Source organism: Amia ocellicauda, chromosome 6 (genome assembly GCF_036373705.1).
Source record: "Amia ocellicauda isolate fAmiCal2 chromosome 6, fAmiCal2.hap1, whole genome shotgun sequence".
NCBI classification, from domain to species: Eukaryota; Metazoa; Chordata; class Actinopteri; order Amiiformes; family Amiidae; genus Amia; species Amia ocellicauda.
In genome coordinates, this window is record NC_089855.1 from 8,563,509 (window position 1) to 8,707,687 (window position 144,179).

The following is a 144,179-nucleotide window of genomic DNA, read 5'->3' on the forward strand; positions in this document are numbered from 1 at the left end:
AACTGAGTCGTTTGTTTGCTTTTCCGCTCCAAATCAAGCTCAGCTGTGAAGGCAGCATCGCCAGGCAGTGTTTTGGTTTCAGTCTCTGCAGATGCTCCGTCAGAGGAACGCAGTCCAACCTGACGCTCCTGACGTCGTCTCTCCATATGTGCAGTATGGTACGTGTCAGGGGCTGCAGGTACTCATGATCACAGCAGCAACCGCAGCTAATAAAGTCAGCTGGACCCACATCACATGTGGACCAATTTCATTCTTGTTACCAGTGTCAAAGTTGAGAGAAACCAGTGAGACTTTCAATGGGGGAACTGGGGGAGTTTTGCTGCGTCGGCTGCTATTGATAGAATACATTTCTAATGACTTCTGTCAAGATTTATGGCTTAACTCACCTCTTTTACAGGGAGTCTTAACCTCATTATGCAACACAGATAAAAGAAGCCTGCACGGGCCACTAGACTTCGGGTTGTGCGACTCGATTTTTCAACAAAGTCTTTGCAAATGCAGGTCACTCTGCTGGCCCAGCGTGGAAGTGAAGATGAGAAACACTGACATGTCTTTAACTTTAAAGGACTGTGAGTTATTCACATGCAACCGGTGGATTAGCACATCAGCTAAAACAGCAGAGCTGATGCCTTTAGCAGTCTTTACTCTTTGCTACAGTATACTTCACATGTAATATTCTGTTTTATGCTTCTTGAGGCTATGAGCATTTATGAAGTGAAATATTCTCAATTACTGCGCTCCTAATGAATGTTTGACACAGTAAAAGGCATGCCGATAAAATAAACAAATAGAAAGTCGTGCTGAAGAGCTGTAACTGAAAATGTCTGAATCCCAACATCCATTACCAAAGAATTCAAAGAGGGAAATACTTTTTATCATCCTTCAGAGTGCGCGGTCTGATGATGGACAGAGAGCGGGTTTCTTTTATTTTCTTTGGTATTATAGATTCAAAAACTCTGACGTGATTCGAAACTGCAATGCGAGACCAAACGGGTTGGGATGACGATTCACAGCAGGGCCTCAGGGGCACTGATGTCATTGCTCAGTTGCCCAGGACCTCCGGGAACCCGCGTGGAGCGCCGCCGCCGGGACCAACGCACCCCCTGACAGCAGCAGTCCTCCCTAATCACTCACTCTTGATCTAAAATCAATTTCTACTGTGAAATAAGACGCTTTGCAAATGGACGACATCACAAGGCCAGCTGTTCCTCCTTGCGGTCATTAGTGCTGAAAATATAGCCACTGTGACGATTAAATAGAACATTTAGCACAAACATAATTAGTTGTTAATTTAATACATGTCACTTTTAAGTGGCCTTACCATGATGTATTATTACGATTCCGCTTAGGGTTTCAGAGTAATGAGGCCGTGATGGCCGGCGCGAAGCAAAACACGCCGCAATAATGATCTCCACCACCCTTTCCCTCAGTGCTGAGGAATGTCGCCCGTTTTTAAACGTCTAAAACTCCAGCCATTGTCTGTTCGCAGTTCCACGTGTTTTCATAACACCGTAATTGTGTTTGCGTAGGGTTCAATTATGTGTCTCTTCAGGATCGTTTGTCCTCGTTACCCTGTCTGGTTGGTGATGAATGCAGTTGTGTTGTGGAATTCACGCTGACAGAAATCTGGTTTGGTCACAACTATAATTTCTCCAACTCTGTGTCCCACAAACAAAACCAAGGAAGAATTTCCAGATTTTTACGTTATACGCCCGTTTATTTAGCGTACAAAATCTAATCATAGAAAAGTTACGCAGAATCCTTTCTCAAGATGAAAATATTTGTATGTATTTATGTATATGTTAGATTTTTTTTAAGTCATATTTTTTCATAGCTATATTGTTTCCTGCATAATTTTATGGCTGCTTTTCTTCCTTCCATGTAACGATAAAATATTAATCTGAACATTTTTGGAAGAGATTAAGTAGATTTAAAGTAACTCTTGAAGCCAGAAAAGTTTAATGTTCATATTCTGTCCGGAAGAATTATACCTCAAACTATGCAAACACAATAATCTCAGAGGAACATTTACTCTGATGAGATTCTCTGTTCATTTTTGACAGTTCATTTGCTACAGAGACAAAACCATTTTAAGTTCCTGAGAGCGACTTCAAGATAAAATGACACCACGGTTTTCCCAAGCTGGGGAGAGATTGACTACCGAGTCAAAATAAAGGGCCTGCGGAGACCTTTGAATCTGAACATGGTTCCAGTATTCGGGGGCCTTCCTTCCACGGTGCACATTCCTCTCCAGCCCAAAGGAGCGTTTGTACAGGAACACTGGCAATAAGTACTTACAACAGGGAAGGAAATGGCAGACTTGTCTTTTTCTGGTCAGGTACTTGACAAACAACACAAGTGCTTGTCTGTGGGGTCCCGAGACTGAGCTGTTGTCTGTGCTTTTGTTTTTTTTCTACTGTTGTTCTTCCAGGAAACAATGATGAACAATTATGTCTGTATTTGATAGTGTGTTATGATTTAGAAACGCTATTTGTACATATGATCTCACCATATTTATTTCCATGCAATATCTTGTTATGTCAAAATGCCCTCTTTTGGATTTTCAGTGAAATTATTTATTAGGGAACATAAGAAAGTGTACAAACAAGAAGAAGCCATTTGCCCCGTCGTGCTCGTTTGGTGTCCATTAATAACGAAGTGATCCAAGGATCCTATCCAGTCTGTTTTTGAATGTTCCCAAATTGTCTCTTCAGCCACATCGCTGGGGAGTTTGTTCAGATTGTGACGCCTCTCTGTGTGAAGAATTGTCTCCTGTTTTCTGTCTTGAATGCCTTGAAGCCCAATTTCCATTTGTGTCCCCGGGTGCGTGTGTCCCTGCTGATCTGGAAAAGCTCCTCTGGTTTGATGTAGTCGATGCCCTTCATGATTTTGAAGACTTGAATCAAGTCCCCACGTAGTCTTATTACATTTTTATAATTGTGTCATTTTCATGAGAATGTAAGAAGAGCAAAATGTACCCTCCTCTGAGTGTCACAGCTAATGGAGCTGCTGTATGATGCTCACAAATCTCTTAAACACTGTACACTGTTGAAAATAACCTACTTGAGCTCATGCTGAGTATTCACTCCCTGACACTCACACTATAATAAAACACCAAAGGAAAAGAATGAATAAATAAATAACTTGTGAAAACGATTAACGCCCATCCCTCCTCTTTATCTGGGACCTTTGACTCGGCCAGGAAGCAACTAATGCTGATGACATGGACGCGTCTGCCAGAATCCTCATGATTATGAGCGCTGATATCTTTGCAATACAGCACAACGCTCTCTCCTGCAGCTGCTAACAGCTGGGTGTCCTTTAAGAGGCTGCAGAAGGGGGCTGGAGGTATCGTACAGTTGTTTCTCAGGGAAGACTGTTGTCTCCAGTGTGGAATGGCTGGTTTTAACCCCCGTGTGGCGTTTCTGGGTTCTGTAACGTTATTTGTTTTTTTAATTATTTCATCTCCTTATATATAGGAACAGATGACAAAGCAGAATATTGTTTAAAGACACCTTCTGCTCAAAGATTGATTGATATTGTTTATGGCCACTTTGATTGACACCAGTCCGCATCCGCTCTGTCGGTCATCAGCGGTTTCCCTGCAAAGATGACAGCAGAACTAAAGATTCGACTTCCGGAAGTGGGAACGGCATGGCAGGCCCTCAGTCTCAGTGCCGAGGCTGCAAGAGCCCAGCGCCGCCCGCGGGGAGACAGACGCAGCACGGAGTGAGAGATGATGAGAGAACCGCCTGCATTCCCCGCCTGGACACGATTACAGATGAGCGGCAGACAAGCTTAAGGACTTCTGCAGGTTTCTTCTTCTTTTGTGGGCCGTGGCGCGGCAACCCCCCAACAGTGATTGCAGTAATGACTGCGCTGGGTTTTTGTGTTGCTGCCCTTCCCCAAGGAGGACCACTCACCCTCATGCCATGACTGGAGGACACAGCAAGGCCACCAGGGCTACCCATGTGTCAGAAGGCAGGAGCACCTGCCTTCTGACACATGGGTTGCCCTGTTGGTCTTTCTGCCCAATGTCACATGAACATCGATGAGTTCAGGTTGGGGGGCTGCACCGAAGGAGGTGAGACATCTAGCCCCCGGGTCTTCTGACCTCCCCCACTTTCCCCAGCTCCCCTCAGACTGCGGGTGGCCGTCTCAACAACACATCGGCTCTGCGGGAATCCATCCTCATACACCATCCATCACGTTAAAACCATTTTCTCTATGCAGAGCCTCTGTCAGGATAACATCCCGATTCCCTCGGAGCTGTCACACACGTATCGTTTCCGAGCGAACATCTGCTCCGGCACATCTGTCCCGTTCAGGCCTCTTCACAGTTACATTCAGATGCGGTGCCGCACAGCGGGATGCGGATTTAAAACTACAGTGAAAACCTTCAAGACACGTCACTTGCACTCCAGCGATGTCGTAAATCCCAGCGTTAATGTTGCATTTGAGCGTGTAAACGTTTGGTATGCCCAGGACACACTGCACCGTCAGCTCTTGTTTTTCTCACACTATATGGATTAAGAACAAGTCCTCGGCTCTCTAAACCAGAGGTCAGATCCCCAGGAAATGAAACGAGAAAAATAGCAGGCATGCCACACAGTAGGGAACCATAACCTTTCATCCGGTAACACTGTACCCTTGCTGCTGTCCGCATGTATTTTGATGATATATAATACATCCAGAGGGGCAGTTTGAGCTGTAGCTGTAAATAGTTGGTTGTAAAATAGTACTTAGGCTGTGAAAACACCAAATTGTATGTTTTGCAGAGGCGCTCAACACAGGCACGCATAAAGGACGAACACACGCACACAGACCGACAGACAGGGCCCAAGAGTGAATCCTTTTTTGTCTTTACCTTTCATAGTTTTCTTTCTTTTTTAAGGGATACAAACTAAGCAACGAGTTAAGGTACTGAACGAATTCTCTACTTTCTATTTTCTACAGAAATATTACCCAGCATGACTGCTTGACAAAACAGATTTTCCTCCTTTCCTCTGAAACCACTATGCCCCCTGTGCCTCTGGCAGGCTACTGTGTGTTTTTGTGTGTTGGTTTGTCTTTTCCAGTAGTGAGCTCAATCTATTGTGCACGTCTGAGGATGAGAAAGGCCTGCAGCTGGTCTTTGGTGAGTCTCTCACTTTCCTTTCTAATTAGCCCCCCACCATCGTTTTCCACAAGAGATGTGCTCAGCCATTATCTCTGAGTTTCATGTGATATTTAACCCTACACGTTCCCCCTCTCTTGGCCTTGCCTGAATTGTCCCTGGTTGGCTTCCACAGATCCTGACACGTCCAGACTCGGAGGGACTGAGGGAACTGAACCTCTTCACAATTATAAAAATGTAATAAGACTACGTGGGGACTTGATTCAAGTCTTCAAAATCATGAAGGGCATCGACCGCATCAAACCAGAGGAGCTTTTCCAGATCAGCAGGGACACACGCACCCGGGGACACAAATGGAAATTGGGCTTCAAGGCATTCAAGACAGAAAACAGGAGACACTTCTTCACACAGAGAGGCGTCACAATCTGAACAAACTCCCCAGCGATGTGGCTGAAGAGACAATTTGGGAACATTCAAAAACAGATTGGATAGGATCCTTGGATCACTTAGTGATTAATGGACACCAAACGAGCACGATGGGGCGAATGGCCTCCTCTCGATTGGACACTTTCTTATGTTCTTAATACTCTTCGTGCCCGGGCTTCTCCGAGAAGAAACCCAGATCTCCACAGCGCGTGACCTTGAGTCGTACATCGCCTTCACAGCAGTGCTGTGCTCCTTAATACTAAGCAGTCGGTCGGAAATGGTTTTCTGTGGCCTCAAGAGCATTTCCCTTCATCCCCCTGAACTCCTCTCAACTTCTAACCCTGTAACCCTTTTTTGCTGAGCTCATACAAGTGTGATCCATTAATCCCGGCAGATGAACAGAGTAACTCCCATGGTCTCCAGTGTGTGCTGTTCAGATGTTTCGGGATCAACCGGACCTTGAAGTAAAACAGATTCAGGTAATGTCCCTGGGTTCAGGAATCAGGGCAGGCCTGGACTTGTTAAACCACAAAATGGAAAACAATATATATCTATCAGCCTTGTGGAAGTGCCCAGATAACCTCCTAGTCAAAAATATGTATTTTATACGTGAAGAGGAAAAAAATCACAGTGTGACATACAATAATGTGAGAATGTTCTGAAGGACTTACCAGATTCAAATCATTATTTTAAGTCTAATATAAATAAATACAACAAATACAAGAATGTTGATTTAGTGATGATATCTCTTGCTCGTTTAGTGGAAAAGTAGGGGCCGTAAAACAAAGCAAAGAAACAGGGAAAAGACATTTTCTCAGCATGTCTGTTCTTCAAAAAATATTTTCATTATGTTTATTATAAAAATATAAATGTTTCCACTACAAATCATTGTACATTAGTAGTAGGCCATCTACATTTGCACACAAAATAAATCTAGATAAAGAGGGTGTTGGGGGGGGCAGGGGGAGGGCATGGCAACAATGTCCTTTAAAAGTACACAAAAGTAAATACAAAACATCCATAGAAATGGTCACATAACTTATCGTATGCTACAAACACAACCTTAAACTTTACACTGGACATGTTAACAGAAATAAATAATACATATGTCAATTATAATTACTTTCTTAATGTCATAAACAGAACAAAACACATCTGTCATACACGGTTTAAAAGCGGCTTCCCAAATATATATATCTGTTGAAAACACAGAGGTCTGCACAAAAGAGATGGCCCCAGAAATGACAGTACCGCTAGTTTCACTGCTGCTAATATTACAATATCATGTTTACATATGTACAAGATAATAATACTGTGGGGGACAGCGACATTCACAAGCAGTTCGAAGGAGAAGGGTTAGCATTGTGTGTCAGCTTTGACCCGGCTGGGATCAGAGAATATCATTGACTCTTTGAGCTGCTTGAGCGGAGTCTGAAGGGCGTTGTTTGTTTGTTGAATTGTTTGTTTGTTTGTTTGGTGAAGAGTAAGATCAGCAAAATACGCTTCGACAAACAGTGTGGGATATGATGTCATTCACGAAGCACTGTATTATTTCTCCCTCTCTCTAGGCTGTGAACTGTGTGTGTTTCTTTAACCGGGTTATGAAGGTCTGGAGATGTTAGAGCAGGGAGACTGAAGCACGCAGCGCTTCAGATGAAATATTATCCCTCTCTCTGAGGTGAAGATGATCACGGCAGGTCTTTATCACGAAAAGCGCTGCGGTGGAGCAGGCGGGGTGAAAATGAAAACGCATTTCTGTTTCTAACTCCAAGGGTGAGTGACTTTCTTCTGTGCGTCTTAAATGCGATTATTGCTACGATTCCTGACTTGTTTATGTTTGTTTGTTTGTATGCTTTGTTTGCATTGTAGTTTTTACCAAAGTATTGTTTAATGAGGGGAACACTGCCTCAGAGATGGTCATCTAATTACCTAATTACCTAATGACGTCTTCCAGCTTAATGTTTTAATTGCCCATGCATGAGAACACTAACAACGCTACGACTCGGAGCCAGTTTCCGATTCAGAAAACCAATGGAGCCGAACCACAGAATTAAGGGTGTAGGCCTCAGTTTTACAGACGGGTTTTATAAGGGGGAAGTTTAAGGCATTTTTATAAGAATCCACTTTTAAATTAGTCTTATTTGTCTTGGAAACGCCCTTTATAACGCACAACCTTGAACAGCCTGACCCAGAAACTGCAGCCAAACAAGCCTATCGATGGAACAACAGACGTCAGGATATCTCCCGCAGAGGCTGCTGGGAGATCGGACGTCGATGCAAACTGGACCCTGCGGTGATGTCAGAGAAAGAGATCCGTCCTTCTTCCATTTTGGCTTTTATTCCTTATCGGCCATTTTGTTTCCATTTTAATTCAAGACAACATTCGCATATTTAAAGTGATTTACTGTATAAACCATGCGAAACTGCTGGTTGACAATAAAATGCACTTTACAGATGGCAAACAAAACAAAATGACACACAGACATGAGAAAAACAAACTGGTGATGCTTTAAAGAACTTAAATAATGGCAGATATATAGATTTTGCTGTATGAATGCTGAGCAAAGGTTCTGTCAAACCAAACCCTGTTGATCAATAGTCAAAACTAAACAACTGGATGGTCTTACACATCGGTTACTGAAATAATCACACTGGGTGGGAACTATGAAGATATGAAGAGAAACCAGTGAGCATAAAAAAATTCATTTATTATATTGGTGCCTGAGGGGTGACAAACTCAAAGGGTTGTTTTATATGCAAAAACTGATACAATGTATTGAAGACTGTCTCTAGAGAAGGTGAATATGAAAGCTTCTATATTTGTGTTATCATATTTGAAGTGTTTTTGTTTTAAATATTGCCTTCATTCTGGTCTCTTTCAAGATCAGACAGCAGGGGGAAAAGAAAGGAGATATCGAGAGCTTGTTTACCAGAGTGATTGTTTAAGTTACCAGACTATCGTCCTCACCTGGGTGTGGACCATGACGCATGCGAAGAAAACCATCTCATGGAGAGAGACGGGGGGATGAATTGGGCGACTTGATCAGTAAAAGAAACTAAAAGGCGTAAAGGACGGCATGATTTATGTAAGAAAATCTGCTGGTACATACATGAAAAGAGGACGCTGTACATTTTTTAAAATACAAGAATATACATCATCTGGAAAGGATTGTTCCCGTCCTCTGATACACTGAGCTGTTTGGCAATGACTTGACTAAGACATGAAGGCATTAGCTGTTTTCTTGAAATGGGACGAGTGGTCTTCAGACGTGAGCCGCCATTTGAGTCGACTGCAATGGAAGGAAATATTAATAACGTCTGAGAAACAAACTAAATAAAAAACAGTATTATAGCTATATGAACAAAACAAAAGTATAATGATTTGGAATATTCCAATTATCAACCAGGATCAACTAACAGGACATCCTGGTCTGGATTCTCATTTATCAACCCTCTCTTCCTATCCCTGTTACGCAGCCACCATGACCTCGTCGGGGTCAAGACTATAGGTGGTCCGATTCTTTCCGATTATGTCTGAGCCCGTGTCCGACCCGCCTTCACAGAGAGACGGGTCTCAAGCGGACGCTGTGGATCGTTAATCATGACGACTGGGGTTTAATCGTTATCAGGGCCGAGTGCTGTGTTATTTGTTTCGCTTTACAGTATCAGAGGTGTTAAGTGCTCCCCAGCCACACAAACAAAGCCGCCGCGACCACTTCGACGAACACTTCGCACCACACAGGGACCCGTAGGTCACTTCCTGTCAGCGCGTAGGTCACTTCCTGTCAGTCTCTCGATGCCGTTGTGCCCGTCTTCGCGTCGACCACGACTCTGAACTCCCGAGCCGGGCTTTCGGTTCTCTCTCGTTTCTAGTCCGGTCGAGAGCCGGGCATCTGGAATTCTCGCTCAGTCCTCCTCCGGTGTGTCTCCGTATTAAGGCAACTCTCACTCTCAGCAGAGGGAAGTCTCTCTTTGTACCAAGAGCAGTGGGGTCCGCGCTCGGGGGCGGCCCTGCGCCGGACCGCCGGGCCGCTCAGTGTCCGTGTCACTGTCCTGTGCAGGTGCTGCCCACAGCGTTGCGTCATATTATTATTATATTTATTATTATTTCTGTCTTCTCTCTCTTTGTATGCTTTACACCCATTATTGAAACCAAAAGCAGCGGTGGGTTGTGTCGTGTTACACGGGAACCGGGCCGTTCTTCGTGTGCGTCTCGAGTGCTTTGATGCTGCTTACGATCTTCTTCTGAGGTCCTACAATCGTCACGCCCACTTTCTTGAAGTCCCTGAAGAGGAAAGAAGAGGACATATGTTATTGAAGGGAGATGCTACATGAACAGCGTGCCGGCAGAGGACAGTAATGCTCAGAGCTGAACTACACGGCCTTCGTTTCGTTTGGTGTGTCGAGGGTTTGAGGTTTGATCACTGTCTATATGGAGGTCATGTTTTGGATTTATCCGCCATGACTACAGTGAATGCTCAATGGTCTTGTTGCACTTAATTTGGAATAATTATTTTTGTAAAATAGTTAAATTTGAATACCTGTATCTAAGGCCAATGCAGAGAGATATTTTAAGCTTTAAAGGGGAGGTTGTATAACATCCTAATGAAACCCCCACCGCGGTAGAAATGTCTTGCAGCGTCTCAGACGTGTCTGATCAATCCTCTCACACTGAACAGCAGTGGCGTGGAACAGCTCTGACACATTAATTGGTTACAACACAAAACAAAGCTCTGGTTGGGATCCGATAAATTAGTTCCATGCTGCACAGTGACTGAAGCCGTTATTATTTACAGCCGCTGCTTTTCTGAAGACTCACCAGATGGAGGCTTTCAATCCAGGCACTGATTTAAACTGAAGGGTGTTGATTCTGACAACATTTATTTTCCCTATCAGTGAAGAGTCCACGGCTTCAGAAGTGCGTGTGAAATCTACCAGTTAGTACACGATGCAATGCGAGAAGAACAGGCGCAGAGAGAAACACTCATGTGGATTCAGAAGCAAGCTGCCGTGATCTGGCCTGGCACTGATATCTCTAACGTAAACACCAGTACAATATTAGTAGAAGCACAGTTAGGTTAGCGTGAGCCCAGCTTCGCCCCAGTCATTCTCCTAAAGCATTCTGGGGGATTGGAAAAGCGTCGTCTGCAGCCGGTCAGTGCACTAAAGTGTTAGCAGAGCAGCCAGCTCGAGGAGAAAGCAGTGTAGAGACCCACCATGTGGTCGGGCTGGGATTACAGTGTTGTGATCCCCAGAGACTGCTCCCATTCGGGGGACGAGGCCGATGGCTTTACCTCAGTCAGGCAGATTCTATGGACAGAGTAAACCTTTAGGATCACATGAGCCACACCTGCCCCACCACACCCCCATTCTCCATTAGTGCAATATAATCCCAGTGTTTTTTCAGATCAGTTGATTATGGCTGTCATTGCAATGTACCATGTTTAGCTGTATTTATCTTTTGTAATCCATTTGTCATGAAAATTGAAAGCTACGACAATAACCCATCAAAGGGCGTGGCATTCGAGGGGGAAGATTTCTCCTGCCCTGACCCACTTCACCCCCCGATGCCTGTCTGTGGAAGGACAGGGCGACTCTCCAGACATGGCACTGGGGCTTGGTCGTCCTCGGGGGTGGGTAGTACCTAGAACGGCACGGAGAAAAGCTGCCGTCCGCCGGTGCTCTGTGTTCAAAGCCATCGTGTGTTTCAAGCACGATGCACACCCGAGAGGAAACATCACCTGGAGGGACGCATAATTGTTTATGCTCTTCACAAATTAGATTGTGTTTCCCCCCCCCCCGCTCTATTACCGAACGAACATCAGGGTAATGAGTTTTAAGCCGTGGAGTGATATTGCGTGTTGTTTAGAGAACGTGTTTAATCCACTGCAGGGAGACAGGTCCTGCGGGCACTGGGGCTTTTCTGCAGCTGAACGATGGAGCGAGAACAAACACTGTTTTTAATTAATCCAGCAAAACCTGCGGTGTCACGGCAGGAGAACAATGCGGACAGGAAACACCCCGAAGAACGTCTTTCACCACAAGGCGGGCGAACGCTAACACTAATTCAGTCTCCCAGCAGGTCAGAGCGAGTCAGACTGACACACATCGTGTCCCCCGTCTCGGCACGGCGTCCTCGAGGCCCCCGATTGAAGAGGCAGAATTTAAGTAACCCTTACTTTTATGGAAAGATTTGGAGTGTCTCTATTGGTGCCAAGACCCACGTGATATAAAGTAAACGCCGTTAGCAGATTAAGGCCTGGCTTACTGGTTTGGCCTGCTCTTTGTAGTGCATTACCGCTCTGAAGATAATCGTCCCAGATATACGAGTCCTACTGGAAATCACCATAATCTCATAAAAATGAAATAATCGTTGTTTGCCTGGGAGGGGTTTGTTGTCCAGCCATCGAAAGCCAACATGAAGTGGTTGACGTTGAGTTGTTTGATTGGAAGATGGTTCAAAATGCTCAGTATTAACATAAGGACATGCTATCCTATGTCCGATTAAAGATGAACACTTAAAACTCTCCCGTTGAAAGGTTCTGAACAAAACTGTAACTTCATTCCTAAATCCCCAAATCTGTTGAGTTCTCTCTTCTTTCTTTTAATCTGTCCTCCATGAACCATTTTAGCAATCCGACCTCCTGCACAGACTCTCACATTTCCAGACACTGGGATTGTGTGCAACAAATGTCAACAACGACGGCGAATACTTCATGGACCCTGAAGCAACGAGTCATGGGTGAGGGAGCGGAGTTTTTATGGAATTTGTGTATAATTATTGACATGGCAGTCAGAATAAATAAAGGCACCAAAAAAATAAAAAAAGGTCTTAATTGCTTTGTTTTCCCGACTGTTTAGTTTGTTTGGCTTTTGTTTCTTCTTTTCCTTGACGTTCTTCAAGTAGATTAGCCACAAACGGGAAGAAAAACCAAACAACTGCTTTTTCAGACCAGGACTTTGATCCTCAAGGGGTTTTTCATGTCAAATTATTTACACTGTAAATACCTTATCAATTAACCGGAACGCCGCATCTCTCAGGACTTCACCCAAACTGGGATGCAAAGGATCCCTGCAACGCCACAACACAGCGTTTCCCATAAAACCTAATCAACGCCAACTGCACCGAAGTATACGTTTATTATTAGAAGCCAGAATGAGTCAGCTGTGTCCCTTAACTACAGCACTTGCCAACTTCAATTTACTAAACCCATTCCCTGCCTGCGGAGTCTGTCATAACTTCTGTTTTATTTTTGTGATGTCTTTTTCTGCTGTTGTTGGATTAGGAACAGAAGAGAGTGTGGTTAAAACAGAGTCATTTCCAATTACATTCAAAGGGCTACTGCCTCAATGGAAAGCAGAGAGAGATCCTTGGCCATTACTTGATAGGGTTACAGTGCAGGGATTGAGTCTTTAATTGGCACAAACGGGGCCATTAGCACAAGTCTGTGGCCGTGGAATTCAGAAAATGTCTGTGGGGGAGAAAATGTTCCACTTATTCAGTCTGGGGGTAAGAAAACGAACGAAAAAAGATTATAAACACAACATTCAATACTACAGAGATTGCCATAGGCCAACGCAAAAAGAACCTGCGCTTCAAAAAACAAAGGATCAAACACAAACATTTAGCAGATGGGGGGACAAAACTGGAGCTTCTCAGCCGCACCGTACCCGCCTTCCGTCTGAGCCACGAGGTACGGCAGGCCTCTCGGGATGCGTGGAAAGACATTACACATCAACAACAAACAACAACAACAACAACATCCACCAGACGATCGCACGGCGGCCCTTACTCGGTGGACGTCTTGGCCAGGGTGTCGCAGGAGCTGTAGCTGACCCCCGTGTAGGCGTTCTTGCAGGGTGCGGTGCGCACGCTCTCCAGCCAGTCGCCCATGGAGCGGAAGGCCGTGATGTCGGTGCTGTTGCGGTCCAGCAGGAGGTTCGAGGGCCTGCGGGGGGCGGAGACAGGAGAGGAGGTGTTTATGATGTCTGACTCGAACCCACTACTGTGTAGAGCGCCGGGTGAGAATCTCACTCCAAGCATTGTGAAAAGCGCGGAGTTTATAAGACTTGTGATTCACATCAGGAGAGCCGGCATTACCATTAAGCTCGACAAGCTCATAAAACACAGCACATGAGGCAACACACAAGGTATCACATGTAGCTCCTCTATAAGGAAATACCCGTGGAGAAGCGGGAAGCTCGGAAAACAGTTTCTTCTCCTCGGACTCGACGGGTATTTCCTACTTACGTCGATGGCTTAACAGGTAAACTTATGAGCAAGTGTTTAGGTGAGATGTGGAGCGGCTCGGTGGGGACCCTCCACAAACTGCATCGCACACAGTGATCACGCGTTACTGGAGGACATGAACAATAGTGAGTATCTGACACCACCAATAAAGATGACTAACGACCCTCGCGCTCCAGCGATTTCTGGAAGCGATTCCTCGTGTTTCTCCAGCAGCCGCAGCCCGGCCTGGTACTTAAACAGTGGAAGCCATGTGTGATCATAAATAACCCGGCCACCTGTCCCACTGCTGTGCAGGTATTGAAGCTCGCTGTGTAGTTCGTACGATAAGAATAAAAATAATACAGTCCCAACTGAGGCAAAACACAATATCTGACTGTACCTCCATCTTGCCTGACAGGGAGCGTCAGCGCAATAAAAAGAAATGCTCACGAACAAAAGCCCGACAGGATTTTAAGTTCCCCAGCCTCCAAGGTTGGATAGGATAGTGGGACTTTGTGCACATCAGCAAACACACTGTCTGTAAAGGGTTCAGGTCATATTTACTCTGGTTGAGCACAGGAATGCAAAAACTCTCCACAACAAACACAACGAAACAAAGACAACCCTTCTCATCCTCGTCCCACAGACCATCTAACCTGACTGCCACCCCTCGATGGTCCACAGAGCCTGGCGAATACGAACCCGACACACTCAGGCTGTCCGCGTCTCATTCGCACTCATCTGCAACGCGGCGGCGGTGGCTTAACGTCGGCAGCGCTTGGGCTTTGCCTGGATTTGAAGATCTGCAACGAAACGCCTGATTTCTAAGCTACCGGAACCGTGGCTTAGGAACGAATTTACAGGATATTAGATTTTGAATTGCGGGGACGTATCTGATCTTAGTTCTGTGAGCCGGAGACTGTCAAACACCAAAGCAAATACATCCAGAGCAAAGACTAGGCTCCATATTGTGTGAAGCCGAACAGAAAGAGGTCCATAAAACATCCAGAAGTTCCTTCACAGCCCATGTGAGTTAACTGCCCCATTTGAAACTGTAAACTTCCCTCTCAGAGTCTTTATGTTGGGAAGCCAGTCTGACACAGTATATTGGGAATGTATCTGGGACTCTACAGATAAATTACAACACATTATTCTCCTAAGAGGGGCAATATTAAAGCAAATCAAAACATACAGTATCAAAGCTGCCATCACATCATAATTTGTGGATGAGGTTGTAATGAAAAGCTACTTGGAGATTAAATAAAACTAAACGCAAATCTATATTTAGAACCAGATTCGATCGCGGTGCTGTAAACAAAAGCATCCTGTTGTAACTCATCTAGAGAGGGTCTGAAGAGCATCTCTGGTCAAAATGAAAACTATAGCCAAGCTTTTAATACACAACAAATGCACTAGTTAACAAATCTACAGGAAAATAGTTAGTTAATAAATAAAAACATAATTTCACAGGCATTTACCGCTACAGGGGATAAGGAAGTGTCTGAACTAGATAATAATATCTGCACTATAATATCCAGCCCAGGCTTCATGAAAATGTGCAAAAATCAGTAGCCCAAAATGTCACATAACTCGTTTTTAAAAAGGCAAGAAAACTGTCAGATTAATATTCATTTTCAGGAGCTTGTTTAATACATAGGTCAAAATGTGTCTGCTTCATTACCATCCAGAACAGTACGCAGATTTCTGTCATCCTCATTAGTGACTTCAGTCTTCATAGGATTGACAATGTATCTGTTTTTATGTGTATATTACATATCTGCCTCTTATGCTCCTTTATTAACTGAATATCATCCTTCACAATTATTTTTACTGCTACTGTTCTGCTAAAGACTATATCTAAGGCTGTAATACAAATGTTTTCTCCTGGATCTCAGGTACAATAACACACAATTAAAATAATATCTATTTTTGAAGCTTTGATCCTGATGCTAACGGGCGCTCAAAGTAGAAAACTGTTCTGTTTTTTTTCCTCTTAAAACAGTTTTCCCCCGGGATGGGAGAATGCGATGTTGAGAGAATGAATTTGCTTTAGTTGGAAAGTATTTGTCAGGCAAATAAACTGTATGTCTACAAAAATATCTTTGGCATATTTGGAGAAGGATATAAAAATAGTTGCTTATCTTAGAATATGGGGAAGAATACACGGCAGGTGATTAATATGAACAGAAACAAGAAGAAACTCATTTCAAACCTTAAATTGTGATGTAGTGGTTTGTAAAAACAGACTGCATGAAACAGCAAATTATATTATTATTCTTGTTTTCAAATAAATATATATATAGAAATATGACGTCAATTCTGAAAAATGTGACTGTTTTAATCCCGCTGGACTTTCTTCCCTTCTTTTTGCTTGTTTTTGTTTTTTGTTTTCCAGAGAGAGGGTGGAAAACTGCAGCGCTGCGCCCCAGCTCTGTCCGTCGGCAATGCAGAGAGAAACGCAGCGAGCAGAGCACAGCCACACCGCTGGGTTTGAGATACGAAGCCAGTGCGTTCGCAGTCTATTTTACACACTGTTGAATCTCAAAGCCTCAGGATTCTTCATGTGATAAAAAAAGAAGAGTGAGAGAGAGAAAGAGGAGTAAACACACGTCCCTGTCTCTCCTCTCACGGCGTGACCTCTAAATAACCACCGCTGCGCAGTATCATGTTTTTAAAGCCCTTCGGGGAGTTCGCGGGGGAAAACTGGCCGGGCTCCTTCACAGAAAACACATCTGGGCAGCTTAGTCACGGACAGGAATGCGTCTCTCGCTGCGTAGCGGCCGGGATGCCTTCACAGGCGGCGCTGAGGGACGGCCGGGTTGTCTCAGCATCTGCACGCATCTGCCTGCAACCCCCGGCCCCCCCGACCCCCCAGCCTCTGCTCTCAGGCAGCGGTCTGGCCACGGAATGTACCGGACCGGGCTTTAGTGTGCCGTCAGCGTGTATGGCGTTAGACGGATGAGGTGAGCCGGGCCGAGCGCAGCTGCAGGCGCAGTCCCGCGCCACGACGCTCACCGCGCGCCATAAATCAGCGTCCGGCTCCACGGCCCTCCGCGTTAAAAGCCAATCAGGGAAATTACCGGCGAGCTCCCAGGGACCCATTTTCACGTTCTTAAGAGATCGTTAGTCATTGTTATAGACTTGCATGTCTGTGTAATAATAAGTCTCCCTCCCCGCCTCGCCGCTGGTGCCGAGAGCCGACATGGAGACAGTGTGGATTGCAGCTCCCAGGTGGATTCGCTTTTATTAAAAGAGATTAAAATAATAAATAATAATAAATGATAAAAACTGCAGATGAGTGGCAAAGGCCTGTCAGGTGACACGCTGCAGTTTAGCTGGAGCTGACCGGTGTCGGGCTCTCCCCGCTTCCTCCAAAGTACGTCTCTACTGTGTGTTTTCTTAACAGCATGCAAAACAAAGAACGACACTTGAGGCCGGTTGACAATGTTGACAAGGTTGTTGAGCACTGCCCTCAACTCCCGTTTCCTCTTGGGAAAGTCCGTGCAGCAGTTGACCTGCAAGACGTGATCTTGACCACATGTCTGCGGTGCGGATGTTGGGGCGAAACGGGTAATCACGGGTAAACGCGGCCGCTCGGCGAGCCGCGTGCGTTACCTGGAGGCCGTGTTGGCGATGATCTTCAGGCTGCTGGGGTTGCGGATCAGCTTGTCCAGGATGCTGACGATCTGCTCGAACTTGGGCCGGTTGTTCCGGTCCTTCTGCCAGCAGTCCAACATCAGCTGGTAGAGCGCCGCCGGGCAGTCCATGGGCGGGGGCAGGCGGTAGCCTTCGTCCACCGCTTTGATCACCTGCAGAGGGAGGGATGGAGGGTGAATAGGTACAGAGCACAGACCCATAACAGTATCAGCCATTTCTTTAGTTGCACGAGTGTCTGTGCGTCGGATAACTGCTGTGTCTGTGTTATCCTTTTTGTGCTTGAGACGCATTGTCCTAAGATCTCAAGGTGGAAACAGTGAAAACTCCCCAAGGAGATTAAATACCAGCTGCTGTCTCTATGTACCTGAAAAATAATAATGCAGATTTGTTTTGTAGATTGTAAATAATTTTAAATGTTATTTTTGTTGTTGTTCTATTATGTGAACCCTTTTCACTGCGCGTTTGTATTCCTTCTGTCTGTTTTTTTTTTTGTGTTTATTAATGATCCCATCCTTTCACGAGGAGATAATCATATTCTGCGTGTGAATGCGATATCTGATCCAAACGTCCACGGCCCTGTCTGTCTAATAGCTTTAATCTCACGACTCTTCCTCACAGAGCCTGCCAACGACGCCCGATGAGAAACACAGGCTTTACTCCGGAGGCTTTCCATCTCAAACAGGAGCTCCTGGGAGATAATAAATCTGAGTGTAAATGTGTTGCGGGATTTATTTTGATTTTCTGTAGCACATCCTCGCTGAAACCAACGCAAACCAAATAAACACAGACGGCTCCTCACATTGTCCCGGAGAGGAGGAACTCTACAGACATGGCAGAGAACTGGCCAACATGTCCGCGGTGAGACGGCCTTTGTTTATTATTCAGACCTGGGTTTGTTTAATGTATTATATAGTGTATTTCTTATCCAGAGAGGATTACAAGTGTATCACATTATTTTGCCATACAACGCCTCACTTCTCAAAGCGCTACTCACATCCTGGTTGGACATCTCCCAGTACGGCCGCTCTCCATATGACATCACCTCCCACAGGACGATGCCGTAGCTCCACACGTCGCTGGCCGAGGTGAACTTGCGGTAGGCGATGGCCTCCGGCGCCGTCCACCGGATCGGGATCTTGCCGCCCTGCGAAATCAGACGGGAGAGGTTGAGAACGAGCATGAGGGCACGGTTGTTACTCACAGGTTTGGTTTGTTTTCTCCCGAGTCTCACGAACACGTCCCAGGTACATTCATCAATATAAGTGTTAGTCTCTCGGCAGAATAAATTACCATACATCAGTGATCACTGCTCGGTGATACATGAGTGGCCAGGATCGCTGGGAAACATGTTCACTTGGAGTTTGATGGAAAACCAAAGTGCAAAACTAGTTATCAGTTCTAACTCAGGGAAACAATCCCTCTCGATAGTCAATACCGCAGTAAACTCTTACGAGAGGCGCGGTTATACAGAATTAATTTTGTCTGAGGGTATTGACTGACCCCGGACGGGAGCAGAACCTCGGGCTCCTGCTTTGAGAGGCTGAAACACTGCTCTGGCTGAAGAAGAAACGACCTGATAGCAGGACTATTTGTAGTCAGAGCTGTTAAGACATCCAGCCAGCGGGGGGCTGCCATTAAGGGTCTCCCTGCCCGTGGATAGAGCTCATCCCCGAGGGAACATTTGAACTCCGCTAACCACAGTATGGCGAGACGAGCCTTGATCTGATGGCCCATTGTGATCGATTGGCGTGGCTGAAAACTGATCGCATTCAGACGCTCGTCCTTCGACACGTGCAGACATGTTTTGCACAGTTATGGCTTTATTAACCGTTGGTGGACTGGAGTGTCACAATACAGACCACCGATCTGCTCCCCGGGGTGGGCAGGATAGCACGAACGGCCGCAGTACAGGCACACGAGATTCTGTCGATCTCCTATCAGGCCTAGCTTGGGATAGACAAGGTTTACTAGGGAAGGCCTGATTGGGTTGTGATGTTTTTTCAACTGGACAGAAGGCATCGTTTTACAGTCGTGGAATGAAGCCCAAGTGTGATAAATATTCAGCCAGGAGTAGGTATGAACGGCTACTTTGCGTTGTGTGCGATCACGCCGTCAGACCGAATCTCCGACTACAAGCTGAGTATCAGGCAAAGACATTGTGCTGAAGGAATAACTCCAATATGATAGAATCTCCACATCTGATGTGGAATCCGAGACAGCGATCGAGGCCAGCTGCGCGCCGTACAGTTTAACTGGCTCGATCTGAACACAACCAGTTTGCACAGTCTTCTAAACTCTGTGTGTATTTTCCCACTAGACTGAAAACCTATTTATTGCTTAAACTGGCCTTGAGAAAGCAGGGATTGTGGAGGGGTGGGGGGTGGACTTCAGGACTGAGCACTGGGGTGCGGCGCAATAAAGCACAGCCCTCGCACAGATGACGGGCAGAGAGAGAGCGAGAGAGAAAGAGAGGAGCCAAAGCTAACTTCTGTGCTCGCCAACACACACAACCCCAGCTCTGTTTTCTCCCAACAGAATGGGATTCGAGAAAATAAACAGGCTTGTGTACCGCAGTCCCCCTGTGAGCTCAGACAAACAGCAGAGGGCTCTAGGAACAGCAATATCATCCATAATTAAAGTCAATTTCTAAATCCACGGCAAGAAAATCGTCTGCACTAATACGTTGGACGCACTAATGACCGTGAGAAGGGAGAGGACTTTGAGCGAAGCGGGCGCACTTTAAACACAAACACCGGCTGGGCTGGGAGACTCCCATTCAGAGCAGAGAGGGAGATACAGGCACGCGCTTTACGATCTCAAAAGGGAGGTTTAACTGGTGCCATTCCCCTCCAAACCTGTGCAGATTGAGTTTTCCTAACATAATAAACACTATAAGAGGTGCTTAATCACATTAGAAACCTGTCTTCTATCAAAAAGACGCCTTCATTTCAAATCCAAGTGAGTTTGGCTGAGATGAAGACAGACAGCTACCCTATCAAGTGTGACAGGACATCAGAGAACGTGAAAGAAAAACAAATCGCCCAAAGAAACAACTCTCACCCCCGATAACAAGAGAACAAGTGATTCTGGGCCGATGCAGCACCTGACATTCAACTTGTATCCTTTAAAATCATAATTTACACACACGACCCTTCAGTCAGCTCGTATCTGGCACACTGCATCTGTGTGGTCAATCCACCAGTGATTGTCGAGCAGGGCCTTCTATGGTTCTCCACCAAACTTCCTCCATTAGGTGAACACGGGTATCTGGCGAACGTTAAACGATTTGTCATCCCTCTCTTTCTACGTGGACCTTTTAAAACCTTCTCCCAAATTTATGTTGACAGTATTATCTATCTTATGCTTTCTCTTTCTCCTCGGCCGTCCGCTGCTTTCCTGCGTCTGTTCAGATTGCGTGACTGCGAGTGACATACGAGCTGATCACACGCCTAAATAAAACATGCAACGCGCCGTGGTGGTGCCGGGCGTCCTGCGGGCGGGAGATAGCGCAGGACAATGGAGCGTGTGTGGGCTGGAAACGAGCCTCCGGCGCTGGGCACGGCTGATAACGTGGCCCTGCGGAGCCGTGAACCGCTTCATTACCGTGGATCCGTCTCGTTTCATGGGGATTATGGCACCGTGACAGACCGGGCTGTCAGTCACAGGCAGGACCGGGGTCTGACCCCAGCTGGGAAACATCACACCCTGTGCCTCTGTGTTTGAAACCAAGTGACGGACCCCCCAGGGCTACGAATGACTTACACGATCCTCAGTAACGAAACAGATGCATTTTCAAAAGCCACAGGTGAGTGCTTGAAGTGTGGAGCGAGGCCTCAGTGTCAACCCAGGTCCGGACAGGCCCCCTGGGACCTGCAGCCATGGTGCTGATGGGAGATTATATTCATTCACAGGCTGTATCGGTGCGGTCGCTGGCTGTCGGCGTCTCACCCGTGTGGTGTAGGCAGCCTCGGGGTCGTCCTCCAGCACGCGCGACAGCCCAAAGTCCGACACCTTGCACACCAGGTTGCTGTTGACCAGGATGTTGCGGGCGGCCAGATCCCGGTGGACGTAGCCCATGTCCGAGAGGTACTTCATCCCCGAGGCGATGCCCCGCAGCATGCCCACCAGCTGGATCACCGTGAACTGGGCGTCGTTCCTCTGCGAAGAGGGGGGAGAGGTGAGTCGGGGAATGGGAGAACCATGCATAGCTTCTCCGGGGTGATTTCTATCATTGCACGAAGTGTGGATAAGAAATATATACAATTAAAGGGACAGACATAATACAATGGAGTGTGTTGTATCTTTGTGTCATTAACATTTTTTATTTTCTTGGTTTACAGCTAATCAAAGAGGACTGTCACCTCGGTTTCAAAAAAGAGAGAGAGAGAGAGAGAGAGAGAGAGATGTGTGTGTATATAAATACAAAATGGTAACAAAACGACCATTTACATAAGATTAGTTTATTTGTAACATAAGCTGTGTAGATGAAATTCTGGGGATTTACACAGACAACACACACACTTGACAGGAAGCTCTTCCCAGGTCAGCCTCACTAAATAAATTTACTGGCTGATAAATCAGCGCAGCCACGGCAGGAGAAGCAGACGGTACCTGCGGAGGGATGAGAAGTGGAGTTTGGATGTGTGTGCGGGGTGTGCCGTGTGTCTGAGCTTCTTTAGGGTGCAGTGGGGGTGTATGAACTCCAGACCACCTGGAAGCGACTTTAGCTCGAACACGAAAGTGGAGAGGAAGGCTAATAACAGCTCAGAGAGCCGCGGCAGGGAAGCACAAACAGATGTGGATGTCGCGCTCCTTTGATACAGAGCAGGCCTCTGAGAAACACGCAGGAAATTGCCGAGCAACTCTGCAACCGTTCTGGAACTGTTTTTTTTCCCCACAAAGACGCTACGCAGAGCCATATGGACAACAGTTCAGACGGGTCCTGCGAACTGTAATTTATATTTGTTCTTGTTGATTTAATCTTGTGCTTTGCGTAATATCAGTAAAGCAGAACGCTGTGGCGCTGCCCGGGCACAGCCTGGACCCACACGCGAGGGGAGAGCGTGACCCGACATCAGTCTGTGGTTGGTTCTGTCTCGGATCAGCCCTTCACCTCACTAACTGCAGACTAAATAACATACAAGGCATCCACCTTTATTCTACACCAGGTTATCCGGGCTCTAACACAGTCCTATCCGTCTGTCCATCGATGTGGCTGCGTAGGTAAACCGAACGCCGTTTGTGTGTGTTTGTTTTTGCAGCAAGGCCACATCCTAGACAAATGAATTGTTTGTTGCGTGCTTGTGCGTCTTTTATAGATAGTGTGTCTGGCTCAACAACGCTGCGAACGGGCCGTGCCAGTGACCCAGCGCTCGGCGCACAAGGGTGTTTCGAATACACAAGCTTAGTTTCAGAGGAGACAGTGACATGGGCAACAGCAGACAGGTTGTGGCATCACTCTCTCATGCAGCTTGTGCCAGCTGTAGGCGAGCTATTTCAAGGTGGAAAGACACACATTGTGAGGTATACATTTTGATGAAGAACCGGTTGAATCTTCCATTTATAATCCGTAAACATAAATACGAGCATACACACATAAAGGAGTGCTATAGCGAAGAGTCCTGATGGCTGCAGCATCATAAACATACAAACACACACACCTCTGTATATGTGAAATACCCAGGCATTGCTTCTCAAATCTGAGAAGATACATAATATTCGTTTATTTCTCAAATCTGTCCTGCAGATGTTTTACTCACTCTCAGGAAACTGTCCAAGGAGCCGTTCTCCATGTATTCAGTGACGATCATGACTGGTTTACCTGGAAGGAAACATAATCACAGAGAGTGATCCCACAGCTGAGATGCACATTGAAATGTCAGCGCTGTCCCTGATGGATCTGATCGGATCGGCCGCCTTGAACAGCATCCAAAGCACAATAACAGCAACATAAAAAACACGACCCTCCCCTGTATATCCTCTGAGAGCGGCGGAAACACGCTGAACCTGATTTCATTTCCTCGCTTTCATTCCTCAGAGGAGGAACACAACACCTTAAACACATCAGGTATGTTGTTGTGTTTTTCATTTGAAACCTCACGGCGATCTTATATCTACAACACGTTTAATACACGGCCTGGCAATCCTCGGGCACAGCGGCCCGTCATCACAGTAGCGTTGCTTACTCATTAAGAAGTGCTGCAGTCTCAGCTAATCACCTCTGTATGGGTGTCTCTGTTTAATTAACACTGTACTGTGACACCCTGTGCGACACCGCAATCAGAGACGGCGCCGCGTCGGTGGCTTAACGAACGAGACTCCGGCTCCTATCCCTGGTCACGATGCATTTAAATGTCACTTGAGTTGAAACTACTCAGGGGTCCTTGGGTAATTGAAAAGTGAGTTACAGGGATTGGTTTTGAGGAGGACGCTGGGTTCGGGTGCAAGAAGGGGCAGGCAGGGACTCACAGCCCCCAGTAAATGACGTGCAAGTGTTCCCAGGTGGGGGACTGCACACTTTTGACACACTAGGGGCGTCCCTGTATAGTTAATACTGTATATCTGACACATTTTTGAAACCAGAAACAAATATATTGTATTACGAACAGATCAGAGAGCGAATGATTAAATTATTTTACTTTCTGGTTTATTAGAAGTACATATTCATTTAGAAGACACAAATATTATAGATATAAATATGAAAATTAAGAGCATTTGTGCACCAAGACAAGGCCAAAATATTGAATTAAAAATGATTTCTCACTATAAATATATTTAGACAAGACTATTTCTTATATTTGACACAAAGTTTTGTTTTAATGACAAACAAAAAACATAGTAAATCTCCAAGTTGGAGTTTGTCATTAAAACAAAAATTTGGTGTCAAATATACAATACAATCTTGTCCGAACACCGTTATAGTGAGAGTATGGCTGCAGAAACCATTTTTCCATTAAATAAATAAATATATATAAATAAAGAGTCATATTTTACAGTATTTGACCGGCGAATCTGGATTTGACATTCCTCACGATCGTCCGTCTCCATATGGATGTTATAAACACCACAGCAGTTTAACAGCTGCACTTTTCGCTTTCGGCCTCAGTAAAGCTGGCCTCTATCCTTTCGACATGTCTAGGATATCGTCTGAAAACCTCCAGACACCCGCAGTTCACTCGGGTCACCGTTCCTCTCCTGCGATGCTCCCGACAGAGGCAGGCCGGTCATCGTAAACCATGACTTACAGCAGCGCGGTTTCCTGCTGGATGAAACGAAGGCCGGGAAGGATTTAGAAGACCCTGGAGCTCACCTGTCAGAGCGAGATGGCTTTATTCGAGCCCCTCAGCCCTACATAAATTCCCCCTTTTATCGTCTACACTTAATTTTAATCCCTATTGATGCTTTTGTACAACACACCGCCCTCAAGACAAGACTCCTTAAATTACGAGGCTGCCGATGAATAGGCCTCCTTTTATCAGATGTTTGTCTGAGGCTGAGAGAAACATTCGTTGTCTGTCTCTCAGCCGCCGGACAGTTTTAACGGTTTTGTCCACGTGAGGACGGTGAGTGAGGAAGATTACATTCATCGTATTCTATATAGTTTCCTTCTCCTTCTTAGTTTTAACCTTTTTAGTTTTATCTTATCTCTTCATGAGACACTACCTGACTTATACACCAGGTATTGTAACCCCTGGAGCTCAGATCAGCGTTGAAGGGCTGTTCTGCTTATTTCCAAGCCTGTCGACTGACTGAGACCCAAGACTTGCTAAACTGAGCGTAAGATTTTTCCCCCTATTCGGAGTTAAACCGTGGAAAAAGCTCTTGATCCAAACAGATAACACTCTGGATATTTTGTGTTGTTGTATTTACACATCACATATGTGTATCAGATGAAAAACAAGTATTAAGGACTGCCCCCAACACACACACACACACTATTAAACATTTGATATTGAAGCCCCGCCCACAATCACACTTCCTAAACCCCGCTCCCAGCCCACGCTCCCTGTGAAACAGTAATTGCACTTCCACAAATATTTGGCCAAATAAGAAGCCAAGAGCAGCAGCTTAAATGAAGTGTGAAAGTCTTTGGATTATTAAGAATTAACGGAGGCAGGGCTAATAAATCACTCGGCTTCGACGGCCTGGCGACTCGCATGCCAAGCAGAACCAGCGCAGCCCCCGCTGTACCGCGGCTCCCAAAACCTGCTTCCAATCACAGACATGTGCTACTTGTGCATCTGAGCTGCGGTGCAGGAAAGACCCCCCCCCACACACACATACACACACACCCCCAAAGAAGAAACAATCTGCAGTCATTTACAATTACAGCCCACATTATTTATAGTTAGGGCTTTAATAGGTAGAGTGACGCTAGATTTATTAGACAAACATAATCCGTATTTTATTAACAATTATGCACATAAAAGGAAAGCTTTGCATTCCTCTCTTGCATGTTATTTAGACAGGCGAGGGTCTTGAAAGTGGTTATTCGGCAAAAACAACATGAGACTGAATTTAAAAAAAAATCTGCCTTGGGAACAACTAGACATGGCCTGATTTATCTCTGTCCTACAACAGAAACGTTTCTGTACAGGGAACACTTTATACATTTGTAACAACAGGTTTACAAAATATTGTATTAAGTGTCGCACGAGAACTACACAAAATCACCTCCCAATCAACGTGCTTTGCCAAAATTAGGTCGATTGACTTGACAGATTTCATATGCATTTTCAAAAATGGAGGAAAGGGACACAATCTCACAATGCGAAGGTTTTGATATAAAAATTAATTGTTCGTTGCATGCTGGTGCATCTTGGAATCCATGAGGAGTTGGTATCTCTTCTTGCCTGGGATACTTCTGATAATAGCTCAGCTGATAGCAATATATAGTTCACATGTTCATCTGAGCTTAAAAGCATCAATTAAACTAACTGCTGTTGTGTTGCAATCAGTATAAAATCTTGTGTAGTTCTGCCAGGTTGGCCAAAATAATCAGCTGAAACAATGTACTGATTTTCCACATATGTTTTTATATTCTTATTCGTATTATTACTTGGTGTAGGATTGATGCCTTAATCATTTGGAAGAGGATGAGAACAAACTTTATTCTTCTTGTTTTTATAGGCAGAGAGTTAAAATACCAATCACACAACTTCAGAGAAAGCAGGTCAGAGTTTAGGTGAGGTTAAACGGGAGACTCAAGAACAACAAACCAGTTGTGTTATTATATTGTCCTATTGTAACCAGCTTGTGCTCTTTTTGAATAATATAATTTGTGGAAATTGTACTTTTTAACACGCTTACCTAAGGGGGAAATTGGGCCACTGAATCAAGATACCAAGGACAAGGTCTTTGATGCCGCTGAATAAAGCCGACCAATCAAAGTGGAAGAGATTTATGGTGTTGTATTAATTCCTTTTGCTTGGAAACTGGCCCACCATAACTGGGAAGGGGTCCTATGGCAGGATTTTAAAACAGTGGCTGCTCTCACAGAGGTCAGCGTCAACCTCACAGATATCGGTCGTTCATAACTGCAAACAGCCACCCGTAAATCACCGACCACACTGACAGGAGCTACGAGTGGTATCTGGAAAGTAAACTTAATAAAGCCGTGGAAATGAAATGATTAATTCAGATTTTACACACATTCAACGCTCTCTGATGCCCCCGAGACCGGCCTACATTTTCTCCGCAGAAAATTGGTGTACATTTTTGTGGTTTTGCGCGGAGGAAAGAGAACGGGACAAGAGTCTCCAAATTATTTATTAAAATTGCAGATATTGGTCTGACTAATATTTTGTACACTTGTACATTTTTACCCACTCTCTCCGTGCCCGTCTGCCCTCCCCTCACCCCCACACTTACTGCGGGTGACCACGCCCTCCAGTCGGATGATGTTGGGGTGGTCAAACTGCCCCATGATGCTGGCCTCACTCAGGAAGTCCCGTCGCTGCTTCTCCGTGTAGCCCGCCTTCAGCGTCTTGATGGCCACGCAGATCTCCTTCTTGGACGGCAGCCGTAGTCGTCCACTGCATACTTCGCCGAACTCCCCTGCGCGGGACAGACAACAGGGGGACGTTATTGATACGGGGGTATCCGCTCAGGGGTATCTCACTGTGACCAAGATGGGAAAATGTTCTGCCAGAGGGCAGTTATTGCGAGGTGGAGAAGATTAGGTTAGAAAGAGTATGGGAAGCAATTCAACCTTCGTACAACAATCAAAAATAAAGCTGAGACAAGGCTAGAGTAAAGCACGGTGAGAGATAGCCCTGTGCTATAGTCAGGAAGTATTAATTGTTTTCTGAATTTAATTAAAACGTGCTCTGTTGAACTGATGGCTAACTACAGTGACTGAAGCTACACTATGGCAGCGGTGAGAGCCTCCATTCAGCACCATAGCGGGCTCTGAAAAGCACAGCGGGGAACCATGCCCTCCTCCATGGGCATGTCCAATGCCTTGATCTCAATCCAATTGAGGCCCTGCAGAACGGACATCTCTGTCTCCCTGGCACTCCGTGAGAGAGCGGAGACCCACAGCGCCCGTGGAAAGAGGCAAACGGAAACAAAGGCAGCTTCATAACCATTCTGTGTCCCATCCTATGGATCCTTCTGCCAGGAATCCATGGTAAAGAAATGACAACAAAAACATGAGAAGAATGAATGTAGGCGATCATTTCGAAGAGGGGGATTTTCCATATGATAATAGTCAGTTCAGTAGTAGTAGTTATAAAAAACAACTAAAATGTTTTAAAAGTTTGTATATATGCTTACATGTGTATAACAATTAAAATATTTGTGTGTTAAACATATCTCATTATATACTACCAGCCCTTGATCCATAAAGCTTTGTTTTCCATCTTCAAAGACAGTATTGTGGCGACGCATAATCCCAGATCTTCTGAGAACATCTTTGGAAACACGGAGAACTCTATTTACATTTGAACTGCAGATGCTGTGTGTGAGTGTAAAAGTTCAAAGTGCCGTCTATACATATATGGCACAGATTCTGCTATACCATGAACAGAGAGGCCTGCTCTTGGCAACCGACCATTGACAACACAGCCATTGACATGAGATTTAAAATATCTGCTAAAGTGCTGCGTATAAATAATAAAAACCCTTGTGCCTCATTATTTCCTATATCAGACATTAATAATACAGCCTATTATAGCAATTAGTGGCCCAGGCCCTGATTATAGAAGAGCTGATGGGAAAAACAGACCCAGAGTCAGTGCTCTAACTCTCTACGGGACCCCCAATTGCAGGTGTCCCCCCGCACTGATACCATGACCCGACTTCAAAAGATATCACCGGGAGGTCAAGGGTTTCAGCGGTAGAGACAGTAACAGGGCACAGGATAGAAGGGAAGAGCGGGGATGACTTCAGAGCACAAATATTCACGTTAGGATTATATCCAGCCAGTGTAATTTCATGTGCAATTATTTCCCATTTAGGACTTTGAGCAAAGAGGCTAAATAGTGACCTGATATCTGGAAGAACTTATAGGGGATGATTGCAAGCTGTCTAAACAGCGTGGCTCTCTTGTGCCTGGCATGGAGACAAGAGACTCTGACCTCCGTGTGAATCGCAGTCCTTCCTGAGATGATACGGCACTCAATCAGTCAGAGATCTCTGCAGGATATAGCGTGGGCTGTGATTATAACTCGGGACGTTGTGCTGCAGGGTTGTGCAACAGCAGACCTTGCAGACAACGTGCTCTTCACCGAGCGAGAGGGATGACACTCTCTGCACTAGCAGCGATTTTAGTCAAGGATTCTCAGTCCTGTCATCCGGCTGGGCTTCCCGCAAACCATTGGTCGCTTCATTGGTCACTGGCTCAACCTGGCAACTCCATCCGATTCTGGATTTAAAAAAGTAATTCTGTTTTCCAAGTACTATGCTGTGGCTGATCAAGTTTCATCTTGACTTGACTGCGCAGGGGTCAGACAGGTAAAGGGCTGGTGGGACAAAAGCTGATGAAACAGCCAAGCTGGGCCAGACAGCACACACACACATCATTCCCAGCCAATCCTACTGGCACACCGTAGACTCATTCAATCATTACCAGACTTAAACACATACACAGACACATCACACCAAGACCTGAGGATCAGAGACCATGTGGAGACTTCTGTTGAGCAACTTCATAAATAAAGAACAGTTGGTACAGGCAGAAAGTGTAAAGAGAATATTAATTTAGGAATAGTAACAGGAATATACACTCACCTAAAGGATTATTAGGAACACCATACTAATACTGTGTTTGACCCCCTTTCGCCTTCAGAACTGCCTTAATTCTACGTGGCATTGATTCAACAAGGTGCTGAAAGCATTCTTTAGAAATGTTGGCCCATATTGATAGGATAGCATCTTGCAGTTGATGGAGATTTGTGGGATGCACATCCAGGGCACGAAGCTCCCGTTCCACCACATCCCAAAGATGCTCTATTGGGTTGAGATCTGGTGACTGTGGGGGCCAGTTTAGTACAGTGAACTCATTGTCATGTTCAAGAAACCAATTTGAAATGATTCGACCTTTGTGACATGGTGCATTATCCTGCTGGAAGTAGCCATCAGAGGATGGGTACATGGTGGTCATAAAGGGATGGACATGGTTAGAAACAATGCTCAGGTAGGCCGTGGCATTTAAACGATGCCCAATTGGCACTAAGGGGCCTAAAGTGTGCCAAGAAAACATCCCCCACACCATTACACCACCACCACCAGCCTGCACAGTGGTAACAAGGCATGATGGATCCATGTTCTCATATTGTTTATGCCAAATTCTGACTCTACCATCTGAATGTCTCAACAGAAATCGAGACTCATCAGACCAGGCAACATTTTTCCAGTCTTCAACTGTCCAATTTTGGTGAGCTTGTGCAAATTGTAGCCTCTTTTTCCTATTTGTAGTGGAGATGAGTGGTACCCGGTGGGGTCTTCTGCTGTTGTAGCCCATCCGCCTCAAGGTTGTACGTGTTGTGGCTTCACAAATGCTTTGCTGCATACCTCGGTTGTAACGAGTGGTTATTTCAGTCAAAGTTGCTCTTCTATCAGCTTGAATCAGTCGGCCCATTCTCCTCTGACCTCTAGCATCAACAAGGCATTTTCGCCCACAGGACTGCCGCATACTGGATGTTTTTCCCTTTTCACACCATTCTTTGTAAACCCTAGAAATGGTTGTGCGTGAAAATCCCAGTAACTGAGCAGATTGTAAAATACTCAGACCAGCCCGTCTGGCACCAACAACCATGCCACGCTCAAAATTGCTTAAATCACCTTTCTTTCCCATTCAGACATTCAGTTTGGAGTTCAGGAGATTGTCTTGACCAGGACCACACCCCTAAATGCGTTGAAGCAACTGCCATGTGATTGGTTGGTTAGATAATTGCATTAATGAGAAATTGAACAGGTGTTCCTAATAATCCTTTAGGTGAGTGTATATATATATATATATATATATATATATATATATATATATATATATATATAAAGTAGTGTTTCAGGCTTTTGTTACTGGATTCACCGCTGACAAAAACAACAAATAATAAAGGAGAGTTTGAATTCTTGCAACAGAACAAAACCACTTTCTAAAGCACACTGAGCTCAGTCTCTGTCTGAACTATTTCTCTCCGGTGGTAAGCAGGGCACGCATATATATGTCCTCGCCCCCCATGACCGGCACCCCCTATTCCCACACAAGGTTAACCTCCGACCCCGGAGACTACAATAATCCAACACCTATTGTTTTGGAAAAGATATCCTACGTCTATATCCGGTAAGGATGGCATATGAAGTGAATGGCATTGGCGTGTGCCTACCTGCGCCGACGACTTTGTCAATGGCGATGCTAGAGGCGTCCAGCTCTTTGGCGAATTCGTGGACAGCTTGGTTGGGGTCCTCGTAAGTGTGCGGATCCACGTATGTTCTGAGTCCCGGGAGTTTCACTGCAAGATAAAGTGCGCTGCCGTCAACACAGCTCCGCAGTTAACACACCTGCTTTACCACCGCGACTCAGAGAAACCCTGCGCAGAGACTCATTTGTTCATGTCACAGCCGGTGCATCTCGCATCAATCACAGTCCTCCGCTGACAAATAAATTACTAGAAAAATGACACGCCTTTACTGTCGGGCATAAAACACTTGGCACCCTCTTGGCGCACAATGAGAGAATGGTGATTAGGAATCTGCCAGATTTGTTCGAGTACAGGTCTGGGTTGTGCAGACGGGTTTGTGTGAACAGAGCCAGCCGGGATGTTTTACCGCCTGGCCCCGCTACAATAAACAATAAGGGAATATTTCAAGCAAACTAGGAATATAAAGCACACTGCAGTCTCCTGAAGATGACATAACTATCCTGTAGCATGTTATAAATGGCAGTTGCGTCAAAGGAAACATTTAGTTATACTTCACAGACATTTAAAATAATCCTCCCAGAAGATAAACATAGATGTAACCAAACTGGACATAAATCTGTTATACAAGTGATCGTTGTGTAGTGTCTAAACCTGGATTTAAACCTCATAAACACCCAAAGAGTATTACACTGTTCGTTCTGCTGCTTGAGGCTTGTGAGATGCTTATGGACATTTTAAAACTGAGGCTTAATTATTTCTCAACCGTGATTGGCCTAATTATTGTCAACCGTGATATAGACAGTGGAAAACAATGGCAAAGTGTGTATCTGTGATAAACCCCGAGTACAGTTGTGCACCTCTGCTGGGATAAACCTTCAAATGGGCACAGGGACATGAGAGACAGACAGACAGGCAGGCAGACAGACGGGCGGATACTCACAGTGACCGTTTCCAAAGTGCAGTCTCTTCTCGTCTGTGTGTTTCGATTTGCTGTAGCCGCAAAACCTGCAGGAGAAACACAAAGCGTCCGTCATCTGTGCTCCAGTTAGTCGCCCGAGTCAACATGTCGCTTGGGGGGAGAATCGAAGTTTGGGTCTCTATATTCGTGACCGGCTCACATCACCGTTAAATATTCAAGTCTACGCAGTTCGTATTCATACACAGCATGACTGACTACATAACTCGAGTAGGAGGACAAGAACTGCGCCATTCCTCTCAAAATGCACAAAACACATTACCAGTAAGGGTAGGCTTATTACTTTTGGAAATACAGTGTAGGTAGTGCGGGAAAGAAAGAGAGAGAGAGAGAGAGGGAGGAAGTACACTAAGTAATATTAAAGTATATTGGTAATAAGGAAGAAAAATAAACAAGGCATGACAGTTCTGTTCTACAATGCTGGGGGGCACATTTAAAGTAAACATATTATGACCTTATCCTGGGGTTTAGGCAGCTATTTCCGCACAGTACTGATCACCAAGATAAGCATTAGACTCGTTAGACTCAACGTGCCCGATTAAAAAGGCAAAGAGGAGGAGTAGGAGACACACAGAACAGCCGCTCCTGTCGAGAGAGAGACGGTACCGGTGTCTCCACAGATCGGACCGGGGGTGATTGCATGCCCCGGGACGCAGGGAGATCTCTGCACGGTGTAGATGTACGGGATCTCAACTTCAGCACGCGGCCAAGAGAGCGTGTGTATGCGTGTGTGTATAAGCAAACAACGCTGACCTGCCAATCAGGACGTACACCACCACGGTCAGCAGGATGATGGCCACGGCCGCAGAGATCGCGATCAACACCACCTGGCTGTTCTCGCTGGAGATGGAGAAGGCTGTGGAGACACAAACACACACAAAACACACAGATTAACAGCTACTTCAACACCAGCCAGCGAGAGTCACGTCCCAGGAAAAAAATAAAAGGTCATAAACAAACACTACAGTTTTGACACCCCAGTGTGTTAGAAAAATAATCATTCACAACCCTAGAGCATCAATTGTTTATCCTTTTCTCGGGACCCATGTGTTACCACAGACCCCCGATACACTGAAATAACTAAGCACAAAACGGAACGGTCTCAAACACAGTAGCTGCTATCTGGTTTGGTTGTGTGTGTCATGGAAGGCATGAGACCCACGCAAACAGCTGACAGATAAATTGTAACATTGGTGTGTGCGTTGATATCCTCTCACAAATACACACACACGACTAGACAAGTCCCAGGACAAACTGTACAACAAAACAGATGTTTGGGGGGGCTGCTGTCACAGTCCCTGAATATATCGGATCCGACTCCTGATCCATCCCGTGTCTCTCTCAGCCGTCAGACTCGACACAGAGCCGCGTGGCGCTTCGTTCGCCAGACAAATGACGGGAACTGCTCTCGCTGTTGAGTCTGAGCATCCTTCCTCGAACCATCATCGCGTGATGGATTGCATCCGTGCGGGATTTCATTCGACGTTAGACCGGAGTGGCGGTGAAGTTAAACAACGGGGGCAGTGGAGAGGAGGGACGGTCTAAAGCAGCAGCTGTCTGGGTATTTCCTTGGCTGCAGGGGAGTGTATGATATGCAAACCGTTACCATCCGTTCACAATCACATCCTCGTTTCAGACGACTTACGCAGAGGGTCCGTGGTTGTCAGCAGTGGTGTAATGGTGCCGGAGTCAAGCCTGGATATGGTGACTTGCCTGCAATGGCTGGGGGGCATAGAGAGATCTAGCCACCCAAACAGGGGCAATGAAAGTAGTTCTGACTGACAACATCGACGGCCGGGATTGGGAACGCATGTGGGGGAAATTACAGGAGACAGATCAGCAATGAGTCAGAGCAATGAAAGGTATGTCCGTCTTTAGGAAACAAACACACCGACAATACTAAATATACCCAGGGGTTTCAGCCAAACCTCACTGCATCCTGGGAATCCCTGGGCGGCCGCAGTTTTAGAATTATTAGGATCGGACCACAGCAAATCCCGTCTCTTCAAATCAAGCCAAGAGCACCGAAAACAACACGTCTCGGGGGCTGACAAACTGCAGAGGATCCCGTCTGGCCAGTGTGTGTGGGTGTCGTCTCTACAGGAATGTGAACGGACACATAAATTCACATCACATGCCACCGCATCACGGGCCTGCGAGTCTTTCTGTGATGAATGTGTCCGCGTCCACCCCTGCGCACCACAGCGGGACACCGCCACGCCATCCATCAGGAGAACACACCGCCCCGGCGTCCCGAGGGAGGGGCCTGATCCCTGACTCGGGGAGGCGATGCTTCAACCCGGCGGTGGGGGCCGCGTGTTTAAACTGGACTGACTGAGCCGGGCCCGGGCCAGACGCAGGGCGCTATAATTCACCGGCTGCCACAATGCTGGCAGGGGGAGCGACAGCTGATCTAGTGCATAGCAGCTAATAAACTGGCATTGATTTTCCACATTTATTTATTTTAAAGAAGGAATTCCAATTCAAATAAATTCCGAAGAAAGACGTGAGCATCATGAACACACACAAACACACATACGCACACACACACACACACACACACACCCTCTCTCTCTCTCACACACACACACACACACCCTCTCTCTCACACACACGCACACACACACTTTCTTTTCAACGCAAAATGCTTGAGTCCTTCTCACCGACTATTTCCTCTCTGCGTGTATAACCTCCATACTAGGTGTGTACATACATGATATATTAATATATATATAGTGACATGAACTGCTGATTTAAAGTGGAATAACTGCTACAGACAAAACCCTAAGAACTAGTTTAAAAATAACAAAAACAAAGAGCAAACCAAACAGTATAAATCTGCTTGTCTTGCGATCGCCAGGTACAGGAGCTGCGAGTCTGAGAGCCCGACCCGGGGAGCTGTAAATTGAACAGACTGACAGATACCCGGGCGTGGGGGGGTAGCAGTGACAGGTAGAGCCCGGGAAGGGTGCTTACAGTCGGGGCTGGTCTCGAACTCGAACTTGCGGCTGCTGGCCCCGTACCCGGCCGCCGTCCTGGCCCGGATCTGCAGCAGGTAGGTGGTGTCGGGTTTCAGCCCACTGAGTGTCACGTTGGTGCCCTTGGACCTCAGGATGGTGTAGCTCGTCTCTTGCTCCTGCTTCATGGGACAGAGAGAGGGGAGAGACCAAGAAAAACACATTAAAACCCAACAGGAGGGGATCGTGTTCGTCTCACGCGGGGTCAGACGCCTCGGCGCACAATGTGTAGATGCGATCAGCTGCGCCCCCGAGTGCGGGACACCGTGCCAGCCCCGCGTGATGGATCGCCACCTTTATTTTTTATGGCTGTGCTAAAGATCTCTGTAGTCCGCTGATCCTTCCTACCAGCAACATGACAGGGGATTTATGGTCCGTCTTTGCATTCGAGCCATTGTTTCCAGATGTGCGACTCGGCGAGAAAAAACTGCGGAGAATGAAAAAGGGAGGCAGCGTCGAGTTAGATCTGCTCGATAAAGCAAAAACAGTGAAAGAAAACAAAGCTCTTTTGTTAGGCCTCTTAAAAAATGTCCCATTTCACTCAGAGTCAGAGTGTGAGAGGTTCTTCTTGCACCAGAATCTGTAATGAAGTTCTCTTCCAAACACGATGGTTTCCTTCAGTTGTTCATTAGTTTTGTTGTTGTTTTTTGTAAGTGTGCACAACGATGAAGTGAATATTTTGTTGTTGTATGTGAATCACTAAAACGTGGTTAATTAGTTAGTCAGCTGTTGTTTTAATTGTGTCTCTCAGCATATTCAATTAAACACGTTACCACACATATGTTCTGGCTAAAATGGAAACAATCAATCCTGATGCGACCGGTGAGTAAAGATTCACAGTAGAAACGTGCCAAGACTTCAGGGGCTCACACTTAATATAAAATAAAAATCTCTTCCCCAAACTCTATATCAAACGACCGGCTCCGACACGTTTGCATTCCTCTCACGACTCTTTCACCCTCGAAGCACTGCTTTACAACGTGATGGACTTAACACGGCTGTGACTTCATCCCGGACACGCAGGAAGGTGAAACGAATACCTGCACATTGAGTTACACGCTTTTCCCACAAATTAAAATAAATCTCTGAAACGGTTACATTTCCATCCGATGCCCCGTAAAATTTAATGCACGTGTCTCTAAACTTTCAAGGATTCAAAGTGCTTCAAAGATATTCCCTCTCGTAGGTACCGTAGAATGAATGCACACAGAAGACCTGTCCAATGTCTACCCAGTGTGTGTAGTTTGATATGTGTGTCATGTCTTTCCATGACGGTGAAACTATTGCCATCTGGGACTGTGGACTTCATCAGAGCAAGGTAAATAAGGTAAGTTACACTAGACTGTGGTCTTCGTTCTTCAGACAATTGTGAAGAGCAGGGAGGTTTTCTTCTGAGGTAAATCTTTAGATGAACACCTGGAACATCAGCGCATTGATGAATTAAAACACACCAAACCAAAATACACAGCTCTATGGAAGCAGACCATTGGGCTGAAAGACTGGTTTCATGTGCGGTTTGTACGAATGAAAATAAAGGATATGGATGAGTGTGGAAATGCCTGCTTCAATCACCACTTACCGAGGCTCATGTCACCACAAGCGACGGACAAACAAAACGTGAAGCCTGCCTCTCAACACTCACTCTCACACTGGCACTTTTCCTCACCAGCCTGTAATTAAACGCAGGGCTGTCGCCACAGACTGAAGCAGCGGGAATGTGAAGCAGAGGCGCTGAGTGTTTCCTGACTGCAGGGGCTATAAAATGTGGGTTTGCTCATTGGCGCTGCTGCTGAGTTCTCCTCCATGAGGTACAACAACAATTCATCACCTTCTTCTCTCCTCCTGGACTGCTTTGTGTGTCCTTTGTCCGCCCGTGTCCCTGCGGCCAGTGGGGCGGCTCGTCTGCTCTGTGTGAGGTTGGGGGCGTGGGGAGTCTAGGACACAGGTATCCTGCCGTCTTCCTTTACCATGCGTTACAAAGCAGTGTCTTAAAGCCCAACCCTGAGCGTTTCCACTCCACTGTGGTCAAGTCCTCTTTGTTGTCCCACAGTATTTTCATCTCCAGTCAACCCCAGAGCAGCACACAGTAATTAATACGAACCAACGAAGTCCCGGCGCTGTGCTGGGACCACCGGGGGCAAGAGCGATTCAAAACCCCCTCCGTTGGGCTTGAATGCATCCCACCTGTGCTGGGAAGACAATTAAGAAAGTGGCAAGTTTGCTTGTGCTGAGGATATCGGGCGCAGCTCAGCAAGAATATCGCCGCTCTGTGGGGTTTCCACTGAGTGACACTTGGCGCTTGACTGCTTTGTCTAAAAAAACATACAATCCCCCAAAAAACAACAACCGCCCATCCCTCACCGGGTAAGGGTCAAACACTTTTTGCGGGGTCGCTTGTTAAGTGCGTAGGGGTCATATGGAGGGCATCACAATTGATTTGTGCCCATAGGTTGAGTCAAGAGAAAGGAATCTCACTACAAACGGGGGTCACATTTCAGACGTGACACACAGTTCAACACGATTACCTCTCCTGGTATCAGTTGGCCATCGTTGAACTCCTGGTCTTGCGGCGTTGCGATCTCTCTCCGTGTGACATGAAATTCATCAGGCCGCCGCCGCGGAGAAGCGGACAAACTTCATGTGAATTGATTTCTTTGCTGTACAAGCTCGAAAAACCGAAAAACAGCTCCGGCAACACTCAGAAGAGCCCTCTGGCTAACCGAGTTGGAGAATGCCTCGCAGGCTCATTTCTGTATCAGATGTCAGGGGGAGTTCATCACGAAGCGCACATTAGTGTCGTAATTTGCTCTCAACCTATTTTCACTCCGGGTCCTCGAAGACACATTTATCGTTTAAGCACTCAGCCCTCGAACCATTAAAACGGGCCTTTTGCCCTCATCTGGAGAATGTCCCGAGACGTGGAAGTAAATGTCCGCAGTGTAATCCGAACCCCCTCTAACCTTGACAGTCCTGAGCGACCGTTTATTAAGGAAGACTTCCAAACATTTAGTCTCGAGGTCAACCGCACACAAAAAAGGAGAGCGCAGATGCTTTTCCTGACACTGTACACCGAACCTGACAGTTACTTTACAAACCTCAAGCACTCGGTTTGGGGAGGCCTCTACCACTGAAGGATATATTATAAAATGTTATGTACGTCTGGCTATTTCTCTGTAAATAAAAAACGAATAAACACAAGTGTATACTCCGCAAAAATATACATATTAGCATGTGTGTCCATCCAGGTGATTTGCCCCTGAAAGCATGGCACTTTTCCCCCATTTTTTCTCCAGGAAAGTTCTGGCAGGAGGCCATGGGAGTCTGCCATAACGCTCTCCTCCACCTCCTCAGATCTGCGGCCAACTTCCAAGAGGAGAGCCCCCCAAAATGTCAGGAACCCGCCGAGTGCCCTCCTATTTCAATCTCTGCCTTGGGGAGACATTAACGGCCGCATGTATGAGGGGGGAAAAGAGGGGAGGAAAAAATGTGAAGCATTGACAGTCTGAGAGAACAATACGGCGCGGTTTCCAGGGATTGGGTGGCCGCAGCTGTGCAGGAGAGAGCGCTGAACGGTAGCTGGAGAACGGCAGGAGGGCTGGGGGAACAAAACTGCATTGATACTGGACACACAACGCAGTGTCCAGTCCGGTCCAGTGAGCCTTCCGGTGTCTGTACCGCCTGTACTGTGAGAATTGAACGGGGGGTTGTTCTCTCTCATGTAAAGCACGTTCAGTGGACAATCCTACCCGTGAATGAACCGATCCAGGAAGAAAAAGCCCTACACGTCCACCGCACAGCTAACAACCCTCTGAAATGTCACCGTAAAAAGAGTGGGACAGAATCTGTGAGCCACGACCTCTGGTAACGAACTTCTGATGAACGTGTGCCGGGGAAGGCGGATACGTTGGCCGATCTGAGCCGAGATGATGTTCATAGTGTGTTTTCTTTGTGTTTAGTCAGGCCTGACACATTGAAAGAATAGAAATGGCTCCAGACTGTGTCGGAAATTCAACACTAAACTACTTGGTCAATCGACAAGGTTTTACTTTACACGGGAATCACTCTTTTGTGTTTGTTTATTGTGCGTTATTTCCAATCAGAAGACGACAACGAAACCCGGCGTGGCCCACCTTCTCGTAGTACTTGACCTCGTAGTCCAGGATGATGCCGTTGGGCCTCTCAGGTTCGGGCCAGGACAGCGAGATGCTGTTCCGGGACGTCCTGTCCTTCCTGATGACTGTGACGGGGGAGGGAGCTGCAGAGAGAAAGAGAGAGAGAGAAGGAATGTGAGCGAGAGGGAGAGAGAGAGCGAGAACCGATCCTCAGCACATTCCCCCCGCCTGGCCACTTTCTGAGGCCGGGGGCTCCCCCACTCACCGGCCTGGCGCTGGCCCGGTGACAGCCCCCCGCCGCCGCAGGAGAGGGGGTGTGCAACACATGCTCGGCCCGTCAGCAAGAATTGGCCTAAACCTGCCGTGATCCGAATGCCTTTCTGCTGGAGATCAGATGGTTTCAATCTGCTACCATAATTCACGTCAAGACTCATTACTTTGCCTTCTTTTCCTTATTATTCTCCTTTATGTGCTTTCCTGCTTTTCTTGTCGTTTTACAGCTTCCAAACGGCAAAGCAGCACTAAAGACGTGACCAGCCCATGCTGCAGATTTATTAGACCACAGGAAAAAAGACGTTGTCCTTTGAAAAGCTCTCGTTTCCCTCGAACGTGATTTTATGACCTAGGAGTCTTTATTTTTCTTCACGAATGCAGATGAACGCAGTCTGTTTTCCTCTCTCCCCCTCCCCCTCGTCTGACAGCCAAGTCATATTCAAGCGCTTCGTTTTTACGGCCTCTCTTTATGGACTCTCTGTTGGTGTAACTCATCTTGCGATACCAATAAGTCCTCCGAATGAGAAAACCCTCCAGAGGGATGTGAAATCGGTCATCTGTTATCAGTTACCTCGGCGGACGACCAGAAGCAGACAGGCCTTGCTTTCAATACCGCTTTCCCAGGATTAAAAAGCCACACCTAATCGGCACTCGTACATAAGATATAAATATACAAAAACAACCAGTTAATCATTTAAAAAGCTGTCAATTTCCTCTTTGAATGCACTGACTATTTTGTCCACCCTGTCTGATATTAAAGAACAACATTCACAGATCAGCTCCGAACATCCTGTTAAAACCGGGGAATTACGTTCCCTGCATCAGACTGTACAAATAGTCTATCACCTTATCCGTCCCTCGACCCGCAGTGGGACACGGCCGACCCGGGGTGGGCTCGGAAATGGGGGCCCGGCCCGGACAATAGGTCTGCTGTATGAAACCGTATTGTTAAAGAGACCCGGCGTCTTGTGGGGCCTCTAGGAATAAATATTTGCAGATCATCTTTGCACAACATCAGTGAGTTAATAAAGAAGCGATTTGTAAAGTACTGGGTAATGTCAAACACATGGCACTGGGGTTCACCGGCTGGCTGAGGGAGAGGGGCCCACACTGGTAGTCTCCCTCTCTCTCTCTCTCTCTCTCTCTCTCTCTCTCTCTCTCTCTCTCTCTCTCTCTCTCTCTCTCTCTCCTCTCCCTCTCCCTCTTGCTCTCTCTTAATCTCTCAATCTCTAATTTCCCGCCGTCTCTAGGGCTGGCACTCCTACGGTAAAGCCTCATATGGAGTGAAAAAGAGAGACGTTCACTACCTCTCACACATCTTTGCTTTCCTATAAATATATATTAGTGTTTTGGATTATCAGTGCTCTCTCCTCTCAATCATAATCCTTAAACCCCCCACTGCGTTTCTTTATTTTCCAAGGAGATTGCGGTGCTTGAGTTATTTAAATGTGCATCCTGTCTCCCCCTGAGGAGGGAGAGAGAGCAGCTCTCAGACTCATCTGGCAACACCTCGTGAGTAAGAGCAGAGAACGGCTCACTCCCCTACAGAGTGTCCGATAATAAAAATACACAGCATATGGCATTAACAGATCCAATAATAGAGGAGGCGCTGGCCGCGGTTGAAAAGCTCACTCTTAGATGGAAAGCAGCACCCTTCCCCAGGGCCGACCGCCGATCTTCTCTGGGTTTTGATGTCGGGTCCCCAGACTAGGGCGGGGGGAGGGTCTGACATCTTTGCGAAACCCTCGTAAAGAAGAGAAAGAGTGGGCTGCCGGCGAGTGCAGCTGCGAGACTCGGAAAGGGGATTACAGCTTCACACGTCCATCTCCTCCCTCCATTTGCATTTTATAGGACTGTAAAGGCAGGCTGATTATTTGTCCAAGTGCAAGGGAGGTTCGTAATTGCTCAAGGGGTCGCAGCCTCTCGCGTTTCATATGCGCTGGGGGGCGTCCGCGGCCGTAATAAAATACCCATTTAGGTCCCGTATTTATTTATGTAAGAGAGAGGGACGTTTTTTGCGGGGAGTAATCGGCAGGACCTGTAATGCGACTCGGATCGCCGGAGCAAACACCAATGGAGGGGAACGCGGAGAAGAAACGTCGCGTTGTTTGGATTTCCTCCTCTCCTGCGGTCGCTATGTGCCGAGAAACACCCTTAAGGGAGAGAGAGGAGCACAGTGATCCTGGTGAGATCTCATTAGGTTTTTGGGGGGGATCAATGCTGCGTGTTAACAAACGCCACCTGCAGTCTAGTTCAACTGACCCGTTGGACCCAGTGAGAGAAGGCAGGGCTGAAGTAACAGGAAGGTTCATGAACAGAACTGGTTTCTTCAGAGTCCATCAGTCCATCAGCTGCAGGACATCCCAGCTCCGTACAACTAGACCACTAAGTCCCCTCCTCTCGAAGAAGAGAATGAGGGTGAAGGCTCCTCAAATCTGGCCTCTCTCACCCATGTTTCTCTCAGTCACACACAGATTCAACGACTCCAATCCTCTCAATCACCCTCCCTTGTCCCAACTCTGTCCCATTTCTCTCTTCCGTCTCCTCCCTGAGTCACGTTGCCCGACATATTCCCGACAGTCTTCCTGCAGACTAAGCTTTAGCTCTTGCTGGAGTTACTGGGCGACGTCAGTCCCTCTCCCTATAGTTCCTTCATCTCCGTTTATCTTTACCCGCAATCCACAAAAGCACAGAAGCTGCTGAGACATGGCAAACAGCCTGGTTTGTCTCAGACAGCCATCCGGAATCCACATCTAGATCCCAAACCTCCCTGATTTAAATTTATTTAAATACATACATGCAAAAAATATATGAATATCGATATGAGGGGCATTTTTCTTCGGAGGCCAACTGCAATCAGAGCTTGGCACTATCTGGTCTCTGTAGGATGCTGTTTAATTACGAAACAGTCGTCGATCGCTGTGTCAGTCAGGAGGGCCTGCCGGAGTCCCCCTCTCCCCTGTATTTGAACGGTTCGCATGTCAGGAGGAAGCGATTCATTAGGAAGAATGTCTGTTCACTCTCCCTTCCTCGCTCTCCCTTCTCTCTCGCTCCGAGATGCAGCGCAAGATTAAGAAGTGAGCGAAGAGCATAAAATCCTTATTTACTGCCGAATCATTTCAAAGTCAAAAGCTGTATGTCATTTTAAAGCGAGCGTGTCTGGCAATCCAGCTGGTAATAGGTCACAGCTGTAATAACAGGCAGCGAGGCATGCACGCCCTATTTCATGCTATACAGCCGCTCTGGAAAGGATGTGAGCACCTGACAATCACGGGCTGGTACCGCCGAGGCAGGAGCTGAGGGCGATGGGCGGGTATGGGGTTTATGAAAAGAAATACAATGGAAACACTGTATGGAAGCTGAACGGGAAAGTAGGGGCTTCTGAAATGCCTAAAGATGTGACCTGCTGCGGGAGACTGCGGTGTATGATGTTGGCAGTGTTTGGACACGTTGTGATGTTAAAGATGTGTTTAAATGTTAGGGTTGAATGTACAGTATTGATTGTGCACAAGATGTGGAGAGGAAAAGGTCAAATTGCTTTCAAAGAGACGTTGGATGGCTTTCACATTATCTATCTTCCTTATCTACGCTATACTTTGGCTGATCACACAGAAGTATGTCGCACTTAAAAGCAGGTAAACAAACACACAAACACACCTGACTCTTGCATGGAGGCGACACTTTACAACGCTGATCTGATTCTGAAAGCACTTTATTGACTCAAACCCTAACGTCCCACTACGGCTCTCAGACCCCTTTGAATAGTCTGCTTGCTAAATCACCTCAGGCCCCTTCGCCCATGAGCCTCACAAAACCTGACAGCCAGCGGTGAGCTACTCACAGACAGACAGAGACATCGAGGCATTAAGGAAACCGAATACCGATCGGTAGCAGATGGGGCCGTCCGAGCGTCGCTGGCTTTTACAGTACAGAGGAGGATCCGAGCCTGACCTTTGTTCAGCGTGACTATCTGCACAGCAGCAGCTGGAGTCGGAGTATGGGAATGTGTTTTGGCATCTCTGGTATCAGTCATGTTGGACAGACTCGGCTCCAGGAGACGGGAGGGAAACAAGCTGTCTTGTCACATTCGGGCTTTAAATCAGCCGATACGGGTCAAAGTCTCCATTTTAAAGTCTACGGTGGCCTCCCCGCTGTTGGCTGGTCTTGTCTGTTTGGACGGGATGTTGACGTGAGTAATAGAGACATGGAGAGACTGTATTCCAGTGTGAGATGCTACTGAATACATCTGTAACTGCAAAGACCGTGTGATCAAATAAGCAGGACTAACATGTTAGTGAAGAATAAAAGTAAATCAGCCGATTCGCCTGCCCTTTCACATGAAAGCCGATGGCTAGACTTCGTATTGAATTATTTATACTGACCAATAATGCAGGCAGAAGGTCAGTGTGTTTCTCCGAGATGTTGCTACCTGATAGCCATAGGTCACATTCTGCTTTTGTTTGCGGCCGATCAGAAGTATTGATTCCAGAATAACATCTTAATAATTGCACATTACCTTCCAAGCCATTACACGATCCCAGCGGCTCACGGCCCAGTTACAGTGATGTCATTACTGTGTTCAAAGGAGTCCTGCCTTTAATGAAGTGGACTGCATGTTTCCCACCGTCTAGTCAGACAAAACAAAGGGACAGACACACACAAGAGGGGCGGCGCAGCGGCTCTCACCGGCCTGGTTGGTGGTGATGGTGACAGCGGCGAACTGGCGCTGCGAGGGGCCCAGTGCCGAGACGCCGTTCAGCGCCTCCACCTCGAAGGTGTAGTTGGTGTGCGCCAGCAGGTCGGCCACCGTCACCGTGGTGTTCCTGAGCCCCATCTGGCGCGGCAGGAAGCGCACCGCCCCCCGGCACGGCTCGCATGGCCGCCCCGCCAGCCCGCACTTCTTGCACACCACGCTGAACGTCACGTCCTTGCGGCCCCCAGCGTCCGCCGGCCAGCTCCAGTCCAGGATGACCGAGGTCTCGTTGATGATGGAGATCACGTTCCTGGGAGCCGAGGGGGGCCCTGCAAGACGGGACAGGTTCACCGTTAGCGTTTAATCGAAAGAGAGGCGCACAACCGCAGACAGGAAAAGAACAACGCACACACATTACAGTACGAGACAGAAGAAGAAAAGCAGTGGTCGTTCTGTCAAAACAGAGTTACCTTTGGGTCTGAGTTAAAGGGAAACCTCAGAGGGACCTCAGTGAACGTGGATATCCCTACTCATACATTAGAAAACTGAGAATCTGAGTACGTCAGGTTTCCGCAACTCACCCTCCTTGCTTTGATATCAGCATTATAAAGAGCCCATTGTAGCAGCGTCAGATCCTCTCCCGTTCGAGCCCTCGAGCTGCACATCCCCCTCACCTGAACGAGGCCGATCGACTGGTGCTTTATTTGGATGGTTTCCTTCCAGGCCGGGAAAGTACATCCAATACGGAGCGGCTCCGACAGGTATTTTGACACAGGGTTTTCAAACACATGCTTGAGCCTCGGTAACCTCATCAGTCCCGTGTTTAATAAATGCTTAACAGAAAGCGTCAGAGGCAGAGATCTCGGATTCAGACAGAAATGGGGTTCGGGGAACGAATACGGGAGAGTGCGATTGTAATTGAGACGGACAGATATAATTTTGTGACATAACTGTGGTAAATCCAGTTTACATACCATGGTTAGGGAAAGTAACTGTACACCTGGAGTAAATTTTTTTATTTTTGGAACCACTTTAATTTGCTAATCCTTACGGAAAATTATCTTATTTTACGCTGAGAAGAAAGCGTATCACGATACAACAGAACCAAGTAGTGTCGCCTGATTCGTCTACGCTTTTTATCGTAAACGTTTTTAGTTTTTTGTAAGTATATAGTAAGATGCCTGTCCCTCCTGATTGTAAAGCCCTGTTTATGGTATAAATGTGGGATTGGATGTCATTCATCACCAAAAGGGCTGTGGGATCGAGGCTCTTAAATTGCTGGCAAAGCCACCAATTTAGCATAAACATCAGACTTAGTTTGACATAAAAATGAAATGCTTTTATTATGAGCTTTCTTTACGATGGTGTTATTATTGCTGGACTTTAGGTACAATGACACACTGTCTAACCCGGATCACTGGCAGTGAGTTATGAATGGGGAAAACGAACAAAAACGGAAAATAAAAGAAAGAAAGATTGGATTTCACGGTTTGAAAAATAAAGTGTCTGTTTGTTTGATTTGAAATGGTTAATTTACACCCCCCCAGAGACCCATTAACGCCGGTCCCAGAGAAGGTTTCCTGCCTCCCCAGCTCAGCCAGGCCGGCACGTTGAGCAGCCGACAGCCGATGAGAGACACGGGCGCGCTGACACACACTTCGCTGGGAATTAGCTTTATAAATCACGTAATCCCCTGCTTAACGGGGAAAACGTTTTAGTATCCAATATTTAATTTGTCTATTGTGCCCCGCAGTGGCCCGTGTGTGAGACAACAGGGCAGTAATTCGAGCTGCGCTGGACTGTACTGCGTCGTATTGAGTGTGGAGACGCCCTCGCCCTTGCCCTCCCAGTCCCGTGTCCACTCCAACCTCTAGATTGATGGCTTTGCATATACATGTCCCTTCTATGAACAGATACACGCATCACTTCTCAATATGCACAGGAATATCACACAATAATCACGCACACATTCATACATTGTTGTTGTTTCCACTTTGTTTCAATGCATCTGTGCTCTGCGCAAATTTGCGGTCAGATATAACGTCTGTCTTCTTCTAGCATCTTTCAATCTGCTTCAATTTTCTCAGTTTTAACAAAGTTGTTGGACAAGACGTTTGTTTTAGTTTACTTTGAATCCAGTTACTGGATGTGTGTGTGTGTGTATACATACATATTTACAGATATATATTTACAAAAACGTCTTCTTCAACAGCTTGAGGCACATTTAATCTTCATGGGCGGTTAAAACCTCGGGATTAACACGATTTAGAGAAACATGTTCCAGGAAGCAGTTTTTCGGTGGGTTGGTGGGAAAATAAAGTTGATTGTTTACAGATATCCCATCCCATATTTCTCATTCTAAATATTTAAATATGCTTCTCCAAAGAATCTCAGAGGGACTTCATCTGTGCATCTTTAATCTAGTCTGGAATCAAATGGTATAAATGTTCCAGCATGTTTTAATTAATTGATTACAACTGATGCAATGGCCAAATGTCATGGACTCTGTTCTGCAAAAGAGACCAGTCCTGTTAAAGACAAGAGGTCCAATTAGATTAACCGTTACAGCCCGAGTCTGTGACCTTCCACTGAGCTGGGAGTCTTAGCTGTTTAAGTCACTGTTTTAAGGTGGTTCTCGTTGTGTAATCTGTTCTGCAAGCGAACCGACCTCTCACTTTGGGCCACTTCTGTAAAATCAGCGTAGGAAATATGGAACTACACACTTACCTATGTGCTCCATCAAAAACAAGATGCAGTCCAGAAATGTGTCATACCAGGCTGTAATGCTAAGCAGATATTCGGTATTTCATATGGAAACGCTGATCGTGTCAGATGTTTACTCCGGGGTTGAATAAAGAGCGTTTTTTGAGAGAACGCATATGGTGGGTGGGGGTGCCTGTGCGACATTTTATTTAATGATTTAATTTCCTCCTTTGCCTCTGAAAAGAAAGTCCGGCGTCTGCGTTTCTCTCCCTGATTCGCAGCTTCACGCACCATTCGTGGGACGGGCTCCTCTTGCTTTGACTGAAGAAATGGACAGACTGAGCACTGAGAGGTCAGACCCTCCCACAGGTCTCACATGTTGTTGCTTTAAATCTTTGTCATGACACTTTGAAATAGGAGTTCATACGTCTTATATACACACAACCGAATCCACACATTCAAAGCAACATCAAAAAGTGAATAGATAATGAATATGAATTTAAAAAGAGAAAAGCCATGATTAGACAAGTATTCAAACCATAATGAGCCACACAATTAGTTGATTGGTCCCTGTCTGTGTGGATCGGGGATATTTGATCATATTATTATATAATTTTACATAATTACCAATTCCAGCTAAAGAGAGATACATACAATGATCCTCTGGTTTGTTATATTAGATGCACTTAAGGGTTAAGAAACCCGACTGGCTTCCTCATGCAGAAACACTATATGTCTGCTAATTGTGAACCGCGGTGCAGGGCTTAATTGGAGGACCGTACACAGATTAATCTGAGCTCCATAGATGCGAAGCTCGGGTTCACGCACCGTTATGCCTTAATTGGTCTTAATCACTCATTTGTAGACCTTCACTTGGAGCTCATAATGAGCCGTTCGACTTTTCCTCATTAGTGTTAGTCCAGCACTGTCAATTATATCAACCCTGGGGAATAAAAAAATGTTTCTCCACCACATGCTGATAAAGATTGGGTCAAACTGGAAGACTGCATTGCTCTTTCTGCCTCGTATTACAGTAATAATAATAATAATAATAATAATAATAATAATAATAATAATAATTAAAGCTAATAACTAGGAAAAGAACAGAAGGTAAGTAACAAACAAATAAGTTCTGTTTCTGTGCACAATAATCCTTTATTGATTAATGTGCAACTAAATCAGAGAAAAATACACACACAAAAATCCCTCCATTAAGCAATTTAAGCTTTGCACAAGGACAGAAATTAGACTAATTGGAAGAGGTACTGAATCCCGAACCGCGGGGCAGGTTAGCCCACCTCGACTCAGGGTGTTGGTGTGAAAACCCCAGAGACATGACTTCTGAGGTGGGGCACCAGATTGTTTCAAAGCAAGTAACAGCAGGAGTCACAGTACGTCTGTAAAACATTACCAGACCTGCGTCAGTCCTGCGTATCCTGGAGCAAGTGGAAATATGTGGAGTGCGCACAACAAAAAGCACAATCTGCATTGATTAGGGGCGGCTGGGGCCCCTGCATGGGGCCAACTGTACAGGAAGCAGAGCCAGGAGCCGCTGAAGAGGCAGCTGTAACTGAGAGCTCAACAAGATACGTCTTTCAAAAATGCATAAAACATAAGTATATAAATAAAACTCATTATATAAGACGGTATTTTATTCTGAAGGACAGACACAAATATCTCTCCGCAGATTCACCGACGTTCCACTGAAGCCAGACAGAAACTTCACAGGCTTCCTCTCGAGTCAGTCGGCACGACGTCCTCTCATCGAGGAACGTGTTTGTGATGCAAAAACTGGAGGAACCGACTTCTGACGATATTATATAAGCACTTCTTAAATAGACATGCGAGAGGAGAGTGACGCACACGTTCAGAGAGCCCCGCGTTGACTCTCAGACTCGCCCTGCTCGATGCGATCGCAGACTTAGGTGAGTCAGGACAATGTCGATTGCGATTGCCGCACACCGAAACGGACCGAAAGGAAGATTTATCAAAGATGTCTCTATACAAGTTCTGCCATGTCAGAATTATCTTTTAATTACGGTGTTATCAAGGTCCACCGTCAGCAAAACATGTTCAATTGTGCGTAGTTTCTGCTGAGCATCACGGACTGAAACACGGACGGCCACGGCTTCATTCTGAGATGATAAAGGCTAAATCTGAAAATCACGAGTCATCTTTAAATGGATGTAATATAAAGTACTAAATACATTTTCAAAGGAATACATAAAACATTTAACAGGTTACACATGTCAGCAGGTTTCCTGACACTCTTGTCTCTTGTAGGATGCGAGCACAACACTCAGCTACGAATCTGGCCAATAAATAAACAGTGTATTACATGATTCGAATCAAGGTTCATATCTGTACTGTGATTTATAGATATGAGAATGTTTGGCCGTAATTACCTGCATCTGCACAACATCTGTGTGTCTCCAAAAGTCTACAAAAGCCTGGTCTGTTGCAGAATTAAACAGAGCAGAAGAAATCTCTTCGCAGGCTGGAAAAGTCACACTTACACCTCATAACCTGTACGAAATCTCTGAGATATGCTGGTCCTATTGAAAAGAAGTGGAACCGATGAAATTAAAGCAACCGTGTGAGACCACAGACTTACACATGAAGACCACCCTACTGTGAGAGTGTGGAGGACCGCTGTGGACATCTGTGAGTTTGTACAACATCTGTAATCGGTGGCTCTACCCCTCAGTGTGAGGAGTTTCTGTGTATGAATGTGTTGTCCGTGGTCTTCTGTCGTTTCTTTCTATACTCTCTGAAGCGAGCAATGAGTCATGCAGTGACAGAGCACGTGTGTGTGTGGTGTGTCCGGGCGCACACGTGTGCGTACGTACTGGTGCAGGCCATGGAGGCGGGGTCCTTGTCCGCACGGAAGTAGCTCTTCTCACAGCCGCAGTGGACGGCCCCCTCCTGGTGGCTGTAGCTGTGCGGGGGGCACTTGGAGCACCTCGCGTTGCCTGGGGAGGACTTGTAGAAGCCGGGCCGGCAGGCTGTCAGGGGACAAGGAGGAGAGGGGAGGTGAGTCAGGGATCTGTCGCAGCCTGGGGTGGTGGAGACGTGCGCTGTGTCAGTGTGTCATGCGTCTGAAAACAGTCATGGAACACAGTTACATGGAACATGGAACTTTGGGTGACACCAAATCAAAACTTTGACCCTCAAATCACGAAGTACAAACTTGTATCCTATTGCATTTTATTCAGGAGCCACACTCTACTACATATAAAATAACACGATAGAGTACAAGTTTACCATTCATGGGTAGGTCAAAGTCCGTGAGTTTGTTTATCATAAGTAGGAAATGCATACGTGAGCACAGAATTACAAAATTAAAAAAATTGTCCAGGTTCTAGGTGTTACATCGATTGGAAATACTAAGCAAATACACCTGTTGAAGTTAAACAGCAGCCTTTAAATATGACACATCTCTGCACTGGAATGGTGCGTCTCAGCAGACTACACAGATCTGTCCGTGTCCCACCTTTAATGGGATGCCGCCCAGAGACCAGTCCCAGTGGACACTGCTGTCCCACAGCCGTGGAGACCAGGACGTCCTAGGAATACCAGGAAACAACAGGAAACCCCAAAACATCTGTCTACTGCAGTTACTCCACGGGGATCACCCTGCCCACGCTGCATACATACTCTCTCTACTCAGTATTGGAGGAGGCGCCTCCGTGTGTCTGCAGGCAGTTTTTCCAGTGGCTTATATTTCTATAAACAAAACACGCCTCCGTAATACTGCCGTTTCTCCTCCGACGTTGGACCCAGAGTTGATTAAAGAGCACAAGCCGGCGCTGGTATCGGGGGTGCAGATCAAGGAGCCGTGCGATACGACGGGGAACCGTGCCTGAATTATCCCAGCGTCTCGGGAGGCGCGTGCCGCGACGGGGAGGAACGAGGCCGACAAATACCAGCTGCTGTTATTACTGCAAGCCACAGGAAATCAAATTCAGCGCCCCGCTTCCTTGGCAAGACACCAAGCCCAAACACAATCACTGCGTAATGGGCACAACCTCGGCGATGCCATCGAAACGAGCTTCACGCTTTCATATTAAAGACGTTTTCATTCTTCTCTCAGCTTCTGTCTTTAGTTTCAACTTCTCTGCACTGCAGCGTTATCGGCTTCTTCCCACAGAGAATAAACATAGAGGAAAGAACAAATACACATCCTGAATTGTCCTAAGAGTGTGGCGGTGACTCTCATCCCTTTAAAAAGGCAGATTTCATTACTATTATTTCCTGCACGGAGGGAAACAGAGGGATATCAGACTGGGGCTGTGATACAGGTTGAAATGAAAGCGGCCCGCCATGAAACAGGCAGAGGCATCCTTTCATGTTTGTCTCTCTCGAAATTCATCTTCCGTCTCCTGTTTTTCATCCAGTATGATTTCCACATTTCCAGTCATGTTGCTCCCCTCTCCCTTATCTCAATCTCTCTCTTTTCTCTCTCTCCTTTAAGATTGTTGTGCATCAAGGGAACCGGAAACAAAAACACAATAACCGAAACCACATGGAGATGTAATGGTACGATATAATAGTGTAGGAAAAGATATCATATAAATGCAAAGTGGTGTGTTAGTGTTGAACACTGAGGGCAGAGCGATATTTCAAAGACCAAGCTTCACAAATCGACAGTACATGAGCAGAAGTACATTATAATGCTCATCACTGAAGAAATGGGTATGTGTATTTGTGTTTTAAATACAACACTTTCAGATGGTTACTTTGAAAGGTTACTTTTAATAATAATAATAATTATACTAATAAACTTTATTCTATTAAATGTCACTCAATGTTTATGGTTTATATTCTGTGCTGTCTCAGTGTTTTATTGTGTGTCTGTTTGTTTTTTCGTTTTAAACATATGTGTTACTGAAAATGTCTACACTGTTACAAGTCTCCTTATGACTGTTATTCCTCACACTATCCACCCTGCAGTGTATACTGTGTCTGTGACCAGTGACAACGAGTCAGAAACATAAGAACATAAGAACATCAGAAAGTGTCCAGTCGAGAGGAGGCCGTTCGCCCCATCGTGCTCGTTTGGTGTCCATTAATAACTAAGTGACCCAAGGATCCTATCCAGTCTGTTTTTGAATGTTCCCAAATTGTCTCTTCAGCCACATCGCTGGGGAGTTTGTTCAGATTGTGACGCCTCTCTGTGTGAAGAAGTGTCTCCTGTTTTCTGTCTTGAATGCCTTGAAGCCCAATTTCCATTTGTGTCCCCGGGTGCGTGTGTCCCTGCTGATCTGGAAAAGCTCCTCTGGTTTGATGTGGTCGATGCCTTTCATGATTTTGAAGACTTGGATCAAGTCCCCACATAGTCTCCTCTGTTCCAGGGTGAAAAGGTTCAGTTCCTCAGTCTCTCAGTAGGACATTCCCTTCAGACCTGGAATAAGTCTGGTTGCTCTCCTCTGAACTGCCTCTAGAGCAGCGATATCTTTCTTGAACTGTGGAGCCCAGAACTGTCCACACTCCTAAACCTTTTAGTTATTATTATTATGCTATTAATCCAGAAAAAACAATCATTTGCCCTCCCAGCCTCGAGAGCATCACGATAATCTGAGTGCATTCCTACCGAACCGCCCCTCGTCTGTCACTACGGCAGGACGTCCCAACACGCAGCGGGATTAATGCACCGCTCTCGATATCCGCAAGAGGACGATAAAAACGCGCGTAAATTCACCAGCCCCTGCTCAACCTGATCGCCGGTGTGACGGGACCCCACTCTCGTTCTTCAGGGCCTCGGCCACGACAGACTGCGGTCGATAAGCGAGTGCCAAACGCCTGCCACCTGATCTCAGCGGCGATTTTAAAATCCATTTTTCCCTCCCACTGCTACAATACACCAAAGAGAAATTAGCAGCATTAATTTGCACGATCAATGAGGCACCATCACTAAATACCTTCATCTATAATTAAAGCGTCTGGGGGTTGCCTTGTTGACACAAACTGATACCTCTGCCCTCGCTATTTGTGTTGTTCCAGAAATACAGCCTTCTCCTCACCAGATCTGTGGCGGATTAACGGTTTCCTTCCCCGGTTTTGACACCGTTTAGAGGAACTAGGAATGACTCTTTGAACTACGACGCTGGAGAGCGGGACTTACAGGGGGTGACAACCACACTAAGACAACAACGAAACAATGAATCTGGTCTGTTTCATGCGTGGGATTTCATACCCACGCTGATATTGTTTACGCTGTCTGTTGCCACTCGCACAGTAATGTATGTTAGTTGCAACAGAACAATATGTGTGTGATTTAGCAACTAATAATGACAATAGCTGCAGAGTATCTAATTAATAACTGGCTACTGTCTGGCCCTGCTCCAAATCAGACAACAACACAGATGTGAACATTTGCAGTCCAGATGTGTCGTCCCTGTTCTCGGCATTCAAGCAGGTTGCTATTAACACACTCCATTGTCCTCTGCTGTTTACAAGACACAGATAACAAATTAAAATCCCTATACTATCCCCTTTATATTAAATTACAGAAGCACCTTTTGCTGAATGTAATTTTTTGTAATGATAACCATTACGTTAATGAGATCACACTCAATATCTATACAACTAATTAGTATCCAGAAAAATCTGCAGTAGTCCACCGAAAAAACAAACACAAATAGTTTGTATATGTTTGTGTTGCCCGTTTAATGGCTTGTGTGTGTTTGTGTGTGTGTGTGTGTGTCTGTGGATGTTTACATGAAGCCAGTATTTTTGTATTCAGACTGATGGAAACATCATGTTCCTGCAAGCACTGTACCATAAAATAGGGTCAAAGTATTAGATATAAAAGGCTGAACTGAAGGAAATACAGAAGGACCACAGGGGTTTGGCCCATCCTCTGTAGAACTGAGCTGCCGTTTTCTGGCGAGGTATAGAGCGGAGGGAGTTAAAACATGTTTCCTTAAATAGCCGTGATTTGTCCCCCTTTTCCCAAAGCAAGTCTCAAATCCCATGGGAGTGATAATGGCATCGCCGGAAGCTTTGAACTCATGAGAAACTGAGCGGCCGTGGAAAAAGAAAAACATATATCAAGAAGTTTGATTAAAAACAAACACAAAGACGCACAAACTATTTTCTTGTAATGGAAATCGGGGCTAATTCGGTGTTTGTGTGACACATGACCTGCCCCTCTGAAACTCCGCGACCTGCGTACGATTTTTTGCTGACACTAATCAACGTCTCAGGGAAGCAGAGAGACGGTATGTAGGTCATGTTCGTGAGTCGCCGTCACTCGGAAAGGCGGATCTGTAGGAAGTTATAATCAGAAGCCTTTGACTGTGGTCTGGCGTGGAAGAAGTTAATGTCAATGTCTTCCGCACAGGTGTCTGAGTCAGGAGATCGCTCACTTGAGCCTTCAGAAGAGGAATCCAGCGCATCGACCACATCAAACCAGAGGAGCTTTTCCAGATCAGCAGGGACACACGCACCCGGGACACAAATGGAAATTGGGCTTCAAGGCATTCAAGACAGAAAACAGGAGACACTTCTTCACATAGAGAGGTGTCACAATCTGAACAAACTCCCCAGCGATGTGGCTGAAGAGACAATTTGGGAACATTCAAAAACAGACTGGATAGGATCCTTGGGTCACTTAGTTATTAATGGACACCAAACGAGCACGATGGGGCGAATGGCCTCCTCTTGATTGGACACTTTCTTATGTTCGTATGTTCTTAAGGGACCGGTGTCACATATGCCGCCCCAGTGTGAGTTCAGCCCGGTCTCATTTCAATGTGAATCCGGGCCTCAATGCAAAGACAAAGCTTGATGGATGAAAGGGGAGCTCTTAGTATTCAGCCGCGGCGGCTCCTATTCACAGAGCAACATCGCCGCCGTAAACACACACTAATGAGTCGAGACCATGTGTTGACTAAACAAATCATTTCCTGCCCCTTTTCGGTTCTCCAGTCCCATTCCCCGTTCATGGGGTCGGGGGGACTTTTCTCTTTCCCTGACTCGGAGAGAAATTAGATTTGATCGGGGCTCCTGCGGGGGTCTCATTCTTCACCGTTATAGATGGCAGACAAAGCCGGGCGCTGGAGTCCAGTGGCAATGGTTATTAGCATTGTAATAGCGTGGGTGCTTGGGGGAGCGTTCACAGCCCCATACATGTGTTTCCTTCCTGCTTCCCTGCTCAGCACAATGGAGCTACTGTGCTTACAACTTCCTCACCCCCCCACCTCACATTTTATTATTACAATCCGTTTGTTATCAGAATGTTTAATTGGCACTTGAGCACCCATTTGATACATGGGTCAGTTTCCCAAGGACGCTCTGTTTCAATAAGAGATGTTGCCTTGTTTGTGTAAAGCATCACAATAAAGTACCTCCGCCACATTTCACTTAAACACAGTAGTTTGTGTTATTGTCAATGTGTCCTCAGCTGTGATTTTCACCTAAAATCACAAAATCGCTGAGCTGCCATTCCTACCGTGAGGCCTCTAAAAATAATAATAATAACTTGAATATAAGCAGGACTTGTAGTAATCGTTACACTTCTGCACAAAGTCCCGGGGCTTTGGTCTCAGGAGAAAGATCATGCCGTCGAAAATGTGTTCAGCGCTTTCCGATCAGAAACTCTGAATGCAGTTGATCATTTCCTGTCCCAGTGCATCATGGGAGAATTGTGTATCCTTATGGTTTGGTTTCCATTTTCCACCAAAAATCCCGAAACAAATTCCTCACGTACCAAACACCAACCAGGCTGTGATTCTATTGCAATCACGCAGCCTCTGCACAGCAATCATATGTGCGTTTGGTGTTCCTTGTATTTGTCTGCAGTTTTAAATCCTCTCACTGCAGAGAAGTGTGTCCTGACATGATCAGCGCCTGCGACCAACACACACATGGAGTATAAACCCACAAACATGGGACTTGGCGAGTGCACAATAGCATGATTTTACAGCAGGAGTATATTTACAGCACCTATAGAAAGTCCACACATCCTTTAATTCAGTGCCTCGGAGTTAATCCCAGAATAACCACATAACCCCACACCGTTAATAGGAAAAAAGTTTTTATTGTGAAAAATAGAAAACTGAAACATTATAATTGGATAGGTCTCCACCCCCTCGGCTAATACTTGGTGGAAACACCTTTGGCAGCAATTACAGCTGTAAGTCTGTTGGGATCGGTCTACCAAATTTGCACACCTGGATTTGGCGATATTTGACCATTCTTCTAGACAAAACTGTTCCAGCTCTGCCAAGTTCTTTGGGGAGCGTTGATGGACAGCAATCTTTAAGTCATGCATTTTAATTCCAGGCTATACGATTGGTGTAGACTTTCTATATGCACTGTATATGTGTTACTTTGTTCAGATAAGGCACAACTATAGTGTAACATAATAATAATAATAATAATAATAATAATAATAATAATAATAATAATAATAAAAACACAGCCCTTACTGACTGTAATTCTGCAGCTGCTATGAGTCACAATTTCAATATTATGCATGATTTAAGGCGTCATAAACAGCCTCCTGCGCTGGAATTGGCCCCAGTAGAGCAGCACACACAAAGTCGTCCCTCCGCTGTTATTCCCCGATTACACTGAGTTACTGAGCTGTCAATACGACTGATTCAGCACCGGCACGTGACTCCAACCTAATAGCCGTGTTTCCCGCGGTTCTTTTCAACACGCTGCCGGTGAACGCGGGGAGCACACAGCACATGATGCGCTTATTATGAATAATGCGGTAGCAGTGGCGATGAAATTATCTTCACCTTAAACAAGTCCTGCCTGCCCTTAGGTGACAACTCTCCCGGCCCCCCGGAGCCCCACGCTGAGAGCGGTTGAGACTGACCCAGTCAGCTGTGGCCGGCACCTCATTAGGCATGGAGATTGTGTTACTGTCTGTAATTAATGAGCAACGATTCACTTTCTGTGGTGTCACGGAAATGGATCTAAACTGAACCGTCCATGGCGTATTAGAGAGATGTCTGATTACTTTAAGCAGTGCTGGTCGGGACTCGATTTGAGTTCAGGGCTTCCTCAGTGCTGCTCCATATCTGTCCCGAGCTATCACTGATGTCAACAAGAGAAGCTGTCCAACTCTGTAGACCCCCAGCATGAGGCTGAAGCTCAGATTGAGAAGCCCACCACACACTCGACTTCACGTTGTTTTCCACGCTGCTGAGGTCGACATGTAACCCCTCCGAATGTATCCTCACAAAACAGAGCGCCGGCGAGCACGATGGGTTCCTGCGACTGGTTTCCATCCAACCACAACAGAGAAGGAAACGCAAACACACGCCTCTCCTGTGCGGAACAGAGCCCTGACTGAGGACTGCGCTCGGATTCACTGGAGGTCATCGCCCCCGATACACAGACGGAAGACTGTCTTCTTTTTCCATGTCTCCGTCTTCCTCTTCTGTTTCTCCGAGCGGGACCGGGAGAGGGTGAGGTTAAAGTCCTGTACATGTTTCCCAGGTTGTGGGGGAGAGTGTGTCTCAGTTAGCCCATGTCAGACTCCCTCTATTAAACGTATAAAACAAAACAAACAAACTACTAAAGAATTCTACATTGTTCTCTTCAGGACTGTAGATTTGTTGCCCTAAGGTCTCTTCTGGGTTGTAAGTTGGGACCTACCACAGTTAACCGCAACACTAAAGCACTAATACTGACAAAGAAAACTTGTGTCATAGAGCTATGTCGCACAACTCCCCTGGCCATGCGCTCTGACTGCCAATGTATATTTAGTTTATTTTTGCTCTCCATAAACAGGGGGTTTGTGTCACAATGTTCCACAGCGTCTTGGGGAACGCCAGAGAGGACAGTGTTGACAAGCTGATCGAACACTCGATCGATTGCAAACGAAAACATTTTGCAAACGACCGAACTGCCAAACCCCGAACCTGCGTGAGAAAGAGGACAGCTGTCTCTCCCAGCGTGGGCCATAAACCACAGTCGAGATTCCCCCCCGTGGCGATGCTCTGCCAGGGCGGACAGCTGAGACGCCCCGCTGGCTGTCAGCTGTGACCGGGTCCTCGTACAGAACCGGCACCTTCAGGCTGCAGATGCCGGTGAGAGTCATGGCTCCGTGGCTGAGCACGCAGTGACACTGACAGTTGTGGGGCGTGTTTCCTCCGTGTTTCCTCGTGGCACATGTCTGTAGGCATGCCGGGGGCTGGGGGGATTGGAGACAGATGTCCGGGGTATCTGAGCGGTTCTGACATAGCTGCAGGTCCCCCACGGCTCGGCGGCCATGTGACTTCAGATCTGCCTGTACTGCACTCCGACACAGTGGCCTGCCTTGAACCGAGGTCCTGCAGCTCCTCTGAGCTTTAATGTTGGCTGAGTTATCAATACACAAACAGACAAACATACTGATAAATAAATACATACATTTTGGTTGAGAATGACTTGCTAAAAAATCCAAATGGAAATTTACTTTACTGAATATATATATGCTTTCAATTATGTTTTATTTTGTATTGTGTTTTCAAAGGAAAGAACTTGTGGCTCATAACAAATCATAATTGTATTTATTCTGTCCTAATTTGCTGCAGATTGTTGTAAGACCCATCAGACATGTGGCAGGTTCTCCGAATTCCTCAGCGGAAACATCACAAGCAAAGGAAAAAAATGAAATAAATCCAGTCAGACACGCTATCCATCCCGAGCTTTCAAACAACCGATTCACATTAGCATAATTTCCACAGCCTCCTCAGGAAGCCTCCTCTCGTTTCTCTGTTTCCACTGAACAGAACGGCCTCGCTTCAGGCGGTGAAGCCTGGCACTAGAGGAGGCAGGCTTGGCCGCCGCCTAATCCCCCTTTGTGGTGTTTTTACAGCCAGGCCTTTCTCCCGGTTAGAGAGCTCTGTTCCAGGGATGCTGGCGGACCACACAAGCTGCGCTGCCACGGATAAATCTCGGCCCCCGACAATGAGAGGCGAGGGGTCAGCCAAAGGTCCGGGCATTGTTCTGGCCGCTCGATTGCAGGCAGACTGTCAGGCTCAGACCTGACTGATAAGCGAGGTATTATGTTCACTGCAAAGCACCAGCGATAAAGACATTTGAATCCTAACAACCTGCTTCTGGCCATTGTGAACAGCCAGGACAGTACGAACTTCAGTTCTTACTGCCGTACCCTCCCCGCACCCTGGAGCATGCTGGGATGCACCGACACACACATCAGTCCACTGGTGTTACTGTACAGCCTCACAGGAGCCCTGGATGCTTTTGACTGGAGAGTTGCATCTCCTATGTGGATCTGTGGACAGCAATATAAGACCACTGACTGTCCAGCTATTTATATTTCTTTCTTTCCTTCTCCAAGAAAAAATAAATTATCTGAAAGGAATTCATCTGACAACGACGGCTCGACCTCTAAAATGACTTCAGCAACTGACAAAATGCTGAATTGCAGCTTACCCACAACACTCTGTACTGTCATCGTTTTTAAAAACTCTCGGTCTTCCCCGTGATCTCTTTTTGTTGGAGACTCGCGTTCGCACAATCCACGGCTCGGGCTGTGATTCTACACAGGACCCGAACGACCGGACCGCCAAAGGAGAAGACGGACTCGTTTCGGAGCTTCTGAAGTGGGTCAGAGAAGTTAAACAGAACTGGATTCAGCTCGGGCCCCCCTCACCTTGAACGCCTGTATGAATCTGTGATATCTGGTACCTAGGTGTTTCAAATACAGAACATGTATGTATAAAACATGTATATTTTATAGATTGTCGATGTACAGTGTATGTTTATTGTATGGTATTTCTGAGCGGAGTTAAAGCAGAGTTCAGGAAAACCGGAAAGTTCAAGGAGCTCTTGAAGCCCAAGGACATCGTACAGTAACTAGAAAAACTTTGTATTCAAACTGAAATACTGCAGATTCTATTAATTACACGACTCTGCAGAAAATGAGTGTCTGCTTCACTACAGCGAGTTCCTTGGCGTGGTTTTACTAAAGTCCGCCTTAAAGCTTATGCATTTTTGTTTGTGTTCCCCTTTGATGCAGCTTTTAAAACTCCCAGTACAGCAGAGTAATACCAAAAAACTATCAAAAAACAACGTGTCAGTACATAAATGAAACAAAAAAAAGAACACAGTGCCTTTGCATTTAGAGATGCTTTATCGATCGGTGGTCTGGAGCGGAGCCGCCCGCGAGGGGGCGGGAGAGCTGCCAGGCAGGGGGGCAATTGGCAGCATCCGGATGGAAACGCTGATGGGTGTGTTTGGGAGTCGGGGGGCTGTGCTGAAATTCCCACAGATCAATCACAGCTGCCCGGGGAGGGCACAGCGGGGGCGTCAGCACATTTTTCGAGGCTCGCCTGGCAGCCGGGTCCCGTTCATCTCCCATTGAGCGACACCCCGGGGAACGGCGCGGTCAGGAGGAACACAGGCACAGAATGAGGGAGCATGAGAGACAGGGGTGTGTGTCAGTAACTGCCAGAAAAAACCTGGTTCCATAAATCACGTCAAGCAGGTACTCAGGTCACACGACCCACTAACCCCCTCGCAGCGCCACGGGGCCGGACGCTCGTCTCAGCACAGCCGTCAGCACCCAGGCTGCACTGCACTTCAAGGATCTCCGTTTACCTTTTCAATGACAGCTGGTTCAGCCTCAGCCTCCCAAGGTACTGGTTCTTGAGGAATAACGTAGGAGCACCCAGTCAGATCTCTCCTGTTTAGACTATTTAAAGCTAGCCCCCTCTCTCAGCACCTTTCTGAAATGATAACCCGGCCATGTGGGCGGCTGCGTCGGGCTGGTCTTTCCACCCCACAAACACGCGATGCTCGTGTGCGTTTCTTTCAGCCGGTTAACCACCGTCTTCCCTGCGCCGCTCTCCGATTGAGACGGATGGACACGGAGCAGGTGTTTACACTGTGGCATTTCACACAATTATAATCAAAATTCCCGTTGTCGTCCATCAGGCCGGTGACAAGGCTGGGGACAATTTTCAGCCCAGTTAAAACTGACAGGGGGACAATCACCCGGCGGAAAGGTCAGGCAGGGAGAGCTGTTCACCCCAGCCCGGCTGGTCAGGAGGCTCGCAGTGAACACACTCACTGACCACGCCTCTTGCGTTGGTCACCCCTCTTTCATGAGACAACACGGCTCAAGACTTTGTGTTTCTGCAAACTTCAGTCTTCAGACTTATGTATTGTTCTCCGAGGGAGCTTTGACACAACCTCGATCTGCTCAGTATCGACAAGGTCATTCAATCTAAAATATGTCTCTGGAAAATCAGTACAACTCCTAGACCGTGTTCAGTGGCTTCAAAACAGAGTCAGACAGAGAAGAAGCCGCTCACAGCTGTGCCAGCACTATACGGCTCCGATTCTACCAAAACACATCAATAACTATAGTTAGCTTTGGTGGTGCAGTGAGAGGTTAGTTAAGAGTGAGTGGAAAAATATGATTAAAAAGAAATAAAATTAATCTGGGCTGCACAAGCCTGATGTATATAAACTTGGTCATCTCATAAAAGTGAAAGACAAACTTTCTGCACTGTCCTCTCTCTCTCTCTCTCTCTCTCTCTCTCTCTCTCTGTGTGTTCAGAATATCTCATATTGATGAATCCCTTTATACAACTGATGCCAGATTAGAGCACATTTGACTCAGTGAAAAACAATCCCTCCTCCAGGCATAGCTCCCTCCCCAGCTGATCGATGGGAACTGAAACATCGCTCGTCAGTGCTGGAGAGCTTGGATTTGGCTGCAGAGCAGACAGGAGATGAACAAACAGCGTCCCCCTCGTCTCAGTGCTGCATCGACCCCCGTTGCCCCCTGATCACAGAGAGGTAGACACACTGTCTGTCCCCCAACGCCACCCTCACACACACACACACACACACTTATTATTAAACTGTTCTTAGGTGCAGCATGAGCAAAGTGCTGATTGCTGTATACTGTATATCATGTGTCATCTCTCCATCTCTCTATCTATATAGTGAGTGGGTTCGTTATCTGGCCGTAGGGCTGTTCAGATCACTACGAACATATTTGAGTTCAAATCCCAGCCCCTGCCTCTGTGTGAACGCAATCGAAGACACAACAGCGCCCTGATGTGTGTCAGACTCGGATCCCTGGGTCCCAAGTCTTGAGACGAGAAGCAGAAAGAGCAAAATGCGCCGCTCACCGGGTCGGAGAGGCACATGTTCAAACACACAGCTCAGCTTTGATCTTTTCCCGGCTCTGTTCTTTGCAAAGATTCGTTTCAGGCTGCCGGCGAAAAAATGACCTCCCTCACACTTTTCCTTAACGCTAAAAATAACATCGATGCCAACAGTGGGGAACAGAGAAGACAGAAGAACAGAGCCTTTAAGGGGAAAGGTAATAATACATCTACTAGAATATAAATGATTAGTTCAGTGCAATTAGTTCTTGCATTTTAGGTATCTGTTAAATTGCTGTCGTTTATAAAGAACTGTCAAAATAGCGAAGCCCAGTTTTGCCGCTTCAAGCCTCAGCACAAATCCACTTGTCTAACCTCTTTAGGAATAACCTTGTTGATTGTGTAGTTCTGTTCCAGTGCCAGGCCTGAAACCGACACCGTGGCCTTCGATCCCGTCCTCCAGATACAGCGGCACGTTTTTAACCTGGATGCGATCCATGGGGGACGAACGTAACCTCACTGAGTCTGCACAGCTTCATCTACAACAAAAGCCTTGTCTTTAGCGTGTCCATAAAAAGAGAAGAGCGAAGAAAAACAAGAAAGCGAGAAGACGGAGAAACAAAAACACACAGGCCTCCCCACACACCGCAAGCAAGGGCGGCCGCACGCTGGTCGCAGCATGGCGGGGAGTTCGAGCCGGAGACAATGCGATCGCAGAGTGACTGCGCAGGATGGATGTTGCGAGGAAATTACAGGGCCAGAGGAATGTCCCCCCCCGCCGGGCACACACATGGTACTGCGTTCGGCGTCTCGACAGCCGCGCCGTTGTTCTTGGACAGACGGCGGGGCGGGGGAGCCCGGCGCAGCGAGGACTGTCACTAACAGGCGGGAGAAGGAAGGAAAAGGGATGGGAGGTGTCAGAGAGCTGCTGGCGCCATTCCTCAGACTGGCAGGTGAGCGTCCCACCTGGAAGCACCGAGGCACGGCAGGAACATATGTTCATGGGCCCCCATTCGGCTCTGACACGCTTAGTGCACGCTATTGGGGGAGGCGTGCTTCGATGTTGTCCCTTTCATTTACGCTCTATCGTTACCCGAGCTCCGGCAGGCGAGCGACATCCGTTCTCTCTCATCCTACTCCGCGATGTCAACGGAACAAAAGGATCCATCAAAAGCTGAGGCCGGCGCTGCGCGAGTCGCCAAACACGGCACGGCGTCGGGCACCGAAACATCATCCCAGCGAGAGCCAGGCCTCGCTGTGCGGACACACGCTGGCGTCTAATCACCGTCTCCTCGGTCTTCTGGGTGGAGGAGGCCTGGCTTTCTACAGCAACGATTAACTCTGAATTCACTCGCACACCGTGGCATCTGTAATTATATTAATCAGCAGAAAAGAAGCTTTCTTATATTCATTTAGAGCTTTGTTTCTCGTTTCTGCACACCTACAGGCACTCTTCCGTATCTGGTGAAGCCCAGTGTATTCTCAACAATAGCAGCTGATCCAAATTGCTTGTTTAACAAGTGATTTTATCCATTTCTCTCCTCCCTGGGTTCCCGTGAAACACCATGGACATCTGCTGGGAGTTGCTTTGGCACATCATTTGAGATTCGGCTCTTAATTTTATTTGAAAATGCACTAATACAGACAGTACATCTGCTTTTCAATACAGAGATCTGTGAAAATCAAAATGCGAAATCACAGACGGCTCGACAGCAGTCAATACCTTGTGAACAGTTGTCTTTTGGTCTGTTTTCAAAAATACCTTTGGCAATAAAATGAATATTATTTTATTAAAGCTATTTGGACAGCTGTCAGACAAAAAACAATCATCTACAAGCCTTGAATCTGACGTTATAAAGACAAACTGTGTGAAAGTAAAACATTAAAGGAACAGGGTGTACAAATCTAACAAACAAATAACTAAAGACTTGATTCACTGAATGCCCTTAAAATGGGAATAAAACCAAAGCAATAAAAACATGCTCAATCATATCTCAGATGACCAAAGGATGTCTTCCTAAGCTTATTCAATATGTTTCTATTTCTTCCTAAGTAATACAAAATAAACAGCAGCCACAACGGCAATACGACTTACATCACATTCTCTCAGATCAGCAGGGAAAAAAAATGTAATCAAAGAAATCTGCACGACCATGTTTAATGTATGAAATCTGAATTAACATCTAATTCCTGGTATAATTATATGCGCCGCATTCAAGTGTCCCTGTGTCTGACAGTTATTTGCACAGTAACGACATGCAAATGACACTTAGCATGAAGTAACCTTTCCCCGTCTATTTAAATGTAAATCAATGTATTAATCGCGGTGCCCTCATTAAGACTGGCAGTCAATAGCAGACACTCCAGTTATAATGTCTAAGAGGCTCTCCTGTAATTGTGAGACGAGGAAAACGGGCCGTCTATGTCCGTGTCCGTGTAGCAGATATGTAATACAATCGATCTTGCGATTGCCCATCAAGAGATACAACTATATGTTTAAATACCTGCTTTTTAATCAAAGATCGGATGCATTTAGCAAGGGAAATCTCAGCCTGCGTTGAAGTGAAAGTCATTTGTTTTCATTCTACATCTAAAGAGGCACCACGTGTCCCTGAGTCCCCGTTATGAGCCTCGGCTGAAATTCACATTAGGGCCAGGAAGAGACCCGCGCTGTCAGCGTCTCCCTGGTATGTTCTGTTTGTTGTGCTTTCCAATGATTATAACCTTTCAGGCGATCTGCAGCCAATTACAGATGTGTTATTGTGAAGGAAGCGGTATGTGCTCAGCTGTGCAAACACGGGCGAGTGCTGCTCTTGCAACACAAGACACAGGATGTCTGTGGCCATTATAGAACCCCTTTGACAGATTGTTATTCACCTGCGTCGTGTTTACATTAAAAAACAAAACAAAAAAAACACCTGATTACGCCTGCATCGGCCCAGAAATGCAGGTGGAAACAATCAAAAACCAGACACGGCCAGTGCCTAGGTTCCTGTTAAATCTGCTCAAACTACAGAAAAACAGGAACTGCTTTCAAATATTTAACATATCTACTACACTTTTCATAACAAGTGTTCATTGAGCAGAGATAATGCCATGTGCCAGCCCTTTATATCACTGTACCGATCACCGAAACCCCTGCCAACCCACAGTGTTGTTGTGAGGAGAATAAACCCAATTTACACACTGAAAAATCACCAGTACATCAAACTATATGATCTGAATCTATGGTACAGCGTTCAATAGGATCGCTTGAAACATTCTCTACAAATCCCTCCTGTTAATCAACGTCAGTCCTGTCCTGAAAATCCTAATCCCTGCAATCCCTCCACACCCTCTTCGATGCTTCACTGCAAAGGGGGAAGCGGGAACATTATAACCCCACAATTGGCCAATCATTTCTGTTCCAGTCTCAGGGAACTACCCCTTTCGGACCGAAGCTCAGGCATTAGCAGAGGGCAGTTACTCTCAGCTTTTCCAGGTCACAGAGAAGACCCAAGTGCAGTTTGTGCAGCAGTGCGATACCCAGCAATGAAAGCATGCAAAGGTGGAGGTGTGTTTTTCCTCATAGCCTGCTGTTCGTTCTGGTCCCTGCTTCGAGGAAAGCTTCTTCCACGCAGTGTCTTTCGTAAAAGGTCGTCTCTCAGCTCTGAAAATGCCCTTGACCTTTAAAGATTGCTCGTTGATCCCCAGTTTGAGTTTTCCACAAATCCAACCTGCCCCCCCGAGCAGATTAAAAGTTCAGATCCACCGCGGGGATTAGAGTGGTGATCTGCTCCAGGGCAGTGATCCACAGCTGAACGTGGGCGATGCTGCAGGAATGACTAGAACGTACTATTCCTCTGGGAAAATAAAACCAACCACAACATGAAAAATGTGGACAGTTCTGGGCTCCACACTTCAAGAAAGATATCGCTGCTCTAGAGGCAGTTCAGAGGAGAGCAACCAGACTTATTCCAGGTCTGAAGGGACTGTCCTACTGAGAGACTGAGGACCTGAACCTTTTCACCCTGGAACAGAGGAGACTACGTGGGGACTTGATCCAAGTCTTCAAAATCATGAAAGGCATCGACCACATCAAACCAGAGGAGCTTTTCCAGATCAGCAGGGACACACGCACCCGGGGACATAAATGGAAATTGGGCTTCAAGGCATTCCAGACAGAAAACAGGAGACACTTCTTCACACAGAGAGTCTCACAATCTGAACAAACTCCCCAGCTTTGTGGCTGAAGAGACAATTTGGGATCATTCAAAAACAGACTGGATAGAATCCTTGATCACTTAGTTATTAATGGACACCAAACGAGCACGATGGGGCGAATGGCCTCCTCTCGTTTGTAAACTTTCTTAAGTTCGTATGTTCTTACAAATAAACACACTGTATTTACCCGCACACGTTATGATACAGAACTGCATGTGGCCTCGATAGTCAGGCTGTTCCTGCAGCTGTGAAGTCTTAAAACTGTGCCGATCTGTATGGTGTTTCACACTTAGTGTTCGAGTTCAGTTACACCATCAAGTAAACTTTGTGTACTGCTGACACACTGCAGAACAGTCTTCATTGTCGGGCGACAGACATGTACTGTGTTCTGTCTGCACGTCTGACTGGTCCGTTCCCCAGAGAGGGCTTTGTTTGGGTTTCTTATCTTTATTCACCTAACAATATAATAAATATGTTCAGGAAAGGGAGTCACAGCATTTGTTTTTTGTTTTGTTTTCAGGAAGGGGGCTTCAAAACTGTATAACATCAAATAGCATGTATCAACCAACATGACGTTTGAAATTCTGTATATATTCCATCTTAATTAAGACAATTTTAAACATAATAAGATTCAAATGTATCATGTAAATGTCTATCCCTCGCTCTGGGGACTTTAATGAACCGGCAAACTGAATTCTGAGAGAACAAATTAGAACCTCCTCTTCACACCAGAACTCTATTGTTTTAGGAAAACATAAAAAAGAGAAGAAGAAAGGAAGATTTTTTCTTTTTTAACAATCCGTGCACAAACAGAGCAGCAGCTTTGTCGAACGTGACAACCAGCCAGAGCCGAAACTCCACCACAGGCAGAAACATCCCACACCGATCTCATCGGCCGCACCGCCATTAAGAGACGGGCTTTGATTCACTGGCACAGAGCTGAGGTACGAATTAAGCCTGATTTAAAAACATCTCAAGCGTGAAGATTAAAAAAATAAAGTAAAACAAAAGGAAAGGAAGAGAAAGCTTCGTACTGAATGAGAACAGACACTGCGGTTATTTTTAAACATGAGTCACATCAGTCCAGATTCGCGGCTGCTGGACAACATCATTTCGAACAGTGGGCATCGAACGTCTTGTCAATAAGTACCCAAACAAGCCAGGCATCCCCTCCGCTGCTTTAAACCCCAGTTAATCGACTGACAGCACTCCTCTGTAGAAAGATTCATCACCACCATACAGTCCTTTAACTATAGATCGCTCTGATGCACGCCGTCCAACAGAAAGAGGGTCCTCTGGGACAGGAATGGAATACACTGTAACTATGATTCAGAGTGGATGAGCTCCTTACGGTGATGTCATCACATCTCAAATCTGACACGCAGGGCTTTAGTGGTTGTGTCTGTGCTTTGTGGTTATTTAACAAATTCAGTTTCTAAACGGTTCAGCACGAAACTTCGTTTGGCACAAAAGGAGCCCACTGGCCAATGCAATCGGGCATTTGGAAATGTTAGCATTGGATGTCCACCTTTTCATGGACTGACAGTGAAGAGTGACTCTGAGGTTCAATTAAACCTTCACACCATTGGGGGCGTTGACTCCGAACACAGCATCCCTTCAGGTTACCGGCGATGTGGCACTGACGGGTCCGCCCAGAGACGCACACAGACGGGCCCAGCTGAGATGTGAAGGCTGGCTGTCTGCGACGTTGAGATGAAGGAGATGAATGAGAGACGTCCACAAACTTCAAAAGGACGAGGTCAGTAACTCACAGACTGGCTGCACTGACGGGAGTCCTACATAGGGAGCAACACCAACTCCGACCGGCTCTCAAACTGTTTTGAAAGGGATCCTGTGTCCTCAGGACGGGACGGGCCGCTGCGTGGGAATTTCAGGAATGGCTAAACGGAGGTGTTTGGGCTTTTAGTCAGCTAATAGTTGGTCGTGTTAGCTGTCAAGCAGACGAAGACAGTATCCAGAACACAGTAGCAATAAAATAAAATCAAAAACAGACTTCACAAGAAAAGGGAGAAAGATGAAGTGATAGCAACCAGGGCAAACCTATCAATCCCATGCTTTCCACAGGTCAGATATAGACAGCCCTCAAACTCAATCATCTCCCCGCCCACTCTTGTCTAAAGTTGTTGAAGGTTTCAGTGTGTTTGCTTTCCTGTGATCGCAATTAAAACCCAGGTCAGGCTGCTGAATGGTGGCTTCAGCGAAACTGTATTATATTTGCGAACACATACTGGTATTTAGTCAGCCTCTCCCACAGGAATCCTCGCCGTTGACTTGGCGTTGCTACTGCTTTATTGCTTTGGGGTTTTCTCGTCTGATTTAATCGGTTCTGTAGCTCACAATGTGGGACGGTGAACGTTGTTTTTTCTTTCTTTAAAAAGTCAAATCTGTCCCTGGGCACATGCCTGGTAAACTCTAAAGCACAGGGCTGGCTGGAAGCCCAGGAAAGTGAAAAAAATAAAATCAAATAACAGTGAATTTGCCTCTAAAGTCACTGAATGGGTTTCTGGTTTTGAAAAATCTGCCTCTCCGCAAAAATCCGTACACTGTCAGAACAGCAGCAGTTGGAACCGAGCTGTGACCGAAATGTGGAGCAGATTTTGAATTCCTGGATCGCGTTTTGCCTCTTCAGCACAATGAGCACGACGTCAAGATCTGACCACGTTGGGATCTGCTCAGCATGTGTGCCCAAAAACTGACCAGAACCGGAGCGAAAAGTACTGCGTTCAGAAAACTGACACTGCAGTCTTTTCAAGAATGTTTGTGTTAACTGGTCAACGGAGGAAGGAAAAGAATCACACAAAAATTCCAAGGGTTTGTGAAATTGATTTTTTTAAGGCGTTGTGTGATACATTGGGATGAAGTCTGGGAGAGTACAGCTGAGTTTTCCACACTCAGACTGACAGAGAATGGAAAATATAAACGCCGTGACTCAGAAGCGTGGTAATCGGTTTCGTCTGGGCCCCGACCCTTCAGGTAATGAAGAGCGATCCTGTGAGGGGCCCGGAGAGCGAGAGGAAAATCAGCGTTTGTCTGGAGAATGAAGATGCTATGCCTTCCTGGCCATCACATCCTCCAGCTGTGCCAAGCAGTCAGTATTAATCTAGGCATTATCTGCAAAACGTGCAGCTCATATCCCAACCCACGTGTCAGACCCACGCCAATCAACACTGAGGTGACACTCATGACGAAGACCACTCGAACTGGAAGCTCCCAGAGGTCAGCGGTCTCGGATCAGCCTCGCCAACAATGCTGTAGCTCGGGGCTTGATTGGAGCTAATGGCCACCGGCAGCGCTGTCCCGTTAGGGGAGTTGTGTGCATGACGGGTGGATTTATAAACAGAGCTGACAGCGGAGAAGGCTAATAAGAGCTTTGCCAAGCGGACATCAGGTTGTAGATTGTGTCTGCTGATGACAGCCACTGATTTAAGGACTTGATTCAAGTCTTCAAAATCATGAAAGGCATCAAGCACATCAAACCAGAGGAGCTTTTCCAGATCAGCAGGGACACACGCACCCGGGGACACAAATGGAAATTGGGCTTCAAGGCATTCAAGACAGAAAACAGGAGACACTTCTTCACACAGAGAGTCACAATCTGAACAAACTCCCCAGCGATGTGGCTGAAGAGACAATTTGGGAACATTCAAAAACAGACTGGATAGGATCCTTGGATCACTTAGTTACTAATGGATACCAAACGAGCACAATGTTCACAAGGTAGGCCATAGGATGTAGAGCCACCCTTATTCTTACGTTTCTTAGCAGATGTACGCTGCTCAAGAGGACAACAGCAGTGTCCTCCGCCTAGAATTGATCCCACAACCCTCCCCTCAGGAGACTGACTGCTACTCCACACTGCTGCCCCTTAGCCGGAATACAATATTTGAGGCTCCAGTTGATCCCAGTGCTGTTCTATTGGGTTCAAAGGTCAGGATTCAGAGCAGGCAAGCTTGAACCATTGTGTAAGACCCTCAACTGAGTGAGGTCTTCAGTGCTTGTGACACAGCTTTTGTGAATGCAGATCTTGTCAATCATTACTGTTAAATGATCAATAAAGGCAATGGCCTATTAAACCCTTCCAATAGTTCACATTGATTGTCTGTTGACAGGAGTGTGTTTACTGAAAGCAGGGAAATTAATTTGTTTGATCAATGTCTAATCATAACAGACGAAAGCCCGGAGTCAATGCTCTAATAAATGAGATCATTCTCTTCCAGGCCAAACGAAACGCAAGATGCTTCCCCATGTAGTTCAGCCATTAAGGATTATCCAATTTGTCTCTAATCCTGACCCTCCCGTTCCAAGAGCACCGAGAGAGGATTGCGTCTCTTAATCCGTCTTTTCTCTTGTCCTTTTTTTTTGCTTTTAAGGAAAAGAAAAAAAGAAAATGCTTAGTTTTCCCAGAAATCGTCCCGGGCCGAGTTGTAACACAATAACGAGCTCCATTAATAGAAAATATTTTGATATTGTACATGAGCTACCACGTATTTTCACAACGAATTCCTCTCCAATTAGAGTTCAGACGCTGCCTGAGCCCGACTCATTCCTCACTTATTTACATTAAGCCCTGAATCAATATGTATTAATCACCGACAGCTGCAGATTATCAAGTGCGAAGGTTCAGTTTTTTCAGCCTGTGCAAACACTCCCGTCTCTCGGTCCAGGGAAGATGACAAGGCAGATTTTCCAGTCATCTCCCATATTGGCCTGTTTTCCACATCAAAAAAAAGAAAGAGAAACGCACAACCCGATCCTGCCAGTTAACAGATGGTCCCAGACATCTCCGATACATGGAAATCGCTTCTCTGGAAACACAGCCGATACACAACACACTCGTCCCGGATGCTGGGCGACGCTCAGAAGTTTTTCAGGTCAATATTGTTCAGTTGCGAGACGAGTGACATACTATTTGACTCATTCGTGTTTTTCTGGAATCGTTCGACTTAATGTACATGTGTGCATTAGAGAACAGAGGGTGAAGTGATTAGTGCTGGTGGAAAGTGATGTAAAACACACGGCGCGCGATTGACAGGCTGGCGAGACGGGCCTTTGATCTGGATCCAGTCGAGTCAGACCCCGAGACACTCCTGCGAAAACGCTGCTCAGTAAACTCAGTCCACTACACCACAAAAAAAGCACAAAACTATCTATTTTCCAGAGAAGAAATCGGATTGATTGCTTGGCAAATTCATGAATGTATTATTCCTCAACTCAAACTCCCAATTTGCATCCAAATCAACGAGTCTGCTTTGGCCTGGGAGTCTGATGAATAAAGAGAGATTGTTTGTGTCCAAAATGTCTTTTTAAGTTTGTCTCTTTTTCCTCTTCATCAACATGAAAACAGCTTTCATAACGATGAAGTAGAGACAAAAAACTCACAAAGAATAGCAGTTTGCACCGTGTGTATTGAGTCAGCAGTGTGTAAATCTCATCTCAGATCTCCACAGGGAGATTGCACCTATAAAACCAGAGACGACGGGGAAATTAATTAGTTATCCTGCTGCTTGGATTCGAAAAACAAACACAGAGATAGAAAAAACTTTCATTAGCTTCAAATATTATAATACATAAAACCTTAAAATAAACATCTACAGATGAGCCAAATTAATCGTTTTTGCGATTATCTCTGAACGTTAGCAGAGAGCGATCTGAAGCTGAAGATCGGCTGAAGATAAAGTTACCGTGATTTCCTATAATCTCATTGTCATGTCAAAGGCAAAGCAGGATTACCTGAACAGAATAGGAGAACCGTGAATTATAATAATAGTACAATGATGGCTCACAATCAATGATGCAGTATCTAAAATGACTGACCACTGAAGGTAGAATTCACATAAAGCCTCGATCTGATTCATATCAAATTGATCCGCAACAATTAAACAAAACAAAAACAAACCTCTAAACCAGGGGTCTCAAACTCAATCCCTGGAGGGCCGTGTGTATGATGCTGGTTTTCGTGCCAACAAGACTCATCAATGTCTTAATTGGTCTAATTGTTTAATTAGCTAGATACATGTAAACACCTATCCAGGCCCCGGGATATATAAAAGCAACTGTACCTTGAATCAAATGCACTTTTAGACCATCAACTCTAAAAAACCTTGCAAAATATTTTTTGAAAAATATAACTGAAAAATAAATTTGACAAATTAAGTAATTGAGGAAACCAGCATACACTCGGCCCTCCAGGAATTGAGTTTGAGACCCCTGATCGAAACACTGAACCAGATCGGAGCACGCGCTTTAGAGGTACTATTTGTTTGCACATCAGATAATAATTGGAGATTACAACTCAAGTATCAGGCCATTGGCAAAAATGCATTAACAATAAAACACCCCGCAAAAGGCAGACTCATATCTGTCAGTCTATTAAATTTAGCTCTCACTCCCGCAGTCTCCTTTCCCAAACCCTTGAGTGGCTTGTTAAAATACCCGGTCGCACTTTCTTCAATCGCATTAATAAGATCTCATTACTAATCAGGGGGTACTGGCCGCAGGGATTGTGTGTCCTGGCAAATCCCCGAAGAATGAGAACCATGCGGGTGTCAAAGGGCCGAGGCGGCAGCTGGGAACAGTGCGGACAGACACCCAGAGGGGTTTCTGATAGTATTATTATTAATTTTGTATTATTAGTAGTAGTGGAAGTAGCTGGACCGATAATAATGATATTCCATCAGAAATGTTGGCATCATTCTGATTTTCACTCAGATTTGAACTGGTCACTGGTTTTCACAGATCTCTGCTAAACTGAAGCCTTTTGATGTGGCTTCTTCACACCCTTTTTATTTGATGTGGTGCAGACTGACGCTGCCCACCTGCCAGCAGAGAAGGGGCCACACAGATGACTCCGGAGGGTCCGCTGGTACCGGGTCTGAGTTTAGGCTCAGTCCCCCTCAGCCACTAACCTGTCGTACTCGGACTGCATCGCACACACAAGTGCCCAGAAGGACGGAAGTGCCAGGCGGAACAGACACGTGGAGTTGGGCCAGGGTTACTCAACTCCAGAATTGATACAGGGGTAAAAAATTATGGAAAGCAATTGAACGAATCACGTGTGTCTCTTTATCCCACTCTGCCATGTGTAACCTGTTACCGTCACTGGGAGCAGCCGCTCCAGGAGACCAGCTATCTGAAAACCCACGAGGCAATCCTGCTCCTAACCCACATTTCTACAGATGTGCTGGAAAACACCACGGCCCAGCCTGTTCCTTAAGCTTAGGTGAGTGGCCCACAGCCCTACTGTTCCCACAAAGCCCCAACACAGTGTCCTGCCCGGAGAACGAAGACCCCCATCATTATACATGTCAGAGAAGTGTAGAAAACACATGAGCTGTGTGCTACAATATGCTTTAAGACTGCCACACACCTGATGAATAGCGTTCAGACTGCATACACACCTGCCATATAGTGACACACGACAGCTCAGTTCTCTGGCTATGATGCTGGAAGCACAGGAGCGAAGATTTAAGAGATTTCTCTAGGAGCATAAACACACATTTTCAAGAACATGAACGGCAGCCCAGGCTCCTGTGATTATGTTCAATAATCCCCATCTGCCTCCTCCATCCAGCTTCCTGTCTTTGTGCCATGTGAGCTGAGAGCTGCTCATTAGAAAAAGTCGCCCTCTTCTGTTTTTCTTTCTGGACTTAATTACTCCACCTAAAAAACAAACAGGCCCTGCCCCACCGCAGACGCACTATAAATGGACATCAACACAAAGTGAAACACTCTCCCTCCCACATTGTACGGTACTTTAGACACAATATTGAGGGAAATAATACAATAAACAAATAAATAAATACATCGGGCAACTCGCCTAAAAACAACAGCACCGCACACCGCCCCTGCCTCTCTGGATCCTAATCTCAAAGTGAAGGAAGTCTGGGGACTTTTGATTCTTCTCGTGCTCCATTCAGAGTCAAAAACATCCGGTGCAGCAGCGACAACCTTCTGCTGCTCGACAACACGCACCACCAAACATCTCAGCCTTGTGCGGCTCCGGCTCGTGCTGACAGGCGAGTCGCTGCCCTCGAGATGCCCTGCGACCTCCTGCGTCGCGCGGCACTGATTTCGTTTTGGAGCAGCGCCCCTCTCCAGGACTGTGCCCTATGTTTCTGGACCCGCTGTTCTTCAGTCCACCCCTCAGTAAAGCCAACAGACGCCCCCCCTCACCCCTCGCAGTGCTGCAATGTTCTTGGCCACTTCAGCAACATTTTGGGAGACAGCTGTGTGGAGCTGGGACCCCTCGGCATCCAATTAAGAGTCGGGAATAGCTGCAAACTTTGTAAATCGCACTTGTGTGTGTAATCTGATTTGAGCATGACATTTTGCTCTCTGTTCTCCTAGGAGATGTGCAGAAATGCATGTGTGCGTGTGTGTGTATATAAACACAGAGAGAGAAGTACATACAATGCCGGCAGATGGATAGAGAGACTTATCAATACAGTACGATTATGAAATCTTACACGGATACATACAGTGGCACTGTTTTCAGACATTTTTCCTTTTAGGTTGGGATCTGAGGATGTTTAGACAGAAAGAACAGCTGACAGTAATGCGAGACAGAGTCGCTTTAGTCAAGAACAGGCAGAAACCATCTCTGATGAACTTTCATAATTGCCAAAGTGCAGCTTTGAAGAACAAAGGCAGACTGAGCTGAGGACTCGAGCCTGCGTCTCCTGATTGCCTGCCTGCTTCTCTTCTCGTCCATTACTGAGCCGCGCTGGTGCAGTCTCAGTCCACGAAGACACCCAAACACAAGCTCTATAACCGCCCTGCTTCATGTCTCTGAATTTGAATTGAATCTAATCTAATCTAATCCTCACCATGTCAAATCAACCTATCTGATTATAGTCGACGTAATAAGAGCAAACTTCCTTCAACTGTATGATAGAAGAAAACCTGACCCTCCACTTCACAGAACCGCTAAACCACAGCAGGACAGAGTGAACCTCCGCTCTCTGACATCACACACTCAAACTCGGTCGTGGCCAGAGAGACACTGCGGACGCCGAAGCTTGCTGTCCTGAGAAAACAGTCCCCTCCCCTCCCCTCTGCGCGGAGCCGCAGCTGTTTCAATAACAAACAAGACATTTTTATATTCGCACTTAACATCCTGACATCTATTGTTTTCCAGCAAAAGTTGAAATTGAATTATTTAGTCATTCTTTCGGTTGTGGGTGGGGGGTGGGATGTTGGGCTCGACCAGTAGACCATTTCAACCTTAAGTTAAAAACGTCTACAAGGAATTGGCATTTCTGTTCGCTGTGACATCCTGAGTTTCACGCTGATGTCTAAGAGTTCCACAATGCAACCAGCAATATTCAGCTAAACTACTTGTGGCACTTTGTCTTCTTCTGACCACGAGTGTCTTGAACCTTTCGTCTTTGATTTAGCTGTCTGATGTACAACAGGTCTTGTTCCCTCTTTAGCAGGATGCTATTACACGCACCAACTCCATGTTCTCTGTCATCCAAGATTTACAAAACCTCTCTCTCCCTCGTCTCTGAGGGCCCTCTTCGGATAAAGCACAAGAAGTGTAGTGCACTGTACCCCCCCGGCTCCTTCATTGATAGTTTTAATTGAACAGCTTAGCCTTCATTTTGCGAGACACCGTGCTTAACGTTCAGCACAGAGAAGATGAAGGTCAGCAAGCCAGCCTGAAACCTTGTCTGAAGAAATCACATTTATCTCAGCCGGTGTCACCTCCCATTAGCCCGAGCCACGGAGAGACAGATCAGGAGAAATAAATGTTGTCACACACTTACAGTTAAACACAGTCACACTAAACCAGCTGCCTGACTTTACTGATCCGAGCCCGGTCCGTTCTGCGCTTTCAAAAGATCATTTCTTACTGCGACTGTGTGTGAGAAAAGGGACGGAGGAGCTCCACTACCCAAGAGTCATGATGCAGGTCCATAAGCCTCTGAATATCTGTTTAATCACCACAATCAGACTCTTCAGAGAAAGCCAGCAGTTGACGCCACTCTGAAGTGCTCTCTCTCTGCCGCGCCTCTCCGGCCTGTGAAGGGATTTTGCGCTGAGCTGCAGCTGCCACTCTCTGGTAATATAAGCCCTTATTAGTCTCCATTAGCTGTGCTCTGGAACTAATAAGAGATTGTCAAATACATCAAAACATTCACACAGGCGCACACAAATGTGCGGAGATGCTGCCCGGCGATCCCCGCGCCGTGTAGCACTGCGCCGCCCCTGGGACCGGGCTGTTTGTTTTTCCAGGAGATGGATTCTGTGTTCCCTGCAATACCAGAGGATTTCTCTGGCAATCCCCTTCCCGGCACCTCGGTTAGACTAAAAGACTGAGGGTCCATTGTCGAAACCTCTATATATAGACATGTTTTGCCCAACTCTCTCTCTCTCTCTCTCTCTCGCTCTGTCAGGGCTATAGTGGGGATCTTGGACTCCAGTTTTACTACAGCGGCACACCCAGGTTGCACAAGACCTTGCCCATTGTTTCTGCGCTAGAGGAGAGAGACAGACAGCCACCCTGTCCCCGACTGTCCCCCCGGGACGGCCTTCTCTTGCAAGGGCTGGCTTTCCATGAGAAAATATAAGATCGCACACGTATGACACGTATAGATGTCAAATAAAATGACAGTAAGATTCTAACTATGCACAAAACATGATGCAATAGAAGAAAGATGGATTTTACAGCGATGTGTTGGTGTAGACATTGCAAGAGCTGAAGAACTGAAGTCAAGGGCATAACTATTGGGGAAGCAGAGAGCATCCGAAGAGCCTGGTGTTTTAAAAGCCCCTTCTGTGTATTTATGAATTATATATCCTTTTTAAAACAGTGCTTTCCACCCCAGACCCACATCAGTTCGAAAAAAAAAATGGTAACAACAACACGTCAACTCCAAAAACTACTCAAAATAACAGCTGTGTATAAAGAACGGCTTTCTTTCTGAGTTCCGGTTGACAATGAGTGACGCGCCAGTCCCAAAACGCCTGTCCTCCCCCAGGTTCTCTCTTCCCATCAAAGATGACTCAGATATGGGAACCTATGTAGTGAGTATATTTCCATGATACCACTAAATATACGGCACTCAATCCCCTCGTAACGTCTCTTGAATGTGTCTGAGGAGAATCAAACGCAGTTGAGCAGTTTATGGGCTGCAGTGATTTCTCTGGGGAGCTCCTCCAGTAATAACACGGGCTGAGAGGAGATTTCACTGAGAGGCAGCTGCAATCCCATTTATTATCAGACCACGGGGATGTGTTTTGCTTTCTTTCTTTCTTTTTTTTTCCATAAACGAATTTACAGATCTTTATGCAACACCTTACGGGCTGGAGGTCGTCGGAAAAGCCAGTCGCGGCGCCAAGAGTAACACAATCAATTCAAATATATAAAGCCGTGTACTAAGTAATTGTAATAAACTGTTCATTCTATTTGCATATTGAGTATGTGCATCTATTTAAACCACGCTTGTTTAGTTCGCCACTGACACTTTCTACTTTCGTTAGACAAACCCTTTAGTATATCTAGCCCAAAGGCTTCAACACAACACAACATACTTTCAGTTTCTCCTGAAAGTCTACATATATCTCCACCCAGATAAAGTATGTGTTCTGTGTTTTGAGTTGTTTTATTGTTCGTAACTGAAGCAATGCTCCCCAGCTCGGAGTGAGAAAAGCAAGGGAAGGATTTCAAACAGAGCAAAGACGCCAGCAGGAAACTTTTCTTCCTTAAGAGAAATAACACCCGGCCAGATTCACAAAGACACAGCCCTACTTTCCCTCCGTCGTTAGTAGGCTTACGTATCCTAGATTCAAGACAAATACCTCTTAAGCTGTATTTAAGTGAGACATTTGAAGTCAGGACATCTAACAGAGGACATCTCTTCTCTTACAACTACACTGAGTCTTCACAGAACAGGCCGAACCCCCCGTCTATATTTCAGCAGTCTCCTTCACAAGGGGCCCAGAACTCAATAGCAGATTGTTTTGCGGGTCAAGTCCTTGAGTCTGAGCCTCTACCATCAAGACAGACCCTCGACGTCAATAAAGGCCGCTGTGTTTACCGAAGGCTGACTCTGAAGAATTGTCCTCGCTGTACGGAGCTCCTGCTTGCCAGCCAGGCCTGGGCAGCCAGACAGTATTGCTACAACTTCTCAGATTATCTAACAACTCCCCCACTACCACCCGACCACCCCACCGCCTCACCCCAGCCCACGCACACCAGCTTGGCTGCAACCGGGCACCGCCTCCCCACTGCCCCGAGCGCCAAACACCAAATTAGCCCGTCAAGGCCCAGATGAAGTGCTATCTGAACGCGTTTCATAACCATAACCGATTCAAGCTGCTCTCTGAGAAGGATAGACTCTCCCAGTGACCAGAGAGCTCATATTTTACTGGGAAACACTTTCCCCGGCTGCGGCTGACAGGAATGAGGTGTGTGTGTGTTTCATTGCCATGGCTGTCTGGATGATAAACCCAAGTCCAATGAAGTCTACTTTGTCCCCCCCCCATTCTCGTAACTTATGATGTCTGTGTTTTAAAATTGTTATTCATTTGATCGTATTTTCTCCAACGTGAATCATTATAATAGAAAACATCTTTCGAGCTGCTTCGGCTATGAAATACAATCAGTCTTAGGCTATAAAAAGTCAAGATAGATTATAAATATACATATATATATATATATATACATATACAATTTTATTTTAATATACGCAAAGCAAGATATGACCTTCAAAGTTCTACAAAATGTACTGTGTATGATGTGAACAAACAGAAACCTAAATGCACAGCTGATGTCACTTCCCAATGATGTCAAACACCTGGTGTCACTTCCCAGCTAACACACAACGTTGCATCAACGTTGTAAATGTTTTGGCAATGTAATTTACGTTGCTACAACGTTGTTGCAACTTTGTGTGCTAGCAGGGTTCCCATTGATGTCAAAGACCTGATGTCACTCCCCAATGATGTCACAGAGCTGATGTTACGAGTCAGCAGCCTATATCAACATGAGAAATTACGGGCAGGCAGGGATAGCACGGAGCTTGTCAACTAAGGAGAACCAGACACACTGACTTAATTAAACTCCTGGGGACACAGCAAGTCTTGCCCTGTCAGACGGCGGTGGTGAGACCAGATCTGTATGAGAGCGGGGCTTACCTTGGCAGGAGATGCCCTTCTCCTCGAAGCCCATGTTGCACAGGCACTTGCCGATGGGCACAAGCCACTCGCCGTCCGTGCTGCAGTACATCCGGGGCGGCTCCTCCTCGCGGGAGTTGTTGACGCAGGAGCCGCGCACCTCCACCAGCGACTGCGAGTCCATGGGCACGGTGTCGGGGAACATGGCCAGGTTCCGCACCAGGAAGGGGCACTTCTTGAAGTAGACCCGGACGGACACCAGCGCCACGCAGGCGCCCACATCCTGGAAGGCCAGGTAGAAGCCCTTCCTAGAGACGGGCCCCACCTCGCGCACCTCCGTGTTGAGCTTGAGGATGCGGTCACCCAGGTCCATCTGGGTGAAGCTCTCGTCGGCCGCGATGGTGTCGATCTTGCTGAACTGGTGCTCCCGGAACTTGAGGCCCTGGTCCTCATCCGTCTCCATGTAGTGCAGGTTGAAGGTCTCCTTGCAGGTGCCAAGGACCAGCGGGATGCTGTTGCAGTCGCGCAGCGTGAACTTCAGCTCCACGTAGATCTTCTGCGCCGAGTTGCGCGGGATCCAGTTGGTTCGCAGCCAGTTGTTCTGGCTGTACTCCATCACGTTGCACACTTGGTAGGTGCGGATGGGTGTGTAGTGCTCGTCCACCCCACTGATCTCCTCCCACTGAGAGAAGAAGAAGAAGAGAATATGAATTCATCATCGAACGATCTTGTCAGAAAAGGTTTTGGCTCAGATTTTAAGTTTATAAATTCCATTCATACTCAAATGTATCTCAGCGTAAGTTCATGCAGCTACAGACAAGGAACAAAACACAGGATTTGTGTCTCTGTTATCATTTGTTTCACTTTGTTTACAAAAATGTTTCTTAAGCTAAATAAAATGTGATTGGTTTGTCTCTTTAACATCGCTGGCTTGTGTTCCCATTGTAGCCAGAATGGTAGGAGCTGAACAAGTAAAGAAAAACAAATGACGAACTGCGAGTCTGTGCTTTACATTAAATTGACAGAAAAAGGAATTTGGCTTTCCCTCTCTCTGCAGATTATAAACGTCTGTCAGCAATGCAAAGCAATCTTTTTTTAAGTAACTCAGAGCTACTCATTACCAGACAGAGGAACTGGGCTTTTTACACCTAATCTTTGGCACTGATTAACGAAACACCCAGAAATGATTGTGAAGTGAAAGGTTGGGTTGAAGCTCGCCTCTCATTCACAATGTTCACAATGAAAAACACATTGAAGTAAAGTTTCCTAAAAGCTCTCAAATTGTATATATTTTGTTATGTTTCAAAATATATTTATTTTTTCTTTTGCACCGACAGATTACTGTCCAGGTCGGAAAATCAAAATAATGCAGCGTAGTTCATTGTTATGTAGATTAAACAATCATTCAAGGCTGGCAATCTCTGTGGTCTCTCAGGGCCTGAACTTAAATTCACAGATTGCAACAAATTGTTTAAAAACTCTTTCTGATAAGACAGAGGTGAGACTAATCTTCTCCACACAGTTTAGTTAAATCCTCCCGCTTTGAAATGCCTACCGAGCTTTTTTTTTTCCTTGAACACGTTGAATACCTTGGGAATTACCCTGGACTCGAGACTGTGCCTGGAAACCCACAATATTAGCTCTCTTGTTTGGGGAACGATGCCAGACACAGACTGCTCGACGTGATACAGACACAGGGGTTTTGTTGAATGCCTTTGTTATCTCGGTGTGAGATTATTATAATGCCTTGATGGCTGGCCACCCTGATTTAAAGCTATGTCCTCCGCAGCGCGTGCAAATCCAACTCTCATGCCTCCTCTCACAACACACATTCTGTTCTGTTCCCCAAGCACCTGTTTCAGTTACAAACTTATTTAAAACTGTCTTAAATTCCTCAAGACTCAGACCCACTCTATCTGGACTGGAAACCTACAATAGGAGATGGGTTGCCTAATGAAAACCTCTTTCAGGGCTGCTTCAAAGAGCACTACAACAATTCAAACTGTCCCAAACTGCTTCAAATCACAAGACATCTTCTCCGGACGCTTTGCCAAGGCCTAGTGGCCCCCGAAAGGTAGTCTGAACAGCTGCCCCGTTGGGAGGGTCGAGTCCTGCTGCTTTTCACAATATGCTGAAAGAGTTCAGAGCCCTCTTTGTCGCAGGCCGTTGTCAGATGTTGAAGACAGCCGAGTGCGGTTTGTGTCAGCCTCGTTTGTCAGGGACGGCGCTCGGTCGGTCATGACGATAATGATGTAGCTGGGTTTTCGGGATCCGTACATCTAAACTGAACTGTATAAGCCTCTTGACCGCAGCCACAATAAACCTGCAGTCTTATAGATGTTATAGATGGTCTAGATAAGACACATGAACTTTTTTCACTATAAAAACTGCCCAAACAGGAGACCAGCATGATCCAAAAATAACAGCAGCTCAACAGCCCCAAAGCCGTCCAAACCCCAAACCCACCAGGGCTGAGGACAGAAACCCGATTCCTTCTCCAACACTACAGACAAATCCAAACTAAGGGTGCACTTATACTTTCACACTACTTATAGAGGGATTTTGGAGCTGGCAGTAATGAAACAATCACTGGGGTCTGAGCCGGACAGCCAGGCGACATCTCTATAACCGACTCTGGGAAACCTTACCTCCCAGCCCGGCAACAATGCTCTCTATAGCTGGACGAACGTGTCTGAGGACCACTGTCTTTTTTTTTTTTTTTGCGTACATATCGTTTTACAGCAGGAAAAAAATCACCAGTTGGCACATTTGGCACGGCCTGCACCCACTTCCTCACTGTCTCCCATACAGTAACACACTGTGGAGACGAGCCAACTGTTGAATACTTTCAGCTAATAGATTCACTGGCACTGAAGAGACAATTACAGGGCAAGCTTGTGTTTCAGAAAGATACGCAATAAAACTGTAATCCTCTTCTTGCTTCATATTACCACAGAAAGGGATATTATTTTTTCCCCTCGGGGGTTAAAATAAATAGTATTTCTGTTTCTTTCTAGCATCTGTGAAATGTATTATTATGAACAAGCTAAAATAATAATAATAAAAAACTGTATAAAACCAATGTATATGATCGCAAATGCAGATAAGAAGTTCGATTCTTAAGTCGAGAAAAACACAATGGTTTTCTTCTCCAGTTGTTCTCTCCAGTAACATCCAGGTGCACCATGGGTCATTTCCCAGCGCTCACGAAAACACACACTGCAGCTGCACGCGAGAAGACGAAGGACAACCGAGCAGAGAGGGACAGCGGAGGCAGAGGACTCTGTTTCACACACACATTTACAATCAAATATTCTCAGTCTTTATTGAACACAGTTTTAGATCTTTTCATTAACAGGGCAATCTTGGTCTTGTATTGCCTGAGCCTTTCAAAGCACCTATATATATATATATATATATATATATATATATATATATATAATTAAAAACTGCATTTGCCTATCAAAACTATATTATGTTTTTTTTTTTTTTAAAGTTGACCACTGTGTTCAACTTAGACAATAGCCAAGTTAAAAATGACGAAGTTAATGTAAACTGGTTCAAGTTAGAAATTATACATTGATCAGAATGTTGGTCATCATTTATTTTTTAATTAACGAGGCGTTTCGCTATTTTGTGTTGCCACAATACTGCTTGAATCCATGAAAAGGCATAAAAATTACGCTGCACACACAGAGAATCACTGGATAAAAGAGTCACAGAGAGGAGATATGAATTTAAAAGGTAATTGATCTTATTTGTAGCCAACGAGTTAATTGGATTTGGGTCTATTAAGACATACATCATACAGAGAGCGAAACCTGAGACAAAACGGACACAGATGGGGTTTGTTTATCCTACAGGCAAATGTGCTTGCGCTGGAGAGCATTCCCACAAAGGTCCTGGAAATCCTATATTTGACAACAAGTGCCTAGGCAGCTTAAATTTCTCCGCCGGGTCGCTGTGAACAACTGCAGAGCATCAGTCAACTGCTTCTCTTCGCAGCTTTTACGAGGGGAGAACCATAACAGATTGTGCCGTCCCCGTTCCCTCGGCCTCGGCAATGCTGAGTGCTAATCCTCGTTTATAGCGGGGGTTTCTGTTCGCTTTGTACAGCTGGGGATCCGTCAGCTCATATTCGAAAGAATTTCCAATAAAGCGGGGAATGATGTCAGCCTTCGCGAACTTTCTGCAAGATCTCTCCGGGCTGGTTTCTGAGACCAGAGGAGGAGCGACGCAGAGTTGTGCGTCACTATCCCAATCTCTTTCCCAAGAATCACACAGAGCTTTTAATGTGCCAATGGAGAGCTTAATTACTTAATTGAACTAATGATGTAGATGAAAATGGACATCAACAAACGCCAGGTATTAATTGTGAATCTGTTGCTAATTGAAAGGTAATTGAAAGGACCTTGAGGACTGAAGTTGCCGATTTATTTTCATTTGATTTAATCTCTCTCTCTCTCTCTCTCTCTCTCTCTCTCTCTCTCTCTCTCTCTCTAGATAGACAGATAGGTGTGTAGGTACACTGTAGGTTGTAAATCAAGTATTGGAATTCCTATCCTCTGTGAAACATCTCATCCAAACCTTTGTCCTGCGGCACAGTGTCCCTTGTCACCCTACTGGGGCGCTGGTTTACAATGCAAACCCCAGGAATATCACATCCTGCTCAACCATCACATCCAGACACAGCATGGGTATCCCCAGGTGTTTTTCTCCTCAGCATCGAGGCCCAGCTTTGCTCAGCGTCTGAAAGTTGACAGGATCAGCCTCCAGGGAGCAGCCTTAGATACATAGCCTGAGATGCCCGAGACAAGGTCCAGTGAAGGACATCAGGACTTATTCCAGCGCTGGGGAAATGACTTACAAGCAGAGATAAAACCATCTAACTAAATCCATAGAGCTTCAGCCAGCAGCAGCCAAGAGAAGTCTCCACATCATCTTGTTTTACACGGGGACGTTGAGAAAACAGAAACAAGAGCAGATCGGGCTTGTAAGAGTTGGGCAAGTCATTTCTGATTCTTATGCACATGGTTCTAGAACTGGTCTAATGACCGGGTCTCATTCTAGAGCTGTGGTCTCCAACCCTGGTCCCGAGAGCCCCTATCCAGCAGGTTTCGGAGGTCACCCTTCTAGCACCAATGTATAAGCACCTGAAAGTATTTAATTCTGAACAATTAAGCAGGTGTTTGGCGAATTCAGACCTTTAGAAACCATCGCAGCAATTATCTGAATACCTACAGCCTTTTGAGTTAAGAATTCCCTTGGTTGAGGTGCTTAATTGATTAACGACTCCCATGTGTTCCCACTATTTAGAAATTGGTGATTTAAGGTGAAATGGATTGGGGCTCTCCAGAACCAGGGTTGGAGACCACTGTTCTAGAGGGTCTCAACTTCCTGTCACATGGGAGGTTATAATCTAGGCTGAAACAAATCCACTTTAACCTCGCCCTGCAATCCAAAGATCTAGGACAAAACCAACTAACCAATGGTTCATAATCAAACCAATGTTTGATTAGGTGGGAGGTCTGCAGCAGGGATATTTTGAAGCACCTATGAAAAGTGCCAAAGTGTGGTTTGAGACATGTTGAGGCCCTACACTGCCACTTGTTTCCGTTCAGGTGGTTCTGCCGCACTCCAGACGTCTCCGAGGAAACATAAACTCAACGTAGGCTCGTGCCAGAAAGGGTTTGTGCGACTGAAGTTCAAACGGGTAATCGCATAAGAAATCTGGTAATATGGTTGCCGGCGGATAATGAATCCCAGGCTGAGCACTGATACGATTTAAAGAGGCTGTAATAAACAGGCCTGCGTGTTTAAAGTGCTGTCTACACACCTGGGCTGGATATTTACGACACATACCCGAGCTCTCCTGCGAGGAGAGTGTCCGATGGCTTAGCACTTAATTTGCTTTAACCTGAATTGTGCTGACACACAGAAGACGGGCCGGGGGTCCAACACTGTCAGAGCCACGGCAGCAGATTACTTGAAATCATTTTTAAGGGCACCGCTTTCAGAAATGCGTATCAGTCTAAACTAGGCCGAGTCATGAGTAATTACTCTAATTCACCTTGAGGGTTGGAGCTCCACACAGGCGCCGATCTCAACACTAACAAGTGCGCAAACAGACACTGATAGTGTGACAGTCCCACGTTGTGATTAAAAAAAAAAATCGTATTTTTCTTGCTTCTTTTCCCCCCTTTCTTTCAGATTTCAGCGCCACAGATATTGATTTTATTCTGCCCCCTTTTTCATATATATATAAATATATATATATATATATATATCCTTCTCGTAATCCTAACTCACCACTTCAGTGAACCGACGGAGTAAATCAGTGGCTCCTTTCACCGGAGAACGAGGAATATAGTTCCCACAAAAGGCAGAGGAGTAATTCCACCGCGCAAATTATGAAACGGGATGCGGTGCCTGGGTCGAGTGCCGACCCCAAATGATAATCATTAAAAACAAGTAAAGAGTCGGATAAGGTCAATTATATAAATATTTGATTACAGAGGTTATATTCCTGTTGCAAAGATAGTTTGCGGTATTCCAGTTATACTCCGGAGAGCCCGGTGAGTAACAAACAGCCTGCTTGTCCATGCAAAACCAGCTATAAACTCACGATGAGAGATGGCCCGACTCGAACAGCGATGCCACAGGAATATTAAACCCATTTCTGCTGTCAATTACATTCCCACTGTACTAGAAAATATTTTGAATCTGCTGTGTGATTCCAGACACAGTTTAGACAAGTACGGAGCGTCGGATTTCTACTTAAATCTAAATGGCAATTATGTGCTTCAGTTTTATTTTATTTTCTTAAGGGACCGGGGGGATTACAGTGCCAACTATAAAAACAGCTTCTGGGAGACAGAGCCTGGCAGGTATATGGAACAAATTACTGAATTTCCTTAAAAACCGGACCACTTTACAACAGGTAATTTAAACACTTAATAAAGTTTTTTTCTCTCTTTCTTTAACTTTAGTTAGTATCGCCCCTGAGGCCAATACTTTTATTATTGGCCAAATAAACACTGCAACTTCACGAAGCCGAGACACAGGCTCTCTGTAGGTTACCGCAGATTGAAAAATAAAATAAGAGAACTGTTTATTGAGGTGTCGTGGTAACTCCTTAATGGTCACTTTACTTTAGGACAAATCTACAACATGCATTGATAAAATACAAAGGAACCAGGCAATAAGAACGTATGGAATTAATATTATTTTGAAGATGCGTGGAGAAAGATTGCAGGTTTATAAATTACATGTTTTATGTGGAATGAAAGTCGTTGACCGTCTACAACATTTTCCCGATTTTGCCTGACCTACATTTGGCCTTAAAATCTAAATATTGAGAGGAAGGTGAGGAAGGTGGAGAAGAAGAAGGAATTAATCTCTTTGGTCTGCATAACGAGGACACATTTCATAACGAGAACCAGGCGGCTCAAACTGAAGTGGTTTCTCTGTTCTTTACCAGTCCCAGCTGCCGGGGATTTCCAGGTTCACACTTCCGAGCTCGCCCATTAATGCAGCTCAGATTGTTTCGGTATTAAACAGACTGGGGCTTGCAATGTTGGCTCTGATGTGTATCTGAGAGATTAGCCGTGGATTTCCCTGACAGTTTTCCTCCTTGTAAGACTCCCTGATTCCAGTCAGAAACGAGAACCACAGAGGACCACCCAGCCCCCCATAAGGGCGATGTTATCTTATCATCATCATTATTTAACTGCATCAAATAAAGATGGCGACAAAATCTATTTGAACTGAACTGTAAAGCACAGAAGATCAGAGTGGGAAACTGTAACGACCGAGATAAACACACGGCCAGACCAACAGTACACTTCTTTCTTCTCGCTCACTTCTGTCTGTACCCTTTAGCCCGTGTGCTCTTCAGCGGTGATCTCAGCACTTCAGTGTAGCTTTGACATGTTTAAAGAGGGGCCTTAAGTCCCTCTGAGATACGCTGAGGACGGTGGACACAAACTGAGACACAGCAGTAGCTTCTCCTGCCCCGAAATACAGCAGTGAGCGCTCGACAGAAACTCCACTCCTGGGGGGTTTCTGGGTACAGTTGTAAGATCGGAGCTCTGAAACTGCCTGTGGGAAGACTGGAGTAAAAATAAAGAGAAAGAGCTGCGACACTCCTTTGTCTTTGGTCTGCGATTACCGCCTGTATAATTACCCTGCTGTTTCAAGGGATCCCTGCACTTAGAGAGCCTAATTATGTGCATTCATTAGGGAATTTGTCTAAACGATGCTCATTATGTAGCTGGGTGATGGTGTGTGGTTCCCGGGCTCGTTATTGAACTGAAACATAAAGGCCGCCGAGCAGAAACGGAGGGAAAACAAGAAGAGCATCCCAGGACTTCGCAGCTCAGACGGAGGAGCACGCTGGGAGGAACTCAGCCGGTGGACATAAAACGCCAGCCAGGGCTCAGTCTCCGAGCATCTCTATTCCCACCGAGCGGCTGTCTTTGGTTGTCTTACGTTCCTTTGGGATTACCTGGCTTTTAATCTGTTTTAGTGAAATCAAAGTCTCACAGCGACAGCCTTGTGATCTTTCAAAGATGATCTCAAATGGAGAAGGCCTCATGGCAACTTCATCAGACCCTCAAGACAGATGTGATTGTGTCAGTGTCCGCAAGGACAACAAACCCCGGTCGGGAAAAGACTCACCCCATGGGCCGGGTAGGAGATCCACCCCAGCTCTCCTTGGCTGGCTTTCGAGTCCAGCAGATTCACTACAAAAGAAGAGGAGAAAGAGAGAGAGAGAGAGAGATGAGTCTGAGTCCTTCTGTCTCATTAACCCCAATTACCCCCTCCGCTCGAGAGAGACGCGTTTCCACCCTGAGCCTCCTAATCACGACTCCGTTTGCTCAGCTGCCAGCTCTTCATCACTCAAGAGGGAGGGAGAGAGAGGGGGAGAAACACACACACACACACACACACACACACACACACACACACACAGAGGCACAGAGGCCTTTGTTGCTTCCGCCAACACTGCATATCCCCTCTCGGAGGAAATCAGTGGTACTGACCTAAAACACTGACACAGGAAGCACAGGCTATTGGGTTTAACTGAACGTATCTGAAGGGTTACCCACTAGGACCCCCAACCCTCGGCCCCTCTCCCCGGCCTGGTTTCCTGAAGTTGCCGCTTGTCCTCTAATCTAAGGCCTCGTCACTGTACTGTGTAATACTGGCGTGTGAAGGGTTAAGTAAGAAACTCAAAAAGAAAGCAATCCTGTACGAACTAAAACATTTCCAGGGTAAAAACACACATCCAGATTAAAAACCATCGCCCTCTTAAAACAACCTTACAGTTTGGCAGGTCTAATTAAAAACCCACTGAGGGCTGCTTTGAACAGGCACTGTTTTTGTTTTGCTGGTGTGTCAAAATTGGCGTTTTGCGATAAAAGCGTTTTCGGTGGTTTTTCCCTTCTATCGAAAAAGTATCAGCTGCTCACAAATTAGCAGAACGAAGCCAAAAAAATGCATGTCTCGTTGTAACTCGCATTCCTGCGCTCTCCCTCCCTGAGAAGCATCGTGCCAGCCTGCCATATTCCTCCGCATAGATTTGGACAAACCTACTAATCGTTCCAAGATGTTTTGAAACGGTTCCTCGGCACCAGCCCTGGGGTGCGATGGTCTACTCTCAATCAGGGTCGGGAATTACGGCGCGAGGGGAACCGCCCAGACTAATGAGGTGCGCAGACGGACGGGCCGTGGGTTTGAGGCACGTTTCGCGTCGTCGTGAGTCACAGCTTTGATTCGCTGATGGATGTGGTGCCGACCTCGGGGCCCGGTGGAGGAACAGACACAAGAACACAAGAACCTATATCTGGATAATCGCGGCACGATTTCTCACCCAGTACCCAGGAAGTTTATCTCCCGGATCCTGGCGGACCGAAGTGGACTCACGCGCCAATAAAGTGTGTCGGGGACTGAGGGAGCGAACGCCCTGCTCATCGAAGACCGAGCCCCTGAGACGAGACCTCCCGGGTCTGTAGGCCTCCCATCTGTGACAACTGCACAAGGTTCGGCAAGCCTTGCACTTGCACAATCCAAGAAAAACAAGGATAGAAAAAGAACAACAATCTTCCCTAGCGTACATCGATCTCCGAGAGGAGGAAATTAAAATAATAATAATAATAAAACGTGCTTTCAATCAATATGAATCTGACACAACTGAAATGTTTTCCTTTCATCAATTACAGTCGCTGTGCACATTGCTTCTTGACAGACTAGTTTGTCACACTCTGCTCCCCCTGCTAGGTGCTCTCTCGCTTTTGTTTCCATAGCCAGTATTTCTAGGTGTATTATTTTCCCTTTGCCTGGGTCCTCAGCTCCAATCAGGCTCATTGTGATGCTGAAAACATTTACACAAAAGACCAGAGTGCAGTCTGGGAAACAAGCTAAAGAGTAGCACACGTTCTCCTGCTGGTGCAAGACCCCTTCCTGGTAAGACATGGCACATTCAAACACTGCCCCTTGGATGAGGCAGGTTAAATATAAGAGGCACTACAAGATCTGGCACATAAATATTACAAACGCCCTCACCTGGGAGACAGCAATAAGTGTTAACACGGCCCGTTTTCTATTTACTTTAATAAAGCCAGAGACTGCGTGTGCCAGATAATGACGGCTCCTCTGGTTTCAGTTTAACTCTCTCAATGAGCCGAGGAAATGATTCAGATTGAACTGACCGACGGAAATCGAAGGCAGATAATGAGATTGTTATGTTTGAGAAAACAAGCAAAACACAACAGGAATTGTGTTACGCGTCTCCATTTCTCCTCCCAGCCCTTTGCCCCGCGGTGACAGAGGTTATTATGAGACAGGCAGCCACTCCCGCCCCAGAAACTATTTCCAAACATGAGTCAGAACAGGTGAATCAATAACTGAGAGACATAATAATCCTGGACTGCCACCGCCGGCCGCCCGCGGGCATCGATCACTCTGATAGATTATCACCGCCAGGTCGGGGTTTGTGTCCCCTTCATCAACGTGCGTCTCCAAATCTTAAACAGCCAAGACTCGGAGAGACTGAGGGACCTGAACCTTTTCACCCTGGAACAGAGGAGACTACGTGGGGACTTGATTCAAGTCTTCAAAATCATGAAAGGCATCGACCACATCAAACCAGAGGAGCTTTTCCAGATCAGCAGGGACACACGCACCCGGGGACACAAATGGAAATTGGGCTTCAAGGCATTCAAGACAGAAAACAGGAGACACTTCTTCACACAGAGAGGCATCACAATCTGAACAAACTCCCCAGCGATGTGGCTGAAGAGACAATTTGGGGACATTCAAAAACAGACTGGATAGGATCCTTGATCACTTAGTTATTAATGGACACCAAACGAGCACGATGGGACGAATGGCCTCCTCTCGATTGGACACTTTTTATGTTCTTAAGACTGTGGAGAAACACGCCTGTGAGACATTGACCAGCTTCACTTGTTGAATGGTCTGGAGACAGAAATGGTGTCAGCAAAAACAAATATCGGAAGGACAATTATGAATCATTATTTCCATCCCAAAATGGAAACACGACAAAAATAACAGCTCATGATGTTAAATGGAAACCAAATCCCAAAGTATATTCATGTATTAATATAATTTTTCAAGTTTTTCTGAGGGACAGCTGAATTGAAACCTGCAGGGGGAGAGGAGAGGTGTGTCCGCGTGACACTGGGGTGAAACTGACCTTAAAAAAGAAACTGCCCTCAACAATCCCCAATCCCCCGGCTCCTGCGGCTGGACATCTGCCAGCAGCTGTTGTTTCTGAGTCCAGTGCGTGAAGCAGGCTCTGTGACCCGCGACCTTGGCTGGCAGAAACTGCTCTCCCACTTCAAAATAATAATAATTCAATAAAATAAACACCGGGGAGCCGAGGGGTGTTCAACTCAGGCCCTTTAATCCATCATGCAGGCCAGGGACTGGGAGAGGCAATCAGTCTCATATAAATGAAGTGCATGTCGCCCAATTATGTCTTTGGTTGTCAAGACTAGAGGGAATCTCCCTCCTGCTCCGAGCGAAAGCTATAAATAGTAGATAAAGATCATCATTCAAGTCTGACTATTGCTATTGATGACTTCAATCAGCGGAGACAGCTTATGAACAGAGGGATTTTTCTGCAGTCAGCGCTCTCGGGCCCTAATTGAATTTTCCTTGCACTGCAAACTGGAGTCACACACACACACACACACACACAAGACGTGCGGAAAACGAAACAGGAAATTCACTTAGTGCCAAGGTCCTTAAGTTAGGCACCATCTCGTTTGAACATAAATGAAATCAGATTTTAACAAACCACTTTTCTTACTAATTGGGTTAAGGGAGAAAAGAGGGATTATTCTGTTTTAAAAGCAGTTCCATACGTCAACGATTCTCACAACCGCGATCAAAATCAGTCGCCACTCAAGACTTATTTACCTGCAAATTCAGCAGGAAATATTCAATTTCAGACGGAAATGAGATTCAGCTGTTTCCAGAACTTTATAATCCTCTAATGTTGGGCAATAGCTGATCAATACACAGTAGGATCGATCCCTCACTAACTGAGTCCAAAGAGCAACACCGCAAGGGATTACACATGAAATATATAGACCTATATATGTGGATATGTATAGTCCATCTCTGTATTGTCCTAGGAACCATGAACGAGGTGCTTTCAAAGCGCTTCATTACCTCGATTATTCGACTTAACAAACCAGAGGATCTAATTTCTCAACCCAGGCAGGTATTAATGGCATCGTTCATAAATCTGACTTGGCACAAAGCAAGGAGCTCTAAAATTAAATCAGAAACCTGCACCATATCCAATAAATCACGAGTAAAGAAATTATAACAGAGTCTGTCTATTACAGCAGCGATGGCGTGCAAAACTCCTCTCAGCATGAATTATTCAGACGTCTGTGGCACCTGGTCCTTCTGGATCTTCTCGACGGGTTTCAGCCCCGACACAGGAGGAAGACGGCCCTCAGATCCCTATTTTTAAACCTTGAGATGAGTGCAAGCACATTTTCGGCACCCCTGAAAGGTACCATCGCTCACATAATGCCCCTCCTCACAGTAGGGGCCGCAGCTCGGAGATATATCACCAGGAGCCACAGTTGCAATGTCTAAAAATACAGAAGACGGCGTGGATCGGAGTCGGGGAATAAGAAACCACGCCGGGAGCCTCTAGCACAGCATTCCCCCCCGCTTCCTATCTTGTCCCCCTGCGCCAGGACTCACTCGCTCATCTTCACTTGTCTGTAAAAAGCTAAAAATACTTCTACACTCCTAATGCAAGCAGTTTGAGCACCATATCTTGGGAGCAGCATTGTTTTTTTGGTCAGTTTCTCCCTTTGTGCTGGGTGGGCTCTCCAGGAATATCCCACTCCATGTGAAAAGGGCACACTTCTCATATTTCTAATCCTAGAACTGAAGATTGTTTTTATTCCAGCTGGGTTTTTACTAGTGCTCTCAAAACCCTGCAGCTTTGCACTGTCCTATGGGTCTTCAGGGCAGGGGGAAAAAAGGTCGTATTGTGGTGCATTGCTGAGCACTTTCATAGGGGATTATCCACCCCGGCGCCCCGACTCAATGCGCACATTATAACCCACCCTGAGCTCGGGTGTCGGAGCAGGATATCCCCGGTGTAATGGACGGTGTAAACTGCGCTGGCAGAGAGAGGTGTCCCGCTGGAAACCCCAGTGCAATAAGGGTTAATTTCCTGCTCCTGCCCGGGACCGTCTCACCTAATGTAAGCAACACTAAATGGCAGCAAAATGAATTTGCTTCTTTAAACAGGAGTCTGTTTCAGCAGGCGTCCTGCCCAGATCGGAGAGCTGATATGAAATGAGAGCGATTGTGCGTGTTCGTACTCCTTTCCACCGCCATGTGTTGTTTATTAGTAAAGCAAATATGAATCTCTGCTTGGGAGCCACTTTTCCTTTGCCTCTCTCTCTCTCTCTCTCTCTCTCTCTCTCTCTCTCTCTCTCTCTCTCTCTCTCTCTCTCTCTCTCTCTCTCTCTCTCTTTCGTGCCGTTAATCTTAAAGTAAGGTCAATGCATCCGTGCCGCAGAACCGGCCGTGTTAATAATGGATCCGCAAAACCCGGTGAACAGGTTATTAGTCTAATTTTAATATTTGTCTGCATCGCTTATTAGCGTTAAATACGGCTTGGATCCCTTTCATAGCTGTGCTAAGATGATTTATTACTCCGAGTTTGCCATCTATTAAGTGCAATTACAGAAGGACGTTAGGGAGCATGAAGTGCAAAAAAGCATGTCACCAAATTGGTAACAAATGGTCCTGAGTTATTAATGTGCAGTTTCTGCGCAAAAGCGCTGTTTGGGTGAAAAAGGCGCTCCGGGGAAGCTGGTCTGCTGCAATACTGCACAGCACAGGGTCTGAATGGGAAACGGAGAGGCAGCCTAGTGCATCTCACTTCACAGTCCCAAAATATATGCAAAGAAACCAAACCACAGCTAGACGGGACACACAAGGGGTCTGCCGTATTAGAATGAGCAGCCCTGACGCGAGCTTTGAAAAGACGGCAACCGCAATTCAAGAATTAAAGGCATAACGCAGATCCAAACAGTTATGGGAGTTATGGGTGTAGCAAATCTGGAACACTTTTTGGGGGGGCGACTATTTAAATGTGACAGGGATGCAAATATAGAAAAAACATAAGTTGTACAGAACTTGAATGTACACCAATCACCTGGACCAGTAAACTCAAAAAAGGACCAGGTTCAGTGAATAAATCAAATGGGCAGATATATGATACATTAAATTATTTATATCATGTCTTCTGGACAATGCATGAAACCACAAAGGAAGGCTATGCAAAACTTGTGTACATATTATTCAAGTGAGACAGATGCAGGAGCATTAACAGCGCTGTGTTTATGGTATGCATGGGTCCATTACTCAATACAATGAAAAGAACCCACAATGTTAATGCACACCGTCGGGTCAAGCAGCACTAAAATGGAGACCAAGGCCGAGGGAGAGCAGTGGGAGTGAAGGGCCGGCATTTTTAGGACTGAAACACAGGAGATGACTAACGACGCAGAGAGCTGTGGAGACTCCTTCCAATCCTGCGGTGGAGCCGATTCACTGGCATCATTCTCTGAGCAGCGATGGCATCCTTGAGTCAACAGACAACCATGAACTGGTCAGTCTGCTCAGGTCACAAGATCCCCCCCACACTCACACCCACGTCTTCACTCTTAGTTACAGAGACGTTCCCTCTCCCCTCTGTCGTTAAAAACCCTGCCTGCTCCCTAATGGGTTTAATGTGTAATTTCAACCCCTCCGCTGTGATGTATTACATTTGCATGGTTAAGTAGCTTTTACAGTAACACACTGGCACCAGGATTTGTCATACTTCAAAGAGAAGCACATGTGTTTGGATCTCGTGCATTAATTACACCAGAAAGAGCTGCTTTACCAGGGAGGTAGACTTACATGTGCAATGTGGGGCAAAATGATGGGGCCACCTTGAAATATTACTAACATCCGACTGAGAAAGGAAAATACAAAAACACTGGCTTATGCAAACAGCTATTAACCATTTCAAAAGAAGTGTATGAGAGTGCTTATATTTTACAGACATTTAGTTCACTTGAAACAGCCATGCCCTAATATATATAATATATATGTGAAATATAAAAATAGACTGATCACATTATTGCCTTTCAAAAGGTAGAACTGAAAACAAAGTCTGAAGATTGTCTGAAACACATTATTAAATAAATAAACATGAAATGAAAAGTACACTCTTAGAACTAATGTATTAAATTTAATACAGTCTGTGTTTGTTCAAGGACAACACAACTTTGTGTTACACTTTACATTTACATTTATTTTTTCCCCCAAACAGAATGTGTTAAATGTAACAAATTAGAGAGTGTAGCTATTCATAAAGTATTCTCTCCCTTTAAAAATACAGATTATTAAATATAATTTGAATAACTGCTTAAATTACTGTAATTATATTAACATATTAAATTAATAATACAGTATTATTAATAATAATAATAATAATACTTTTAATATTACCCTGTAAATTAATGTCAAGAGTTTGCGCAATCATTGCAATTAATTAATCTCGAGGTCGCATTTACCGACACAATTTTTCAAAACACCGAGAAAATGTATATCCATCCCACACACAGGCTTTTCCAGTGCTGTGTTAACCCCCCTGGCAATGGGACCCTGTCACCCGTCCCGGAGCGCAGTGTCCCCCGCTGCCACCGCAGCACAACACGACAGCTGTCCCCATGCGGGCCTGAGCGCAGTGGACCCGCAGCATTGCGCCGCTCACTAATGACAACTAATTACAGGCTGCAGCAGTAATGGCTCCAGGCTGTGATAATAGCGCACTGTTTTAATTGGAGGCAGGTTCGAGCTCGGGGTTAATGGGACGCGAGTTCGGGTTGAGACTGCGCGGTGTGAACTCTGATCTGGTCCCGTCGGCTCGAATCGGAGCAGCGCAAAGCTGTCAGCTGCAGATTTACACGCACAACTTCAGTCCTGCAGACAGAGAGGGATTTAATCACAACTGCAACCGTGCGGACCGGGGACACCGGGGCAGCTTCTCACACCCGCCGCACCCGAGCAGCGGCCGGAGACAATTCAGTCGGATGCTCGATACGCTGCAATGGTGTAAACGAAGTGCCCCAGACAAACTGCCCAGGCCTGCCCATCCCCCCGGCCTCGGCCCTGAAGCTGTCGATCACACCGCCGGGGAAGGGGCAGTCATCTTGTCAGCATTTGCAATGAATGAAGCCTCCTTGCGTGCAGTGTCGGACCTGAGCTCAGCCCGAACCAGCCTGTCACCCCCGCCTGCTCCTCCCGCAACCTCCCATATGTGCGTCTTAATGCGCAACCCTATAAAACGGCACGCAATTAACACATTTTAATTGAAACGTCGTCGCTTTCGTATAACAAGGTGTTGAATGGAATTCGCAGTTTTATTGCTTTCCTAAGAAACGCCTCAAGTGTTAGGCTGTAGTTTTCTTCTTATTATTATTATTTGTATATTGGTTTTATGAATTATTCATTTAATTAAGCATGCATTAATATATGTATTCTAGCAAGGCCGGGCGTGTGAGCGGTGCATGCGGTGCTGTAATTGCGCCACACTTTCGGAAGGAGGTCAGTACTGGGAGATGCAGAGGCGCACTGGTTTAGAAACAGCTGCGCTGACGGGCAGCAGCACCGCTGGCTCGGACCATTAAAAGGAAACGATAGAAATAACAATCCGGGGCGGCGAGAGGAGTGGCCGGGCAGTGCCAGCCAGTGGTGCCAATGGAGAGGCTCTCTCCTGCCCAAATGACCTGCCAGTCCAAATAAAAGCACTTTAAGAGGCTGTTCAGTTAGTGGAAATCATCCCCCAAACCTCGGCTAATTCCGCAACCAAGTTTGCACCATTTAGTTTCGCATTTACTGTACCGTGCGGATCAAACATTAACATTAACCTCGCAATTACTGCAGGCATTTCTGTTTGTATGTGGTGATTTCTCTAACTTTGGGGTGAATTCAAACAGGCTACACTACACTGACCAAATATGAACTAAACGTGCGTAAAGCCGACACGCCACTAATATCACCCAAATAAATAAAATCAATATTCCAGTGATTCATTGGTTATTATGATTATTATGATTGTGATGATGATGATTATTATTATTATTACGATGTATCTTATCTATTTGTCTATGAGTTTATAATATTGGCCTGCGTGCTGTTAAATACAATCTACAGAAAATAATTTGCACACCAGCGCTAAATAATCATTGTAATTGTCGAGTCGATATTGAATTCATATAATTAAATAACATGCATTTCAGTAATATTCAATAGTGTAGGTCAGTCCATACAGCAGCTCGTTGAACCTGGATACAAGTACACATAAATACACAAAGCACTATAAAATGGTCTACAACCCAGTCCCGCACGCTTTGGTTAAGGACGGTGTGGTTAAAAATATAGAAAAACGCCGATAACCTTATTCAAAATGCAATTGTAGAAGTTGACCGTTTATACAGCACTTGCAAAATGTTTAAATACATAAAAAAAACCAAACACGCTGAAACTCCGCGTTGTTATACATGAGCACATGAGTCTGCATGTGTAAAATCAAATAAAACAGAACCTTCAAATCGTTATATCTGCGCCTAACGTGGATTATTATTAATAATAATTATAATTCATCATTAGTATTCATTGTATTATTCTGATTATTACATCAATTTTATTAATGTTATTATCATATATTTTTGCATCATAATAATTACAAATTAAGAAATCAAATGGTGGAATAAAATATATAATTATATTGTTACCATGAAATTGTAACTTTCCACGTAAAAAAGCAATTTGTGTTTCTTTACAAACTGTCAGTATTTCTAGCCGCCGGGAGAAGAACCTGCTTTCGCGACAAAATCACGGAACCGTCCAGCAACCGCGCTCCTGTAATTAGATGTAATATTGTGCCTTTGTTAGCGCTTCGTTTTTATTTTAATTAAAAAAAACACGGACAAATGAACCAGTTGTAATTACTGACTTTAGAGAAAAGATGAAAGAAAAACGAAAGAGAAAAGGAAGAAAGTGATTTCTTTGCCCCATGCGCGCCGTACTGTTTCTGTCCCATTGAAACTGCAAACCACATTTCAGTCCCATAAAATAAAATAAATACATATCAAGACATCATTAAATTGGTGGCACGTTTTTTTATTTTTTATTTTAATTATACTACTACTACTACTACTACTACTACTACTACTAATAATAATAATAATAATAATAATAATAACAGCAGCTCTTGGCCAGTGTCAGTGTGTTTTCTGAGGCGCTTCTCCTGTATTCACTGTGCTCTCCACTCAGCGCTACACAATCCAGGACGGGGGGCTTCATTTCTCCGTCTCTCGCTTCACCTCGGGAAGCCCCCCGTCAATGGGACGCTTTATAACCGAGCTGCGGCTCAATAGTGACACTATCTGGCGGAGCGGCCTCCCAGAGCCACACACACAACACACTTACACTCACACACAACACACTTACACTCACACACAACACACACTGACACACTTACACTCACACACAACACACACTTACACTCACACACAACACACACACAATACACACTGACACACTTACACTCACACACAACACACTTACACTCACACACAACACACACGCATGCAAAGAAGTACAATATTAATAATAAAAATGTGATCATTAATAGTTAACTTCTGAATATAGATCCCCCACCACAAAAAATAAACGTATAATAAGTAATAAGAAATAAATCAGTAATAAAATGCTTTCATTCAAGTCCTTCTTGTGTTCAGAAAGTAGCCTTACTTCTGGAAAATGTGCATTCAAAATATATATGTTTGAACTGTCTGCACTTGTGTGTATTTGTTCGTTTGTTGTGCGAGGGGGTCGGGGGTTAAAATGCACTGTGGATGAATCATTCCACAGGAGCAGAAGCAGAGCCCAAAGCGCACAGGCCGTTTGGGGTTTTTCCCAGATAATGAAACTATTCGTCTTGCCTGTGTGTATTTTTCCTTTGCAAACTGTATTTAAGTCTCTCGGTACACAAAGCACCACACAGCGCCCATCAATAACCAATTAACCCCCGTGTGTGTTAATATGCCTCCCTGCTCTACAACTGCGACCTTTCCAAGCGACAGACACCACAGATATCACCCGCTTTACAAACCCGATCCTAACCATTACCCGAGTTGTGTTTGTCCTGTTGAGCGCCTGAAGCTTTTCCTGTCTCTGCAGTGAAAATATTATTTGAGAAATTCAGACCGTGAGTAAAAACCTTAAACAAATCGCGCCGTTAACTGTTGTAGTGACCTGGGTCAAGTGTTAACTCGAGAGATTTATTAGACAGTAAAATGCCGTCTCTCCAGACCCCTATACAGACAGAATATCACTTTTATTTATTGTTGTGCCGAGCAGAAGGTCAACGGCATTATTCTCCCATTCCCTCTCCGCCGCTCCGCACAGGCCTAGACCGCACAGGTACGTCCATATTTCACTGGCAGACGGACATCAGAAAGAAACCGTTTCCTGTGAGATGTGGTAACTAAAATAAAATGCATGTGTGTGTGTTTGTGTGTTTGTTTTAACAGTGGACGTCTACATCGACCACCAATGAGATTCAATGGAGTCGCTGACTGTCATTGACAAGCTGCTGACCAGGCAAGAGGATATTTATTTAGTTGATTATATCTCAGCTGAGTTAGAAACAATCCCAGATGCACAACAAAGTAAAAATCCCTAGAAATAATCAGATCCATATCTCACAAATTCAATGAAGGGGTATAGGTTGGACAAATAAATAAAAATACAAAAATAAAACAACAACTCTTCAAAAACAAAATGTCCTGATACATGAGTATTTATCTAGAGATCCCAAGCTGCTGTCCAGCCCTACTTAAGCATCTACTTAAACCAACACCTCGTGCGTTTTATAACATAATTTATTAGCAGCGCAGGGACCGTCCCTCTGTCCCTTTGTGGGACCTGTCACTAACAAATGGATCATCCTCTGAACTAGGAGAGCGACAATATAATACAGCACACAGAAAATAAAAAGGAGACTACACACTATAGTCTTAATGAATGGTTTTAAACCTTTATGTTTATTGACTTAAATATGTCAGATTCCATGTCTTCTTCCTTCATAACTTATTGATTTAACAAAATCCACGTAGAAGTAAGATGAGAGTCGGTATTTATATCCCAAATAAGATCCTTGCTTTGCTGCTGTTCGAATCGCCTCTGAAATTGTGTGACGGTGTGTTTAACGCCGGCCTGAGAGCAGCTTCCAGCAGCAACAAATAAATAAAAAGCACAATTGAATACAGAGCCATAAGTGAGGTGAAGGTCTATCCATTTATGTGGCGTCTGATGGGGAAACACTCCTATAATATATACAACACGCACAAATATATATATACAAAAACACAAAATGACAGAGTAACACACATACTGTCTTAAGACAAGCAGTGCGTATTCAATTTGACATCCTCGATTTCACAGACCGCCAGCAGTGGAATGACCCGACGCTGGCAGATTTATTTCAACACCAGAGATAAACTCGCATTTCTATTGCGGTGCGGTGTTGTCGGCATCCAAACCGTAACACATCCCAGACCTCCTAATTATTTAGGTTCCCAGGAAAAAAGGAATTTGGAAAACCTCTTGAATTAGAAACCCAGTGACATCTACACACATTCCTCCAAGAACCTGGCTGCCTAAAATGAAGTGAGACCTAGTTTCTAATGAGTTGTGTATTGTTTTGTGTGTCTAAAAGCCATGGTCTCTTCGGTGTCGGAGAAGGGGCAGAACCTGTGCTCCAGTATTTGTTAAAGACACAATTCACACCCGAGATCAGTCCAGGGTGCCACTTGATCTACACAGACAGAACGCACAACTAAAACCACTGCCTGCCCTCTCCAAACTCCGATTAACACAGCTGTAGGGCTCGAGCGTGTCTCTGCGTAGACGCACTGCGAGATAAGCAACATCTAAACCAGCCCACGAGACCGGGCCCACCCTGGAAGACGAAGAGCATGGTCTTGACTGCTGAGTTTCTACGCTGTCCGGGCTGCTTCCCCACTGGAGGTCTTAGAAAGAGAGCAAACCCCAGATATGACAGTAACAGCACGAGCTTTTAAAGGGCTTGTGCCGTGCCAACAAACACGCAACCGCAGGAGGGGACCTGGAGGACGCACGGCTGGGCGGCCGAGGAACGTGGTCCCGGGGACGAGCAGATACCAAAGAGATTGAAAGACATCGTGAGCGACACGGATGATCTGAGAGCTGGTCAGCCACTGCAGAAGTGTCAGTACGACAGACGCTGACTCCATAACGAAGACAAGCCCAAGCCGGGGCCATTCTGACCCAATTAATCCCGGATCCGCCCCTGGTTCTCTTCCTCGGCACACGGCTGCTCCAGCAGGGAGCAGTTAAATCTGTTTAAATGGTTTCATTGGGAAAGAGTGGAGTTCCTCTCAGAGAAATTCTGTCACCGAATTCCTAAATCCTATAAGAGGATTGTCAAGAACTTGAATGTCTGCCACTGACACCGATTTCTGGAGAATAGATGCATTTGTGTGTGTGTGTGTATATATTTATATATATATATAGAGAGAGAGATAGACAGATATAAAGAGAGATATATATAGATATATGCAAATGTATGTCATTTTGTAACAAAACACTCCATAATAAAAAATATCTTCTATACAATATTCTGAATTATTTATTTTTCTTCTTAAAATCATAATAATTATTGTTCTTAGTATTAAAGTGTGCATCTATATCTGTTTTATGCTCTATTGGGGCACTGCTCAACCCTAACTGTCAGTAAAAAGACATTATTTAAGTCTGGACACGAAATGGTTCAGCACACCCTTAGATGTGTTTAAAAAAAATGCTTAAGCCATGCATTAGCCATGCGTTCATATACTGTGTGTGTGTGTGTGTGTGTGTGTGTGTGTGTGTGTTTGATAAGAGTCTCCAAAATCCAGAGTGGGTCCCTGTCCAGTCCAGCCACAGGGGTCTCCTGCGTCCTGACCTGCTTTATCTGAGACGCCAGCCCCGACACACACGCTTCAACACGCAACAAACACCGCAAATGAATCCTTCAGTGCAGACACACCGCGCAGAGCCCCTCCATCCTCCCCGGACCCAGCGCCGCATGCACCCCGCCGACACGCCGGCAGTCTCCGCTGGACCCCTTAACCAGCGCCGGCGCGCCGCAGCTCTCCAGCCCCGGGGAAAAGTCGCGCAAAGACCGTCCGTCGCTCCGGCGCGGCGGCTTACCTTCATTGGAGGGGTGTGCGGTCAGACGTGCGGGGCAGACCAGGGCAGCGAGGGCGAGCAGCAGGGCGGCGGGGCGGCAGTCCATGTCGGCGGTTCAGAGCGCACTGAGAGGGACATGTCTCCGTGAAGCCGCCGCTGAAGTGAGCGCCGCGGCTCCAGCGCCACTTACCAGGCTCGGCTGCGGGCTGATGTCAAGTTTGACACCGGAGACGAGGAGGAGTCTATCTCTCTCTCTCTCTCTCTCTCTCTCTCTCTCTCTCTCTCTCTCTCTCTCTCTCAGGCGGAGGGGCTGCTGTTTTCTGCTGGGTCCTACACATGCCCGCCCGGACATCCCGAACCACTGAAAAAGCCAAGTTCACAAGGGGTTAAACCGCCCTGCCGCTGCCTGAGCGCCTTGTGTTCATGATCACACAACACAGACACAGGTACACACAGCACACTACACAGACACAGGTACACACACAGCACACAACACAGACACAGTGACACACACAGCACACTACACAGACACAGTGACACACACAGCACACTACACAGACACAGTGACACACACAGCACACTACACAGACACAGGTACACACAGCACACTACACAGACACAGGTACACACAGCACACTACACAGACACAGGTACACACAGCACACTACACAGACACAGGTACACACACAGCACACAACACAGACACAGTGACACACACAGCACACTACACAGACACAGTGACACACACAGCACACAACACAGACACAGTGACACACACAGCACACTACACAGACACAGGTACACACACAGCACACTACACAGACACAGTGACACACACAGCACACTACACAGACACAGTGACACACACAGCACACTACACAGACACAGGTACACACAGCACACTACACAGACACAGGTACACACAGCACACTACACAGACACAGGTACACACACAGCACACAACACAGACACAGTGACACACACAGCACACTACACAGACACAGGTACACACAGCACACTACACAGACACAGGTACACACACAGCACACAACACAGACACAGTGACACACACAGCACACTACACAGACACAGTGACACACAGCACACTACACAGACACAGTGACACACACAGCACACTACACAGACACAGGTACACACACAGCACACAACACAGACACAGTGACACACACAGCACACTACACAGACACAGTGACACACACAGCACACTACACAGACACAGTGACACACACAGCACACTACACAGACACAGGTACACACACAGCACACTACACAGACACAGGTACACACAGCACACAACACAGACACAGTGACACACACAGCACACTACACAGACACAGGTACACACAGCACACTACACAGACACAGGTACACACAGCACACTACACAGACACAGGTACACACACAGCACACTACACAGACACAGGGACACACACAGCACACTACACAGACACAGGTACACACAGCACACTACACAGACACAGGTACACACAGCACACAACACAGACACAGGTACACACAGCACACTACACAGACACAGTGACACACAGCACACTACACAGACACAGGTACACACACAGTACACTACACAGACACAGTGACACACACAGCACACTACACAGACACAGGTACACACACAGCACACTACACAGACACAGTGACACACACAGCACACAACACAGACACAGTGACACACACAGCACACTACACAGACACAGGTACACACACAGCACACTACACAGACACAGTGACACACACAGCACACTACACAGACACAGTGACACACACAGCACACTACACAGACACAGGTACACACAGCACACTACACAGACACAGTGACACACACAGCACACTACACAGACACAGGTACACACACAGCACACTACACAGACACAGGTACACACACAGCACACTACACAGACACAGTGACACACACAGCACACTACACAGACACAGGTACACACAGCACACAACACAGACACAGGTACACACAGCACACTACACAGACACAGTGACACACAGCACACTACACAGACACAGTGACACACACAGCACACAACACAGACACAGTGACACACACAGCACACTACATAGACACAGGTACACACACAGCACACTACACAGACACAGGTACACACACAGCACACTACACAGACACAGGTACACACAGCACACTACACAGACACAGGTACACACACAGCACACTACACAGACACAGTGACACACACAGCACACTACACAGACACAGTGACACACACAGCACACAACACAGACACAGTGACACACACAGCACACTACACAGACACAGGTACACACAGCACACTACACAGACACAGTGACACACACAGCACACAACACAGACACAGGTACACACACAGCACACTACACAGACACAGGTACACACAGCACACAACACAGACACAGGTACACACACAGCACACTACACAGACACAGGTACACACACAGCACACAACACAGACACAGTGACACACACAGCACACTACACAGACACAGGTACACACAGCACACTACACAGACGCAGGTACACACAGCACACTACACAGACACAGTGACACACACAGCACACTACACAGACACAGGTACACACAGCACACTACACAGACACAGGTACACACACAGCACACTACACAGACACAGGTACACACACAGCACACTACACAGACACAGTGACACACACAGCACACTACACAGACACAGGTACACACACAGCACACAACACAGACACAGTGACACACACAGCACACTACACAGACACAGGTACACACACAGCACACTACACAGACACAGGTACACACACAGCACACTACACAGACACAGTGACACACACAGCACACTACACAGACACAGGTACACACACAGCACACTACACAGACACAGGTACACACACAGCACACTACACAGACACAGTGACACACACAGCACACTACACAGACACAGGTACACACAGCACACTACACAGACACAGTGACACACACAGCACACTACACAGACACAGTGACACACACAGCACACTACACAGACACAGGTACACACAGCACACTACACAGACACAGGGACACACACAGCACACTACACAGACACAGTGACACACACAGCACACTACACAGACACAGGTACACACAGCACACTACACAGACACAGGTACACACAGCACACTACACAGACACAGGGACACACACAGCACACTACACAGACACAGTGACACACACAGCACACTACACAGACACAGGTACACACAGCACACAACACAGACACAGTGACACACACAGCACACTACACAGACACAGGGACACACACAGCACACTACACAGACACAGTGACACACACAGCACACTACACAGACACAGGTACACACAGCACACTACACAGACACAGGTACACACAGCACACTACACAGACACAGGGACACACACAGCACACTACACAGACACAGTGACACACACAGCACATCGCAGGCTCAGCTCTGACACACAGGCTGCCTGACGCTAAAGGGTTAAACAACTTATATAATTCCTGTATGAATGTATTTCCCCGTTTTTTATCTTCTGTCATTTTCATACTTTGCAACGCGTTAGTCTTCGTTTATATGTCTATTATAAGGCTATTAATAATAATAATAATAATAATAATAATAATAATATTATATTAATAATAATTTGTTATTTTTATATTATTGTTATTGTAATAGTTATTGTAACAAACTCAATTGAAAGAAAGTACATCATTGAGGACACATGCATTGTGTACTGTATCGAGGCTGATCTGGTATCTAAATTAATACAAATTACATCAACACCGACGTGCTGTCCATGATCTTTTTGTTTTGTTTTGTTTTTCTAGTATTTTGTGTTTGCTCGTTTTTTGCTAGTTTTTTGCTGTTTTTAGGCCACAATCCCATAAATCTAGGCTCATCGGGTGTATTAAAACATAGGTCACAAATACACACAAACACACAGACATAGATTTTATTTTCATATTGTACAACCCCCATTACAGGCACTACATTCAATGCTCAGTGTAAAGTTGTACATTTCATGCAATAAAATAAACATTACTGTTCATATTCAAATACACATTTTCCAGAATTGATTCTCCAAAATAGTAAATTGGTTAATTCAGGCTTGATTATAGTCAATCTTCAGTCAATTATAATTTCATTAAAACAAATATACATAGTCTATATAAATATATACAGACACACTACAATATAGTTAATTCATATAGTTAAAGGCCCAACACCAGTGATGTAGGTATGTGCCTGCTTTTAAAATACAAATGAAAAGTTATCATAAAAAATATAAATTGTATAAAACATTATTTACTTACTCGAGTATGTATGAATGTATTGCAAATGTAGATTAAAACATTATTATTATTATTATTATTATTATTATTATTATTATTATTATTATTATTATTATTGCTATGGCTGTTGTTGGTGTTGTTAATATCGGTTGTCATGTTTTTATTCATGTTTTCATATTTTTATTATTTGCATCCACAGCTGGACAGACGCTTCTGGACGAGACCTGAACAGAAGAGTACAATGTGTTGGACATCATTGGGTCTTCAGATTCATGATAAGACTTTCCTTGTTGTTGTTGTTGTTGTTGTTTTGTTTTGTTTCCTGTTTTACCAAGCAGGGCTTTAATTACTAAATTGGCTTTTAATTATTTAATGGTCCCTGCAGCTGGAGCACACAAAAATAATAAGGATTACTTGCAACAAAAGACTTGCAATGCAGTAGAGTAGCCAAGATCACACACCCCCTGTCTGACTGCACACTCTGTGTCTTTTTCATCTTGTTTTTGTTATATTTTTTTCTGCTGGGATTAGTGTTGCAAATTATTTCAGTGTATTAAATAAAACAAAAACAATATATATATATATATATATATATATATATATATATATATATATATATATATATATATATATATCTGAGAGACCACAGACAGGAATTGTAATAAGAGAAGTTCATAAGAAAGAGGCATTTTACTGTTAATACGGGCGAGAGAGAGCGAGAGGAATTAGACGTGGAGTGAAAGTCTCTCTCTCTCATAATAAATATGTTTCAAGACGAAGGCTTACAGAGAACATGCAGCTCCAGTCTGCGCTGAAATAAAGTGCATGGGAGGCTGAACATAACATTTAAAACATCAAACGGAATCTCAGGACTGGGAGTTAGAAGAACAAACTAATCCCATCTGACAGGAAGGGAACTTTTCCCAGCTGCATGTTTCGATAGAGGAGAAGTGAAATGATTAAGAAATTAAACTTTAAATTAAAATGCATGTTGTACAAAAAGGTAAAACAAACAATAACAGCTCAGTGTCTTGTTTATGTGTGTGTGTGTGTGTGTGTGTGTGTGTGTGTGTGCTGGATTTGACCTAAAATGCGTTGTCCATTTTTAAAGACAAATTATGTGAATGAAATAATAATAATAATAATAATAATTATTATTATTATTATTATTATTATTATTATTATTATTATTATTAATGTGAATCATTGACAGTAATGGGACTTTTGAGTGTAGGAAAAAACTTTATATTTTAATATTTAATTACCTGTGGTAAATACAAATTTGAAAATGTTAATAATAATAATAATAATAATAATAATAATAATAATAATAATAATGATTATTATTATTATTATTATTATTATTATTATTATAGTAATAACAATAATAATATACAAAAATAAAACAAATAATTAAAATAACAATACTAGTAATAATAATAATAATAATAATAATAATAATAATAATAATAATAATAAACACAGGTTATGCAAGGCTAAATAACTATAACAAGAGATGTAATGATTACATTTCACAAATGATATATTATCTATTTAATTTAAAAGCTAAATACTTGTTAAACACTTGGAGTACAAAATATAATTAAATCAATGTGTTCTGTGTTGAAATCTTTCATCACTAATTCTAAGAATTAAACAAACAGAACCTTGTTGTGCACATAATTATTATAAATGTGCTAGATGTGATCGATCATATTTTGGCAATGAAAATGTAATCTGTAATTTAACGTATGGAATGAATCATCTGGGCAGCTTTGTGTTTTGAACGCTGGAGATCAGATTAACAACTTTAGGGTCCAGAGGAGACCAGGTACGTCCGGGGCGAGTCTAAGAGCAACGTTTCCAGAAGCGTGGGCCCCTGTGGCATCGTCGTTAGTGCAACAACAGCGTTGCGTGTCTGTCCGTGGGGTCGGGCCTGTCTGTTGTAAAAGGCGTGGGGCGAACGCTCACAGGCTGTGACTCGGCCGGTTTAAAGAGCTTGATCTAGTTACTGGCGACGATCAAATGGCTGCGAGTCAGAGACTACAACAAGGGTGACTCTTTATTACTTGGGAAGTTGTGTAGACGCCTGTATTTCCCAAAACAGGCCCCCGGGTGTGTTCCCCGCCACGGCCCGGATCGCTGGGTGGATATTAACCCGTGGTGTGCGGTTGCACTTTGAAACGGCCCGAGTGTCAGCGGGAGGTTGATGCCCCGTCACTTCCAGGCCTTTCTGATGATTTGCTAATCTGTGCTGTGAGAGCAAAACATATTGTGACAACAGTGTCCGACCCCATCACGTCGCCCTCTCGAAGCAGTCAGCCCCAGTCTCCGTGATTGGGCTGCGGTGATGTCATTCGCCTCCCCAAGCAGCTGTGGGGTGGGGTGTGCGAAGTTGTGTGGACGGGCACATCAATCCCCTTTGACTGGGAACTGGGGGTTTACTGTGTGAAGAGTCTGCCGTTGTTGTTCTGTTCTCACACAAACAATAGGACACATATGTGCGGAAAGATAAACAAGCAAATTGACTCCACTTCACTTTTCTGTAAAGCTCCCTGACTGGTTCTCTTAAAGACAGCAGCTGTGTGCGCCTGGATGTGTTGTGTTTGTATTACAAATTACAATTGCCTGGCTACACTGGTTAGAGTTCATATATTTACAGCTCTGGAAAAAAAATAAGAGTTTACTCCAAGTTCAGAAATCAATGTTAAGTGGTCTCTTAATTTTTTCCAGAGCTGTATATATGTATCTATCTATCTATCTATCTATCTATCTATCTACCTATCTACCTATTTATCTATGTCTTTCTACCTATTTATCTTTCTGTCTCTCTATGTAATATGTCTTTCAAAATATTAAAATTATTTAAATCTCAAAATGTAAAGCTCTTCTAGTATATGATGTATGGTGAATTTGCTTAGCTTGCATTAAGTTCTATTAATAGTAATACTATTTTTGCATACTGTATATATACACCGATCAGCCATAACATTATGACCACCTGCCTAATATTGTGTAGGTCCCAAAACAGCCCTGACACATGCCCATTGTAGGCGCTTTCGGCAGTGGACAGGGGTCAGCATGGGCACCCTGACTGGTCTGCGGCTACGCAGCCCCATACGCAACAAACTGCGATGCACTGTGTGTTCTGACACCTTTCTATCAGAACCAGCATTCACTTTTTCAGCAATTTGAGCTACAGTAGCTCGTCTGTTGGATCGGACCACACGGGCCAGCCTTCGCTCCCCACGTGCATCAGTGAGCCTTGGCCGCCCATGACCCTGTCGCCGGTTCACCGCTTTTCCTTCCTTGGACCACTTTTGATAGGTACTGACCACTGCAGACCGGGAACAGCCCACAAGAGCTGCAGTTTTGGAGATGCTCTGACCCAGTCGTCTAGCCATCACAATGTGGCCCTTGTCAAAGCCGCTCAGATCCTTACGCTGCCCATTTTTCCTGCTTCTAACACATCAACTTTGAGGACAAAATGTTCACTTGCTGCCTAATATATCCCACCCACTGACAGGTGCCATGAGAGCGAGATTATCAGTGTTATTCACTTCACCTGTCAGTGGTCATAATGTTATGGCTGATCGGTGTATATATATGTATAATATTTCTATTATTGTTATATTACGTGTAATCTCCTTCAATGTGGAATATGTCATAACACATACTTTGCTCTCAGACGTTTCCAGCTGCCGTTCCCTCGGCTGTCAAGACAATTGCCTTGTGGCTTTAGATGGAAGTGTCTTTCAGTCACCAAACCTTCGTGTGCCGGATTTTGATTCTTATAAAACCCTTCGTTAAACAGGGCTTTCGTTGCCTGTCTGTTCTGACCCATTCTTCCTTTCTCACGGAAGAACCGACTGCAAGAGAGAGAGAGAGAGACAGAGAAGGAAACAGACTGGGGATCTGCTGCCGTCCTGCACTTGATCTCCCTGCTCCACGTTTGATTGCATCCCTGATGTGGATTGGATGTGAAAGAGGCTGTGAAGGAGTCCTGCAACAGCTCAGCTCCTCCGCGCTTTGGCTCAAGCGTGGAAAGCGTCTCCCATTTCTCACTCCCGTCTCTAAAACAACATCTGATTAAAAGCGAGATCTGCAAATCGTAACGACCATTTATTTTCTAAATGCCGGCATCCTTACCTTACCCCCTCCCGTGCGCCTGCCATTCATTTCCAGGACATATGCGTTTGTAGACAAAGATATATACCGGTACTTCATGCATATTAAATTAAATCGTGGATTTATTGTGGGTATTATTTCAGATCTGCCAAGTCTGTGCCATAAATTAACCTTTATATCTCAGTCATTTTAATATTACACATTGGAGGAGATTGATAATGAAAGGAAATTACTCACAATGTATTTCCTAAGTGTTGCCGGTGTCACTTTCATCTGACTGAAGAACAGCAGTGGTCGAGATTAGTGCTCGACGGTTTGAGTTCCAGTACAGCCAGTGGAGGAAAATTAAAAAAGGAAATACATACAGCTGACGATTGTATACTGTAATTCAATCATTGAAGCTCGTTAAGATGCCGCATTCATCAAACAAATCTGTGTAATCCAATAATTATAGAGTGAGGACAGTAATATAGACAGAATTTCTAATCATCAGGTCTATATACATGTATACAAATGATAATTGCTCTGTGATTCAGTCCATGTTTTCGGTGTTCCTTGGCATCAATACTCCGATGATCGTCTGATGCCTGATTTTGATTTTGATTTTGATTTTGTCATACTTTGCTACCTTTAAGAAACGAAAGATCAGAGAGCAAGATGACTTTAGGATGAACTCGCAGACTCTCAGCTAATTGTAACTGTTCTCTGGCACTTCATTACTTTTTACTTTTTATACTCGTATTTTCCCCCTCAGATTTAATATAGACCTTAAATGCACGGCATATCACTTCCATTGTGTGGTGCATCATGAATGTCTTGCATATTGCCTTATTGTTACTGACAATATCAAATTAGTGTGCAGATTGGAGAGGTTTGTTTTCTCCAATTAAAACATGTCATTTCCTGTAATAATAATAATAATAATAATAACAATCCATGCAGGTGTTTCCCTCCCTCTTGTGCTGGTGCAGAATCACCGTGACTGCTCTGTGCACACAACCCTGCTGCACAATCTGAGAAATACAATGTGTCACATCGACCCACTGATAGGGGAGAACTGAATGCTGATGTTAAAGTTATTCCCTTTAAAACTGGGCACAGCACCACAGCACCCTCCCCGTCTCCCCGCCAGCGTCCTCCCCGCCCAGACGCAGGGGTCACATTACTGGCTGCTGGGTTTTGTGAAACTGTGGCTGTTCAGGTTACTGCAATATTACAAAGATTTTAACAGAATGCAACTGCGATTCCAATCCAGTCTCGATACCGAAAGCATTCCTTCCCATGAAATGAAATACGGCGAGAAGCGCGGCTTGAGAGCGGGCCAGGTCTGCGCAGCGGACGGGTGTTTACTGTGAGAATGCTTCAGTGGCGTCCGTCCAGGACTTGTTTGAATTATGACAGATCTGTTCTTTTTGTTTTCTTTCAACATTTCCCTCATTTATTTTTTGTGGTATCTAGGAGAGAAACAAACTTCAAAGATACTTGTCTCTAATTTGTTACTGTTGTGCATGTTCACTTTTATTTAAGCTAGTGAATGTCCCATATATACAGGCGGGTGACAAATTAAAGGAAAAACCAACATAAAGTGTGTCAGTAAGGTGTTGGACACCGCGAGCCCCAGAACCGCTTCAATGCTCTTGGCACAGATTGTACGAGTCTCTGGACTCTACTGGAGGGATGAACACCATTCTTCCAAAAGATATTCCCTCATTTGGTGTTTTGATGATGGTGGTGGAGAGCGCTGTCTAACACGCCGGTCCACAATCTCCCATAGGTGTTCAATTGGTTGAGATCTGGTGACTGTGAAGGCCATAGCATATGATTCACATCATTGTCATCACTCATCATACCATTCAGTGACCCTCGTGCCCTGTGGATGGGCATTGTCATCCTGGAGGAGACCACTCCCATCAGGATAGAAATGTGTCACCATAGGATAAAGGTGATCACTCAGAACAACTGTGCAATGATTTGCAGTGACCCTTCCCTCTAAGATGACAAGTGGACCCAAACCATGCCAGGAAAATGCCCCCCACAGTATAACAGAGCCTCCGGACCCCCTCACTGTAGGGGTCCAGCAGTCAGGCCTGTCCCGCTCTCTTGGTGTCCCACACATGCACTCGCCCACTTGTCCAGGACATGAGCCAGTTGAGCGTCTTTGTGACTGAAGCTCCTGCCATTCGTGCCCCAATAACGACCCCTCTTTCAAAGTCACTTTGATCCTTTCCTTTTGCCATCTTGATCCAAAATCAAGGTCAACTGGGCCTGCTCAGCATTTGTATACATGCACAGAGCTTGATATGATGTTAATTGCTTAATTGTATCACACAGTACAGCTGTTTGGAGGCATCTGCATTCATTATGTTCCTCCACTCATTTATTCAGGTTTTGCCTTTAATTGTATTCATTTTTGTCGTAAAGATAACTTTTGAATTCAAAACTGTTTAAAAGCCATTAATGGTGAAAATTGCAGTGAGTGGACCACAACTAATTGTAGCACCAGTACTGCTCACTACTACACTGGGCTCAGGTTTTTAAAAAACATAACTGTCAGGCTTTTACTGTGCAAATCTCACAGACACTATGAATTAGAGTTTTCTGGGGAAAAGGGAAGATGAGAAGTCCTGATGAAAGCCTTTTCCCCAGTGAATTTGTGTTTTGTTTAGCGTTGCGGTTTGTCAGGATCTTGTTTAAGTTATTCACGTCATGATTCAGATGTCACCCTTCAACCATCTGCTGATAAAATATGTCACTGGCAATCTGGAACGACATCTCTGCTTTCCGGGCCAAAATCACACAGTGGCAGTTGTGCAGCTATTCGTGAGCAACCTGTTACTTCCTCCCCACCCCGCCCCCTCAATGAGAGTCAGAGGCTCGTTTGCCAAGGAGGACGAATCGCTCAGTCCAGGATCTCGGGTTCTCCCTCACCGGTGACACCTTCCCACTGACAGAGATGTTTTAATTGGAGGTTTTGGGTGATGCACTTCAGTTCCAGTGTCATTGCAGAATATCGTGACGGAGACAGGAGCTCGTGCTCTTCAGCTGCAGCTCGGCAAGCAACAGACCAGCTCTCTGCCCTGTGAGGAAGTCACCCGAGTTTACTGACATTTAAGTCATAAGCTGTGCCTGAGTTAGAAGAAGACACTTCAAGCTCCTAAACTAGTTGCAGCTTTAAAATAAATAGATAAGAAACCAGGCTCCTGTGCAAAAATGTCCTGCCTTGCCGTCAGTTGTGTCTGAGGTCCACTCTGACGCCCCGAGAGCGCGCTGCCCATACCAAGTGCAGAGAATCTCCCCTAGCAGCACAGCACAGCTGCCACTGATCAAGCACAGAAAAAAGGCATCTGAGGAGAACACGCCACCTCCTCTCCCCCGAGGTGCATTCGCCGCTGAGCCATGAATCACCGCCGCGTCGCACAGGAGACGCTCCTTAAGTACAGCCGGGTTTTTTCCTTCTGCTTATTGATTTTATATCTGTAAGCACAACAACACAACAGAGATAGAAACTCACAGCCAAGGAGCAGTGAAATGCGCCTCCACTGCTCATCTCTGAAGGCGGTCGAACTACACAAGCCATCGACCACATCAAACCAGAGGAGCTTTTCCAGGTCAGCAGGGATACGCACCCGGGGACACAAATGGAAATTGGGCTTCAAGGCATTCAAGACGGAAAACAGGAGACACTTCTTCACACAGAGAGGCGTCACAATCTGAACAAACTCCCCAGCGATGTGGCTGAAGAGACAATTTGGGAACATTCAAAAACAGACTGGATAGGATCCTTGGATCACTTAGTTATTAATGGACACCAAACGAGCACGATGGGGTGAATGGCCTCCTCTCAACTGGACACTTTCTTATGCTCTAAGATTATCGTTCAAATGAGAACAGGACTGATAAACACATAACAACCGGTGCGTGTCTGAAAGAACAGTCCCTCAGCTCTGCAGAATCAGCCTCCTCTTGCACATTGTAAAGTGCTTCACTCTTCAGCAATGACATAATGTTTGGCGAGATACTTGACAATGTGACAATATGTCAGCTTGTTACTGATGGTGCTTGGCTTCACTTCATCTTATCACTGCAGCACCACCTTGCCTAATTGCGTATAATTCTGTCCTGGCACCGCGTTCGTCCCTGTTAACTCTCAGAGCAGGCACTGCTGGCAAGACGCTACACTGGCATCCCTGAAGCCTCTGTCTTCACAAGCCCTGGACGTCACGTTTGTCTCATTCTCGGCTTGTTTGTCTTGCCTTTGTTGCTGACAGGAGAGGGTAATTGAAGAACGGAGTGGCGACGGGTCAGGAGAAGGTGCTCCTATTACGCTTTAATGTGAGAACGTGCCTTCCAGTCCAGAGGGTGACCGTAGACCAGCCCTCTGCTCAGATGTATCCCTCAAAGCAATCGTCCGGACAGGAAGATCAGTTTTAACAGCATCATATCGCTACACTAATTCCACCGCTTTGACAGTAGTGCCATAAAAATAGCCATTCAGGCAGATAGATATGGCCCTAATCCAAGGACCATTGAGGTGGGCCATTTTAAAAGTTACCTCTGGCCCGGATGCCACCAGTAATGAACTCTAGCTGCAGCCGAGTCATTTGTCAGAGGATCCGTCACTCGGCTAAGATGATTTGTACATTTAGACAGGGACTGGGTGACCCTGTCCTGATCCTCCCTCACTCTAAAGGCGGCTGGGTGCCTTCACAGTGGATATGTTTGGCTGCCTATGCTTTAGGTTTAGCCTCTTCCATCCCGGTCTCCACCTGCTGGGCCAGTCTGTCAGCCGTCCTCCTCCACGGACAAGGCGTTGTGCATTTGTGCGTCTAATCAAAACGTCTCGCTTGAGCTCCCAGCGCACGCAGAACGAGGCACAGTGAGACGAAACCCCTCGCCGTGTCCATTTTTCTCACGCGCACGGAGAGACCCATCCAGTTCTCAGCCCCGTTTGATGTCTCTTTGTTTTCCTTCATTCTCTCACAGATCTGGCCAAACCCGAACAATTAGTCTGCACCACTTCATTAATCATGTTTTTTAATTACCTCAGAATGTCAACTTTCCAACAATGAGGTCTATCAAAGCGCTGGAACTCGATCACGCGGAGAGGGGGAGCGGACGGGCCCTGATACTCTCCAGTCCATGAGGCAGAAAATACGCAATGATTTAATAACCATAGGTAACCCTTCTCAGAGCAAAACATGGACTCTAATCTTGAGCCCGGTTCACAAGAGATCGGAGCTCAGATTGGACTGTCATCATGAGCGAGAAAACAAGCAGGAAACAAACAGTTCCTGATTGTGGAATCAAAGCATATTATTAGAAGATATTATTATTTCAGAATAAAATGGGTTCATGCAGGACCATTCCAGAAGCAAATTATAAAGAAAACAGAAACCTTTCGGAAGCAATTAGTTGTTTCCACTGCTGTTCAAGAGCCAAGTGTAATTGCTCTCTTAATTAAATGGCTAGGGCCAAAATATTAGGAAATAATTACTTTCCTGTCATACAGAATGTTTGTTAAGGCAATGTAGGATATTACCCACTAAAGACAGATGCGATTTTCTCTGGTCACAAATGGTTCTGATTTAGAAATATTTTTGTTCTTAAAGGTCTCTTTTATTCGCCAAAAAAGACTTTGGTTCAGAATAATTTGAATCAACAAATTGATCTCTAGACGAGAGAGGAATACGCCAAAAAACTAAAAAGAAAAATGCAACATCTTTAAATACGTGAAAAAAGAAATAAATACATATTTGTTACGCATTTTAGCTGCAACATCATTGAAGTATAAGAACGATTAAAAAAAAGGAATAGAAACATGACCTTGCATTAAAAGCACTAACTAAAGCATATCAAATTCACTTACCCATTATTTTTAATGGTAATAAAAATCAGGGCCACGATAAGAGGGAATAAGGGTGGCATAGATACTGCAAACCTCATCTGAAAATAACCAGCATAAGGAATAGTTCAGTCGCCTGCAATTCAAAGTGCAATGTCAGGCATTTCCTCATTTTCATGTCTACTCATATATATATTGTTTTTAATGAAGCAATTATATTGTGCAGAAGAAGAAAACGTATTCACTAACGCACGGCTCTGCAATACAACCTTACACAATGCGAGCCTCTTCTCTGTATCCTGAGTCATTGTTAACATGCCTTTTTTTGGCTGAGAAGAGCATTTATTTTTGCCCTTTGGCGACGGCTGGTATTCAGATCATGAAAAGCAGATCTGTGAACGTGTGACAATTTCACCCGACTCTGTGTGAGACGCCTCTCCAAGCGCAAAAATAGCAAGTTGTTTCTTCAGTCATCTGCTTTGAAAGAAAGAAGAAAGAAAGAAAGAAAGAAAGAAAGAAAGAAAGAAAGAAAGAAAGAAAGAAAGAAAGAAAGAAAGATAGAAAGAATATTTTAACTTTCTCTCATATTTTGGTTCTGTCTCCTGCACCTCATTACCTTTCTTGGTAAAACTCTATTAAGGTGTTATTAAAAATGATTGGTAAATAGTTTATTAAACAGTTAGGAACCATTAATAATTCAATTTATAAATGATCGATAAACCTTTATAAGATGTGATTGAAAATTTATAATAAAGATTTGAAACAACTGGTTTGGCAGCTCCCATTTTTATAAATGATCAATCATATCTTATAAAGGTTTATTGATCATTTAAAATTGAATTGTTAATGGTTTCTAACTGTTTGATAATCTATTTACACTATGTTACCTTTTTAGTACAGAAAACACGAGTCTTATAATCATTAAGCACCTCCTGCAAGGACAGAGAAAGGAGAGGGAGAGGGAGACGTGATCCACTGCCAGGCGAGTGCGTTGGCATGGGTCCGAGAGCTTCCTCTATTGGCATCTTCTCACCATCAGCTCGTTCCATCACAGACCGCGCCAGCGTGGCTGAATATACCGGCATGGTGGAGTGGCTGTGGATCCAGGGTGGGGGGCGTAGTATCCATCCACCAGCATTAGGACTCAGTCACCATGCGGCCCCTGGGAACGCAATGCATCTTTTCCAAATTATATGGAGAGAAAGGCTTGAATTTAAAGTTATTTCTTAGTCCGGGGCAAGTGTGCCAATGCCCTTTGAGGCGAGTCTGCTTCAGGTGCGCATGTATCCCCCCTCTGAAGAAATACTGAATGGGGAAACAATGTAAGTAAGTAAATAAATACATACAAATCATCCCCAGATTTGTAGAACCCACTTAGCCCCTCCTTTTAAATGTAGAAAAGAGAAATAACAAGGGAACAGTTAGATCTCATTTGGAAATAATCTGATCATCTGATAATAAGTGGCTGTCAGGTGCAATGATTATGGGCTGCTAAATGCTGACAAGTCATCAAAATTCGAGCAGGGGCTTCAGCAAAATTATACGGCTCAACCAGGACCGAAAGCAGGGAAACTTGTGCTTGGTATTTAAATATATACCGTAAAACTTCCAATACACACTCAAATAGCAGCTTCCAATACTCGCCGGGTTGATTTGCATAATAATGTAAACAAAAGCCGATCTCTAATAAACGCGTCTTTCTTGTTTTCAGTAAATATATATACCGTTTTTATTAATTTACTTCTCACTTTAACTATATATGTACTGCTGTTAATTGCAGTGATTTAACTAACTGTCAATTGCGACATAAGCAATGCATTAATGAAGTATGATGTTGATGGGTTGGTTTAAAGCGTATTTGCACAGTTTTGTTGAAGTGCTTTCTGTGTATTTAGTGAGAGTTCACAGTGTATCGACTGCTGACAGAAGTACCGGTATCTTGTTTTCAATCCAGTTTATAGTTCACGTACATTGAATGTGATTTGTTTGAATCTTTGGAAAGCAAATTATTAAAAAAAAAAAAGCCTGGCCTATTAGCCTAGTTCTACAATGAAGCCTCTTCTTCAGGCTCTTCTTACCCTGCATGAGTCCGCCATGTCTTTTTATTTATGAATGTTGAATACAATCGTCGGCCTCCTACAATCGCCGGCCTCCGCCGAGGCTTCTTGCAGTTATTCTTGCAGTTATTTGGAATAAATGCCAGGGGCATTTAATTGAAGTTTTACGGTATATATATTCCCTTTCTCTAAATATAGCCGACTGCATCCCCTTCCATCTCCAGCCTGAGAAGAGGAGCTCTCGAAACCTACAAAGCAGAGTTAATTACAACAGAGGCGCGTTTGAATATTCAAGAGAAACTCTGCTAAAGATGTGGGTTTCGGGGGGTAATTAACTGAATTCATGATAATTATAGCTGTCTTGCTCGGCTCCCCACACTGAGATGACGGATCAGTGGGCGTTTTGGAGTCGTCCCCCTCACTGACAGCCCTTTCTGCCGGCCTGCCGACGCTGACAGGCTGCATTAATGAGCACAACAGAGGCCCGAGCGCGGCGCCGGACTCACACACAATCTGTTCACACGTCCCTCCGTGTCCAGAGCGCATTGTCCTCCTCGAGATGTGTCTGTGGGCTCCACCTGCCCAATTACCACCGGGCCGCAGCTCTGAAGTGAGAGAAAATGGCATAATAAATTGCTATAACCATTTGTGGGACAACAAAGCAACAGACACACTACACAGCAACAGTTGTATATCCTTTGGTAGGCTATATGGTTTTAATTTACTGTGTTGTCATTCTCCGGTATAGAATTGCCATGCCAGATTTTTGCCGCGAAAAGATCACACTTGTGTCTTCCAGCGCTGCAACACTTCTCTCAGGAGTGGCACAACTTCAGACAGTAGTTATTCAAGTAAGAAAAGCGTGTCGTGATTAGCAGCACACATTTTCATCTGGGCATGTTAATCTGTGTATTCAGCCCCCAGGACGGTTTCGATCCAGAGACACTTCTGTTTGGTGGACCAGTGCACGACCGCCTGGTATCTGACATCTCTCGCAGGCGGAGAGTCGACTCCCTATTTGCTGTACCCTCAGCTGAGCAGTAGGGCCGTCCGTTTATTAACCATGGATTTAGACAAGCAGAAGATTACTGGTATTTATCTTCATTACCATATTAGCTTCCTGCCCCCTCTCCGCCGCCGGGGGGAAACAGCCATAATTGCTGAACTCTCAGATAGCCTGGAATTAAAAAAGGAGGAATGAAAGAGGTGACGCGGGCTTCACCTATGTTTCATAAGGAATTCAGACTGTATTGAAAGCAGACATCATTATTCCTGTCTGTCCGCCTCCATTGTCTGTTTTAGGGAACATATGTGTAACATACAGAACACGCTTAGCTTCCTGTTCACAGAAATGATATTGTTTTATATCTTATGCTTAAGAGTTTTTGAGAGAAAGAGTGACAGAAGAAAGCATTATATAATAATAGATTATATATACATCTTACACACACATAGGGCTAGAGCGAAAACTTTGACTAGCCGTGAATTGCAAAGGTGCCCTACCACATTTTCATTTATTGTTTTCATTTAGGTCAGTTGCTCTGGCCTCCTATAGGGACTGTCTATAATTGAAGACGCAGCGGTGGGATTTGGCGGGGTGATGTGGCCAATTTAATTATGCAACACTTTAATGAGAATTGGATGGGTGTAGGTGATGTAAATTGCTGTGACCTGTTCACACACATCGGTCAGAGCAACATGGCTGTCAGATGCAAGGGGCCGCAAAACAGTTGGGAAACACAATTCCTAATAAATGTGTTAGCAGAAAGTAGACTCAGTTTTGTATGTTGTTATTTATTCATAGGTGTTCATGCAATCGCTTCACAAATGCCTCACAAAGCGCGTTGTACAAGCACCAGAAAAGGGTGTCCTGCACACTTGAGATGATGTCACCCTCCTGCAATTACCTTCGACAGGATTTCTCTTTGGCGCACGCGATGGCAGCAGCTGAGTCTAAACACATCCGACTCTCTGTGTGATTCCAGCAACAGTGTGTGAGCTGCTCTGCCATTATTCACAGTGGGAAAATAAGTCAATAACTTAATACTAATACACTGGGGTGGACAGCAGGAACAAGGCAAGGTTTGGGACCAGGCAAGGGACTAAGGCAGGCCAGGGGACAGGACATGGTGTCTTCTCTCGACTGGAGGATTGTTTCCCAATGGGACCAAGCCATTTGTCAGCACGGACAACCTTGTATCTCAGCCCTGGCACAGAGATACTGGAGTCAGGCTTCAACGGCAATCGGAAACCTCCAGATCGGAAACCTACATAACGCGCAGGATGTCACATGACCTGCGCTGACTATTTTTCTAGGTGGGTCTCTTTGTGACAACAAAAGTGAGAATGAAGACTGCAAAACTCTCTGCCTGCCAGAACTACACACACACACACACACACACCGCTAATGATGTGTTTTATTATTGGTAAAAAGGAAGCTTCTAATAAAAAAAATCAGATTTAATGCCATTATAAATCGAGGTATGCTCCATTCTTTGTTATTTTTTATGGCTTCATTAAAGTGATCTGGAAAGCCTTCTCATTGTGGGTGACAGATATATTGGTTAAACCTTTAAGGCAGAGCTGAGCCGCTTTTGTGCGGTCTTATCTCCCTGAGCATTAATTACCTTGTTAATTAGGACTGGCGCCCTGGCCCTGCTGTTGTTCTGACCGTTGTTCCACCGTTGCTGTTGCGTAGATGATGTTTGTGTCCGTGTTCACAGCAGCACACAGCAGTTCAAGCCAAACTAGAAGCTGATTTAGGAAGAGTTTCCAGATGTTATTTTCTTTATAACTACATACAAAGTAAAGCCTCTTACCACTCAATATTGATGGCATCGAGGACATATCGGTCAAATATAGTTCCATGTATGTATTTTCATTCATACGACATGCCACCTTAGACTCGTCTCCATCACGTCATATGAGGCTGCGATTCTCTTCCTCGGAGCTCAAGACGGGTCATTCAGAAGCTTTTAAACACATACAATCACTACACAATACATCACTGACTGTGTGTCTGCTGTAACTGCTGTCGGATCGTTGTGGTGCACCCTCTCCTCTCTGTAATGGGAAATGACAGGTCAGTTGCATGCAGCGCAAACCCACATATGGAATGTCTTAAGCTATGTGAAATATTTAATTATTGCCCCACTTTTCCATTTTGTCGTACATTTGCAGATACTGCAAGCTGTGTTTTTGTGTGGTTGCGTTTCCTTCTCACCGCCAGCTTTGGAATCCAGATCCCCTTTTCATGACTGCTCTCGCAGAATTAATGCAAGATGTTAAATACATGCCATTTGATGTCAGGTTTGATAGCCGCAGCATGGCAAAGCCAGCGATTGACAGTTCAATTGGAAGCAAGTGTTTACTTTCCACAAAGTAATCAAAATAACAGTTTTTACTTTAAATGCACGGGGACTGTAGAATCTACTGTTTTTGGTTTTAAGTGCAATTCATTTAACTTTGATAATTAATAAGTATGTATTCATTAGGCACCATTTAAAAACTCTGGGTTTGTTTCCTTCTTCCTTGTCACTCTTACAGTATTTCCATTTGGAAGGACCCTTTCCAAGTAGTAGACTTCAAGGCTTTGCCACTTTGGCAATAACGTTTGAAAATACTCCCCTCAAAAACAGGTAACTGAGGAAATACATTCAATTAATGTATGTTTGTCTTCTTGTTTGCTCGTTAGGTTCATTGGCGGCCACTAGACATCAAAAACATTCTTGCCATCGCAAACTAAAGGTGCTATTCTCTGCCTGTGAAGCCCTGATGTCACATATGAATCCATCCTCTCTTTTCGCCTCTCCTTTCCCTCTGAGGCACACTTAGATCTCACGTGGATGACTCTCGATCAAATGTGAAGCAGCGCCTCTCTCCTACAAAAACGTCTCTGCCAACCCCAGACCACGGTCCATGTGCAGCCATATTGGTTACTATCCGTCAACACTGAGAGCGAAGAACAGAACAGTGATTGTGCGGTGCGATTGAGAGATGCAACTGTCAATGATAAGAGTCTTATCCCTCAGAAGAGCCTCCATTTATTCATTTTTAAACAGTATGATATGCATGGAAGAGACTCCTGCTGACATAATACACTTCAAGTTTTCCAGGAGGAGGAAGTCAGAAAGGGTTCAGAATAGAGCTGTCTTTTCACAGAGTGACGAAATAGAGAAAAAAAACGACTCAATCACCAAACTCTCACTTTTACTGTTTGCTTTGATGTCTGTTTAAACCAATCTCACACATAATCCGATCCAGGTTGAACTAGTTCAGCTGTGGCCACATTTCCGACAGATGCTGCAGTCCGGTCAGGCAGCCGCAACGCTCCATGGTTTTAAAGGCATCTCGACAGCATCGATCCAAATTCCAAACCTGGTCAGCAGCTTCCTAGGACTGCCGAGGTTTGCTTATCATCCCGTTCCCAGGAAATTAACTCTCAGTGTGTGTGTGTGTGTGTGTACACAGCCACTACAAATTGCTCGACAGATTGCTGTCATAAGTCATTTGGTCGCCAACAACACTTTAATAAACCAACAGTAACCCGAATGCATCAGGTCTGGACTCAAGGAGGCGCAGAGTGAATTCAAAAGATTAAAAAACTGTATTAAACCCGACTCTTGCGATTTATTTATTTTCTGTCGGCTTCTCCTTTCATGAATCTATAGGTAGAACAATAATTTGTTGTCTCTTCCAACACCTAAGAAAGCGACAGATTGCGGAGAGCTTTTAAGATTCCAGCGGCACGTACGACTTATTCCTTCACCGTTATTCCATCACTTGGTGACAAAGACTCAATAACAGGTTCTTCACAGCATCAAAGGGGATTATCAGAAGCTCCTCAATCACCTAAATACAAACTTAGAGAGACTGGACCTGGCGTTTCTCAGAATGAGCGGCTGGATTTTCACACTCGGGCTTGGAAATGAACTCTTGGACGCCACAAAGAGAGCTGAAAACAGCAAAAGTGCTAATCGCTTGGCAAATCCAACAGAATCCACTTCTAGCGACTTCTTCTCATCCATCCCTCTATTACACTTCGATTCATAAGGTTTAATCATATTCAAGCACTCGGTTGGGATAGCGTGGGATTGAAACCACAAACTGTCACCATAACAGACATAAAACTGAGTCTTGCCCTCTGAGGTATTGATGACAGTCCGTTCATCTCGTGAAGCAATACTGATTAGATGAATAAGTAGATGGACACCTACGTAAATCAATGGATTGTATCGAGGAGCAGTTTCTCTTAATGATCGTATCCATTGATTAGTTCCTGGAGACTCACACTGCCCCACAGCCCCCGCCGAGGGAATCATATTGAAGCATTTTGCTCGTGAATTTAACCTGAAAGCAAATGATGGAGAAAGTGGAGAGGAGAGGCGGTGGCATGTGAACCGGGGTCGCTGGCGAGTCGGCCGGCGTGTTTTCTTTCGCCAGTGAACTGCGGGAGGTCAATTGCCACTAAATTATGAGCCACTGCTGGGAAAACATCGGACGGATAATTAGTTCTCTCTCTCAGACTGTTCAGACTGTTAACTTTCTCTGCAGAAACACTCAAACGCCCGGGCCATCAAGGCTGCAATTAGTTCAATGTGTGCGCCGCATGAATCATGCCTGCGAGGCAAGTGGAGCCCTACTTTTACACTCTGCGATGGCTGCCTTCTGATGCGGGTCTCTATAGTCAACAGCTCACAATGCAGGCGATGTCCAGTGGGACGGATCTGGAGAGGAAATAAATAGTACAAGCCGCAGTATGGGCTACATTAAACATGACTTATCTTTTGTAACTTGCAGGATTAAAGCCATTCTCTAGAGAAGGACGGCTTTACAATTGTCTTCTCAAATCCACCTTAGGCAGAATTTCCAAAGTCCCTTGTTGATTCTTTGACTTTCCATTCTGAGCCAAGACGGCCAGGACCAGAACCAGAACCAAAACCAGGACAAGTCAGGCTTTATCTTCTTGCTTTTGTGCCAGATCAAAGTTTGTTTCCATCTGCCCCGGCTGGAGATGATTAACCTTCAGGGTCTCCAAGGGAAAAGCATTTGACACCCTAAATTACAGAGTGCATGTCTCAACATTATCGGACAATTATCCCTTGTGGGGCGGAGCGGTATTATCTTTTTTTCGTTCGTTTATTTGTTCAGTTCAGGAAAAAAATAAACTAGTACACTATGCAAGTACTACAATGGTATTTAAAAGCCCAGGGAAAAAAAAAGAGCTCTAGACATATTACAAGTTGAAGGCACCTTGAGTCTTACTTGAGCTTTGTATATATGGTGAGCATCCAACACTTAAAGTGGACCACATCATTATTTAGTTCTTACAGATATTATTATGTAGTTCACGTTATAGAAATCAGGGGATACAGAACACTGGGTTTACTCTTCGGTATATAGACATGAGGAACTCCGAGCTCTGAGGAGACCACTAGCCATGCAGGTGGCTGGTGGTCTTCTCGCAGCTCAGCGTTCCTCTGACAGCAGGTCCTGCTGGTGGAGGATGTGGAGGGGAAGGCAGGCGGCAGCAGCAAATGGCTCTTGTCAGGGATCGTGGCACATGTCACAAAGCATTATCAGCCCCATTTGGATCCCATGCTGTATTTATCCCCTTTCTAATTATTCACTTGACGTGGGGGCACGGAGTCCTCACCGCCAGCTGTATAATTGTACCCCTCCGTTTCCCCGCAGTGTTTACTGAGGAGCTCTGCAGCTCAGAAAAAAGAGAGATGAGAGAGAGAGAGAGAGTTGGAGTTCTAATCTGTGTAGGAAGGGAAAGATTTTATTGTAACACTGATGCAGTTGCATACGATTTGTCATTCCGGTGTGCGTGTGGTAAAAGATCCTCCAGGGCAATAAGGCTAAAAGTATTGCTAACCCTTTCTTCTGAATTAAGACAACAAGATAGTCTGGAGCATACTGTGGTGACCCGGCCTCAGTACCGTAAGGGGAAGTAGTGGAGTCGTGTGAATGTTTCACCACACTATACGGAGGCCAGTTGTGCTTGTGCAATTAGGGAAATCGACAAATGAGACAAAGGTGTACTCATTTGAATCTGTAATCATTTCAATGTTTTTGCATCCATTTGTCTTTTCATTTTGTCTGATCTGACTAATAAAAGAGAGATGCAAGTGGTTTTCAAATATGTCAGGAACCAGAAATGGTGAAAACGATACCATAGGGATCTGGATGTTGCACACAAGCAAGGTATACAACCATAAAAAAAGCTATCCCTGTCTTTCTGTGCAGTCTGGACTCCAACTCCGTTCTCCATCAGGACAGCATTGTCAGTTATTCCCTCAGAGTGGAACAATATAAAGAATACAAGCTCGGTGGGCTGTGGGGGGCAGAAGGGGAGGTACATTCACACTTCTGCTGGGAGGGAGCATCCAGACGTGCGGTTAAGCCGGGGGCAGACGCACAACCCCACCTGTCTTGTCAGCGCACACGGGGGCCGTCCGCAGCTCCTCGGCTTGTCTCCTCCTCGTCCCGACGCAACTGGGTCTTCTGCTCCTACTTTCCTTCTGACTTCCCCTCTTCACATGATCCTGCCGTTGACTCATCCTCTATTTCTGCCTCCCTCTCACGATCCCTCCTGTCTTCTCCTAGCACTCTCTCACCCTCCCCGTTCTCACCCTTGTCTCTCCATCTGTTTTTAATTAAACTGCTTAGCAGGTCTGGAACCTTCTGTAAGACAGTTAACCCTTGCTTGCCCATGAAGGCTCACTTTCTCTGACTTCATTAACATTAATATCAACTACAAATCCTCAAATAAGAACTTGCGTATAAATGAGCGCTCTGGAATCCATCTGGAAAGCCCCTTTGAGACTAAAATCAACACAAAACCAGACTTTTCCAGCTCCTCACACCATGAACATGAGAAGTGACACAAATTAAATAAGGAAGTACAACACAAAGTCTTAAAAACAGCAGAAAATCATAACTGAGTCTTCCGTTGAGTCGTGGCTGTTTAATTAATCAATTTCCACACGTTTACATTATGTATGCCCATGCACATACACACACACAATCACACAACCTTTCAGTGGTAGTTGAATTAGTATTAGTAGTGGCAGTGCTACAGTCGTTTTGTTATGCTCTTAAATGACTAGACACGTTGTCAGCGCTCTGTTTGGACTCTAGCCTAAAGCCGCAGAGTTAATTCCTTTGTCCAGATTCCATACGGGGGGACAAACACACTTATCTGCCGCTGAGTCCTCCAGGCAAAGGCCAAAGCCAGACAACCTGCAGCCACGGTTCACTGCGGCCACTAACCACACAACGGCACCTGCAACCAGGGTATATCTCACAGCGCACATTTCCCAGCTCCCAGAGGACCGGCAGCCCCGGTGATTGCCAGGGGGTCTGACACTGACTGAGATAGAAGCCCCCTCAAGAGTCGGAGGTTGGAGAAATAGCCAGGACAAAGAGAGAGAGAGGCTGGGTGGCTCTGAGGAGCCCCCTTCACAAATCCAGCCAGATGGGAAAGCGAAGGTCGAAGAGGCAAATGAAACGAGCCGACCCCATTTCCCCCGCAGTAATGGTTTCAAGATGACCCGATGTTTCAGTGCCATCTCGTGTGGGGGGGGGTTGCCCTCGGCTCCTGCGCATCGGCCGGGGTCACCAAACTACCGACCCCGGAGCGCACAACTCACAGTCAGATGTACAAAAGCGTTAAATTGATATCAATGTGTTTTTTTTAGGTAGCAACAATATTTGTGGCAATCGGGGGGGGTGGGGAATCAAATATGTATGCTGTTCTGCTTCCCGGACAATTAATAATACATGCCATTGTATTGTTTCAGACATTTCCTCACATTCGGTTGAAGGGGAATATTAAAACTGCGCTCTTAGCTGTGGGACATTGTGTTTCCCCCGTCACAATCCCCGAGGCACAACGGCACCTTCAAACACACTGTCTGTGTCATAAGAGTTGTGTAGGATTCATCTTCGTCACCATCAGCAGCCTCTTCTTCTCCTCGCGTCATTCAGCCGACACTTATCCGCGACTGGAATTGTCTCAGAGGTATTCCATTAATATAGATATATTCAGAAGTATCGATAAAGTATTTATAAAACTCTTCTACTCAGTTGTCCAATGTTTTATACATTTGTTGCGACTGTACTTACCCTTTGAATGAGGGTGAAAAGGAAAGAGATGAAGAGCATATTAAATCACTCGTGCCGTGTCATTTAAACATGTCCGCAGTGTGTATCTGTGAATAAAATGCGATGGCAAAGGGGTCGTTTGAAAGCGGCGGATTCTATTTTTCTACAAACTGTGCTTTCATATTTTCTGTGAAAGGCATATTCAACTGATATTGACCAACTCAAAAGGCAACTTACGGAAAAGTGATGTTTGTTAGTTTGTTTTGTGTGGAATAATGTATATGAACATATACATCAGCAAACATTTTCTGTATATTTCTGTCTTATTAACAGACTGCGGCGCACCGTTCACTCTGGGAAATGAAGAAAAGTTTTATTTCTTCTAACTTTTCCGTACTGCCTTGTGACCAGCTCTGCCTGCTCTAATAATCTCCCTCCCCGGCTCTCGGTGTACCTGCTCTAAATTTACACCATTGCTGTGAACAATCACCTCCGGGAGGGGCTATCCTCGGCTGTCACCGCTGGGACAGCAGGCCGTAAACAGAAACCTGGAGTAAAACAACAGCTACGCGGCTGCCTGGCCTCGACACACTCCCTGCTCGACTCAGTCGTGCGGAAAACTCCCGTAAGAGTAGACAGGGAGAGAGAGAGAAAGGACACGTTCCTAATATGGTGTCATAAATTGATTTGTAGAGTGTTTTGGGGAAATTCAGTAATGCGAAATGATAAACAGATCCAGACATGCCATAATAACTTCACAGTATCATATTAACACCCCTGCTCAGAGCTACGCAGTCCCTGGATTCGACGCAGTGCGATTCTGTGATTTATTTAGTCAGATAAATATTGATTCTTACGGGGTGGAAGTCCAAAAAACACACACATTCTGTCATGGCAATTCAGTCAGTGGGAATCTGTGTAGTTTTCTCTAAGATGAATTAGTGTTAAACAAATATGTCATTATTCATGAATGAGTAAAGTTAATGATTAATAAGAATATATTCTATAATAATAATTAATTATATGTATCTAAATGCATCACCACATCAATTCTTAGAGTCATATGTGCACAAACACACACAGTTTGAAATTTAAACCTACCACACAAAGGAGTTTCTGTGTTAATCTCAGTCTGTATCTTTACATTGAATAAACATTTGGTGCAGAATGATATCGACTGCATGGTAAGCTTTATCTGAGGGATTAAAAAAGAAGAAGAAGAGAAAGCTAAATATGCATATACAGCTCTGTTTGCTTGGCATGCGTGCGTGTTTGCTCACTTGTTTATTTTAATGAGGTCTTAATTATTCCCACCTCATTTGCAAGTGTTTTTAAGCCACGCTGGTCAAGTGAACGAGATTCACAATGTTGTCTTTGAGGCAGTTGTGTATTTGTTTATTTGCTCAGTGGAAATTAGTTTGTTGGCTCGTCTGTTCGAGTAACGAGGGGAGAGTAACGAGTTGGAGTGACGACCCAGTCGGAGGACACCTGCTCTATTGCTAAGGAAACAGCAGGTGCGGCCGGCTGAGTTCAAAGGTCACCGTCTCCCGAGACCCCTGTGGAATGTGCCAGAGCGAGACGTGCGCGAACTACAAACACAGACCCCCAAGACACGGATCATCCGGGACTACAAGAACCAGAGGAGACGGCCATAATGGTCTGAACACAACTAAACACAAATGCACTGTCCTAAATCTCCTGGGATGGCAATGCAGATATCTTGGTAATATCTGAATACAATGACATCAGAAAAGGGGAATTTAATTGTGAGTTGTTTTGACCAGAAAGACTATATTTGCAGAGACCTGCACTTTTACTGTATGTCAAAGATTATGAAAAGGAATTCAACGTATTAATCTGGCATAAACTGAGATCATATAAACTGAGATTGTCATGACGTCCCGGGCTTTGTGAACGGGGAATAGCACTCTTAGCCCCGACGGTGGAAAGATGTAGGTTTAGAAGGGAAACGTTATCCACGTCTGGAAAACAATATATACATATAAGTATGCCTAATAAAACACATCAGATGTATATTTGCAGCACACACGCAGTCTTAAGTCATATATTTAAAATGCCCTGCTGTTTCTATATCTTTTATTGTGTTTTTGATAACAAATATTTATCAACAGAGGAAATTAAACTAAAAACATGTATTTAACTTTAAACAAAGAAGTCAGAGACAACATCCACCCACCCACCCACCCACACTCACACACACATATTATCTCCTGAAATGCATGAACACTAAACACAACATGAGAATGACCAGAAACGAGAGGCTGTTTGTCGCACAACATGGTTCATCTGAATACAAAACCTCCAGCTCAGTGCTGCTCATGTTCGCAGTCCAGAGAGAGACCCGGCGACTTCCCTTTCCAGGCCTTTTCATCGGCTCGTCTTTAGGAAGGAAGGAAGGGGTGCCTGTGTTTACCTCCGCCTGTTCCCCCATGAGTCACACATGCGCTGGACACAGGCTTGCACGTTGAGGGCCACACCACACAAACGCACACCCCGCACGACCGCAATCAGGAGAGAACGATTCCTCTTGCTCTTCAATTTTTCCTTTGCTGGGTTTGTTTGTCTTATAAAATCACATCGGTCTCCCCCTTGTCTGAATCGCTCGGGGAAATGTCCCTCGACAGGAGCACGATACAATTATAACCAACGCGAAAGCAGATAATGTGGTTCGGGGTTTGTGGCAACACTATCCGGTCTCAGTGTGTCTGAAATAATCAAGGAAATTATTGTTTTCTCTGCCAGTTTGGTCGCACTACAGAACTGTTCACTTCACTCTGATCAGTCTTCTTTTTCTCTTTCTCTTTTAAGCAGGAAGATTTCCCACATTCACCTCTGAGGTAATTAAATACAGAACCACCAGGGATCTTTACTGTTTCAAAAATCCAGTCAAATGTTAGACCAATTAAAGCACTGGCTGATGTTTTCTTCTGGCAGCAAACACATTTGCAATTTTCAAAACGGCCACGAAATGAGAGCAGCGGCACAGCGTGGCTCAGCCCGACAGGATCTGCAGACCTTTGGGGTGAATGATACAGAAGTCGTCCTGTGGGGGGCTGGGTTGGGAGGGTCACGGCAGGCCAGGCGAGGAGTGGGTCTTTCCCACAGCACTGAGAGTTGCAGTGTGGGGTTGCCAACTGGAAATAGGTCGTAACAATACGCCTGAGTCATCCGGCCACGCGGTGCTTCCCTCTGTTGTGTGAAACAGTCATGATCCGCAGAATGGATCATGCTCGGGGCCACAAAGCCTTCCTACGTGGTGTGGAAAAGCTAGGATTGGGAGTTTTTAGTTGTTTCTCTGCTTCCTATTTCAATTATCAATCAATTAACAATCATCAAAGCAGAGGATCCCACCGACACAAGCAGGTTGTCACACGTTCACAACACACGTTAGACTGACAGCTTGTTTGTTTCATATGCAATTTATTTCTAATATACATTTAGAATCTACCAGCTGCTAAATGAATATGCAAGAGTTTTATCCACATGCTTCTCGTAATTTGCTGTAAGTTTGTTTCAGGTTTGTTCCCATGCAATGACCATGTCACCACGTGCGTAAAATGTATGATGTCAGGTTATAACGGCTCTCCTACCTGTCAGTCGTGGTCACAGTGTTGAATGCTGTATTGGTAATTCCCTCGCTAGCCTGTTCATTTGTTGTGGTTTATAGATATTTATATATCTGTTTGAAGTACACAATAACGTCAACAACAACAACAACATCTCCGTCTGATGTTCAATCAGGCTCGGAAGAAACTGATTCTTCTCGGATGCACAGCCTGATTGGTTTTCGGTTGCGGTTAAAAATACATCTGACAGGGTATAATGTGACTTCTTTGTGATTGCTTCTGGTTGTAATCATTTTGAATTTATTATATCGCTATATTTAGCATTGATAACATAAATTGAGTAATGGAAATGGGCTGGGCTCATTAGGAAACACATTATGATTTAATCAAACTGCACAGAATTATATTCATTATTCTCTGACAAAGAGGTGATTATTTTTTTTCTTTTGGGGGTGGGGGGGGGTCCGTGTCAAGTCCTCGGTCTCACAGTCCCCTTTGCCTGGAGTTGTGAAAATGAAATGAGTCCCACTCTATTACTCCTTGAGCGCGGGGGGATGGAGGGGCCGCATGACAGAGGCGGGATGGTTTTGATTAGCGCTCTCTCCTCCATTGGGGAGCAAGGGATGAATTCTTGATCTGCGGTTTGAAATTCCAGCGTCTCCTGGACCACAAGAAAGAAGAGATCAAGACGGTTGAAGGTTTTAATTGGATTTTCCAGCCGTATGATTTGCTCTTTTTCTTAATGCACAGTAATTGTTTCATGTCAACATTTTTCCAGAAGAACACGACCACAAGTAATCACCCCACTAAGACTGCTCCTCGGCGTACTATTACACTTTAATATTTTCCCTCTATGAAATCATAATAGTTATCGTAAACCACCGGTTCAACTGCGACAAAGGAAGCTGAGGCACGTGTCAGAGGGGAAAAATCTCGATTTGAACTGTTTTCAATTGGCTGCAGGTTCTATCAATTAATGCTGAAGTGTCTACAATCACAGACACGTGTGAGTTAGACACGGCGTGAGGGCTGGCCATCTGTGACAGGAGCATCCATTGGGTCTGAGGTTTTGTACTTTTGTATATATATACATATCAGTATCAACATCAGCCTATATATCGCTCCAGCGCTGGATGATGGTTCTCCAAGATGTTTCCACTGTCTTCGGTCTACTGCTCCTGTTTTCCATGTCATGCCTGCAGAGTTTATGATATCATCTTCCCATCTTTTATGTGGTCGTCTTCTCCAAACCTCCATGATATTACATATATAAATATATAAAAGCGAGAGAGAGACAGAGAGACAGAGAGAGAGAGAGAGAGAGGTTAGGTTCTAAAATAAACTTTATTTAACAGATACAAAAAGCAATTAACACATAATTAACTTATACACCAAACCATATAAACCAGCAACTGAATAAGAGATGCCGCCAATGAAACACTTCAAAATGCTCCCTGACTATTTATCAGCAAAGATAAGAAATAAAATATAAATACATTATAGATATATCATACATACATCCCTCTACTTCACAAAACACATTAGATAAATAGATATATGGATAGATCGCTAAATAGATAGGTATCAGTAGATTGTCAGCTTCACGGATTGGATTAGTTGGATTGGACGGCCACTTCTATTGTTATTGCAAACCACAGAACTGTGACATCATCTATAAAAGGATACTATTACTGTTTATGATGTGTAACTGTAACTGTAGTTAGTTACATCTTTTTCAGAGTAATGAGTAATTAGGGAGTAGTTAGTTGACACTTGTTGTAAAGGATTAGTTTAAAAAAAACTTTCCAAACACTTCCAACAAGTATAATTATTATAATTATAATAATAATAATACTATTTATTTATTATCAGACGCTCTTATGCAGCTTACACTTTAAATGGGAAACATTTCAAAGCATTACAAAGTGCAGTAATTCAATCATCTCCACAGTACTGTGGCCACCTGCCCACATAATCCATAATCAGATAATTAGTATTTGAGAAAGGACAAGATCTGAAATGTCAGCACAGGAGCTGTGTATCCACCGCAACGCTGATGGTGTGGCATAATTAATACACAATCTGCAGTGCCTGGCCAGGAAAATCACCCATAGCCGGTCTGTTGGCCATCCTAATTAGATGCCGATGCTGGCCAGGTTGTCAAAATGTGTCATTTCGAGTTTGCTTCCTGGTCAGACCTGCGTGGGTAAAGGTACAGTGGTACAGTGGAAGAGCGATCATTGTTAGCCGAGAAATTCTCTTCCGATTTCTAAAGGAAATATAAAGACTTAATTCGCTGCTTTCAGAGCGAGTTAGCTTTGTGTACGTTCTAACAGATGGACGTCTTTTATATCGAGGATCAGCATCACAGCGAAGTATCAAACAGCCAGTGCGATAGTCCAGGAGGTGGCAGTGGCTTACAGGGGGAGGAACGCGCTTAGCGGTACAGGCAGTTCAGGATTTTTAGGCACACAACAAAATCACCTTCAACACAACAACAACAACGAGATTCTGCTTGGTTGAACAACACAGCTTGGAAAAAAAACAACTGACTTAAAAAAAAGTTGTTCTGTGTTACTTCTGAGTAAAATATGATGACAGAACGGACTTCTTACAATACAATAATTCCTACACGCTTAATTGCATCGGTTTTAAAGGTGTTTAAATTCCATTAAATTGATGCCTTGCGTTTAAAATGCGAGAGGTCAAGAGCAACAGGGGCTGGAGAATGTAAAAATACAAAGACCATTAGGGACCGAGAGGGAAAACAATTAAGACAATTAAGCTCACCTGTGAATGAACTTAAGTGTTTTAAGATTCCACGGAGTTTCTCTCTCAGTTCTAGGGGGGTTTGAGTGGAATAATTGCCAGGTTGAAAGTGACCAGAGGTATCTGCCCTATTACACTAAATGTTTCAATGCGCTTCCATTATCCCAACAGCTTTAGCCTGGGACCTCGAGCCCGTGAAAGACTTTCATCCACAAGTGTTGAACTCTCAGTTTAACCTCAAAGTGGGACCAAAATTCCCATGTTTATCGCGTTGGGCTTGGAGTGGAGAACCGGCCATCGCTGGTCCTGGAGAACTGCTGGGTCTTCCATGCCTTGGTTATTGTGTTTGATTGGTCACACATACAATCAGATCCAGGTATTTACCGATCGGTGGCTTATAATACCTTCAGGGTTGTGACTCCCTGGGATCCCAACTCTATGGGATAAACTGATGAAACCTGATCGTTTACTCTCAAATTAGACAAAAGATCAACAAGAACAGGGAATCTGCGCAGCACGGGCCTGGATCTGAAAGCCTCCTTAAAGTGCAACAGAAGCCGGAATAACAGTGTTGTCTCCGGCGGCTTCCTCTCTGGTGTAACATCGTCACTGCGTCCCTTAATCACGGGAGTATTTAAAACAGCAAGATCTGACACGGCCACTAGACACGGGGGGATTTATAAGTGTGCTGCTTACATGTTCATATTGCCTAGTTACCAACCATACAGCGTTAGAGATACCGGACACAGCGGTCTTGGTTACATTTATGATTGCTATTTGCTCGTGCTATTTTCCATGTTTTAAAGTTGCTGCTCATGTAAAGCCTCAGGGACAGATGATGTTCATGAGATATTGATGTTTTAATCCCGTGGTCTTCATATATGAATTAATGAGGAATCACAGCACCTTATTATAAAGTGTTACCGGACTGGGCATAAGGTAAACTGTTTGCAGTGACTCTGCAGCAGGGATTCTCTCTTTCAAATCCTTTTATTCTCCGCTCCTGGGAGCGTGGGGTCAAAGGGGTTAAAGACCTCGACTCATTTCTCCTGTGGATGAAAGTCAAATAGACCTGCTCTGTTTATCTCTGGGTGAAATCCGCCGGGTTTTCACTGCTGCCAGGGTGAAGGCAAACATGTTTGCCTAATGCCTGGCGGACCTCCAGGATTGGCCGCCGTTTTGTAGCGGGCTTCAGAGCCCCAGTTTACACGACCTCGGGTACGATTAGCAAGGACCTCCGAGCTCCCGCAAAACGCCTCATTCTGATGCACACTTAGGAAAGTAAATACGAATTTAAATAATAATAAATTAGGTAATCCAGGAGCAACCTTTTCTCCTCAGCGCTCGAGGCCGTGGGCTGAATTCGAAAACAGTCCTACCTAGTCTTTTATGCTAATCTGGACTTTGAGTAGCTAAAGAGCGCGCTGAATAGGAAACACATGTCCGGCTCTGAGCAGACAGCACAAATCACTCTTTCATTCTCTGGGCATCAGCCCTGAGAAACCTAAGCTAAAGCCAGTTGTTAAAATAATAGTTTGAAGGTCCTGCTTGCTCTAGGATACTTAATAGGATAGAAACCTTTCCACCTCGGTCTTGTTTGCTCATTCCCAGCCGACTGTGCTGGTGTGAAGAAATCATTTACATGCCCTACTGTAGGAGACTCACGGGGGTGTCTGCCGAATGTGTGCGCTGCTGTCCCTGGACTGGTGTCTGTACATACGATGCCTTACAGACATTATACGAAGCCACACTCTTTGAGTTTTTTCTTTACATGTTTGCAGACAAGGCGTCTCCAATTGTTGTGTTGAGATGTGTTGCCATTGTTGTATTACAGCCACACAAGAACTGTACACAAGAGTCCCTGTCTCACATATCAATAGAGTTGAATTACAGCCTGGCAGGGAAGCTTCACTAGATTTATAAGACACAATCCAATGGCTTTATGTCACAGGCGGGGCGTGACGGACAATCTAGCACTTAATTGATTGCACCTCATTGATTTATTACAATTTATTTCACTTATTTATTTAGATGTGTGCACTTATTCTTTTCCAAATCACGGTTGTCTTTTTCACTTACTTCCTTATATTGTTGTTGACTTTTCTTTTGGTATTATTGGTTTATTGGGAGCTGCATTTTCACCTGGACTTACCTACCGGCTTTCCCTCTCCATAGTCCCTGTGGTGCGGATCCGTGCCTGTAAATGCACTCAGCCTTAAGTGTTGAAACAGGTCAGTCTTTTTAATACGCTTGGACACAATCGTTGGGAACACACAGATGCTGCAAATATATCTGATCACACTGCACAACCCAACCCATAAATCTCTATATTCTCCTTTTCAGGCTGTTCTGCAACTGCGTTACAGTCCTGTGCGAAGCCGTGCTTGTCCCCACAGATGTTTTATGAACATACTTTTACAATTTATGTTGTTCGGTGTTCGATTTGTGAGTAGCTTGGCTATTACTGAAACCTTTGTCTGCCTGGTAAATAGTCCCAGATGGTGTTATATTAATTAAATTTATAGATTAGTATAATTGTTCGGCCGATTTCTTGAGCTGAAAGTTATTGCTTGACAGTCACATAAACTGTGTGCGGAATTTATAATGCAAACTCAGGCCGAGTGTGGATCACTTTAGGTAATTAAAATATTCCACAAACTCCAGCCGGGGAGTGTAGAACTAGTATTGTTAGTAGTTGTAGTTGTAGTATTGATGTATTTATTTAGTGAATCTTACAGAGTCCAGATTATGGGTACTGTCAGGTCAGCTCGGGTCAGTCTGGTCCCAGGTGTCGGGTCAGTCTGGTCCCAGGTGTCATATCAGTCTGGTCCCAGGTCTCGGGTCAGTCTGGTCCCAGGTCTCATATCAGTCTGGTCCCAGGTCTCGGGTCAGTCTGGTCCCAGGTGTTGGGTCAGTCTAGTCTCAGGTGTCGGGTCAGTCTGGTCCCAGGTCTCATATCAGTCTGGTCCCAGGTCTCGGGTCAGCTCGGGTAAGTCTGGTCCCAGGTGTTGGGTCAGTCTGGTCCCAGGTGTCGGGTCAGTCTGGTCCCAGGTCTCATATCAGTCTGGTCCCAGGTCTCGGGTCAGCTCGGGTAAGTCTGGTCCCAGGTGTTGGGTCAGTCTGGTCCCAGGTGTTGGGTCAGTCTGGTCCCAGGTCTCATATCAGTCTGGTCCCAGGTCTCGGGTCAGCTCGGGTAAGTCTGGTCCCAGGTGTTGGGTCAGTCTGGTCCCAGGTCTTGGGTCAGCTCGGGTCAGTCTGGTCCCAGGTGTTGGGTCAGTCTGGTCCCAGGTGTTGGGTCAGTCTGGTCCCTTGTCTCATATCAGTCTGGTCCCAGGTCTTGGGTAAGCTCGGGTCAGTCTGTTGTCACCGTCTCCCTCACAGACATGGCAGCACTGTCCTCTTGTCCTCTTCCCTAGATCCTGCCACAATCTCAGCCCCCGTCCCGTCAGCCACATCACTCTCGCCACACACGCCTCAAAGAATGTCACAGTTAGTTTGTTTGTTTTTGCTGGTGAGCCAACGTCTTTCTTCCCAGAAGTGATTACTCCAAACTGTGCTATGTACAGAAGAAACTGAAAGGAAATACGTATTTGTCACGAAGCTACAAATTAGACTGAACACACCCTTAGCCGCCCGGCTGGTCCCTGGTTACAAAACATCACGTTTTCCTTTCAACTAATGCAGGAAAAGGATTGTGGAACTCGCTGGTAATATGGTTTTAATTTATCTGTAGTTGTGAAGCACTTCCTTCAAATAAAACTTGCCAGTGTAGCGATACTGCAGCTAATGCACAACTGCTGTGGGAAGGAACAGCTGTGGTGGTTCTGATCCGAGTTTCTCCTTCTTGTCTTAGGAACATTTGGTTAAACAAGTCTGACAATAGAAAAGGCTGTGTTGGTTACAGACTTCTAAAACCCCAGGAATTTGGTGATTGGAGTGAGCAGATATAAATACAAAAGCCTCTGAGTTAAAATTCCCTCACAGTATCTGATGCTTTGTTACCCAGTCCCCAAAATCAGTGGCCCGGCTAGTATAGTACCACTGTAATCCCCAACCCCCATATTGCACTGAGTCAGCATGCCTTAGAACCAATTCACAGGTTGCTCTGTTGTATCAATAGCTTAATTCACTGTTGAGACTAAGTCATATGCGGTATATGTCAAGCTATATGACTCTATATCATATATGTGACTTCTCTTGCTGAATTGCAGTACACAAACATACACATAGACATATAGTAACTATATTGCGACAGTGTGGGGGACTCTTCATTGAGTCTAACTAAACATGTCCCTCTCTATAACTAATCAAAACACAAACCGCCACCAAGTCCGTAATCCCATCCGTAGTCAATGTTCAAAGTGAAGTCCTGTTTAACCCAATTGTAATCAATCGTTTGCCGCAAAGCGAATATATATTCACAATATAAAATTTTATACAATTTTAATATTCTTGCGTTTTTCTGTTTATACGTCGACGACTATTTGCGGAAAAAATATTTTTTTATCATTTATTTTTTATGTGTAAAGTATATTTTTACTTTATATTTTATTGGGAATTTCAGTTTTTTTTCTTGTATGGGGTGAGTTTCTGCTTTCTGTTTATGAGTAAAGTTAGGTTTGTTTTATTTGGGGTTTTTTTTGTGCCGGGGTTTTCAAAAACACAACGTGAAACAGGTCTTGCTCCTCTGTAAATAAACACATGGAATAATTGAATGAGTTCTAGTAAAGGCCAACACAATCCTATAAGTGTAATACATGTGTAAGACATTTCCAAGCCATGACATGTTGATATGGGATGTTCAGTCTTTCAGAGGCGGCGCTTTATTCCAGCTGCCATTAATGAAACACACTTCTGAAGGTGCCTCTGTGATCCTGAGCTTAGCCAGAGCTGGGAGTGTTAGAACAGGAGTGAAGAGTTAACGAATTATATTAACCCTTTCATCGTCCATGTGATACATCAGTGGATGGGGGTGGAGGGTGCTTCACTCAAAAAACAATCTTCGTAACACGTTTGGAGAAGCTTTGTTGTTATGATTGATGGGGCTGGCCTTGCACAATTGCGTCTTACTTCTCCTTCTCTCTCCCCCCCCAGTGTTACCATCGAAGTCCTGAAAGGGAAAATGAAAGCTGCTGACCGAGGCTTTCCTGGCCCTTGTATTCACACCACATTGACTTGCTTGTGAACTTGTGAGAAGTTCCCTAATACACAACCTTCCCCACTTAAAATAAAACCCAGGCATCCGCCACAGGAAAGAGCTGTGTCAGAAACCCTTCCATGGCTTTATTGTCCAGATGACAAACTCCAGGAAGCTGTTATTTTGGGTTATTTGCTTGTTTGTTTTCCACCTCAGCTTCCTCCTCAGTTCATATCTCAGCTCAGTGAAGCTATGTAGCTCAAGGCTGGGGCCAGATGCTTCCTCAGCCGCATTCGTACAAATGAATTCAGACACGGCTTTCTTGACCAGCTCCTAATTAACACCTGCCAGGTTTCTCACTCCTCTCGGTACCTCACACTAACACAAACAACTATAATTACCCCTCTGTGGTTATATACAGGACTCATCCTGCCATAAGGAGCTTCATCACCTTGCAACAAACTTTTAAGGACAACATATTGGTAGTTAATAAGGAATTATTATGAATGAACCTCCTCCCGAATATCTTCCATTGTGTCTTGAACAAAATGTTGTTGACACTCAATGTTTCACCAGATTGACTATTGTGGTTAACAAGTCTACATCCTCTCGATGAGTATTGCCGTTTGCTTTTGCCATCTATGATTGATTGAGGTGACTATAAATAGCAACAATTCTCACGAACGCCTAAGAGATCTTGTTCGCTTCTCCAGCAGCATTTTATATGTAAAACAGCAGTCCTGCTCCGCGGCGAGCTCAGACGCACAGTTGGAATTTGTTGTTTTTGTTTGCCGTCGCCTTGAAGTCCTCCGCGGTGTCGGCAGGTTTGAGAAATCTCCACACCCGGTACCCAAACCCCGGCACAAGGAGCTCTTGCAAAAGTGCGGGGAGACGGGGTCTTGAGTTCTGGGCCTGCGTTCATGTCCTTTCTTCACACCAGCCCGCGTGTCACATTTGGGTTTCTGAGAAGCTTGTTAGCAGTAATTAACAGCAGTAGGTTTCATTGTGCGCCCGGGTAATTTCCCCCACTAAATACCTCTGTGACCGCCTTCAGCCTTTCATTTCCCTCCCATGCCTTCCCAAAGGCTTCTTTAAGTCGGTGCATTTTCCCATGATAGCGCTCTCAGCGGCAGCGGGATGGGGCCGGGGCAGGACGCTGAGTGTCAGTGTGTGACTCACAGATGGGGTCACGCCAACGAAAGCCTTTCACAAACAAGAGGCTGAACTCTATTACGGATGCAAATCCAATCTCTAAGTGAGGATTGTTTCAAGGCCATAATGGAGCCAGAAGAATTCTGTAGCTTTGCAACCCCCTCCCCCCGAACACCCCCAGCACCCTCACCCCCTTCACCGCCCCCCCACCCTCCCTCTTTTCAGTTCATGCCTCCCTTTGTCCGTGTCCTAGCAAATTTCTGCAGCCTGTTTAAACTCCTGCCATTGTTCCCCGGTCTTCGTTGATTTCCCTCCCTGCCAAAGCCTCACAATGGCCTCATATGAACAACTTTGTTACTGCCATTGTACTGTATATCAGAGTAATGTTTCAGCAGATTGGGGCCTAGCTGGAAGAATTAGACCTGCACTACACACTGCCAAATGAATTGTGGGATTTACATCTCATTTTGCTGAATACCTCCGTGTCACAAAAGATGCTTTTAAGGTGGCAGAGTGACAGAAAAGGAAAAGATTTAGATACACACTGACAGCTTAATACACCGGATGCAGGTATTTTAATCAGAAGAAGGAAAAATAACGCCCATGTCTTAGCTGGGTGTACATATCCCCCCGTGACTTAAGGGCTGCACAGAGGTCTGAGCTCTTTGGTAGATGCCCTACAATCGCAGACAGAGGCTTATGTACCAGCTGGAAAGGCAAAAGGATAGAGTTAATTAACCAATTACAATCAGGTCATCAGGTCAGTCGTTAACAAGTGAATTAAAGACTGTCCAGAATCACTTTGTAACTGAGTCTGAAAGGGACGTTCACCCATCAGTTGGTGATCATCCATCCCGTTCCCACAGCTGTCCCCAGCTTCCCAGCAGAACCAAACGCTTCAGCTCGGACTCATTTTGCCATCTGAACTCTGTCTGAGTTTCCCACTAATCAGATGCCAACAGGACATTCAGTACAGCAGGCAAGTCTAAGGACATATATTATGAACCTAACAGATATACTGGATAGATATCTCTTTATCTTGCAACAGGGCAACACTTCTTTATCTTTAATAAAATCCTCCCAATTGGTCTTGATCCTTTTGTCTGTTGTTGAGAGAGGTCTAAAACAAGCACTTTAACTAATACAGTTAGATTTCAAATGAAACAACCACAGAATTCTCTTCCTACTGGCTTGGATAGGTATGACAGGGATGCCTCTCACCAAGCAAAAGATGCACTAAACTGTTTCATTCACTTTGCATCATTTCCCCTGCCAACCGCTGGTGAGCTCAGCCGAGCCTGCATAGCTTTATTTATTGTGTTTAGAGTGACACTGAAATGATTGATTGTTTTTAGAGAAACCTGCTCATAACAATCCAGGCTGTTTTTTTTTCTTCTATTTCTTCTTCTTCTCCTTAGTTTGTGTACGTTTCAGCTCGTTGGTTTGATGACAGGAGACCAATGTTGGTTAGTTCGACTCATCACAGAAACAGCGCAGAGACATTTACAGTAAAAGTAATACCATCCTTCCACTAAATGGAAAAAGTCACGATTTCCGGCATTTCGGGTTTAACGTGATAAAGTCCCAAGACTTTATGTTTATTTTTCATGACAAAAAGCAAACACACTGGATTTCCCCCTATTTAACTGCCTCCCAGCAGTGTCTGCCGCGACCCGCTCGCGAATTTGGCGGCGCACACTGCGGCTGGTGAACTGTCACCTCCGGGCCCTTGTCCTAATCCTGTTAATGAATGAACACCTCGGAGCTCTCGCCCATTCTCCTTTTATATCACTATCCAGCCTCATCTATTCTCTCCGCCCCCCCCGTTTCACATCCATTTGCACAGTTTTTTTTTTGTGTTTAGTTTTTTTGTCCGTGTGTTTTTTTTTGTACGCCACAAATTGGTTTTAGATTCTCCGGGGCCCCATTTGTGCTACATGCAGCCTGGTGATTTTCTTTTCTTTCATTAAATTTAAAATAGGACCGGTCCCTGGAGAGGGGCACTGGGCCTTACTAACTATTGTGCCTCGTCTCACAGAAAGGCCGGGTTGAGTCTTTTTTTTTCGTGGAGATCAGTTCGGCCGAAGCCTGCGGATTTACATACATTGTGAGAACACATTATTCGGAAATTTGCTGTGATGGTTTTGTTATTGTTGTTCTCCCACTCTTACCTAAACGGTTCTTCTCTCGTTGCCTGTGAATAGTACCAATACTAGGGCTTGGGGGGGCGGAGGATGCAGATCTACACAGCACAGTTTCTCTGACGTCTCTATTAGCGGCTGTGAAAGGATGTGTGCCGCTGAAGTTCTGGGGTCACGCAGCTTCACAGAGCCAGCCTCTCTCCTTTTAAATGCAGGTTATGTCTCGCCGCTTGAAAAACAACCGATTAACTGCAGTGCAAGTGAATTAGATTCAGGGCAGGCAGCAATTACATTCCCCATTTGACCGCTCGGTAACTTGTGCGATTCTGCCGCTGTCCCGCGATTATGCAGATCTGACGCTGCAGTTACAATGTAGCTGAGGGGCAGCTAATTTGCGCCGCCTCCACTCAGTGCAGATATTTGACCCCAATTTAATGCACATTTACAGCAACAAAAGATGCTGCCATATGGAATCAATATGAGACATATCCACTGCCTCTCGCTGGCGACAAGGTACGTCTGTTAGCAGTTTGTCATGCGCCTCACATCTTTAATGTTCGCCACGGTTTCCTTTATCTCGGCCCATGCATATTTCATGGGACCATACCCAAATTCCTAAATATTATTCATATATGCATAATAGCTTCTCAAAACGGTGTGTTAGGTGTTCAGTAAAAACAGGGAGCCCCACGGGACTTTGGCTTCTCTTAAAATAAGTTAATTTGTCGTGTAGAGTAACATGTGTTTGAGTAATTCGATTGGAAACTTACAGTGAGGTGTAAAACAATCTGTGGGTTAAAGGTTCCCGGGGGTTAGATCAGATCAAAACTGACGATTTGCAAATTACAAATTATTGTGTTTTCACATGCAGACATATATTGAGCCATGATCCCTTTAAAAAATCTAAAACTAAAGAAATCTGCTTCCTCAATGAATGTGATGACAGATTATTAAAATAATCTGTTCTTAATCAGCTGTTTGTATACATCTGCATCAAATAAATAAATAACACTTTTGCAGTTCAGGACCGAAAAAGAAAGAAAGAAACGCAACCGATATCTGTGAATGGAAAGCTGTGTGTCGAGCACTACTTTGTAGAAGATTAATATTCCTTGTCATCACCGCAGCGCCCCCCCCGCCGCGCTCACTCCAGTCCTTAATTAAGTCCTGTGATGTGCCGACTCCTGCAGAGCCGACTCGCAGAGGTGAAACAACTCCATTTCACACGGGCCCTGGGGACGGCCGGGCTCGGTCGCTGGAGCTCTCGGGGCTGGCCTGATATCTAACAAACGCATGTCTGTTCCTACACATTAAACCCATTACGAGTTCAATGACAATTACAGGGATCTTCTAGGTGCACTTGCTGCTGTGTCCTGGGCTCTGATTAGCAGCTGGAGGCGTTTGTTCAGCCGCACTGTGTCTCTCTGGCTGGGGAAGAGAGGGAGATGCAGGACAAAAAACTAGGAAGGATGAATCTTTTCAGAGGCATCACTGTGCTCTAGCAGATTACTAAAGCAAAGAGACACACACACTACAGTGTCTTAAAAACAGTGGGATGACTTTAATTTAAAGTGT

The 144,179-nt window shown here is 45.2% G+C and overlaps 1 protein-coding gene across 2 annotated transcripts; it reads right to left on the minus strand.

Moving 5' to 3' along the window:
- Positions 1–6,364: 6,364 nt before the first annotated feature.
- On the minus strand, positions 6,365–102,535 carry epha3 (eph receptor A3). Of its 2 annotated transcripts, XM_066706017.1 has the most exons (18): positions 102,358–102,534; positions 88,177–88,241; positions 79,519–80,179; positions 49,915–50,070; positions 44,356–44,691; positions 39,415–39,539; positions 35,244–35,406; positions 33,021–33,123; positions 32,232–32,296; positions 31,256–31,381; positions 27,300–27,485; positions 23,189–23,250; positions 21,378–21,587; positions 18,424–18,573; positions 17,388–17,581; positions 13,336–13,491; positions 10,759–10,852; positions 6,365–9,827 (listed from the first exon to the last, which is right to left on the minus strand). In XM_066706017.1, the coding sequence occupies exons 1-17, from the start codon at positions 102,440–102,442 to the stop codon at positions 10,777–10,779; spliced, it is 2,919 nt and encodes a 972-aa protein (XP_066562114.1). In that variant the 5' UTR covers positions 102,443–102,534; the 3' UTR covers positions 6,365–9,827; positions 10,759–10,776. The 2 variants fall into 2 exon arrangements, with proteins under 2 accessions (XP_066562114.1, XP_066562113.1); XM_066706016.1 differs by lacking the exon at positions 10,759–10,852 and having other exon boundaries at positions 102,358–102,535.
- Positions 102,536–144,179: the final 41,644 nt, after the last annotated feature.

Coding starts and splice junctions, on each gene's coding strand:
- epha3 (XM_066706016.1), bottom strand. CDS start 102,442: ATGGACTGCCGCCCCGCCGCCCTGCTGCTCGCCCTCGCTGCCCTGGTC. Junction 35,407..39,414: donor AGGTCAAGTACTACGAGAAG/GTGGGCCACGCC, acceptor TGTCCCATGAAG/CAGGAGCAAGAGACGAGCTA. Junction 31,382..32,231: donor GCACTTTGGAAACGGTCACT/GTGAGTATCCGC, acceptor TTTATCTTGCAG/TGAAACTCCCGGGACTCAGA.